At 39.2% G+C, this 101,869-nt stretch overlaps 2 protein-coding genes across 4 annotated transcripts; both read right to left on the bottom strand.

Annotated features, from left to right (window-relative positions):
• Positions 1 to 997: 997 nt before the first annotated feature.
• On the bottom strand, positions 998 to 4,978 carry LOC129411511 (SUN domain-containing protein 1-like). The gene is made up of 6 exons (XM_055162460.1): positions 4,960 to 4,978; positions 4,258 to 4,345; positions 3,676 to 3,893; positions 3,368 to 3,595; positions 2,798 to 3,075; positions 998 to 2,448 (listed from the first exon to the last, which is right to left on the bottom strand). Exons 1-6 carry the CDS (start codon positions 4,976 to 4,978, stop codon positions 2,203 to 2,205), a joined length of 1,077 nt encoding a protein of 358 aa, XP_055018435.1. The 3' UTR covers positions 998 to 2,202.
• Positions 4,979 to 7,619: 2,641 nt separating this feature from the next.
• On the bottom strand, positions 7,620 to 99,187 carry rin2a (Ras and Rab interactor 2a). 3 transcript variants are annotated; one of them, XM_055162991.1, is made up of 13 exons: positions 99,045 to 99,187; positions 74,565 to 74,648; positions 69,156 to 69,256; positions 67,126 to 67,372; positions 66,764 to 66,872; positions 63,068 to 63,140; positions 55,927 to 56,018; positions 31,323 to 32,663; positions 30,138 to 30,269; positions 17,670 to 17,978; positions 16,195 to 16,326; positions 14,725 to 14,888; positions 7,620 to 11,802 (listed from the first exon to the last, which is right to left on the bottom strand). In XM_055162991.1, exons 1-13 carry the CDS (start codon positions 99,057 to 99,059, stop codon positions 11,383 to 11,385), a joined length of 3,219 nt encoding a protein of 1,072 aa, XP_055018966.1. In that variant the 5' UTR covers positions 99,060 to 99,187; the 3' UTR covers positions 7,620 to 11,382. The 3 variants fall into 3 exon arrangements, with proteins under 3 accessions (XP_055018966.1, XP_055018967.1, XP_055018968.1); XM_055162992.1 differs by lacking the exon at positions 99,045 to 99,187 and adding an exon at positions 95,440 to 96,079; XM_055162993.1 differs by lacking the exon at positions 99,045 to 99,187 and adding an exon at positions 90,470 to 90,490.
• Positions 99,188 to 101,869: the final 2,682 nt, after the last annotated feature.

Genomic DNA, 101,869 nt, shown 5'->3' with positions numbered 1-101,869 from the left:
TTTGCATTTTGTTGCATAGTTTTAGCAAATTCTTAACGAGGTTGTCTAGTAGCTTTGTGGAGTGTCACATCTGCTGGAGCTGGACGCTGCCCACCTGTTCCCTGGACCTAGGCCGGACTGGGTGGTGCAGATGGAGGACTACCTAGAGGAGCGCAAGAAGGACTGGAAGGACAGGACAAGGTCAAGTGAGCCACAGAGGCCGTTTACTCCTCCCCATAGACAATCAAAGGTCTCACAGTAATATCGTGGACTGTCACTATATATCGAATCATAAGCTTCTCTGATTAAATGCATGGCTTTGTTGCAGGAACAGTTAAAATAAACAGAGGAAACAACATAGACCATGATCCTTTGTTCAGTTTCAGAGCAGACAGTATGAAGTATGACATGTTAGAAAGAAAGCGAGCAAAGGATCATGGTCTGTGTAGTTCCCTCTGTTTTTAGGTAAATTGCTGCACTATAACAATTCATTTAAGCAGAGAGATTTGTAATTCGATATATATTGTGATGGCCCAAGGTATTATTGTGAGACTTTTGACGATACGATATCACGATGTTTGAGTTATTGTTACATCACTATAAAATGGATGTCGTGAGAGCAGGCTACATACAGTTCCTTTAACATACGCATTTGTCTCATAGTTAGAAGTACAAGTTGTTTATTTAGTTGGTTTATTTGTGAAAGACGACTTTAAATACTACTTTGCAATTGCTGCACTTGCTTTGTGTGAAATAGTGGACACTGTTGGATCCTGTCTGTATGCAGAGGTGTGGATCTTGAACTCAGAGACTTGACTTATTACCTGGTCCCAGAAGGGCTGACCAGGTTTTTTATTCACCCTGTGTGTCTGTATGTGTCTGTCCACGCGCGATAATTCCGCCATTTATGGACCGATTGTCACCAAATTTGGTACATGGGTCAAGCCCCCGTGCCCGATGCCGCAAAAAAAAAAAAACGTTTGGTGACAATCTGAGGTCATTTGAGGTCACACCGGTCAGTTGAAAGGTCATGCCATTATGAAGGTTCAGCAATTTCAGCAATTTCTGAACCATCTGCGGCCTAAAATATTCACCCAGTCATCACACAAGTTGGCACACACATAACCGGAGTACACTGGATGTGTACCCGGTTCTATTATGTCTAAATGTTCTATTATCCTCAATCAAAATAATGGTTGACTTTTAAATACTTGTTATCAAGATTCTGTATGTGTAACAGACATAGAATCAGTGCAGTTTACTTTGGCCTTCATGTAAATCTGTGAGTGCACTAGAGTTCTTTGACAATATTTTTTACTTAACAGAGAAACTAAGACAAACAATATTTAATTTAATGGTTTTTATTTTCCAATTTTCAGATGCGGTAGTTCCAGTCTTCAGGTTTATCTTTCCCTTTTCCGTAGTCTATAGTATACAAGTCTATACCAGATCTAAACCTGGTCTAAAACTGACCCATTAACCTCCAGAGCGACAGTGGAGAGGAAAAACTCCCTTTGAGGAAGAAACCTCTGGCAGATCCAGGCCACAGGAGGGCGCCTCTGCCTCAGCGTGATTGGGTCAGGGCTACAAGAACTAAACCATGTCTAAACCAAGGACTAAACTAGGTCTAAACGAAGACTAAACCAGGTCTGAACCAGGTCTAACACCAGATCCAAACCTGGTCTATAGGCTGCTGGAACTAAACCACATCAAATCCAATCTCAGATTAACTGATCCAACGTTGGCCTCCTGTGCGTCTCCTGGGGGGTGAAAGGTCACCATCATGGTTGCTGTGGAAGACTCAGGGGAGAGGATAGACAGAACAGCCCTCATATACACGTGGGTTTAACCGGAGCCTACTGTTCTTTTGACAAATTTGGAAACATTTACACTCATATCTACTGAGATATAAACTTCAGTAGACAGTGTAAGTTACACTATTCCTGTTGGAGATTTAGCCGTACGACGCTACAGTAACAGTGGCACCAAAAACCCCTGTGTATTTCTTTGGTTCATCTGTCGTTACTGTCGTCCTTTAAACCTCAAATTGCCCAAGAAATGTCATTTAGACAAACTTCCAATTTCTTTCTACAGATTCCAACTGGTCGGGAGGAAGTTTCAATACTCATCATGCTGATTTTGAGACAAACAGTGGATCTCCTGACCTCTTTCCACAAAGCCAACCGGTCCACTCTGTTCAAGATCAGTTCTGATAAAGTATTATCAATGACACTGTCCTTGTTGAGGGGGCGTGACTTGGCCGACAGGGGGCGCAGGTGTTCCGTGCACCTTAAAATTGTACAGACAGGTGTATTCCGTGTTGCCCCAGTTGGACTCCACCTGCAGTCGTACATGTTTAAAAGATACACCTTTCCGTCCTGAAATCGCAAACGTTTGGAAACCCGGTTCCCCCGTGTCGTAGAAAAATCGTCCGAGTAGTTGCTCCGTTCCATCCAACGTCATCTTCCCCTAAAAAAAGAAGAAAATCAGATGTTTAGTTTAATGTGTGGATTAAATAAGGACATCAGGACTTAAACAGATTTAAGGTTCAAGATAAAATTGATCTTAAACAATTTGGAATGAAGGAACTGAAACAGGAGGACCAAATGAAGTTCAACTAATATTAACTAGGATACAAAAACAGTTAACCCTGGAGTTTCGATCAGTCAGTTTTCAGTTTCAGTCATATTTTGGTCTTTTTTTCAATTCTTCTGGACGTGTTTAGAAATACAGTATCCATCTATCTACTTCCACTTTTCCAAATTACAAATACCAGCTTCAATAAAACAAAATAAATAGAACAGAACCCATGACTTACGTAGACAGCGAAGTGCTTGGGTGCCGATGTGGTCTCCCCGGTTGGCGATTGGGTCTTGGTGATGTGCCCCAGTGTCACGTGGGTAATTTGGATGTTCTGGGCCAGTTGGATGTGAAGGTGTCCTTTGTCTCCAGCGAAGGGCCAGCAGTAGCCGGGGATCAGGGGGGAATCAGGGCGCAGCACAAAGAGATGTTTGGAGCACAACAGCCACTGGATCATCTCCAATACACCGTGTCGAAAGTAGGTGGGGCTAGAGCGAGATCGGAGAACTGTGGCCTCTGTGGGGAAAATGAGACAAAGATCCATTTTTGGATTTAGTCAGCGAGTCAAACCATTTCTTCTACTGTACACTGAGACTTTTAAAATACATTTGAAGTCACCACATTTTTCACTTCATGAAATATACTTGCATGTATTTATTTTTGTTGTGTAGTTTCTTAAAGGACAAGGTTTATGTTTGTGTTCATTTGTTTATAAAATGTACTATAGAAATCAAATGGATGAAACAGAGCCAGTAGCCGTCAGGTGTAGTGTAATTAAAGACATGTTTGTAAGAGGTTTGATACTTACGCTGTGACAGAAGAGCGTAGTTTACCATCAGTGGAGCATCTCCTGCTGCTAGTACTGCTCTGTGCCCTCTTAGTGCACCTCCTACACCTCCTACACCTCCTACACCTCCTACACGTCCTACATCTCCTGCTGCTAGTACTGCTCTGTCCCCTCCTAGTGCACCTCCTGCACCTCCTGCATCTCCTGCACCTCCTGCACCTCCTGCATCTCCTACATCTAGCTGGTACACTGAAAACAAGAAAAACATGGGTTACACGCTTTTCAAGTTGAATTATTTAAATGAAAAGTATTTTGGACATGTTACTTACCATCTTCCTGCAGTGTATAAATAAACAAGATGGCTCCAAGCAGGGCGAACAACACCATGACCAAAACCTCAAACTGCGTGGGCAGGTAGTTGGGCTTTGGCTGTTTGGTTGAATTAGTTCGAGAAGGCAGTGGCAGTGGCAGTGGCAGTGGCAGTGGCAGTGGCACAAAGTGATGCTTTTCATCATCACGCTGTCTCTGCCTTCGTCGCTTGAAGACTCTGCAAACAAGAAAACATTTGGAATGAGTCATTTTGTAGAAATGTAAAAGTAAAAGTAGAGTTCAGTGTCATTTGGGATTCTAGGGACTGAGTTACTTAAGTAAAAGTACAGTTACTTAGTTAAAGCTGTACTCAGTCACAAGTCCAAGTGTAGTACAGTCCAGTATGAGCTTAAAGATCCTATATTACACAAAACTGACTCTTGTGAGCTTTTAGTCACAATTATCCCCCAAAATCTACTTAACTACAGAAACATTAGTATTTTACTTTTCACCGCTGGTCCCAGTGTGGTCCCATTGTTACCACAGCCCTGTACTCTGCTATTGAAATGAAGCTCTTTTTATATCACAGAACTCAAACTTACTTGAAGAGTCTTTCCTTGTAGCTGATGACGGATTTGTCCTGTGGTCCATAATAACCCTTTTCCTGAAGACGGACACTGCGCCTTAATTCTGGACAAAAATCACAAAAGTACAAATAATCAGTTAATCAAATGTCCTAACATGCATCAAGGCTTGCACAAGATCTCACAGTCGGATCGAAATCACAATTTGAGTTGGTGCAATTATTTAGTCATTTCGACTTTTACAAACATATCCTGAAATGTTCCTGTGTGTCACATGTCCTCTTTGTGTCTCTACAGGGTCTTATTCTGTGTAAAAGCTGCTCACACTGTAGTTAAGAGCTCTACAAACATGTTCTGAAATCCATGGGCTCTTTGTATTAGTTTGTCAGTTCAGATCTCTCCCATGTGAATGTGCCTGGATTTGTTTCTATGTTCACACAGAACAGAATCCTACTTTTTAAACATATATTGCAAATCTGATCACAGTTGCAGTACTTTCTGTACAGCGTACATACAACACAATGCAAAGTGACTGCATTTTGGTTGAGACGCAAAACATATTGTAACTTTTCAAACTTGAAATTTCAATGTACTGACCAGAAAAATGTGTATTGTGTGAAATTAAATCTGTAGTTCACCAAAAAACATCAAATCTGGAACAAAACCAGTGTTGCATTTCAACGTTTTCCACACAGAGTTGAGATCCTGGCTTGAACTTACCTGGGGTTGAACGTTCCATTTCTGTCGTGTTTTTTTCTCTCGTAGAACTAAAACTGAAAGTGTTGTTGGAAGAATTTGTCGAAATCTCCTGCTTCTCACTCTCTGGAAACAAACACGTCTTACTTGTACGAAAACCTGTACAGAAGTGAGGGGCTTTGTAGTCTATTATCTGTGATGTCATAAAGTGAGATGACATCGTCATGGCAACCGGAACTATGGCAGCTGAGCCGCCAGAATTTGAAAAACAACACAAGAATAAGTTCTATATGGAATTGTACAGATTAAAACACAGACTGTGTGCATTGGTAATTGTAATATTGGTGTGTTAATGTAATGTTTGTAATAATGTTACTGTTTATTCATATTTCAGTTAACGCTCTTCATACAGTGTATTTCCTAAACAAAACAAAATTTACATAAAAATAGTCATAAAATATGAATAAATTGGAAATTATGAATCAAGTCAAAATGTGTGTTTAAAAGTTGAATAAATTGTAAAATGAACCCCAAAAGTGCAGAAATATTACTTCCTATTTGTATTTTCAAAGACTACATTACCATATGATGTTATTTTTATTTTGAGCTCCGTAGACATACACCTTGTATTCTAAGGCTGTGTTCAGTCTGCAGCCTGAAGTGACCCAAATCCCATTTTTTCGCCGCTATGCTCCTGTTTCTGATCTTTTAATGACAATCTGAATGACACAGATCCGATTTTTTCAAATGCGACCCAGGGCGTTTGAATATGTGCTCCTAAAACCGATACATATCTGATCTTCCGACATGCGACTTCAGACTGAACCAGGTTGGATGAATGTGACCTGGCCGGCTGTTGTGAACGGGGCTTTAGACTTGTTCTGGTACAGCTCAAGATCATTCTAAAGCTATTCAGGAAAGATTCAGTCCTGTCAATGTGACTTTCTTAGTATCTCATTTCGATTTAGTGGCGATTAATATCAGATTTTCTACACTTTTTAATCCTACTCTCTACACTATACACTTTAATGAACACAGATAAACAAAAACATATATTAAGATGGATTTTGTTTTTGTTTCTTTCAGGTTTCGGGGATGCTGAGTCTGTCTGCAAGAGAAAAACTCCCTCATTCTCAGCCCCAGATCGACCACCACCTCCGACTATTGCTACGTTCAGACTGCAGGGCTTAATGCTCAATTCCGATTTTTTTGTGAAATCCGATGTTTTTGTGAGGTCGTTCACATTTCTAATTAAATGTGACTTGTATGTGACTCCAGTGTGAACATTAAACAACCCGAAAGTGTCCCGCATGTGCACTGGAGACACGATGACGTCAACCTCAGTGAGCGTGCTCTGTGTTTACGGAAGTTGTCCAAACATGGACGCAGCATTGAGCACCTGGAGATTTTAAAGTTCCTCTCGTACCGGAGCCAGAACATGAACAACTTACTGTTTTAAGGAGATTGAAAAGGAGAAGGACGAGGTTTTTGGCCGTGGTGTTTTGTGGGACAGCAGCAGCGACGTCCGTTGAAAGAAATGTGTGGATGTGGAGACGGAGCCAAGAGTGGTGAGTGGTGATGTGCTTCACTTCAGTGACACGGAGTTCATTAACAATTTTTGCCTACTTCAGAGCAGAATAGTGATGTTTGTCGCTTGTTGATAAAGTGTAGGTCGGATGGATGAGCTTTGGTCGTTCAGACTGAAGTCGCATGTCAAAAGATCAGATATGCATCGGTTTCAGGAGCACATATCCAAGTGTCCTGGGTCACATTTGAAAAAATCAGATCTGTGTGGTTCAGACTGTCATTAAAAGATCAGATACAGGAACATAGGGGCCAAAAAAATCGGATTTGAGTCACTTCAGGCTGCAGTCTGAACGCAGCCTAACAGAATATCTTTCCAACTAAACCTGACGAATCGCATTTTGAATTGTGTCTTTTTGAAGCCAAACACATCTCCACAAAAGGTCTTCTATGTATAGTTTATGAAAGAGTGACTGAAAACCTCCCTGTTCATGACAAATTCCTAATGAAGGTAAGATGGGAACCGGAGAAAAATTGCAAACTAACTGGACCTATGAACTATTATACTACTGCACTTTTTTCACAAATAAACCACACCGGACTTTAAAGGAAACCCAACAGTGTGATGGGTGAGTGGTTTTGTTTGTTTGTGGCGTTCACTGTGACTCTGGGCTTTGTTCAGTTGTGGCGTGTAGGGAGGGTGCTGCCTGGGACCAACGGATTGTCGGCGTGTTCGCAGTGACTCAGTTGTTCAGTTGTGTCTGGAAGTGGCACATTGCACTCACTTTTTCAGTTCATTCCTCCGTTCCGTTCTTCGTTCGCGTGGAGTGATGAGTGTGTCTGTTTGTCTCTGTGCGTGTTTGTGTGCATTGTGGGTGGTGCGGCTTTGTAGTTTACTGAAGTTGTGCTGGGACACCCGAGTGGATTTGCGTATAGGGCGCTCTGGATTGCGGGTTAAGAGGCTTAAGAGCGTGCCCAATAGCTCGGAAAATACGGTACTTCACACTGAACTGGACTTCCAATGGACATACTGTAGACACCTTTTTTGAACATTTTGACAGGACTGGACTTGACTGACAGTTAATTTTTGCTAACCCTGTGCTTTTTTTTTATTATGGAAAATCATTGGAGTGAAAATAAAAAAAACATTTACTATGAAATTTCTGATCCAAAGTTTATTAAGTGCAAAACATCCACTGACAGTCCAAAGGAAAAGTCACATTGATATTATGAAAAGCATCTGTGAACTGCCCTGCACAGACTCACTCATAAATATCATTCAACAGGTTTCATGTTTTGTACAGGCTCCAGCAGAATCCCACTCTCTCATTTCATTTCTCTCATTTTTCCATCGGTCATCAAAGATAGAATTATTTACCCATCTGTGTTTTGTCTTTTAGCTGCTCAAAATCCCTCTTTTTTTAAAAATGTATGCAAGAACCTGAAGTAGCAGAGTGGTTAACATCCTACCCCACAACAAGAAGGTTCTGGTTCGAATCCCAAAATACATATATACATTGAGGGAGGGGAAAATGGAACTACTTTTGCAGCCAAGTATTTAAAATCTCCATGCAATTCAAAAGTTTGGCAGTAGTAGTAGTGGTAGCATTTGTAGTAGTAGTTGTTGTAGCCTAGTAGTTGTCTAGTAGTAGTAGCAGTAGTAGTAGTAGTAGTAGTAGTAGTAGTAGTAGTAGTAGTAGTAGTAGTAGTAGTTGTAGCCTAATAGTTGTCTAGTAGCAGTAGTAGTAGTAGTTGTTGTTGTTGTAACCTAATAGTTGTCTAGCAGTAGTAGTAGTAGTAGTAGTAGTAGTAGTAGTAGTAGTAGTAGTAGTAGTAGTAGTAGTAGTAGCCTAGTGGGAGTACATTTTAGTAACATTTTAAATCAGCCAAAACATCCCCATTTAAAATTTCCTTTCTCGTTCCCTCTTGTCTCACATCCTTTTTTCCTTTCAAAGTAAAAGCCCCCAAACCTGTACAGCACATTTTATTTTGTAGGCAGACCTCAGACCAGCTAAGAGGCCGTCACATTAATATTAAAACTGAACAGAAATATGCCCCCAACTTTTCAAAATAAAAGTCTCACCAGGATGATCAAAAACACACGTTTCTACTGTACAGCTAAAAATACATGCATTTCTACTCGTTTATCTGAATTAAATTACCATATAATATACAAGAGTCACGATTTTTTAGAATGTGTTTTAAGGAAGCAGTGTGTAAGATTTAGCCTTTGATTTGAATAGTATTTTAATGTTTTATTTTTGTAAAAGTGTTCAACAAAAATCTGTCCAATATTATTTTAAAAAAGGTTTTAATTGCAATACCATAATTATCCACCAGCGGCCAGTGTTTCATGCTTTTTGAGGGGGCACTGGTGAATGTAGTGTACAGAAAATAAAGTTACACTACCTTTCATACATTTCAAACGATATGGAATCAGTTGTTAAAATATTAATTATTGATTAGAAGATCTTTCAGTTTTATTTAAAAAAAAAAAAAAACTGCTGTAGTGTAACAATTAAAAAGTGAAATGCGATCTTTTGCATTGGCGCCTATAGCAGGATACACAAGAATAACAAGTTTTTATTAGAGATCGACTGATATGGGTTTTTCATGGCCATTAACAATGTTTAGAATCAAGAGAAACCAATGTCTGATAAATTCTGCTGATACTATTGCGCCGATACATAAGGCCGATTTTGGTTGTCATTATGTCATTTAAATTCACTACAAAATCACTCACAGATCTTTTTTTTAACCACAAACCTAAAAAGGTGCTGTGTAGTCATGATTTTAGTGTTCAAATAGTTTTAGTCAGTCAAAACTAAATATCGGCCTTTTGCTTTCTAATTTTTCAATTCATATTTTTGAAATATGGATTAAAATTTTTTTATTTGGCTGGAATATTGTCTGTGTGCAAGCAGATGAATCATTGCGCCAACTGCTGGCAACTATGGCATTTTAATTTTGTGTGCTTCGAAAATAAGATGCTTTTCAAACATGCATGACATTTTAGTTTGTGAAATGCCAATAAGTAAAAAAAAATATACAAGACTAATGAAATAAAATAAAGAAATATAACACCAAAAATTCTATTAAAAAGGGACTATTCTGAATTCATGTTTCTGCAGCAGTTTTCCAAATCTAACACACTGCACCATAACGTTACGACACTGGCCGTTCATAGAAAACACAAGATATAACACATAACACACACCAGTCATATATTTCTATAGAATAAACCAGAATATTATTACATTTTAAACATTATCAACAGTTTACCAGCAACTGTTTTGTTCACCATCTCCATAGAGAGTTCATGTTTTGAATCTGAGTCGCGTGAGTTCTTAAAAAGACAGAAAAACAGCTTGGCTTCCTTCTCCTTTGCTCCATCCGTTCATCTGTTCGTTTGTTTACATTCGACTCCAGTTTCCGATGTGCCAAGCCACAAAAAGCAGAAGTCTGTGTACCGTTTTGCACGATATTGGAGTCTTTAGGAGCTCGTCTGCACATTCTGAAATCGCTGATGCCACTTTTACCTCAAAAAACCTCATCCAGTTTGTTAAATAGTCTCATTTGGGAGATTTGAGTCGGTGCATGCTGAATGCTTTCAAATAAAAATCTGGATTCTTGTATGCAGTTAAGAACTTAATCCACTCATCATTTGTTTTGGATCATTTGTTTTTAAAGTTGAGCACTGATTAGCTAAGTAAGATAAAGTCCAGTTATAGACTTGTATTTGGGCTAGTTAACATTATTAGCCGTGTTACTAGCATCGAGCCAGCTACACTTTAGCATTAGCTTTAGCATTCTAGAAATTGGCAGTGCACTAGTCTTTAATGCTAAAGCTGTCACATAAACAACTGAATGTAGTCAAACAACATACAAGATACTTCCACTTTTCACAATATTTAGTGACTCATATTGAGAAAGAATTGAAATATTTGTGAAAGTGAGAAGCATCTTTAGCAATTTGAACTCCATTAGCATAAGGATTAACATATGCTAAACCTGTTCATTTTCAGTTTTCCAGTCACTGAAAGTCAAACCTATATTTATATTCATAGAGCAAAACTTTGTGGCTCATATTGAGGAAAAAACAGATGTGTATTGGGGGTTAAAACTCAACTTGAACTACAGATAAAGTAATACAGTGACATTAAAGGGTTCCAATTAGTCTGCTATACTAATTAACATTTAAACTGCCTACTTGCCCTGAGCTAAAGTAGTCCTAGCCTAGAACTGCTACAACAGTTAATCTACCTTAAATTATGGTGACCAGAATTTGAAAATAAAAATTGATTAAATAAAATTTCTGTTTTTTTGGAGGTTGGTAATAATAAAATGATAAAATTCATGACTAACATGTGAGTCAGTATAGTCACATTTTCTTTGTGTTTTGGTCGTTTTTAAGCATATTTTTTGTATTTTACCTAAACAAATAACAATGTATGCCTCACTTTACTGTTGGAAGGTGTCAAATATGTCAAAAATAGGGACACCCGGGACATTTCTTGTATAAAACTAAGACAAATCACTGGTTTTGGATAAATTTGCTGGGACAGGAGGCACAGGGCTCAAAACTGGGACTGTCTCTGCAAAATTGGGACGTCTGGTCACTCTATTTTAGTTTCCTAATGTATGAAGTAGGCAGAAATCTGGTTATCTACTTAGAGAGTACTCAAATTCAAAACTAAAAATAAAAGTGTCTCATATTGAAGTTCATTGAAATTCTTAAAACAGGCTTAATCTTAACCTTGAACTGAAGTGTAGCTTTTTGACATAGCAATTAGCCTTTTTAGCCTCATGAGCGCCAAGCTGGTTCAACAATGTTAAGAACATTCAGTTTTCAAATATATTCATTCAGCCCAATAACTGGGAATTATAACTACAAGAGTGACCTGGGTTTACATCATTCGTGGCTCAAATTGACACAGAATGGATGCTTCCTTGGGGTAAACTTAAGCTTAACCTTGGACTGAGGTTTTTTTGTTGGTCTGGTGTTGTCGTTGTTGGGTTAGCATTAGCGTCATTAGCCTCGTTAGCCTCGTTAGCTCGTCTGGATGTGGCATTGAAGTCCATTCTGCGGTACACGAAGTGAAAGGTGTCGGGCTGGTCGCGGCTGTGCAGTTCGGCTTTTATTTTCTGGGGGTGAGTGTCCGGAGCGAGCTGCTGGCTGCTCCCCTCCGTCACCAGGAAGAGTCCGTATTTTTGTGGATCTGAGACGGAAAACTTGACGGCGCACAGAGAGCACACTTCCTCCACGGTGGCCTGGGGACGGACGGACAGAGTTTTAGCCGTGCAGCCGCTGTCCAGCTCCTGCAGCGCCACCCTCAGGTAATTCTAAGGAAATACAGAGAAAAGAGGAGTTTAGTTGGTGTTACGGAGTGGTAAGTATAAGGCTTCACATGTGTTGGTCATGCAATGGAGGAAAAACTGTCTTATGTGTATGAAAGTTAAAATTATTTCAAAACAGTCAGCATCGATAACCTCAGATCAAATTAAGACAATGCAAGTGCAACTACAGTATTTTCCGCAGTATAGGGCACACTTAAAAGCCTTTAAGTTCATCAAAAAACGACTGCGCGCCTTATAATCCAGAGCACCTTATATATGCATTTATTGGGGTGTCTTAGTACGACTTTATAAACTACAAATCCGCACCACTTGCAGCATTACGACTATCATAGTCAGGAGCATCGCGGAGTAATACAGTCTGTGATTCCTTTTAATATCAAAATGCACCTGTCAAGAGACACGCTCACAACGCCCACTTTAAACTCAAGGCTGTTATAAAGTGAAAGTGCGAGCTGCGTGGGAGCAGTGGATGAGAGAAGGAGAACACACATTCACCAAGACAGAGAGACAGCGCCGAGCGACTTACACCACGATCTGCCAATGGACCGTGGACCCCCGGGCTAAGAATCAGTATCAAGCTGTGGTCCAAGCTTTCACCAAGACCAGAATCATCAGTGAACTGTCAGGTAACAGTAACCACACTGACTTGGATAATGACGAAAGGGATGCGGGCGTGCTGGACGCTGTAATCATCCAGCTGTTTGAACTATTATGAGTTATTGTGAATACACTAACAATTTAGCATCTCAGACTGTTTTTTTTTTTTTTTTTACGCATTACAACTGAACAAAGTTGAGAGTTACTGTGAATGCGTTAAATAAAGTTTGACTGACTTATCTAACTGTTGTGTTACGTTTAATGCACCTTATACTCCGGTGCGGTTTATATGTGAAAACCTCCCTATAGTGCGCAAAACACTGTAATTGAATTTTGATCACAATTTCAATTTGTGTGTCAAACGATTTCTAAACTCATATAATCATGTTGAAACAATTTAGCTTAACAAAGTTTATTTTGGGATATTTTCTAGATAAATCAGTATATTTATTTTATTTTTTTAATATAGAGATTGTAGAACATTTGGATATAGAGTTTATTTTGGATACATTTACAGTTTTTCTATGCCTTATTTCATGTTCAAAGTATATTTTATTAATTTTATGTAATTTACATCTAATCAGCTAAACTGCTCTAAGGTTCATATTTGTAGCCTTTTCAGTTTGAAAGTTTTGCATAAATTATCAATGACAAGTGTTTGTTTGTTTTTTGAGAGAGAGAAATGCTGAATAAATGCATCATGTAACAAAAAACAATCGTTTGAATTATTGTGATTTCAATATTGACAATGTGATAATGATTTTTTTCCATAATCAAGCAGCCCTAGATCAAATCAAATAAGAAAGAAAGTTGTATGCACATTTTGACTTTTGGTTCTCAAGTTGAATATCCAGTCAGAAAGCAGAATGAGCTCCTCGCTTTGTGTTGCCAGATCCAAAACTGTACTAAACCCCAAAACAGCTCTCTATGTTATGACCTGTCCTCTGACAGCTAATGGCATCCCAGGCTTACGTTTGATCGTTATAAAGAAAAATTAATCAGTATATGTGGGATTCAGATTCACAAATGTAAAAAAGACCGAGCTCTCCATCGAACGGGCCCACAGCTTTATTGTGATGACATTTACAGCCATGTCAGCTCCCACTGGACACCACAGTTTTCTAATGCTGAAGCCAGTTTGTTTCTTTTATTACATCGTTTTTGATCAATATTGTGAGTTAAAATATCCAGATCACAACAAAATGATCCACAAATTTCACAGATTATAACTATAACAGACAAAAGCACAATATGTCTGTTTTAAACCACAGTAATGCTTCTGTCTCACATAAAACCAGTGACAAAACGAAATGCTACAGTTGATTGTTGAGTAATATTTCCTAGAACTAATGTTGTTGTTGTAGTGTTTTTCATTTGTCACATTTGTTTCATTTCGTTTGTTTGGTGATAGAGTCCATCTGTGCCACAGCTGCTTCGAGGCAATCTGATACAAACATGGCTGCCTTTCTGTGCCATTGGTTAGGATTAAAGTACATTTGTTGTAAATGTGTCCTCTGCTTTTCATTATCTCATTGTTACACTCTGTCTGGTTTTGATGTGTTTCATGTAAAATGATATTTCCTGTTGTGGATGCCATTTGGAGGACTTTTACTTTTGATCATTTAAAGGTGTAATATGTCACTTTTTGGTTGGAGAATCTGCCACTGGCTACTTTTCATATTTTTAATGTATCTATTAGTGTTTAACAATATTAGCTGATTCCTCTCCATGGAGACAAGGAGGTAACTATGTGGCCAAGGTTGGATCTGGTAAGAGGCGACCCTGCTCAATAAGACGTGAAAGATGTTTTTCAAGCAATTTCTGAGCAATAAGAGGGAAAAGCAATAATGGTAGGGTGACCAGAAATCCCTATTTCCCCAGGGCATTCCCACTTTTGAGCCTTGTGTCCCCTGTCCCAAACCAGTGATTTGTCACTTTTATACAAGAAATGTCCCTATGTCTCTATTTTTGACCAGTTTGATCCCTTCCAACAGTAAAGAGAGGCATAAATTGTAATTTGTTTAAGGTAAAATACAAAAAATCTGTTTAAAAACGGCCAAAACACAGAAAATTTGACTATACTGGCTCACATGTCAATCCTGAATGGTCTCTGCGTAACAGTTTTTCTTAATTACGTGGTTGTTTCACAATTTTATTATGACCAACCACCAAAAAAACAGTTTTTTATTTTGAAATTCTAGTCACCCTACTCCATAGAGACGGGTAGGTTACATAAATTACTTAATGCACCTATGAAATTAATTACAATTTGGTAAAGACATTATCTGAAGAATGTGAAGTTGTGCACACCTGAAAGTCGTCTATAGAGGGCGCTGTTCTCTGCATGGTCCTCCTGCGGTGCCACTGGTGCAGAGTGTCTCTGGTCTGAGAGCTCAGGACTCTGGCTGCCTGCTCCTCCTGGAAGTTCTTTATGAGAGACATGGCTCCATACGCACTGGTCAGGTAGTACCCGCCTGATGAGGAGATAAACACGAGGTAAGAGGTGAGTTTGGACTGTGATCAGTAACATGAAAAACAGAACTAATTCATTTTAATTATACACCATGATGAGTTTTTAAGTGATTTTCAACTCTAAGAAAGCAGACTGGAGTTCTGACATAATGGTAAAGCTAAAAAAAACAATCATGTTTCCTGAGTATTACACAATACTCTATAATTACCATATTTTTCAGACTATAAGTCACACTTTTTTCATGGTTTGGGTGTTTTCTGTGACTTATACTCTGGTGTGACTTATATATTAAAATGTTCAGATTGACAGCCGTGAAAGGGCCCTCTAAGCTTGTGCATCGGTTTTCTGTGCATGTCTCCTGCAGAAAAAGCCACTGTCCTGCTGCAAGTACTGAAATATGCAGCACAAAACGGTTATTGAGCAAGAGAAAGAAAGTTTGGAGTGAGCGAGAAACTTGTGAGGGACTGAGGAAAGCGGGAATGGAGAACACAGCTTCATGGCAACTGGAAGGGTGCAGCATGACTGGACTCCAGTGACAACCGAAGTTGCACAGAGTTGCTCAGAAGTGACACCAAGGATGAAGAATTCAATGGATTGAATGGATTTAGTGATTTGGAGTGAGATGGAGAGTTTGGTAAACTTGGTCTGTTCTATTGTTTATCTGAAGAACTGTTCATATGTGACGTTAACAGTCTGTTGTTCTCTCTTCTATTGTTATTACTACAACTTGCCTTTCAAGATGAAATATCAGTTCCTGGTCTTTAATTTTATAAAATAAATTCCCCCAAAAAGTGCTTATAGTCCGGTGTGACTTATATATGTTTTTTTCTTCTTCATTACTCATTTTTTGGCTGTTGTGACTTATACTTCGGAGCGACTTATAGTCTGAAAAATATGGTAAATGCAGATGGTTCACAACAAATTTATTTTCAAGATCTGCTTATACAATATGTCTGTACAAGGTCTTTGGAGTTTGGATGGTCAGATAGTACAGTACCCTCATGAAAGAGAACAGAGAAGGTCAACTTTGGTCATAGATGGTACAAAACATTGACAATCAATACAGTCAGCAGCGCAATAACAAGACTATAAATGAATTGCAATGTTCTTTCCTCAAGTTCCACAATGTCTCTTATTCTTCACCCAAAATACTCTCTGATCTACAGCTCTACAGTTCCTCCTCATCCTACTCCACGAATGACTGGCCAATCAGAACGCTCTTTACGTGACGTCTCCTACTTTTTTTATTCATTCTCAGAGAAATCCTGAAATCCCCTTTAACACCAGCTGGATTTGAAGCCGTGTACCTTCTCCGTTGAGCAGAGTGGGGTCCAGCAGCTCCATCATGTACAGGATCTCATTGTCCAGCTGAGGCATGTCACACTGAGCCAGCACAAACGTCAACATGGGCAAGAAGTCATCAGCCCCGAACAGCCGCCCTGGAAACACAAGTACAAATGTTATTAGATATAAGGGAAGTTAAAGAGCATGAGACAGGCTTTCAGGATTTTCTTATTCTGACTTGGGTTTGTGGAACAGTATCTGCGGTAAATATTTGATCATATTTAAGTGGCAGTTTGAGGAAAAAAGTAGAGAAGTGCAAAAATACAGGAAGTAGTGCTGAGTTCTAAAACAAAGTACCTCATCAACACGGAAAACTTCATCACAAATGCAGGGACGATTTACTTCATTTATGCAAATTTTGAAACATCCAGGAATAAAATCTACCAAAGGAACAATTTCCGCATTTATTAGTCTAATTATGATTACAATAATTATAATTAGTATTATTATCATTATTATTAAATAGTTTAATTATGAGTCACGTTTTTAACCTTGTTATTATTGTCACTAGATAATAGTATGTAGCGCAGCACAGAAGGGTATCGGCAAAAACACCAGGGGAGCCAAACACCAACTCCTAGTTGACCGAACAGTCGCCCATAAGACCAACCCAGGTTGGTCTTATGGGTTGACCAACCTGTGCACTGCCTGGATTGATTACAAGAAAGCCTATGACTCAATGCCACACACATGGATCACTGAGTGCTTGAAGCTGTACAATATCAACAGGACTCTAAGGGCGTTCAGACTGACAGAATGGTGATGGCGAATCAACCAGACATAGTGGTGGTGGATAAGAAACAGAGCAGAGCCGTGGTGGTGGACATCACAATACCAAGCGATGGTAATATCAGGAAAAAGGAACACGAGAAGCTAGAGAAATACCAGGGGCTCAAGGAAGAGCTGGAGAGAGCCTGGAAAGTAAAGGCATCAGTGGTGCCTGTGGTGGTCGGACACTCGGGGCTGTAGCCCCCAAACTGGAAGAGTGGCTTCAACAGATACCGGGAAAAACAACGGACATCTCAGTCCAGAAAAGTGCAGTACTGAGAACAGCAAAGATACTGTGCAGAACTCTCAAGCTCCCAGGCCTCTGGTAGACGACCCGAGCTGAATGAGGGTGATATATATATATATATATATATATATTTAATTATTATGTACTGGTTAAAGTTGTTTAAATATACTAAAAAATAAAACATTGCACCTGATTTTTACTAATAAAACTTTTTGGAAAAAGGTGAAAGTTTACATAATTATAAAGTTTGTATGACTCAATGAATTTAAATTTTTTTAATTTTTAAGAATTATCAGTGATTGTATCGGCTATTAGCATTATATCGGCCCAGCATTATATCGGCAAAAATATCGGTTTCACAAAAATCCATATCGGTCGGGCTCTAATTTGGACCGTACAATGTGAATGTAAAATGTGTCTTACCTGAGTTGTCCTCCATGATGGTGTAGATGAGCTTGCACACCTGGAGCAGGCGTCCCACCTTCTTCTCGGGGGAGTACAGTTTGCACATGGCCTGGAACTTCTGTCTGATCTTCTCTATGGCGACGGCGTCTGGCGGGAGGGCATCCGACACGCCCATCTCCGCGGGGGGCTTGGTCTTGGCCAGGCTCATGTTTTCTTTGAGCTCGGTCCAAGCGCCGCTGCGGACCATGGACTCCTGCAGGGCGTCTGCTATCACGGACTTCAGAGGCTTCAGGACACACTTGTGCATGGCCTTCTCCAAAACACGGTCTACAAAAGAGAGAGACAAACAAATAGGACACAAGTTCAGTTTTAGACCTGGTTTAGTCCTAGTTTAGACCTGTTATAATCCAGTTAGAGACCCGGTTGAGATTTCAAAGTCCTTGAAAAGTCAAATATTTGCTATATCCAAATAAATCTAAAATTCTTAACTTTTCTTGTAAAGGTTCAGCCACCTTCTTGTCTCCATGGAGATGTTATTCCTTTGCTTAGAGTTCCACAGTATGGCATTAAACCTATCTATCTCCATGGAAACAGGTAAGTAACGTTAAGGGACTAGGCTGCTACAGGTTACAGGTCGCAACTGTGGAAAGGCGAGTCACTTACTGTAAGAATGAATGCTTTTCAAGTTTTTTTTGCAATCAAACATCAGTGAAGCATATATGCAATAGACGCATCAAGAATGTCGGACTTCCGGTCATTGCGCAATGCATACTGGGAAGGATTTTCCGAAAAAGTGAGCATCAAACCTCCATGTTTGTTTTCCCAGTGGGATGCGTCTATTGAAGAAGTCGATCTTTTCAAGTCTTTTGAACCAAATCGCTTTTGTTTTAGTTTTGGGATTCGGACATCGTTAATTGTGTGGTTGTTGGATCCTAACAGCGGAAAACGGCTTGAGAAATTTGTTTGTGAACTCCATAAATGCAAAAGGGAATCAGATCTGTGTAACTGCAAACCTCTGTTAAAATTGTTCAATTCCCTTCCCAACGGAATTGAAAAATAGTGAAAGAAGTCTGACACTCTTGATGCGTGTATTAATGCCAAACTATGGAACATTCAAGAAAACAGTACATGTTTCTCATAACCTCGTTCAGACCACTGACATGATTATGAAAGAAAATCCAATGGTGTTTTAATAATTAATCGATGTATTGACTGATTCAAAGTTATATTTGGTACATTTAACACTCCAAAACTGAACAAAAACAAAAGCTTCAAGTTGAGAGTTTGTTGAGGTTTGGCAGGTTTTCAATTATTTATCAGAACTTTGACTTCATTACTAAACCTGAACCTGCCCAGTCACATTCTGTCTGTCTCTGTGATGGGAAATAAGAAGATGTTTGATTATCAATGACGTCTGTTTTGATTGGCTCCGGGTTCGAGACTTTATCACAGGCTCAGATCAGGATTTCTAGGTTTTAGACATGATGTTAGATGTTTCTAACAATGACTAAATGTTATGTCCATGTGTTTGTTTAATAAAACATGATTTCACATTTGAGTAACATTTCACAAACCATAAAATCACCGCAGTTTATCTCACAACAGGGATCCAAACAGATTAGCAGCAGTAGAACAGACACCAAACTGTCAGATCTTAAAAAATAATAATAATGAAAATGAATTAAATACAAAAAAACAGAGTCTAGACTATATCAAAATTATTCAGCTATAACTTTCTAAACATAATAAAAGTGACATCGCATCTCAAGCTGGAACCGACCACAATCGTTCAATCAGATTTGTTTTTTTTTCTCCAAATGTTGTAGAATGAAGTTCAGTACTTTGCTCATTGACAGAAATCCTCCATGTTTTTTCAGTCCCCTGTGACATTCTTTCGTTTGTTTTGTTCTCGTAAACAGCCGTATTTCTTTTGATACTAACAGATCATGCATGTCCCTGATTGGTTAATCCACCTGTCAGTCACGCCCATATTCCTCTAAGCGTCTATTGTAGATACACTGGAGGTACAGATTTAGTTGCTATGAATGTTATCTGTGCATGGTCTAATTTTAGCTCCTTTAGTTCCTTGTTGTGTGTGTATTTTCTGAGCAGGGACTTTTGGAGGTTCCTGAATGCACCGCTCTGACCTTCAGCACGCCCAGGAAATGTCTCTGTGATTACCGCATCTTGATCAACACCAGGAATTGTCTCAGATGCCATCACGACACGCTACAATAATATTTACCACTACAGATTTGAAGCAGCTCAAATAAATGCAAATCCAAGTTCAAATGTGGATTTTTGTCGTAATAAAAGGGAGTTCTTGAGTCTAGTCACTAATAGAAATGATCAGGTACAACATTTGTGATTTAGATAAAAGATAGGATTAATGCTATACTGTGGAGCATTCCAGGTAAAGCAAGAGCATCCCCATGGAGACAAGCAGTAAATATAGTAAGTCCCCTACCAGAAACGTAACATCACTTTGGTTGAAAGTTGTAATTCAGCATCTTCCTACATAGAACAAGACTCCACAGAGGCACAGGGAGGGCATCAGACACACACGGACATTTCATAACGTGTTTGTAGAAGTATTTTTCAGACTATAAGTTGCACTTTTTTCATGGTTTGGGTGTTTCCTGCGAGTTCTACTCAAGTGCAATTTATATATTAAAATGTTCACACTGACGAGGTGAGAGGTTCTAGTCTTGTGTGTGAGTATCTGTTGCTCCTGTTCCTCCTGTACCACTGTTACTTCACTCTACTGCACATGTCTCCTGCAGAAAGAGTCTGTATCATGTCAGTCGATCGCACCATTACTTCTGTACCGCTGAACATTTAACAAACTTATAAAGACGACTGAGAAGACTGAACATAAATGCCCCCAAAAAGATAATCATATTTTGCAGATTACAAACTGCAAGTCGTGAAATCTGCAGCTGAAAACAGTAATCGAGCAACAGAAAGAAAGTCTGAAGAAATTTGTGACACCAGGAGGATGCACCATGAAACTTTCCTGAAGTCACTGGATGGATGAACAAAGCCTGGACTTCAGTGACACAGAAACCATCCTGTCGGGATTCAGAAAGACCAGAATAATTCTAACTGGAACTGATGTTGAGTCTGACGACAGCGGACACAGAAGAGTTTGCGTCGCTCTGTTTACCTCTGGAGGTCGAGGCCGAGTTGTTCAGAAGTGACACCGAGGATGAAGAATTGAATGGATTTAGTGATTTGGAGTGAGATGGAGAGTTTGTTAAACTTGTTCTGTTCTGTTGTTTATGTTATATTTATCTGAAGAACTGTTCATATGTGACGTTAACAGTCTGTTGTTCTCTCTTCTACTGTTTTTACTAGAACTAGACTTTCAACATGAAATGTCGGTTTCCGGTTTCTGATTTTATAAAATACTTTTCCCCCAAAAAGTGCCACTTATAGTCCAGTGCGACTCATGTTTTTTACTTCTTCATTCTGCATTTTTTGGCTGGTGCAACTCCAAAAAAAACAGTATATCAGGTTAGTCATTTTGTTTTCAGATTTATTACCTACTTACTAGTTCTGAGACGCTTCATTCTAGTCTAGAGGTCGTTTATTTTAACATAACTTGTCAAGTAAAATGATCTTTCCATTCAGCAAGACCATTTCACTACTTTTAAATAAGTCATTTTCTGATAGATTTAAGTGTTTATATCATAAGCTTTTTTTGCAGTGTGAATAGAACCTCTTTACAGAAATTTCCAGATGTGCTGTTACCACTTAATTGTTTCTCGAACATTTGAACCTCTAAAATCATGAAAGTCCATTCCCTTTTCACAGCAGCGGTCAGACCTGTTTTTCAGCTTTGATTGTTGTGAAAAGCAGAGGCAGAATTTACATCAATAATTAAAAGCTGTTTAGGTTGGAAGCTTTACAATGACAACAAGTCACTAACGGGAAAGCACCGGGACACTTCAACTGATTGATTTCATATTACTGGCATGTATATCCAGATAATTATGGTATAGTGCTATGATTATAGTGGCACGTAGCTTTTCTGGTAGTCATGTCTCTTGTCTCTAGTTGTAATCATGTGTTATTGTCTCCACAGAGAAAGACCAGTTGAAGGTGACTTCTGCGTTTCAAAACCGTTGAAATGGGAGCTGAGCGGGAGTTTACGTCACATACATCACCACCAAAAGTTACTACCTGTCATGCATACCCAATCGAATTCCACACACTTCTGCATCACTGTATGCACACAGATTGTTCAAACAGGCATGAATCACTCCAAATACAACTGCCAGACGGTAAAAGAGAAGGGAAACCACTCGAACATGGCTTAAAGCTCTGAACGCTCTATTTCACACTCTAGGCGTGATTTAATTAGTGCTTATTGCATTTTCTAGAAAAGAGTAAAAGTTCAACATCAAAGAGCTCAGTGCGAGTCTGAACATGGAACCTTCTGGACATGTGGTGGTTTGTATCGTAAAAAAAAAACCTTCAGTAAATCTCTCAGTCCTCTGTGCCTCGGGTTAAAGGGGATCTGTTAGATTTATGTGCTCAGCTGCTTTAAAGTGCAGTTTATGTCCGATGATGATTCAGCTTTTTCTGTCCACGACTCAGCGAAACACAAGTCAAATTTCACTCCAGTCCAGCATCTGGGTCAGAGGGAGGCGGGACTTTGTTTTGGGTCACGTTTTAGGCTGGTTTTAAAAAAAGGGGTATTACGCAAAATCTACTATGGAAGATAATTTGTTTCAGCAGATTTTGAATTTTAAATGCCGTTGAATTTCTCCCTAACTCTGAAAAAACATGTTTGAATTATTCTTATTCTGGATTTTAGATGCTGAAATTTGAAGTGTACATCGTTAAAGTGTTTGAATTTTGAGTGTTGAATACGAGGGTTTGAATATATTTGTGCTGAATATTTAAAAGGTTAATTTTTTATTTAGAATTTTAGAAAAAAAAATTTAAAATACTCCACTCTACTGATTGACTCATTGCTCACGTTGTTGTTCTTTTTTCCTGGTTGAGCCTGGTTGCGTATGCAAAAAAAAAAATAAACTACTGAAATTTAAGATGTTTGTAAAAAAAATAAGACTTGGACAACATAATTTTAAAAAAATTTAAGACCTTTTTAAGACTTTTAAGACCCCGCAGCTGCTCTGGTGCTGAATATTTAAAAGATGATTTTTTTTTTAAATATATATCTAAAAGGTATACTTAAAATTTCAGTAACTAAAATTCACAATAAAAATAATTCAGTTCTTTTTTCAGAGTTAAAAAATTTGAAGTGAGAAATTCAGAGGTATTTAAAATTCAAAATCTGATGGAACAAATGATCTTCCATAATCTACTTTTTGACTTTACTTATTTACTTTATTAACTCACAGGGACGTTGGACTGGAGGGTAAAAGGTAAGGGCCCAGTGCAGGAGGGGCCCTTATAAAGTCTCTAATCTGTCATTTTCACACGAAGAACATGTAATATGGGCCTGTCAATATGATTTGTATCTAAGGCCCAAATTTTGCACTTACACCCCTCATCAAAAACACCCCTGAAGAGGTTTGAGAAGTCACCCATGCATGTTTATGTTTGAATCATCTAGAGATCTCTCCTGGGCTGCAAGAAGATAATTCAAGGCCTTTTCCATCTTGAATAGAAAATATTTAAATTCCAAAATGATAAATAGTTACGGTCATATTTGAAGCTCTACAGTGTTCTTGAAATAGCACGTTTCATGGAGTGTGTTACAGGAAAAGCAGTCTGTCCGGTTGAACTACAGTCGTAAGACGTTGTAAGATGTAGTCGACCGTCTGCAGATAAAAGAATTTAAAATAGCTGCTTCAGACAAGAGCCGAAACGTGAGATTAGATTAGACGTGGAACTGCAGACTCACTGGCCCCAAGTAGTCGTAGTAGAAGTAGCAGTGGTCATTGTAGTAGTAGTAGTAGTAGTAGCATAGTAGTAGTAGTAGTAGTAGTAGTAGTAGCAGTGATAGTTGTAGTAGTAGTAGTAGCAGTAGTAGTTGTAGTAGTAGTAGTAGTAGTAGCAGTAGTGGTGGTAGTTGTAGTAGTAGTAGTAGTAGCAGTGATAGTTGTAGTAGTAGTAGTAGCAGTGATAGTTGTAGTAGTAGTAGTAGTAGCAGTAGTGGTGGTAGTTGTAGTAGTAGTAGTAGTAGTAGCAGTGGTAGTAGTAGTAGTAGTAGTAGCAGTGGTAGTTGTAGTAATAGTAGTAGTAGTAGTAGTAGTAGTAGTAGTAGTAGTAGTAGTAGCAGTGGTAGTTGTAGTAATAGTAGTAGTAGTAGTAGTAGTAGCAGTGGTAGTTGTAGTAGTTTAGTTGTAGTTGTAGTATTAGTAGTAGTTGTAATAGTAGTAGTAGTAGTAGTTGTAGTTGTAATAGTTGTAGTAGTAGTTGTAGTTGTAGTAGTAGTTGTAGTAGTAGTTGTAGTAGCTGTAGTTGTAATAGTTGTAGTAGTAGCAGTGGTAGTTGTAGAGTTGTAGTAGTAGCAGTAGTGGTGGTAGTTGTAGTTGTACTAGTAGTAATAGTAGTTGTAGTAGTTGTAGTGTAGTAGTAGTTGTAGTAGTTGTAGTAGTTGTAGTAGTTGTAGTAGTTGTAGTAGTTGTAGTAGTGTAGTAGCGTGTGTTGGTTGCTCCATGAATCACACACACACTTTGAATGAACAGCTTTGTGTTTGAAATGAAAGAGCGTCGCAAAGATGTGTTTATGTGAGAGAGAGAGAGAGAGAGAGAGAGAGAGAGAGAGAGAGAGAGAGAAAGAGAGGGAGAAGGACGGAGAGAGAGAGAGAACAAGCAGATCTTTCTTCTGTGACCACCGCTCGTCCACACGTAAACATCCTCTGAGGCCCAGCTGAGACGAGCGCCACCAAAACAACAACAACAACGACACTGCACATCTTGGAAAACCACATGTCCTGATTTGGTCCTGGTCCTGGTCCTGGTCCTGGTCTGGTCCTGGTTTGAACCCAGTGTGGTCCTGATGTGGATTAGTCCTGTTCCGGTCCAGGTTTAGTTCCAGTTCAGTCAGAGTATGCAGTATGTGTGTGAGCGCAAAGCCAGGACTAAACCAGGTCTAAACCAGGTCTAAACCAGGACTAAACCAGGTCTAAACCAGGGTCTAAACCAGGACTAAACCAAGTCTAAAACCAGGACTAAACCAGAACTAAAACCAGGACTAAACCAGGACTAAACCAGGTCTAAACCAGGTCTAAAACAGGATTTAACCAGGTCTAAACAGGTCTAAACCAGCACTAAACCCGGATAAACCAGGACTAAAACAGAATTTAATCAGGACCATACCAGGACTAAACCAGGACTAAACCATGCCGTGCCGCCACGAAATATTTGTTGCACATAAAACCGGTCTGTGACTCTTAAAAGGTCGGGGACCATTGTTCTAAAGCACTTTTCTTGCCTTTCAAAATCACTGTATAAATTGCTGCATTGATTCATCTTTCTTTTTATTTTGTTTTTCTAATTGTTGAAATAAATCACATTCTGAAGTTGGTCTGAGTTTTGTTTTGGTCCTAAATTCTCCAAACGGTCTGGATTTTCTATGAAAGTATCTGTTTTTATTGGCCACATGTTGCTCAATAGTAAATTCTTCTTCCTCTTTACTGTCATTCTGTTCACCCTCTTCTCTCTCTTTCAACCCCCCCTTCTTTCTCTCTCCCCTCTCTCCTTTCTCTGTTTTTCTCTTCCTCTCTCGTCTTCCTCCTCTCTCTGACCCACTCAGACACAGATGCGGCTGAACTTTTGCCAAACTCATCTCACTCACATCTTTATAACCCTCTCGTCCAATCAGATCGCGGGGTTCGGGGACGGGCCTCCTCTACTTCCTGTCTCCATTCACGCTTTGTTTACGTCCTGCTCCGAGCCAAAAACACGTCTCTCTGAAGTCCAGCGCTGGAGTAAACAGAGTGAACCACACCTATCACAGTGCCAAATGTGAGTCAAATAAAGAAGTAATTATATGTTACAATGTCGTTTCCTCATCACAAACATACCGGGACTTTTTGTTTTTTTTCAGTCACAGATATTTAACATATTTAGGCTGAGTTCTTAAATGGAAACACCTTGTGATGTCATGTGAAAATGGAAAAAATGCTGCATCAGTGTGTTTTTAAAGTCCATACACCTTCACCTGAATCATTTTGATCATTTCAGCCTGGAATTTCCGATCTCTACTGAACTAAGGCCCCGTCCACACTGGTACGTCCACTCTAGTATGTATTCGAGTTGTCTTCGTTATGGATGCAGTGTTCGTCCACACTAATCCAATTGAAAACGGCTCCAGACACGGAACAATCTGGTGCCTCCAGCTCCCACGAATTCATTTGAGTACGGATCTGTGTGGCACTGTATGGACACCTGACAATGCTGATACTCTGATGTAGGTCTGTGCACCGCGAAGTAATTCACCGCCAAAACACTAAGAGGCTAGAATATCTGTCCATTCATATAATACGTGTGTCTGTGTGTACGACCTGCAGATGTATAATCTCTGAAAAGTTTAACATGAACCATCTCCAACGCAATAGAAGCACAGAACAGACTCACCATCGACAGAACACCCCTCTGTCACAGAAAGAACACTCATATTCCACTAAGTCCTGTCCTTTAGTCCGACAGAAGCTGAACCGCATCAGCGCACAAAAGCGAGAAGTTTTTGGAGAGCTCAGTTTATGCAAATTTGCCATGCGGTTTTAAGTTTTGTTCCTGTAGATAGAGAAAAATCCCGCGTCTTACCTGCAAATTATGAGATTTATTAGGACAAATCGTGAGTTTAGTTTCTGTAAACAAATATGCTCAAAGCTGTGTGGATAGGGAAGGTTTGCAGACACAGAAACGACGTGTCTGGAAGCAAATCCTTTCTGATTCGGTGATACGGTGATTCTGTGATTCGTTTCAGTGTAAATGTAGTCTAAAGCTAAAAGGACCTTTTAACCTGAAAATGACAGCTTCGTGACATCACAAGGTGGAACAGAGCATTTTGAGGATGGAAAATTCCCTTCTAACTAACCATCTAGTCCCACTCTCTTTCCAGCTGTGAGGTCTGGACCAGTTCAAGCAGATCTCCTCCTTCTCTTTTCTAAATAAATCCCTCTTTGCATTCAGTGTTTACACTCCTGAAAACACAAATCTTTAAGTCCTACACACACTCTGCTCCAGCTGCTCCACCAGGTCTAAACTACACTGAGTCTCTGAGTCCACATAAAGACTCTTCTACACTTCTACAGATGTTTGACTTGTTCACAGACAGTTTCAATTATGAGTTAAGAGGTTATGTTTCCCCAAGGGCCAGAACTGAATCCTGACGTGAGGCTGGATCATAGATATGTGTATGTGTGGACTAAGTGAGTGTGACGTCACCCACAGCATTTGGCTGCAGTCAAATGAAGCTCACTGAGGTCTGCAGTTATGGGGTGAATCTGGGTGCATCTTTGGAAATCCAAGCATGAAACCAACGAGCCAATCAGGAACGATACATAGAACTACGGTACATGCATATCTTGACACAGTCCACGTTCAGTTTGGTACGATATATTTCAAATCATTTTGATACCTTCAATAAAAAATAATGGCTAATTCAAGGCTGTGATAAAAGTCTAAAAGTGTTAAATCACTTCTTGTGCAAAGCGAATATGAAACACAAACATTTTAATGAAAAAATTGTCAAAATGTCAAATGTGTCACAAACGAGTTTCCTTCCTCTAAACAAGCAACAAACCTGTAGTGCTGTAACAAAAAAATTGAGTAAAATATACCAAAAAAATACTCTTAGCGATATATCAATACAGCAGTCCACGATATCAATACTGAATCATCATATTAAACGATGCAATATATCAATATTTCAATCTTTTTGCACACCACTACTCTTCATATCTTCATTTAGAGACAATATAGTGAAATAAAAAACACTAGGACCATGCATATATGCACTCTCTGAGCCGGACCAACACAATTATTGATGAAACAAATGCTAATAAGCACATTTCTGTAAAATACAGGGTTCTCTAATCTATTAACTATGCTATAATTATAATAAAAAAACCTGCGGGGGCCAGATTAAAGCACAGGAGAAGTGTGTCCAGAGTCCACGCACAGACACAAGAGGGAAGAGAGAAGGAAGAGTTGGGTTAAGTTAATTTTTACATTTTCGATGTCCTAATCACTATTTCCCCAAAGAGCAAAGCCACACACACACTTCCTCTGAACACGTGAGTTTATATTTAAAGAACTGAATCTGCTGCCTCTGCTCTCAGCACTATGAGCTCATCCTTCCTCTTTATCAATCACATTTTCCACTAGAACTTCATTCAAAATTAGACAAAAGGATCGAAATTCTGCAGCGCTGCACAGATCTGGCCTCAGCTGACCTCTCTTCTTCTCCCTCTCCTATCCCTTCTTCTTCTCTCTCCCAATTAACCTGAACACCCCCCTGCGCTCCTCTCTCATTTTCCCTCCTTCTTTCTCTCCCTCTCTTATCATCTCTCTCTCTCATTTCTCCTTGTATAAATCTCTCTCTCCCTCACTTTGTCCCCTTTTCTCTTCATCTATCTCACTCTCTCTTTCTCCAGGGTTCCCGCTCTTTTTCACTGACCAAATTTCAAAACTTTTCCATGACTTTTTGGTCCATGTATTCCATTCGTTATTTTAAATTTCAATTATGAACGAAATATAGTAAAATGGAAATTATTATTCAATTTCAGTGTCAAAAAAACTAAACAAAACAAAAACATTGATTTCGACTATTTCTAATATTTAATTTAAAGTTTAATGTCTCAGTGACTATTTTAATTTTGATATTTTATTCTCTCTGGTTTATTTGCCCCGGAAGTTCTGCTGCTCAACCAGGGATCTACAAAAACTATTTTTATTATAATTCTATGGTGTCACTGCTACTTGTTTCTCGTCATGGAGTTCAACAATGACTTTTTGAGATGCGAATGTAAACGTGTCACTATAAAAGAAGAAACACGTTTGTCCGCAAAATTGCAGTGATTTTTCAAGTAAGTCCTGCTAGTAGAAGAACTCCTAGGGTAAATAAACCAGAGAGAATTAAATATCCAAATTAAAATAGGCACTGAGACTGTTTTTGATTGGTGTTATTTGAAATAACCTTAAATTAAATACTGGAAATAGAGGTTGAAATCTGTTTTTCTGTTTGACACTAAAATGGAATAATGAAATAACAAACTGTTTTCCCATTTTATTGTTTTTTTCATTCTTAATTGAAATATTCAAAAGAAGGAATGGTACACAGACCTTTTTTCATGACCTAAAGTGAATTTTCCATGACTTTACGGCACCTACATGTGTAGAATTGATCAGACTTTTAGGGCTAAATATGAAATTTTGAACATTCAAAATCCTGTCAGTGCATTTACTGTCGTCTCTTTTAAACAAAAAGCGCAGACGTTCACAAATAATCAGAACAGCCTCATGAGAACTTAACAAAACGCTGGAATTGCATGAAAGAGATACTAAAATTAAATGACTTTTCCAGGATTTCCATGATCGTGAGAACCCTGTTTTTCTTTCTTAGCGTCAATCAACCTCTCCCTAACCTCTTCTTCTCCTCTCTCTCTTTCTCATAGCGGTGAGGTGAGAGCAGGGTCAGTGGAGTAGCAGACCACAAGAGCTCTCCCTCTGTCTCTCCCCTCTTTCCTCTCTCTCTCTCTTCGTGTCTCTCTCCTTCTCTGTTAGTGGTGTGGTGACATCAGGCTGTGTGCAGTAGCAGACCACGAAAGCTTAAACAAACTCCTGACTCTGGTCTTTGTGTTTCACGCTGACGTCAGAAGAGATGCGCTGTCACAAATCACACACTCTGCTCACTGTACACACACATTTCACTGTATCATCTGTGTGTAAGCTTTACTCAAACATCGAATTACAGTAAGACTAGATTACATTTAAAGTCGGATTAAAAATACAGCTGTAATTCTAACACTACTAACTGATTTATTATACACAAAAAAATGTTTGTAATAATAAAGAGATGTATGTATCACACTGTAGAGACTCATCTAAGACTCTCTATCTTCAAAAAAGTCCTGAAAACTCACCTGTTGGAAATAGTTGTTTATTTGTTTCTTTCATTTGTGTTTCTTTTTTTTTAGCCTTCAATTTGCATTTTAATCTGTAAAACGTATTAGTCTGTTTAAAAAGACAAATCTGACGCACTGTGGACACAAAAAAATCTTAAAACTTGAAAAAAAGAAATCGGCAAAATTTTCAACCAATACCATATCTCTACGGCTACCGAAACCAAAAACAAAACAAAATCCAGTAACGTTTCTCAACTTCCTTATTCTCAAAGAATAAGGAATCAGAACAATTTCCAATAAAGTGTCTGTTATTGTCGTTTTCTCACCTACTAAATCATCTTCAAGTTTAAGCACTATAGAACACTTCTGTAATATTATTCTTATTATAAACCAACTGATTAATCTAGAGTAAAGATTCCCCCTCTGGTACTCACCGATCTGGTCCTCTGGGATGAGGCTCTCGATGGGAGGCTCCAGCTCAGAGCTTTGTCTCAGGTAACTCTTCATCTGAGTGAGGAACTGTCTGACCGTCTGCAGCAGCTCAGAGCCGGAATCTAACCCCAGACCTGAGCGCAAACAAAACAGGATGGAGATAAGAAACAGTGCGAGATTAGAGAAGCGGTAAAGGGGAGTAGGAATGTCCTGATTTCAAATTTTATTGAACTAAAAATGATTGCTGCCATGCTCAAACAACAATCATTTCATTCACATTGTGGAATAGATGAGCATTTCTCTCTGTGAGCTAATCAGGAGTGATCTCATAAATGTCAATAGTTAACTCACGATTAATTGCAAATTAATCACACATTTTTGTCCCTTGAATAATCATTTTAATACTCTTATCAACATATATGCTTTGAGGAAATGTTTTTTTTTTTATTGCAATTGTGTTTGTGACTGTTTGTCCCAATGCTGCTGTACTAAGGGTGATAACCAATCACACGCTGCTGTTTGTTTACATGTGGCTAACACTTTAACGGAGAAAATAAGTCCAATGGAAGAAATAAAATAGTGAGACCGATATGAGTCCTGCAGCGATACGATCCTCCGTAAGTTTATGGAGCTCGGAGCAGTGAGAACAACCGGAGGAGAGCCTGCAAAACTTCTGTCTCTGTCCCAGTCCTTACGAAGGTCAGCGCCGATTCACCGCATGTTTTGCAGCGGAGTTTATTTTGTGTTTTCCTTGAATGAATAATCTCAGCGCACCTGACAGGGCTTCTCAGTTTTGTTTTTGTATTGCATCCTGTTTACAGATGGATCCTGTAGTTTTTCTAACGTTACAGCAGTGGCCACAACTTATGAAAAAACTAGTTTGAAATAAAAAAATTGACACCATTAAAATTATTTTGCGGTAACTCAGTAATAACGCAATATTTTTGACAGCACTAATTATTAATTAAGGGACAATCATTTAATTGTATTATTTTTGCATAGTATGAACAATTCTAGGCATTTTGTATTTACTTCAAGTAGGATAACGTCACCGGTGGCTTAGACTCTTCAATACACTTTTTGTTCATTAATTGATAGAAAATGGGAACAAAAAAGAGACTTTTTTTGCCTGAGGTAAAGTATTTCCATGACTTCATTTGTAATACAGATGAATCCAACATCCTCACCTTGCTCTTGGCCTTGGTCTGTTATGTACCCGAGGAAGTCTTGCACCAGTCCTCCGAAGTACGTCGTCTTGTCTCGCGATAGCTCCAGAACTTTCCGTATGGCTCTTTTCTCCGGCGTCAGGAGCGAGTTGAACATTCCGCTCATTTTGCGTAGCTTCCCCTTTAAAGCCTTCTGAATGACCTCCGCGCTCGCACTGGTCTTGCGCTTGGTCCGATGTCCAGGCGGAACCATCGTCAAATCGTGATCTTGTTCCTGATCGCTTTCGAGACTAACCCCAAAGTCCTCCTCATAATCTTCATCGTCGTCGTCGTCGTCCTCCTCCATGCTCGAATACGGAGGCAAAGACAGCGGCAAATGCGTGTTTATCTCCTCCAGAGTTGGTGGATTCGGATCGTGTAAGAGGAATATGGATTGGGGAAAGTCAAGGGAATCGGAAGAATCGGTTGATAGACTCATATCGCTTAAACGCTGCCCTCCCTCTCTAGCGTTTTTCTCGTCTTCTGTACTCCCGCTTTCCTTTCCGCCATCTTGAACCCCACTGTCTTCCTCCTCCTCTTTGCACGTTACGCCTCTCTGCAGCCTCGCCCTCCTTAGAGCTTGTTGGATGACGTGATCTTCCATCGCTAAGTCGCACTGTGCTTCTTCTTGGCTGGACGAAGATGGTGACATTTTGAAACTACGTCTTGGAGAAGAAGATAAAGAACCTAGAGATAACGGGAGAGACGGTTTTGGAATTGTAATGGGCGAGCTGATGCTGAAGATCCTTTTTGGAGGAGAGGTGGATGGACTTATGGTAAGAGATGATCCCAATTTATACAGCAAACTCTTCCGGTCTTCTGATTTCTCCTTTGGCACGGCGATCCAAGGGACCTTTTCCGGCATGCTTCTTGTGCGCGTCACCTGGCCAGAGCGGGAATTCGCAAACCGCGGAGGAGGAGGTCTCGGAGGAGGTGGTGAACGTTGCGAATTAGCGTTGTCCTGAGTATTTTTATCCACTTCGCTTGGAATTACGCGGCTTTCTTCAACGGTAGCATCACTGTCCGATTCTAAGGGTTCTTGTCTTGAGTTGTCATTTTTGTTTTCGCTTTTGCCGCTCAAAACGCCGCCTTCCTGATGGACTTTTATGAACAGCGGGTTGATGAAGCAGAGCGCGCCGTTGGACTGGCAGCACTCCAGCTCAGACGGGGTTCGTGTTTTGATTTTCGGATAGATTAGGGGTGACGAAATTGTTGAAATTGTCGAGAAAGTCGAAGATGTTCTGTTAGTCGGAGGTGGCGGTCGGTCCGGAGCTGAGAATGAGGAACTTTTTCTCTTGCAGACAGACTGAGCATCCCAAAAACCTGAAAGAAACAAAAACAAAATCTATATTAAAATACGTTTTTGTTCATCTGTGTACAGTAAAGAGAGTAGGATTAAAAAAGTATGGAAAATCAGATATTAATCGCTCTTAAAACTAGTATCGAAACTGAACTTGAAATGAAGCTTTCCTGAATGTCTGTGGAATGATCTTGAGCTGTATCAGAACAAGTATAAGAGCCCACAGACAAGTATCCACACATGGACCTCTATGGAACATATCTGGACGACACAACTATGGACACTATGGAACATGTGGATTACACAACATGAAGCTTTTGTCACTTACAGACTTAGTCACCAAAAGAGGAACCAAAGCAAGGAAGAAAATAGTGAGTCCTATTTTTGCCAAATCCCCAAACATAATCAGCGAAATTACCAAATGACCAAATGACCAAACCAAATTTAGCTTTTGATTCTTGCTGTATTTTTTTTTACAATTTAGTCTTACAAGCTGTAAGGTAGGATACACCATTTGTTATGCATAGAATATTCCACAGTCTGGAAGTTTTGTGTTAGTGAAGAAAAGTGAGATACAGGTTTAAAATCATATTGAGGATCATTCCAGGTAGGGTGACCAGATTTTCACAATTAAAAACTGGGACACACCCGGGTTGGGATGGTAGGTATAAATAAAATTGTGAAAAATCGTGTAGCACTGTCCATTCTGTGTATAATCTGAGACAAAATACAAAAGCGCAGTCTTCTGGATTTTGTCTTAACAAATGCAATTTATGCTCTTCTGGTTTGGACCTGGTTTAGACCTGAAATAAACCTAGTTTAGACCTGGATTAGACCTGAAATAGACCTGGTTTAGACCTGAAATAGACCTGGTTTTGACTTGAAATAGACCTGATATAGTCCTGGTTTGGTCCGAGTTTAGCTCATGGTTTTGACATGGTTTAGACCTGATATATTTCTATTTTAACCCTAGATTAGTCCTGGTTTAGACCTGGTTTAGACCTGAAATAGATCTGATGTAGTCTTGGTTTAGTCCTAGTTTAGTCCCGGTTTAGATCAAATTGGTCCAAAATAGGGACACCTGGGACATTTCTTGTATAAACCTGGGACAAATCACTGGTTTTGAATAAATCTGCTGACACAGGCGACACAGGCTCAAAACTGTCCCGAGTAAATAAGGACGTCTGGTCACCCTGATTCCGAGCAAAGCAATAATATTTCAATGGAGATCCCTCTCCAGAAAACTTGTAAAATGCACCTTTCACTTGCCAGTCACAACCTCGTCACTTTAAAGCCATTCACAAACTTTGCACCTTTATAGAAAACAAACAGTTCTCAGTGACATGGCTCATTGGTGAATCAGGTCTTTACTGTTAGCGCCTTATAGGATTAACCCATTCATTCTGTTAGCAACGGCACTAACGCTCTGCTCACATGAAGGCAGGCATGAGTCAGAAATGGCTCAAAATAAACAGGACTTGACTCACACTGACAGACACATATGGCCAATGTATTGCTCAGTTTATGTAACTTTTTTGTTTCATAGTATGGTATAAAACATATCTATCTCAGACACATATTCAATGATCGCTGTGTCTTTAGTGACCAAAAATATACTGAAAAATCAAAGCAGTACAAGCAGCAGGAGATGCTCCACTGATGGTAAATTCTTCTGTCACAGCGTAAGTATCAAACCTCTTACAAACATGTCTTTAATTACACTACACCTGACGGCTACTGGCTCTGTTTCATCCATTTGATTTCTATAGTACATTTTATAAACAAATGAACACACCCATAAACCTTGTCATCCCAAACTACGACTTCAACTACTGCAGTAACATTTAAACACACCAAAGCAAGCAACCTTTAAGAAACTACACAACAAAAATAAATACATGCAAGTATATTTCATGAAGTGAAAAATGTGGTGACTTCAAATGTGTTTTAAAAGTCTCAGTGTACAGTAGAAGAAATGGTTTGACTCGCTGACTAAATCCAAAAATGTATCACTGACTAGTCAACTACTACAATAAGCGTTAGTCACCAAAAGACCAAAATATGACTGAAACTGAAAACTGACTGATCGAAACTCCAGGGTTAACTGTTTTTGTATCCTAGTTAATATTAGTTGAACTTCATTTGGTCCTCCTGTTTCAGTCTCCTTCATTCCAAGTTGGTTAAGATCAATTTTATCTTCAACCTAAAATCTGTTTAAGTCCTGATGTCCTTATTTAATCCACACATTAAACTAAACATCTGATTTTCTTCTTTTTTTAGGGGAAGACGACGTTGGATGGAACGGAGCAACTACTCGGACGATTTTTCTACGACACGGGGGAACCGGGTTTCCAAACGTTTGCGATTTCAGGAGGGAAAGGTGTATCTTTTAAACATGTACGACTGCAGGTGGAGTCCAACTGGGGCAACACGGAATACACCTGTCTGTACAATTTTAAGGTACATGGAACACCTGCGCCCCCTGTCGGCCAAGTCACGACCCCACAACGCTCCTAAGAACGCCCCCACTGCCCCAACCAGCTCCACCCCCAATGCAGTCCCAATCCTCACCCCCATATCCACCCCCATCGTGAATCTGAGCAGTTCCATTGGACTGGAACTACAACATCTGAAAATTGAAAAATAAAAATCATTAAACTGGACCATAATGTTTGTTTTAATTTGTCGGTTAAGTAAAAAATATTGTCAAAGAACTCTAGTGCACTCGCAGATTTACGTGAATGCCAAAGTAAACTGCACTGATTCTATGTCTGTTTATTGAGTCAAATTTCAGTTGAGTAAAGATGAAAAATAAAAAACATGGATAAAAGTTAATTAAACTGGTCATTCTAGCTCGTGTGCATTTCTTTCTCTGTTCATGTCATTACTAATTCACGGTTGTGCCAGTAAGCGATTTAAAAGACATTTTCAAACGTACCTTGCAGAATTTACAGATTTAAGCTTCGAAAATATGCCTAAAAACTGAAAGATAGACAATATTTACACATTCGAAGTAATAAAAAAATTCACAAAACCTACTCTTCCAGTCTCATTTTTAATCAAGACGCAAGATATTTGGCCAAACACATCAAAATCAGAATAGACTATTTGATTTTATGAATATTTTATAAGTCTTTGGTGGTCAAAAGTATCAAAAATCAGATACTTATCGATGCTAAAATGAGTATCGAAACTAGATTCTCATTTGAGCAGGTATCTATACTAAAAAAGTTCTTCAGAATGATCTTGAGCTGTATCAGAACAAGTATAAGCTTCCAAAGAAAGTACTACCATTTGATGTACTACCATTTTCTATTGCATGCAGTTTTTTTTATTATCATCGCAGTATCAGAATCGGTATTGAGTATTGCGTATTTTTTAGTATCGAAATAGAGTTTGAAATTTTATTATCGTGAAAACCTTACTTTGTGCTGAAATATAGTTTCTTAGCAGTTAGATGCCACTGTTTACACTTACAGAATCTCGATAAGTATTTAAAAGTCAACCATTATTTTGATTGAGGATAATAGAGCATTTACTGGTGAACTCCCAGGAACCAATGTCTTTCAAACAAACCAGGACCTGCAGCTGTCCGCCCACATTCACCTTTCATTTAATCTGTACTTAAATGTAATTACAACTTCTGGCAAGGTCACTCCCAGACTCATTCTGCTGGTTTCATGAGGGAATAATCATGACCTACAAAGAGCAAAACTGCAAACAATCGAATATATGCCCAAACCTGCATGCGGTGGGAAATATGTAATACGTTTTCAGCCAGATTAACAAAAGAAAGACCGAGTAAATAGATAAACAAGTCAAGTCTGAGTTCAAGAACCACGCCTCTGCATACAGGCAGGATCCAACAGTGTCCATTATTTCACACAAAGCAAGTGCAGCAATCGCAAAGTAGTATTTAAAGACGTATTTCACTTATAAACCAACTAAATAAACAACTTGTACTTCTAACTATGTGACAAAATAACCAAAATATCGTGATATCGTATCGTCAAAAGTCTCAGAATAATACCTTGGGCCACCACAATATATCGAAATACAAATGTCTCTGCTTAAAATCTCGCTAAAACAGAGGGAACTACACAGACCATGATCCTTTGCTCAGTTTCAGTGCCCATTACATGAAGAAATAACTGTTATAAACACTTAAATCTTCATTCTTTGGATTATGACAGAACCAAAGTCTTGTCAAGGCATTTTAAAAAGAAAAAGTTGTTTATCGCAATAAATATCGTACTGTGAGATGTGTATTGTTAAAATATCATAGTCAGAGATTTGGATATCGTTACATTCCTTACATTTTAGGGTTTGATATTTATAGCGATATTGTAGAGATGTTAACCTCACTGAAGACATGCTACTTTTTTATTTGGTGCCATATTACTGTCATAGTTAAAAGAATTAAGATGAAAAGTTCTTTCTAACACGTCATACTTCATACTGTCTGCTCTGAAACTGAACAAAGGATCAGGATTTAGCTGTTCCTGCAACAAAGCCATGCATTTAATCAGATTATGATTCGATATATAGTGACAGTCCACGATATTACTGTGAGACCTTTGACGATACGACATCACAATATTTTACAGTTTCAAAAAAAAAAAAAAAAAGTATTAAAATCAAAACTGAACTTGGGTTGTCAGTGCCTAAACTTGCAGATAAAGGACACATACAAGTTTGTGACACTTAAAATTTAAATCTTATAGAGTTCCTTTAGCTTTTGAGCAATAGTTAATATCATGTCTGCAACTACGCAATAAAATAAGATGGGGAAATGATTTTAAAGAATAAGCCTAAATGAATTTTTAAATTATGAATTGTACAACTACAGACAATATCGAACAATGAGTCATTTTAAAATTCAGACTATGCAACTTTTCTGGTGGAGGGTCTCATAAAATGTTATTGCTTTGCCAGGAACAGTAAGCCTATAGTAAACATTTTATTGCCAGAAATGTGTAGAGTCAGCATCTTGTCTCCATGGAGAGTGGTAAGTTTAATGAAAGTTTGGAATTTTCAAAACAAAAATAAAAATGAAGCAAGTTTCACTCCACTCCACAAAGCTACTACACAATCTTGTTAACAATTTGCTGAAACTGTGCAACAAAATGCAAAGCTCACACTCAAAACTTTAGCCAGCAACTAAAAATGCTACTTTAAAATACTTCAAAATACTACGCCATAAAGCTTGACAGTACACAGGAGTAGTACTCACATGTTTGAACCTCACTGGGCTCCGTCTCTCTTCCTCTCTTCCTCTCTCTGTCTATCTCTCCGTCCTCGCTCTACGACTGTTTGTTCTGACACTGACTCACGGCAAAAAACTTCCCCAGACTCCGCCTCTCTCATCTCTCTCTCTCTCTCTCTCTCCTCCCCACGCCTCTGCCTGTTGTCTCTCGTCTGAACTCCTTCCAGAGATCTATGATGTCAACGAAATAATAATAAAGGGACTGTACACAATTTTTCCCCCACGTATTTAACCAAAACATGTCCCGCCCCAGTACAGTACAGGTGTATTGTATAATCAGCTCTTGAGGTCAAAATAAGTCCGCTGTGTGCTGTCTGCATCCAATCACAAAGCGTTTTATTGTCTTGAGAATCAGGAAGTGCACAGTTAGCATGCTATTTGTTGGGAGCGTAACTGTGATGTTCAAACTCTGGAAAAGTGCTTATAAATTCATCGTGATGAGTAATTAGGATGGAAGTGAGGAAGAACTTTGGACCACTGCAAACTGTTTCAAATGAACTAGTTCTGTTTTTGAAGTTAGAAAAGAGACAGTAAAGACTATGGGCGTGCAAAAATAATCAAAATATCGATATATTGTATCATTAAATGTGATGATACGGTATCGATATCCCTGACCTGGTTTAGACCTAATTTGGACCTGGTTTAGAACTGGTTTAGACCTGGTTTACATCTTGTTGAGACCTGGGTTAGACCTGGTTTAGATTTGGTTTAGACCTGGTTCAGATCTAATTTAGACATGGTTTAGACATAGTTTAGACCTCATTTATACCTAGTTTTGACCTAGTTTAGATTTGGTATAGACCTGGTGCAGACCTACTTTAGACCTGGTGTAGATCTGGTTTAGACCTGGGTTAGACCTGATTTAGACCTGGTTTAGACCTGGTTTATTCCTAATTTAGACCTGGTTTAGATCTGGTTTAGACCTGGTTTAGACCTGGTTTGGATCAGATTTATACCTAGTCTTGACCTAGTTTTGATGTAGTTTAGACCTGGTTTAGACCTACTTTAGACCTGGTGTAGATCTGGTTTAGACCTGGTTTAGACCTGGTTTAGTCCTAGTTTAGACCTGGTTTAGACCTAGCTTAGACCTGGTTAAATATCGATATATTATATTATTTAATGTGATGATACAGTATTGATATCGTGGGCTGCTGTATCAATATATCCCCAAGAGTATTTTTTGGTATATTTAACTAAATTATTTTGTGACAGCTGCAGTTTTGTTGCTTGTTCAGAGGAACAAAACTCATTTATGCATCACATTTGACATTTCCACTGTTTTGATGACTAAAATGTTTGTGTTTCATGTGAACTTTGCACAAGAAGTGGCTGATTTGAAATATATCGCATCAAACCGAAAGCTCACTTTATCAATATATGTATTGTATCATGACCTATGTATCGAGGTATGTATCATATCGGCAACTTCTTAATGATGTCCAGCCCTAGTAAAGAGAGTAAAAATCAGGTACAGAGCCTTTAAGTTTAGGGTTCAGGAGGTGGACACGGATACATAATGATATAACTTTATTTGTCTCACAGCAGCAAAGGAGAAGGGATAGCATATGTTCAGAATCCATTGTATTTCAGAACATCTTTGTAGTGGTTTAAACTACAGGGTTATAGCAGTTTACACAGAATAAGACCCCATGGAGACACAGGAAGGGCATCTGACACACAGTGACATCTCAGAACATGCTTGTAGAGGTTCAAACTACAGGCCAGCAACTTTTACCACAAAAAATAATAGTAGATAATTTCCTAAATGTGACCAATGTCAATACAGTGTCATTTAACCCCCAAATAGTCACATTTCTTTGTCCAAATTCTGAACTCAACTTTAAACCAAAACCTGACAGAAGATTGGCTCCATTCAAAATAATAAACAACTGGATTAAAATGAAATTAATACAAATATATCATGTTATTCTTCAAATATTCTTTACAACAAGACATGAATAGTCCATCCCTAGAGTATAAAAAACAAAGAGGAGCATTTCTATACACCACCTAATGATGTCATGAGGTGGTGGAGAGTGTTTTGAGTAGGGCTGGGTATCATTAAGAAGTCGCCGATATGATACTTACCTCGATACATAGGTCTCGATGCCATACGTTTTTCGATATAGTGCAGTTTCAATTCAATACGATTCTGTACAATATATTTCAAATCAATTTGATACAGTTGAATGAAAAACAAAGGCTAAATCATGGCTCTGATACTAAAAGTCTTTGTTAAACTACAAAGTCTGTGAAAAACTGTGAAAATGGCAACACAAAATCATTTAGTAAAATAGACCTAAAAATAATCCTGGCGATATATTGATACAGCAACCTACAATATCAATACTGCATCATCAAATTAAAAGATACTATATATATATATCGATATTTCAGTATTTATGTACTGGTTTTGAGTGTTTGATCGAAGGACAGACTAAATAAATAGTATTATAATCCAAACATTCCTGAATAAAACAAAACATTCACAGGTGGACACTTCCTGACACAAGAGCTTTGAAGGAACCTGATAAGAAAAAAATGCAAAGTACAAAAGACTGTTACGGGAATCACACAGCGGCGGTAAATAGCTGCAAGGTGTGTTCACTGTCACTGGGATTTTAGAGACTGCCTGTTAGAAGTAGCAGAGATATGACAATTGCTTTAGATTTTCATTCTGAAATGGAGGTAAATATTAAGTCTATCTTGTTTTCGTTCAGGGAATTTAGTTAGAAACAGATTTGTAGTTGTTTATAATAAAATAAAACCACTTATTTCATCACTAGTCAAAAATGTGTGTGCTGTCTGCAGCTCGTTACAAAAGGTTTTATTGTGCGTTAATCAGTAAGAGTACATTAGCATGCAAGTTGTTAGTGTTACAGTGATGGCAAAATTCAGTTGTGGTCTCAGAAAGTTGTGAGAAGTGCTTATAAACTCATCATGGTGAATAATTCAGATGGTCTGAATGCATAAGGGAAGAACTTTGGAGTTTGGACCACTGCAAACTGTTTCGAATCAACTGGTTCTGTTTAAAATTTTAAGAGCTATAAATCAGTAAGTGTGCCTTTAATAAAGACGTTCATTGATCACAGTCTATTAAATAAAAATAACTCTGAACATGTCACTAACTCGTGGAAACTCCCTCATGCAGACAGTAGTTATGGTTAAGTTTAACTCTGCACCACTCCTATGTCTCTGTGAGAGGTGCAGACCTGCTGCAGACCTGAGTTTAGACCTGCTGCAGACCTGAGTTTAGACCTGCTGCAGACCTGAGTTTAGACCTGCTGCAGAACTGAGTTTAGACCTGCTGCAGACCTGAGTTTAGACCTGCTGCAGACATGAGTTTAGACCTGGGTTAGACCTGAGTTTAGACCTGGGTTAGACCTGAGTTTAGACCTAGTTTAGGCCTGATGCAGGCCTGGTTTAGACCTGGTGCAGACCTGAGTTTAGACATGGTTTAGACCTAGCTTAGACCTGAGTTTAGACCTAGGTTAGACCTGAGTTTAGACCTGAAACCTGGTTTAGACCTGGGTCAGACCTGGGTTAGATCTGGTTTAGACCTGGTTTAGATCTAATTTAGACCTGGTTTAGACCTGATTTATGCCTAGTTTAAACCTGGTTTAGGTCATGGTTTAGATCTGGGTCACTCTCAGAGGAATGTTGTTGAACTGGAGCTCACGGTTGGAGGTAGAGTCCTGTTTGACTGACACAGACTCATATCAGGTTTACACAGACTCAATCTGTGGTTGGGAATCTCTCAGCAGACGCACTGCAGCAGAAACTGTTACGACAACGGAGATTCCAGAACGTAAAGGTTGGGAATATTTGGGCATTAACATATGCAAATATGCAACTAGACTCTTTGTTTCATAACCAGTAGTTGGGGGTTCAACCTCTGATCCATAAGTCATTGAGCACGACACTTAAATCCAAATAGTCTGGCATTCTTCACTTTAAGGTAGTGTATGTCGTCTGTGCTCTTACAGTTTTAAAAAAGGTACTGTGATCCACGGGCTTCAGCGTGATGAAAGATTGGCACTGTTGCTCCAGTGGTCAAAAGTCCTTAAAATGTGGCCTACAAACAGGAAGTTGAATTTGTCTTATTCTCAGAACCTCCAGAATTCCCTCTCTGAGCTGCAGAGGCTGCACTAGCACTAGTCCATGACTGGAGCAGGTGCTGGGATTTAGATAGTGACTGTTCAGATCAGAGAGAGACAGTTTAGGTTTAAACACACTGGATTTCAGCTTTGAAACTGGCAACCAAATGAGAGACTCATGTGAGCTCATTCTGCTCTCTGATTGGATAATAGTGTTAAAAAAACAACAACAACTTGTACTTCATGTAAAAATGTAATTGGGCATAAATACGCAAAACAAGAAGTGACTTTTTAATTAATTCTCTCATTGTCAGACACTTCATATTGAAAGAACAGAAGCATAGTGACACAGGGGAGAGGCTGGGCTCCTGAGGGCCCGTTGACAGCACCGGTTTGATGTGTCTGATGCGTGTGAAACAGGAACAGGAACGTCTCACTGGCAGTAACAGGAGATTACTGTGCTGTTTCCATCAATGTAAGATAAGATCACACTTGATTAACCTCGAAAGCGAGTTATACAAGAGTTTATTGAACATTACTGTGTGTCTTGTATTGTTCTGATACGGATCAAGGCCAAACTGTACAGGAAAGCCAATCAGGATCTTGGATAATGATCTTTGCCCTGCAGTTGAACTCACAAACCTCTGAACAACTCACTTCTACAATACTTCACTACTTCTACATCTATTTTCTCTGAGAGCTTTGCGTGTCTTTATTTGATTTGAATCATACTTTCAACTGAATCATTTGTTTATGCCGCACCAGACTGAGCTCACTGACAGCAGCAACAAAACGTCTTCCAATTCTGATCTGTTGTATCTGTGTGATCCTTCAGTCATTAGGGAAGCACCGATCCAGCTTTTTCAGTTCCAATACAGATCTCGATATTACAGAAAACAGCATTTCCTTTAAACAGAAATATCATAAGACCAAACTGATCCAGATATTTTATAGGTCTGCTTTTTATCTCTCAGCTGACTTAGTAGTAGTAACAGGTTTGCATAAATAAAAGTTCAAACATTATGAGACTTTCTAGGCAGACTACGACCAGTAAATAGAAAGATGGGAGATTGCAGAAAGACTTTTAAAATATTTTAATTAAATACAGGTACATGCTTTTTCCGAACAGTGCCTGTAACACAGCAGTAAAACAACAGAATTATGACAAGATTATTGAACTACATCACTTGGCGCTCTACTGTGCATTAGAGATGTAATGATATTCAACTCTCTCGGTACAATATTATCACGATATGCATCTCACGATATGATATTTATTGTGATATTTTGAAGAGGTTGATATAATTGTAGATGGGACACTTTTTTGCCTTTTAAAATACCCTGACAAGAATTTGGTGTGAATTATTACTGTCATAATCCCAAGAATTCAAGTTAAAACATATTTCTTCATGTTGTCTGCGCTGAAATGAATCATGGGATATGTAGTTACATATGTTTATAAGATGTTGCTACTATAAAACCACACATTTAAGCAAAGGAACTTGTAATTCGAAGACTTTTGACGATACAATATCATGATATTTCAGTTACTGTTGCAACCCTATTGTGCATGTCTCCTGCAGAAAGAGTCTCTGTTCTGTCTGTATCATGTCAGTGTCTTGTAGGATTTCAGCAGATTTCAGGCTCTCCAGGGGGCGGGGATAGGTGTATGGATCAGGTATGAGTGGATGTCTGGCTACTGAAGTTTGAGACATTTCTTCTCGTCATTTGCGCACTCACCTGCATTTAACACATACAGGTCATTTATTTTATACACAATAAAAAAACACACTAGCTAAAAAGTAGGTGCCAAAAGAGGCAAAACCCCAAAAAGGCTTATATTAAAGCCTCCACCTTATGAATACTTAAAAAATTTAACACTATCGCTGTGCATTAAAAAATAAAATAAAAAAATTACATTTAAACACAGTGGACTAAATTTATTTGATTGATGAACACTGTGTCCACACCGGTTTGTCAAAGCCTGATCCCATCAGATCTCAGAAGCTCAGCGAGGCCGGGTCTGGTTAGTATTTGGATGGGAGACCACTGGGAAAATCAGGGGCCACACTTCAACCACATTGCCTAGTATGAAAGTGGTGTGTGGGTGAGTGATGGTGGTGGTGAGGGACCAATGGCGCTGATTGGTACGGCAGCTACGCTTCTGTCAGTCTGCCCCAGGGCAGCTGTGGCTACAATAGTAGTTTACCATCACCGGGTGTGGAGAGAAAGAATAATGAATCTGTAATGCTCTGTAACGTGTCTTTGTGACATCTGTGAAAAGCGTTATATAAATAAAGACTTACTTACTTAAAGACTTACACGGATTAAAACACAATGAAACATCCACAATGGAAGACATAATTGAAGACATTAAGACGTATCCCACTCACTAGTGTTCACTTAGCACCAGAACTTATTTCATCACACGGTTATAAACTGCTTTAGTGCTGACAACATTGTTAGCTATCGTTGCTACTTCATATTAACCTCAGAGACAGCGGTGCTTTCTGCACTCAGGCTGCGAGTGCTTCTGCTCTGTTCATAAACAAATAATCCACCCATATCTGAGCTTCATCGTGGTATAAGCCGCAGTAAAAAAGTAGCGGCTTATAGTCCGGAAATTACGGTACATTGAATGATGTGTCCAACCAGGATATGGGCTGAGCTGATATTTGGAAGCCGATATCTGATCCAGTAAATCTGTCAGTATTTGTGCTGATATCCAAAACATGATCCAGGTGGGATTCACAGCGAGAGAGAGTGAAATGATGTCAATTAGACAAGGTTTTAGAATGAAAACGTTTTCTACAAGGCTTCAAAAGTTCTGTGTTGTGATCAAACATATTTAAATAACAAGTACAGCTTTGTAATAATTAAATTAGATCTGAAACTATGAAATGTCTTTAGTCTTAAAAACCATCTGAGGTAAAAAGAATACAGGTGAACTCTTTGTATACTTTAATCCAAATGACAAGAGACAAAAGGTCCCATTGAAACACTTTAAAAAGTCCCTCACATTTCACATGACATCTGCCTCACACACACACACACACACACACGCACACACACACAGACAGGTGCACACACAGTCATTCTACTATCAAATCAATGAGCCTTTGAGTCAATTTTTCCTATAGTCTCCACAGAAATGAGACTTTACAAATACACACAAACTGACCACATCAGAGAGAGAGAAGAGAGACAATGAGAGAGGAGAGAGACAGAGAGTAAACATAACAGAAGGGAATGAGTGTCAGAAAGAGGGGGAGAGAGTAGAAGGGACAGGAGAGAAAGAGGAAAGAGACAGAGGAAAGCAAGGAGGCGAAAGAGAGGAGAGAGAGAGACAGGGAAGGGTGAGAGAGGGGTGAGAGAAAGACAGATAGAGGGAAGGTCGGAGAGTGCAAGAGAGAGGGAAGGGTGAGAGAAAAACAGATAGAGGGGAGGTCGGAGAGAGAGAGGGAAGGATGAGAGAGGGGGTGAGAGAAAGACAGATAGAGAGGAGGTTGGAGAGACAGAGAGAGAGAGAGGGGGGGGGGGCAGGAAAAATGGAAGGGAGTGGATAAGAAAAAGCAAGAAGGGAGAGAAAAGGAGGGAGAGAGTAAAAAAGACAGAGAGAGAGAGGGAGTGAGAGAGAGACATGTGGGAGAGAGAAGAGACAAACCGGTGCTCAGAGTCATGAGAAGAATAATAATAGACATGTCTCTTTGATTGAACTTTTCCTATTGTCTCCACAAAGAAGGGAATTTATGAATGAAACACACAACAGACCACATCAGAGAGAGACAGAGAGAGAGAGAGAGACAGAGAGAAATAGGAATAGATGAAAGAAGAGACAGGAGAGCGAGAGAGGGGGAGGAAAGGAGGGAATGGAATAGTGAAATCACCTGATAGTCAATAGTGTAATCCTCTGATAGGGTTTCAGGAAGAGAGAGAGAGAAAGAGTGGGGGAGTAGAGAGAAAGAAGAGTGAAGAGAGAAAGAGGAGAGAGAGACAGAGACAAAGAGAAAGACGATGAAGGGACACAGGGGGCAGAGAAACAGAGATGAATAGCGTGCGAAAGAGATGAGACTGTTAGACAGAGAAAGAGAGGGAGAGAAAGAGAGGTGGCAGGGAGAGATGACATGTTTGACTGGACAGACGGGGCTCTGTTTCATGTGACTCAGTCTCTGACACAGACAAGACACAAAGACTAAAGAGTCATTCATAACTTGAGCCGTTACAGGACAACACCGACAGTGTTGATCGAGACACACGATGATCAATACAGTGTAATCTGCTAATGGGGTTTAAAGTAGGGACGGGCATTCGATGACATTTTCTTAATCGATCGTCGGAAGAATTAACGATCAATTATCGATTAATCATTAACGTTTTTATATTAAAATGATCATCATTATTATTACTATCTGCACTACTAATCTGCATAAATAAGCATACATAAATTCAACTTTATGACATATAAACCGTAACGACTCTTGCTCGTTTTAGATTATAATGTGTTTAATTCAGTTTTGTTCAACTCTCACAGAAACTAAACTTAAAACTGCATCACTAATTTGCATAAACTCAGCGAAGATAAAACTACAGCTCTTATGTCGCTGATGTGGTTCAACTTCTGTCAGATTAAAAGACATGACTCAGGTGAATACAGGTTAGTGTGACCAGATTTGTGTTTGTCAAAACCAGGACAGCGTACGGGGGGAGGGAGGTGGGGCCTCGTCATCCACATTGAGCGACTCTCACCTGGTAAAACTTTTTCCCACTGGACACAGAAACATATGTGCTGCTTTATACACTGTGCACATGGACTCACACTTGTCCCGACCGGAACAAAAAGCGTGGAATTTCTTGTTCAAATCATCGTTAAATACACATTTGTGCTTCGGCACGTTGCAGACTGACCGAACTGTTTGTGTCTCGCTCCTTCTGAGTGCAGAGACACATGTACAGACCTGTTTGGTCACGCTACGCACAGCAACCTACATTCGGTTTGTCGATTAAAATTAACGTTATCGATGAAATTCTTAATGATCAATTATCAATTAATCGACTAATCATGCCCATCCCTAGTTTAAAGTGACAAAAAAGGTTTGATATTACACAAAACTGACTCTTGTGAGCTTTAAATCATATTAGAATGTTGTTACCTCCTCAAAAACAGATCTGGAGCTGTGTTTTGTTTCATTCGCACAAGTAATCCTGCATTATTAGTTTGTCTACATCTCCAAAGCTCAAAATTATCTGTTCTACCTTGTGATGTCATGCAGTGGAAGTTCTCAAGTGAACAGCTCCTTTTACCTTTTGTTCAATAGAGATGGGCAGTTCCAGGGCTTAAATTATCCAGCTGATTCTAGTGAAGGTGTGTGGAGTTTAAATACACAGCGGAGCACTTGTGTATTTCCATATGACATCACACAGTGGAACAGAGTGTTTTCTGTTTGAGAGAAGAACTCAGCTTAAATGTGCAGGGTTTGTGTCTTAAACATGTGAATGAAACAAAAACACAACTCCAGGTCTGTTTGTGATGAGGATCAGGAAAACAGTGTAATATGGGCCCTTTAACTAATAATAAGGCCACACATAAGGCCCTTTGTTTGACTCATACCTGCCCATTTAAACTCATTTAGAATTACAAAATAAACATATTGTATAATTTTACCTCATGCATGGACTAAAGTTGCATTGCTTTTATTTTAGAGGTGTTTTTAAATGACATTTTTTTATAAGATAGCCTCACTTTTTCATTGTTTAGTCAAACATAAACTCTTCTCAGTCTGACCAGCTCAACAGAACAATGATATTTACAGCTTTTTATAAAGAAATACAATTGATATTATGCAGAATTGATTTAAGCGTTTTGGCCTTCCACAATGTTTTCTGTTTCTCATGTGGACCGATGGAAAAAAGAATTGCCCACCCCTGTTTTAAATGGTCAAAAGTAAAAGTCCTCCAAACATCCACAACATCCACAACAGGAAAGATCAGTTTACAAACACATCAATACCAGACAGAGTGTAACAATGAGATAATGAAAAGCAGAGGACACATTTACAGGACCATTACACTTTCATCCTAACCACACATGGCTGCTTGGCACAGAAAGGCAGCCATGTTTGTGTCAGGTTGCCTCAGGGCAGCTGTGGCACAGATGGAGTAGCACCACATCAGACTGTGACAAATGAAAAACACAACACAACAATATCATTAGCTCCAGGAAATATTACACAACAACCAGAAGCTGCTCAGGATGGGAGTCAGCCCCTCTATTGTCTCCTGGACTGACTACCTGTCAGGCAGGACTCAGTGCGTGCGACAGGGAGCATCCTGTCTGATACAGACGTCAGTAATGTAGGAGTCCCCCAGGGTACAGTCCTGTCTCTGTTTCTGTTTCTGTTCACTCTCTACACCTCTGATTTCCAGTACAGCTCCAAGTCTGGCCATCTCTGTTCTCTGATGACTCTGCAGTGGTTGGTGTATCAGAGATGGTCAGGAGCTGGGGGACAGGACAATGAGTGCAAACTTTTTGGAGTGATCCCAGGCAACCCATCTGCTTCTGAATGTTGGCAAGACCAAGGAGCTGGTGATTGACTTCAGGAGGAAAACGACACCAGCGGAGCCCATCGCCATCCAGGGCCATGAGGTGGAAATGGTGACTGCTACAAGTACCTTAGCATCCATGTGAACAACAGGCTGGACTGGAGGAACAACTGTAATGCTGCGTACAAGAAGAGCATGAGGACACTCTACTTCCTGGGAAAGCTCAGGTCTTTCAGTGTGTGCAGCAAGTTACTGGAGGTCTTCTCCCAGTCTGTGGTGGCCAGCGCTCTGTACTTCTCTGTGTTCTGCTGGAGGAGCAGCACCAGGACATTGGGCAGATTGACAAACTGATCTGTAAAGCTGCTCACGTGATCGACTGTGAGCTGGAGACATCTGTCACAGTGAAGGACAAGAGGACAAACTACTCTCCATCATGGACACTCCTGCTCACCCACTGCACTAGACTATAGAGGGACAGATAATACTCCCTACAACTGTACAACAACTCACCCTTATGGAACAGATAATACTCCCTACAACTGTACAACAACTCACCCTTATGGAACAGATAATACTCCCCACAACTATATAACAACTCACCACCACACTTATGGAACAGATAACCCTATGTCCTGTCAATCACCAGATCATTGTTGCACTGTTTTCCTTATGACCTCTTGTATAAAGCTGTGATTTTATATTTTATTACTTATTTTTCTATTTTATTTTGACTTGTACATTTACATTTGACAATGTTTGAATATTTTTGCACACCCCTGGCATGTACAGGAGGGGCTGAAAACAGAAGTAGACGTTTTGAGTCCAGGAGAATAAAAACGACTCAAACATGCATGAATCACTCTGAATACAACTTCAGAAGGTCAAAGAGAAGAAACAACTAAAGTGGATCTAAAAGTGGACTTTGCAGAATACGTCTAATTTAAGGATGAAGCCAAAGATCAAAAAGATTTCTATTCTATTAGTAAGTTTGTTTTGTCGTGTCTCTGTGCGTTTGTTCTGGTCGGTTTATGAAATGTGCTCCACAAATAAAGTGGACAAGTAAGTCTGGAAAATGTGTTTGTAATTAAAAACATTCATAAGCAGAATTAGATCATGACTTTAGAGTGAGCCCATTAAACCTCTCTGCAGGAGACGAGGGAGGGAGAGAGGGAGAGAGAGAGAGACAGAGTAGAGAGAGAGCGAGATGAGAGGGGGCCACTAGAAAAAAAGGGATAGAGAAAGACAGAGGGAGAGAGGGAGAGAGAGATGGAGGGAGAGAGAGAGATGAGAGAGGAGGAGAGAGACAGAGAGAAAGGGAGAGACAGAGGGAGCGAGAGATAGAGAGATAGAGGAAGAGAGAGAGAGATGGGGGGAGATAGAGAAAAAGGGTGAGAGAAACAGAGAGGGAGAGAGATAGACATAGGGAGAGAGAGAGAGAGAAAGAGAAGAGAGAGACAGTGAGGGAGAGAGAGAGAGAGAGAGAAAGAGGGAGAGACACAGAGAAAGAGAGAGACAAAGAGAGGGGGGAGAAATGAGAGCCAGAAATAGAGAGGGAGAGACAGACAGCGAGAGAGAGGAGAGGCGGAGAGGCAGAGAGAGAGAGAGAGAGAGAGGAGAGACAGTGTGAGAGGGAGAGAAACAAAAGGAAAGAGAGAAAGGGAGATGGAGAGAGAAAGGAGAGACAGAGAAAGGTAGAGAGGGAGATAACCAGAAAAAGAGAGAGATAGAGAGAGAGCGAGAGAGAGAGAGCGAAGAGAGAGAGAGAGAGAGGGAGAAAGAAAGGAAAGACAAAGAAAAGAGATGGGAGATAGAGAGAGGGTGGGAGAGAGAGTTAGAGAGAGAAACAGAGAAGGACGGAGAGAGGACTTTACGAGTGTCCCGCCTCCAAACCAAAAAAGCATTAAAAGTGAACAGAAACACATGTGAGGGCATCAGCAACACTGCACCATGTAAACAGGTCAGGCTTTGGGTTAGACGGGAGGAAAAGTAGGTCTGCGGATAATTCATCAAAAATAAATATTATTTTGGCTGTAAATTCAACAAAATCTACATGACGATTTTCAGACGTTAGAGCCATCCATCTTGTGAATAGTGACTGTACTACAAGACTGTACTACAAGTTTCTCTTCTTTCTATTTTGTTTGTATAAGTCATTGTTGTAGACTTTTAAGTACAATATTATTTTATTGGTGGAGGGTCCATCACCTGCTCATTTCTATGCAGATGTTATTGCTTTATCTGCACGCAATTCATTACTGCATAAAAACTGTTCACCTTGTACTTTAGATTTGTACATGTTCTGAAATGTAATTCTTGTATTTGTTTGTCAGTTCAGATTCAGTCTTTTTGTCTATTCTTCTTAAATGTTCAAACTTGATATTTTCAATACGAAGGAATACACTAAATACGAAAAAAATTACGATACCACAATAAAATAAGAAAATACAACGGCAGCTTTTTTAGTAATGGAAGGTCATTTTCATATGATTTCTTTATGTTACCATGACATCTTATAACTTGTTCTGAGTAAGCTCAAAATGACTGTTCAATTGTTCACAAAAGCTCAAATTTTGTCCTGTAAAAGTGATTTTTTGCAGTATTGATACTTGCTTAAAACTATAGTTCAGTCAGGGGTGGGTGATATCTCGATATTTTAAATAAATTAAATATACTGAGATATTTAAACACAAAATGGATTCTGATATATTGTATATATCGATGCTATGCTTCCTTGATTTTATTCCCCCTCCCCTCGTGCGTCGCCTCATTCACTACTCACTCCCGCTGTGAATGTCAAAAGTTGGCGCCAACCAAAATCTTCTAGCACCAGGAACCTTTTCCACCATTTACAGACTCAGCATTAGCAGCACTTCCTCTGCCAAAGAGAGAACACTCATATTCCACTGAGTCATGTCATTTAGTCCAGACAGCGCATATAGTTTATGCAAATGAGTCATGTGGTTTTAAGTTTAGTTTCTGTAAAATGTAAACAAATGTGCCAAAGTTGAATTAAACACATTATAATCTCAAACAGACTGTTGTGACTCTAGAGTGGTTATGTTTCTTTTTGTTGTAAAGTTTAGAAATGAAAATTTTATTTATGCACAAGATTTTAATCAATAATTTGCTGCAGTGTAACTTGTACAATAGTGTTTGGAACCCTTGGGGTTGATCTGCAGTGGATTGTGGGAAACCTCAGAGCTCCTTACTGCTGGTGAGGAATACGGATCTGTTAAAATAAAGAACCTTCAGAGCTTCCTCTGCTAAAGGAGCTCATGGTTATCGTACTGTTACAGAGTTAATGCAAAAATGAGCTTAAGATGAGTTGTTTTATTTTTGAATGGAAAGAAGGAAATATGTATTATTTGTTTGTTTATTTTACAGTTAAATTATTGTTTTTGCATATAGGGATTTTTTTTTTTTAAATGTCACACTTTGTTCCTACATGAACTGCCTCTTTGCACTTCAATAAAAAACAGACCTTGTTTGTTTTTGCAGTAGTTTGTGGGGGTTTATTTGTCCTGTACACATATCGAGACATATATTGTTTATAGAGATAGAGCAAAATATATCAAGATATATTATTTGCTCCATATCGCCCAGCCCTAAGTTCAGGTATTATTTTTAGTATCAACTCATGTGTGATTTTCAATACTTTTGGCCGCTCTGGTTGATGGTGTAAATATGTTGGAATAAGCGTGGGGGAGTTGTGTGACTCAGAGCCTAAACCAGATGACACTTGACTTGGCTTCTATTTGAGCTGCTTCTCTGAGCGCTGACTCTGACCACCACTAAATGTGTTAAACAGGCAGAAAAAAGAATGCTTATTTAGACAGATTTAGTCCTGAAACCACAGAGGAACGCCACATGTGCAACTACAGCAAAGATTCTCCGATGTCTTCTACCAGACAATAATACACACTCATAAATACTACTACATACAGTTAGACTTGAAACTAAAGTATTCTCTCATAATATTTCAAATTACTACAAAAATGTGTAAAGATTCACTATGCAACTTTTCTGATGAAGTGTCTGCTAAATGCTTTTCTCCTTGGAGATGTTAATGCTTTGCCTAGAATGTTCCAGAGTGTGGCATTAAACAGTCAAGACCAGGCCAAGTTCAAAGTCAGATCTGTGGAGAGGAGAGTAAAAATGCATGTTTACCAAAGTGTTTTCAGCTCTGAAACAGCTGTAATTGAGCAAATGCAAAACAGATCAGTTTAATGCCACTGTGGAGCATTCCAGGCAAAGCAATAGCATCTCCATGGAGACAAGAAGGTGGTACAGGTAGACAGGCCACCAGAAAGGTTACATAGTGCAACTTTAATGGTTCTATTAACTTTCAAATAAAATACAGGTTTACATAGAAAACAACTAGTTATATGAAAGTAACTGAGGTTGTGTTAACATGGTTTGGTCCTGGTCCGGTTCTGGTCTAGTCCTGGTCCGGTTCTTGTCTAGTCCTGGTCTAGTCCTGGAGTACTCCTGGACTAGCCTTTGTATAATTCTGGTCTAATCCTGGTCTAGTCCTTGTTTAGGCTTTAACTAGTACTGATCTAGTCCTTGTTTATTTCGGGTCCAGTCTCAGTCTAGTCCCGGTTTAGTCCAGATCTAGTCCCAGTCTAGTCCCTCCTTAGTCCTGGTTTAGCCTTTGTCTAATCCTGGTTTAGTCCTGGTCTACTCATGGTTTAGTGTTTGTCTAGTCCTGGTCTAGTCCCGTTTATTCCAGGTCTAGTCCTGATCTAGTCCTAGTTTAATACAGGTCTAGTCTCAGTCTAGTCCCCGTTCAGTCCAGGTCTAGTCCCAGTCTAGTCCCTCCTTAGTCCTGGTCTAGCATTTGTCTAATCCTGACCTAGTCCTGGCCTAGTCCTGGTTTAGCCTTTGCCTAGTCCTGTCTAGTCCTGGGTTTATCCAGATCTAGTCCCAGTCTAGTCCCTCTATAGTCCCTCTTTAGTCCTGGTCTAGTCCTGGTCCAGCCTTGGTAGTCTTGGTCTAGTCTTGGTCTAGTCTTGGTCTAGTCCCAGTTTTTACATCAGATTTTCTGCCAGAGTGAACTCCACCTGAAATGAGCTACAGTATTAACCAAACAGCTTTAAGAAACACTCACTGTCGCCAACTTCTTCACCATTTTAAAACAAAATTACACAAATATTATTTCTGACAACAGAGAAGAAAAGTCGCAGCTCAAATGTGATCTATATGCTTTAACTGCTAAATGCTTTAAATGCTTTAGTGTAGCTTTAACTGTACGAGTAAAGCTTCTACTGACGCACAAACGTATGCAAAAGACTGATGTAATTACTTTTAATTACACTATACACACATTTATCCAATGATAAGGTACAATTAGCATAGACACAACTTACTCCCATAACAACACTGCACACAAACCCCAGCCTTACGTAAGTCCAGTCCATCGTGGAGATGTCGTTGCTCTGCCTGGACACAGTATGACATTAAACAGCTCTACTTTACATTTATTCAATTACAGGTGGTTTTATGGCTCAAAAATACCTAAAAAGAAGACATTCTGACTGTGAGCAGAGTCGCCTCTCCACAGATCTGACCTGTCACTTGGTCTGGTTTGGTTTCCATGAAAATAGAAAGGTTTAACGCCATACTGTGGAACATCTGAGATAAAGCAATAACATCTCAATCAACGGAGAAAAGCCTCTGATGGACCCTCCAACAGAAAAAGTTACTATCGACAGTATTACTACAGTGTTTATCTTGCATTTCTTCAGTTCTGTTCAGTTCCAGTGTTTTTGTGGCTAAAATTATTTGGTTTGGTAAAGTGTCTCTATGGTTACAGGTAAGCAGAGGTAGTAGAGTAGCCAAAAGCTGTACTCAAGTAAGAGCAACATTTTAATATCCCTCAAGTAACAGTGTAAAGTAGTGGTCCAAGAAAATACAAAGTAAATTAAAGGTGCATTGTGTCATTTTCTTGTGTAGAGTACGTCAAATGTTTTTGCTCATGAAGATGTTATTGCCTTTTCTAGAATGTGCCACAGTTCCATGATGGTTTGTTTATTCCGTCCGTTTCCCACTTGGTTCGAGGATATGACGTCACATCCGCGCTTCAACTGATTTATTATGTTTCATTTGTCCGACTCGGAGAAAAACTTGGACCCTAAACGGGAAAGTTGTTGTTGCTTTAGCATTGGTCATGTACCAGGTGCTCCAAAATAAGTCTGTGCTTCAACTACACAACCACGAGGAAGAACTCAGTATAAATAGTATAATTCAATATAAACAGTATAATTCAGTATAAATAGCATAATTCAGTATATTAGTGAAGTGAAAGTGTTGGTGTTGTGTCATAGTTGATCATTTTGGCACATAAGCTCACAGGAAATGGGCTAAAAACATGGACAACACCGACAACCAAATCCACAGGCAGTGATACAGACGCAGTAAGGTATTGCAGTAGTACTACCATCCACATAGGCAGTGATACCGAGGTATTGCAGTAATATGAGTGACTGAAATTGTCATTTAAACCACCAAATCATCCAAACAAAATGAAAACAGTTCACATTTAAAAGTGACACTGGGCGCAGCCGTCTTGGATTCTACCTCGGAACCCTTGCTTGGACTCCTCTGAGTTCTTCCGAGTTCTTCCGAGTTCCACTGTCCGAGATAAACACACGCACCATAAACCTTTCTATCATCATGGAGTCCAAACCAAACCAAGTGACAGGTCAGATCTGTGGAGAGGCGACCCCGCTCACAGTCAGAATATCTGTTTTTCTAGGTATTTTTGAGCTATGAAATCATCTGTGATTGAATAAAAGTAAAGTAGAGCTGTTTAATTTCACACTGTGGAACATTCCAGGCAGAGCAATGACCTTTAAGAAGAGTAAAAAAGAAAAGTACTACAACAATAATTTAAAGAGTGATTGACGGACTCGGGACGTAACATCTGATTTTGAATTTGAAGTGAATATAATTTGACAGACAACATGAAATAAGTTAAAAAAAATCTGATGTTTTCAAAGACACAAAAATGAGACAAACTAAATCAGATGTGAAGGAGCGGCGCAAAGAAACACAAATGTTCAGATCATTTCAGATTGTCACATAAAACATTTGTCACTTTAGACTTGCTCACAGTGGGAAGGAGAACTTTTACTCAAATAATAGTACTGTTACTTCAATAAAAATACTCAAATAGGAGTAAAAGTATGTTGCTAGGAAAGTACAATATCTTTAAAAAGTCACTCAAGTAAAGGCAACACAGAGTACTACCCTCCTCTGTAGAAAAGTTTTATGTCATTTTGTGGAAAGCAAAACAGTAAGATCTCCAGGGTGAATAGAAGGTTTCGTACTCCAGAAAAGTTCCGCAGTGCAGCTTTAAATGTTCCGTTAAAAGTTACGTACCTGGTCCTTGTTTGGAGATTTGGTGGAGGTCTGCAACCGTCTGAGCGGAGACGATGGGCTCCGGGAGTTTGAGCGTGAACGGCAAAACGTCTCTGGAAGAAAGAGAGAGAAAAAAGATGGTTAAAGAAGGAGGGAGAGAGGGAGGGGACAGGGAGGGACGGGGGTGCAGAGAGAGGAAAGAGAGAGAATAGAGAAGGTAGAGAGCAGGAGAGAGGGAGGGAGTAGAGAGGGGGGTAGAGGAAAAGAGATGGGGAAGAGAGAGAAAGAAAGAGAGGTTAAGGGGAAAGAGGGATATAGGAAAGAGAGAAAAGAGGGAGGATGGGTTACAAAAGAGAAAAGGAGGGGAGGTGGGAAAGAGAGAGAAAAGAGGCAGAGGTGAAGGAAAAACAGAAAAAGAGATTAAGAAGGGAGTGGTGGCAGAGAGGAGGGTGGGAGAGAGAAAGAGTGGGGGCAGATAGAGGGAGAGAGAGAAGAGGGGATAAAGTGCAAGGGATACGAAAGAGAGGGAGGAAGAGAGAGAGAGAGAGAGAGATGAAAGGAAAAAGGGGGAGAGAGATTGTTCGGGAGAAGAAAAGAGCCTAAAAGAGGGCAGAAGAGAGAGAGAGAGAAACAGAGGTGGGCTGGAGAGAGAAAAAGTGGGGGTAGAATGAGAGAGGAGAGAAAATGCGAGGGATATGATAAAATGAAAGGCAGAGGAAAAGAGAGAGAGAAAAGAGAGAAAGCGGGGTAGAGACAAGGGAGAGAGAGAGATGGTTCAGCAAAAGAGAAGGGAGGGTGGGGTCAGAAAGGAGGGAGTAAGACGAAGGAGGGAGGGAGAGAGAGTGAGGGGGAGCAGTGTAAAGGGGAGAATGAAGAGAAAAAAGAGGGCAGAGGGAAAGAGAGAGAAGAGAAGAGAGAGTGTGAGTGAGAGAGGGCGAAACAGAGGAGGGCGGGAGAGAGAAAGAGTGGGAGTAGATAGAAGGAGAGAGAGAAGAGAGAGAAGAGAGAGGGATAAAGTGCAAGAGATATGATAGAGAGGAAGGTAGAGGGAGAGAGAGAGAGAGATGAGAGAAAGGTGTTAGAAGAGAAAAGGGAGAGAGATAGACAGGAAGAGGAGAAAGAGGGGAGAGAGAAGAGAGAGAGTATGTGAGAGAGAGAAAAAGAGGAAAGAGAGAGAGAGAGAGAGAGAGAAAGACTTTAATTGCGTCTGTAAAAACATTTTTTCCGTTACATTTGAGTGTCGTGTCATTTACAGTGTGTTTATGGGGGGAAAGGGGGAGGAAAGAAAGAGGGAGACAGAGAGAAAGAAGAGGGAAAAAAGTAGATGAAGGAAGAGAGGAGAGCGGGAGAGAGAGGGGGGGTGAGAACAAAGAAAGAGAGGAAGAGTGGAAAGAGAGAGACTTGGGAGAAGTGGAGGAGAGAGCAGAGAGAGAGAGAGAGAGGTAGAAGGAAAGAGGAGAAAGAAAGGGAGGGAAGGAGGAAGAGAGGAAAGAAAGAAGGTATAGAGAAGAGAGGGAAGGAGGGAGAGGGAAGAAGGTATAGAGAAGAGGGGAGCGAGAGAGAGCGAGGAGGGGAAGAAAGGTGAGAAAGAGAGAGAGGGAAGGAGGAAGAGAGGGAAGAAGGTATAGAGAAGAGAGGGCAGAGGGAGAGAGAAAGAGAGAAGGAAAGGGGAGAGAGGGGAGAGGGAGAGAGGAAGAGAGAGAGAGAGAGAGAGAGGAGAGAGAGAGAGAGAGAGAGAGAGAGAGGGGAGAAGAGAGAGAAGGAAGAAGGAAGAGAGGGCAGAAGGTGGAGAAGAGAGGAGAGAGGGAGAGAGAGAGGGAAGGAAGAAGAGAGGGAAGAAGTTATAGAGAAGAGAGAGAGGGGGGGAGGAAGGAAATGGGAGAAAGAGAGAGAGGGAAGGAGGAAGAGTGAGCAGAAGGTATGAGAAGAGGAGAGAGACAGAGGGAGAAAGAAAGAGGAGAAAGAGAGAGAAGGAAGGAGGAAGAAAGGGCAGAAGGTATAGAGAAGAGAGGGAGAGAGAGGGAGAGAGGGGGAGAAGGAAAGGGGAGAAAGAGAGGGAAGGAGGGAGAGGGAAGAAGTTATAGAGAAGAGAGGAGAGAGGGGGGGGAAGGAAAGGGGAGAAGAGAGAAAGGGAAGGAGGAATAGAGGGCAGAAGGTATAGAGAGGAGAAGAGAAGAGAAGAGAGAGAGAGAGCGAGGGGGAGAAGGAAAGGCGAGAGAGAAAGAGAGAGTGAAGGAGGAAGAGAGAAGAAGTTATAGAGAAGAGAGAGAGGGAGAGGAGAAGGAAAGGGGAGAAAGAGAGAGAAAAGGAAGGAGGGCAGAAGGTATACAGAGAGAGGAGAGAGGGAGAGAGAGAGAGAGAAAGAAGGCAGAAGAGAGGGAAGAAGGTATAGAGAAGAGAGGAGAGAGAGGGAAGGAAGGAAAAGGAAGGAGGCAGAAGGTATACAGATGAGAGGAGAGAGGGGGAGAGAGGGAAAGGGAAGGAGGAAAAGAAGGCAGAATGTGAAGAGAAGAGAGAGAGGGGGGAAGGAAAGGGGAGAAAGAGAGAAAGGGAAGGAGGAAGAGAGGGCAGAAGGTATAGAGAAGAGAGAGAGCGAGGGGGAGAAGGAAATGCGAGAAAGAGTGTGAAGGAGGAAGAGAAAGAAGAAGTTATAGAGAAGAGAGGAGAGAGAGAGAGAGGAGAAGGAACGAGGAAGGAGGGCAGAAGGTATAGAGAAGAGCGGAGAGAGGGAGGTAAAGGAGAGAGTGAAGAGAGAGAGTGTTTTGTGTGTTGATGACTCAGAGAAAAGGGTGAAGTTGGCAGAGCAGACGTGACCGCAGGAGGTGTGTCTGCATCAGGGTTTTACCAATGCAACTGCTCTATGTTAAAGCCACACTACGTAACCTTTAAGTAAAAAAAAAAAAAAAAAAGGAAAATAAAAGCAGGGCTGCAAGATGCATCAAACGCAATCAAACTGAAATTGCAATTTGAATGGAAAAGTGCCAAAACAATAACCCTGTATAATCTTATAAATGTGTCCAAACATGCTCTGAAATGTGCTTCATTTGTCACTTCAGATTAAGACTGTGCCAAAAATCTAAAGATCAATAGAAGACAATCTCAACTTTGGTCGACCTCAAGGATACGACTGACGAGGATTTATTGTTTGGTTTAGGAAAAAGCAGTTTGAGCCACAGCGCTTCTCTTTGTTTAGTCACATGTCATCGCATTTCACTTCTGCACAATTTGACTAAAAGCGCAGTGTCCCTCTCCTTCTGCATCTGTGTGTCTGTGTGTGTCTGTGTGTGCGCATTGTGTGTGTGTGTGTGTGCGCGTGTACGTGTGTGTGTGTGTGTGTGCATTAGGGATGGGCATTCGATGAAATTTTCTTAATCGATCGTCGGAAGAATTAATGATCGATTATCGATTAATCATTAACGTTTTTATATTAAAATGATCATCATTATTATTACTATTTGCACTACTAATCTGCATAAATAAATTCAACTTTACGACATATAAACTGTAACGACTCTAGAGCCACATCAGCCCGTTTCACATTATAATGTGTTTAATTCAGTTTTGTTCAACTCTCACAGAAACTAAACTTAAAACCGCATCGGTAATTTGCATAAACTACGCAAAGATAAAACTACAGCTCTTGTGTCGCTGATGTGGTTCAACTTCTGTCAGATTAAAGACATGACTCAGGTCAATACAGGTTAGTGTGACCAGATTTGTGTTTGTCAAAACCAGGACACCGTACGGGGGGAGGGGGGTGGGGACTCGTCATCGACATTGCGCGACTCTCACCTGGAAAAACTTTTTCCCACTGGACACCGAAACATATGTGCTGCTTTGTACACTGTGCACATGGACTCACACTTGTCCTGAACAGAACGGAAAGCGTGGAATTTCTTGTACAAATCTTCGTTAAATACACATATGCACTTAGGTACGCTGCAGGCGCACTGACTGTTTGTGTTTGCTCGCTCCTTCTGATGCAGAGACACATGTACACACCTGTTTGGTCACGCTACACACAGTAACCTACATTTGGTTTGTCGATTAAAATTAACGTAATCGAAATTCTTAATGATCAATTATCGATTAATCGACTAATCATGTCCATCCCTAGTCTGCATGTGTTTGTGTGTGTCTGTGTGCGATACCGTTTTCCCACAATTCAATACATATCTCAATACACGGGTCACGGTATCGATTTGATTTCGATACGTTTTATGACACACACAAAAAAAAGCTCATGAGTATAATATAATAATACTATGATTAGGGCTGGGTATCATTAAGAAGTTTCCGATACGATATATACCTCGATACATAGACCACGATACAATAAACATCTCTATAAAGTGAGCTTTTGATTCAATATAATATATTTCAAAGTGATATGATACAGTTCAATAAAAATAAAGGTTAAGTCATGGCTGTGATACTAAAAGTCTTTGTTAATCCACTTCTTATGCAAAGTTCAGATGAAACACAAACATTTTAATCATCAAAACACTGAAAATGTCAAATGTGTCGCATAAACGAGTTTCCTTCCTCTGAACAAACAAAAAAACTGTAGCTGTAACAAAATAATTTTGTAAAATATACAAAAAATACTCTTGGTGATATTTCGATAAAGCAGCCCACGATACTGTTTATGTATCATCACATTAAGCGATTCGATATATCAATATTTTGATATTTTTGCACACCCCTAACTATGATGATGTTAATGAAGCAATATGACAACAATGTGAAGTGTTTAGTTCATTTGGTTCAGTGATTTACAGCTCAGAATTTTTATTCAGCAAAAATAAGACTAGAGTTTTCTCAGGCTATTTTTATATTTGATAATAGAGCCAGTCTACTCTTAATATAGACTGTAGGGGAGTTACACTTTCAGACTTTTACTTTTTTGATGATGATTTGATGATCTCCTGAGTCTCACTGTACATGTCTTTGTTGGCGCTGCTGCCTCCTCCAGCAGCAGCAGAGACAGTACGTAGCTCCTCCCACACGGCCCTGCAACAGTCTCTGCTCTTACAGACACACTGCACACTCCCATCCTATTTCTGGACACTCAGACTATCTTCTATTACAGAAAAATGATCATTTTCTGACTAAAACTCATGCGACAGTCTGAAAAAAAGATAGCGTGTATTCGAGCGCATTTGATTAAAACCGATGTAAATCCAAAAGTGATTCTAAAGTATTTTAAAGTTCATATCTTTGTCATTTCTGGGTCTATGAACATATAACTGCCTGAAAGATCAAACCCTCCTCTGTGAGAATATTTCAGCTGTGAGTCTCTATGGAGCTGTTTTCTGCTGCATCTGAGGAGGAAGCTGTGAGAGCTGTTTCCCTGTCAGACCAAAATAAATGACAACACAGAGCGCATGGACGGACACGTGTGTATCGAGCAACACGTATATCGAATCGTGACACCAGTGTGCATCCCTAGTGTGTATATGTGTGCGTCTGTGTGTGCGTCTGTGTGCACGGTGCTGTCTGCCGGGCTCTCCCTCCCTCTCTGATCCAGCTGCAGCTCTTCACCTTTTCTCTTCTTTCTCTCATCTGGCGTTTCTCATCTTAATAAAATGAAGTCCTGATTTAGCACACGGACATTGCAAGTGTTTCTGCCGCTAACGGTAACACATGTATGCTTTTGGGTTTAATATATTGTACATGTATTGTCTTTTTGTCGATTCTTCTGGATGTGTTTAAAATGTGAAATTTGAACAGAATCTTATTATTAAAACATGAAACGCATAACTAATCTAATCACTTTCTAATCACAATGTTTGTCAGAATAATTGCAGTTAGATATTTCTCCAATTTCTCCAACATTTCTGAATAAAAGCAGGTTTTTATTCCACTAATTATACCACAGAAAAACATGCGTCCTTACTGTGAGCGCGCTTGCATCTCCACAAACCTTACTCCATTTGGTGCAGGGAAATGTTGTTCCTTTGTCTATTATCTTCCACAGTATGGAATAAAACGTTTCTATCTCCATGAAGAATGTTCTGAAGTATGGTTTCAATTTTCTGTTTCCAAGGAATCGTGTAGGCAGATAGTTACGCAATGTTACTTTAATTTCATTTCTTCACTGGTGTGGTGGTGACTGACACGTGATTTCTTCATCATTTAAATTTTTTTAAAACGGTTTATTTATTCATTTAATTATTTAATATTAATTATTTAACATGAGGTTAAAGGTCTTATATTACAAAAAAATGAACTCTTGTGAGATTTAAGTCATGTTAGAATGTTGTTACTAGAGCCCTGCACCTGTGGGACTTGATGCAAAACAGTGCGGTTGGTACAGGACACATTTTGAAAGCTCATTGCGGGCGCAGGCGGGAGGGGGACTGCAGAATGAAGGAGCGGGCGGGTGAGATGATAAACTGCAGTCCTGCAAACTAAATATGAGTCTAAAATAAAATATACAAATAATTAATGTAAGCCTATCATCCATCATTTGTGCTGGATATTGTATTTGGCATTAATAAAAACATTTTAAACAGCCTAAACTTGCAGATGTGGTCTAATCTCATGCACATTTTAGACAATTCCTTTCCTTTTAGAGCTTAAGAAAGCAAACGTCCCCATCTTGTAGGATTTGCTTGCGGGAGCGGGACAAAATATCGCAAATTTGGGCAGGAGCGGGACAGAAAATTACAATTCTTTGCAGGCGTGGGCGGGAGTGGGACTGCACAATGTGGGTGAACGCAGGAGCGGGATTGAAAATTCTGTCCCGCGCAGACCTCTAGTTGTTACCTCCTCAATAAACAGACCTGGATTTGTGTTTTACTTCATTCACACATGTTTGAGTAACTCTTTATTATTAGTCTGTCTATATCTCCAAAGCTCAAAATGTTCTGTAGTTGTAGCTTTCAAGTTGACAGCTCCTTTTACCTTTTCTTCAGTAGAGATTGGTAATTTCAATGCTGAAATCATCCAAATGATTCTAGTAAAGGTGTGTGGAGTTTAAAAAGACAATGGAGCGCTTCCTGTATTACCATGACATCACAAGGTAGAACAGAGTGTTTTCAGTTGGAACGCAAGAACTCAGCCTAAATCTGCAGGATTTGTGTGTTAAACATGTGTGAATGAAACAAAACACAACTCAGAAAATAGTACAGTACGGCCCCCCCCAGTCTCCACTCACCTGCTGATGCAACAGAACGCCACCAGACGAAACAGATCTGCAAAACTGAGTCCGGATCCCTCCAGAGAAAAGGCTGTGAAACAAATAAGAAGAACTTTAATCATTAGAATTTTAACCAACAATAAAATGGCACAGTGGTCCCCGCATTTATTGAAACATGAAAAAAAATAAAAATTAAAGTGTTTGATACGTCATTATACACACAGCTGTACAACTGGAACTACAACAGACGAGCTGATTTGTGCCGTTAAACAAGTCTCGCACAGAACATTAGTCACAACCTATTTAGTATAAGCCAGCTGTTTTCCATTTAGTCACTTTCAACTTTTTGTTGAAAATCTAATTCCTAAACAGAACCATGAACACAGGCTCCTGAAACTGGGATGTTTAAATCCATGTTCATTTTTTTTTTCTTTTTGTCTTAGATTTTTAGCTGTGTGAAATATTTTTTATTTTGACTTGTACATGTGCATTTATATAATTATGCCTTACTGACACACGTCTCTCTGCTCTGTTTTATTGGCTGTTACCGTAGTGTTGCTGATGTTTGGTGGTTATGATCTGATAGAGCAGCTCAGAGTCACACTGAAAAAAAAAAAAACACATGAGGAGCAGAGTGGTTTCAAAATCATATGCGAAGACACTAAAATTGGGTCACGCATCACCAAACTCGAAGAGAAGCAAATCTCAGCCTGAATCAAACAAATTCTCCTGTAGTGTGTGGCAGCCTTCAGACTCAGGCCACGTCCACACTAGTACGTATTTGAATCGTTTTTGTTCTGGGTGCAGTGTTCGTCCACACTAATCCGATTGAAAATGGCACCAGATACGAAACAACCTGGTGTCGCCAGCTCCCACAAATTCATCTAAGTATGGATCTGATCCGGCACTGTGTGGATGCCTGACAACACTGATTCGCTGATGTAGGTCTATATGCCACGAAGTAATTCACCACTAAAATGCTAAGAGGCTAGAATATATGTCCATTCATATATACGGTCTATGCGTATGACCTGCAGACGTATAATCTCTGAAAAGTTTCGCATGAACCACCTCCAACACGACAGAAACACAGAACAGACTCACCATCAGCAGAACACCCTCTGTCACAGAAAGAACACTGAGTAGTGTCGTTTACTCCGACAGAAGCTGAACTGCATCAGCACACAACAGCGAGCTGTTTTTTGAGCACTTAGTTTATGCAAATGTGGTTTTAAGTTTTGTTTCTGTAAAACCTAAACACATATGCTCAAAGCTGTGTGGATAAGGAAGACTTCTGGACACAGAAACGACGTGTGAGGACGCACATCGTTTCAAATACAGTGATACGCGGATTCGTTTCAGTGTAAACGGGGTCTCAGTCTTTTTGTTGAGGATGAGTTTGTGTCACCATGGTAACTTATGAACATTTCCCCATAGAAATACATGTAGTACAACCTCAGCGTGATGTCTCTGCAAAGTATCAATAAACAGCCAAGACTTTGCAGCAAAACATGCCACCGCTGTTTAGAAAGATCCTCATTACTTGTCAGATTTATTGGAAAAATTGCATCAGCTTTTGGCTGTGAGTCCAACCACTTTTCCCAATGCAACCTGTAATTTCACTTCCCAAATGAACACAATATGAGCACAATCAAAATAAACGCTTGGGGCAAATTTAACTCTGAACATGCAGAAAGACAGGTGACCCAGTGAAGAGTTTACACAGAGAATGAAAGTGAGCGTGTGACAAGTGTGTATTAAATGTAAACAGAAAGACGTCAGGATGTATGGGGGCTGCTTTGGGACAAATAAGAAGGGCTGGGTGATAAAGTTTTGAATATCAGTCGATGGAAAGAATACTTTGAAAATGTATTTAGTGACAGAAAACTTAATACCTGCAATCAAATGTATTTTGTAATGTAGTTTTTTACATGGTCCAAACAGAGTACTGTATTCTGGATACTTAGAAAAAATTTACATCAAGTTGCATTTAAGTTATAAAGCAAAAATGCAACTTTGTATTAAAAACAGCTTTATATTTGTTTCAGCATTTGTTCTGCATTTCCCGTCATTAATTAAATCACACCTGCACCCACCACAAAAGCAGTGTTCATATGTTTCTCGCTAGTTTTGTGCAATCTAAAGTCTACATTGTGTGATCAAATACTGCCATGTGTTCCTTTGATTTTATAAAAGTCAGTGCATTCTGAAAACTTCCAAATGAAAGTGTAACCCGGTGTCCACTGACTGTTTTACTGTGACTTGTCTGCCCCACTGACTGCACTCTCCGCTGCTGTGTCGTCGCTTTGGGCTGTGGCCGAGTGTGGAAACTGCGCTCCAGAGAAAAAATGTTCACACTCTGGTCGGGAGTTCACGCAATAGATTAACATCACAGAAGTATGATTAATGTGTACAAGAAGCCTGGCTGAAAAACGACAGCGGCATTTCACTCTACGACCACTTTTTCACATCTTTGGATTCCACTTCCTTGTACTTTTGGATACCGTGGCTATCAATGGGTAAGTACGTTTGAGAAGTACCAGGGATATTTTATTCTGAAAATACACCAGATCTGTCAGTTGTGCACGTCCTGTTTTGCTGATGTGATTGTGTCATCTTGACATTCAGAAACCGCTGAGGTATCCAACAAAAATAGACTTCTTGAGTAATCTTTCCACAGGCCCACGCCCCACCTGCACCCTCACCCTCACCTGCACCTGCACCGCAACAAGGTCAGTGTGGCAGGGTGCTACTGATTTTAAGGATTCTCTAAGTCTTGCCGGTCCCGTGCGTATCCCGAACTGCACCACACCAGCAGTCAGTGTACACCAGGCATAACTGTACCAAAATATTTACTCAAAATGGGTATTCTGAATAGGCTATGTATCCTAAATACTTGTATTCAGTTAGTTCCCATCACTGTCTGTTGGATACATACATTTCTAAAACCACTTGAGCTCAAGATGTCAATCTTCTGCTCTTCTGAATTCAGTTAAGATACAAAACAAATGGCAAATGTTCAGATTCACTTCACTGGTGGCGTGCAGTTTATGTCTCGACAGGTCTGGGTGAGGTTGGTGAGGTTTGCCAGGTAAATTACTCACATCCTCATACATCTTTCCACTGAATTTACTATGAAAATTAGTCATGATGTTTAGGTTAGCAGTTATTTCAACCGTTACCAAATTGTGCAACTAATTCCACTGTAAGTCTTCAGTCAATCAAAGGTTAGATATTTACTCTAGCTACTCTTAATGCTAATAAACAAAATGAAGATGGCATTGCTCTCCAAATCAGAGAGTAAAAAGCACTGGTGTAGTCCTGGTGTTATCGGGATTCATTCCTAATCTGGCCCAATGTAGTTCTGATTTAGTCCAGGTTTTGTGCTGGTTTAGACATGGATGAGATCTAGTTAAGATGTAGTTCAAACGTTGTACAGCCCGTCTTTAGTTGTTGTTTAGATATTGGTCCAGATTAAGGAGCAATTAATGCTCCGGTCATGGCTTCATACTGGTATTGCCTTGGTTTAACCCTGGCTTAGTCCTGGTTTAGTCCTAGTTTAAGTCTGGTTTAGCACTGGTTTAGCCCTGGAGTAGACCTGGTTTAGATCCTAGTTTAGAGCTGGTTAGTGTAGGTCTGGACCCTGGTTTAGTCCCTGGTTTAGTCCTGATTTAGCCCCTGGTTTAGTCCCTGGTTCAGTCCTTGTTTACTCACAGTACTGGCTTTCTTTCACAGCGAAATCTTGGACAGGATCTGAGTCTGAGTCCATCCTCACACACAGCACCTTCCTCTGCTGAGAGCTCGACCGACGAACCAGGAACGTCTGAACAAAAATCATAATAACAACAAATAAAATAATTAAATATATTGATTTGAAAGTTGAAGTTTATGAAACGTATAATCAAAATTTGACATACAGCTACTTGAAAAAGGAATAACACATTTAAATAGCTCCTTTTACACTGAGGCAAGATACATTTTGCCCAAATACACAAGAAAAATCTGGTAAAGGATCTTTAAAGTGTCCATTATTTGGGTTACACAGTTTAAACTTAACCCTGAGTACAGTCTCTCACCCCTGGAGGCTGGTTCTTGAGTATCCTGAGCGCCCCCTGCTGGTTGAGTCCGAGCTGCAGCCAGACCGAGTGAGTCCGGATGAGTCGGTCTAAAACTGTGATCTTTCTGTGCAGCGACCCGGAGTACCCAGAGTCCCTCGGGCCGGAGAACCCGGAGAGGCCAGCCCTGAGAGGAGAGTTACCCCCAGAACAGAGGCCCGAGCAGGGAGAGCCGCGCAGGAACAGACCCCCCACGTCCTCATCCAGGCTGGAGACACGGACAACAGGAGATTAGATACACGAGTATTTTAGGTGCACTCAAGTCCTGTTTAAGACCTGCTTTTAGACCCGCTTCAGTCCTGAGTAACTAAGACCTAATATAGTCCTGGTTTGGATCTGTGCCCTTGTAGTATGGTCCTGGCTTTGTCCTAATTTTGACCTAATATATTCATGTTTTTTGTCATTGATTTGTCCTGCTTTAGATCTGGTTTTGTGCCCTTCACATTAGGACTTACGAAAAGCCAATTTAAATGTGTTTAAATGCCAATTTAAATTAAATGTGAACACACCTTTATGTCTACTAAAATCCTTTTTTTAGATCTGGTTTAGTTCCTTTTCAGTATAGTCCTGGATTAGTTCTAATTTTGACCTAATATATTGTTGTTTTTGTCATTGTTTAGTCCGGGTTTAGACCTGGTTTAGTCCTGGTTTTGTGTTAGTCTAGTCCAGTTTTTGGAGGAACCCAGAACAGGATCTAACCAAGTTTACATTAGGACTTAACAAGGTTAGAATAAAGGTCAAATTAAGTGTGAACGCACCTTTAGACCTACTAAAATCCTGGTTTAGATCTGGTTTTGTGCTCTTTCAGTATAGTCCTGGATTAGTTTTAATTTTGACCTAATATATTCATGTTTTTGTCACTGTTTAGTCCTGGTTTAGTGTTATTCTAGTCCAGTTTTTGGAGGAACCCAGAACAGGATCTAACCAAGTTTACATTAGGACTTAACAAGGCTAAAATAAAGGCCAAATTAAGTGTGAACACACCTTTAGACCTAATAAAATCCTGGTTTAAATCTGGATTTGTGCCCTCTCGGTATGGTCCTGGCTTAGTCTTGATTTTGACCTAATATATTCTTGTTTTTGCCATTGTTTAGTCCTGGTTTAGATCTGGTTTAGTTCTGGTTTAGTTGTCAGTCTAGTCCAGTTTTGGAGGAACCCGGAACAGGATCTAACCAAGTTTACATTAGGACTTAACAAGGCTAGAATAAAGGCCAAATTAAGTGTGGACACACCTTTAGACCTACTAAAATCCTGGTTTAGATCTGGTTTAGTGCCCTTTCAGTACGGTCCTAATTTGTTATTGTTCTGAATCCATGGATAAGTGTTCTGTTTCTCCACTACTTTAGGACTTACAGCTGCTTTCATTTAGTTGGTCTCTGTTTTGTAAACAATGCTTATGTAATTAATGCAAAGAAATATTTTGACAGTTGAAATATGTTTTTGTCTTTTTATCTTGTTACAAATTAGGTCTAAAACCAAAGTAAACAGCGCCCTCTTCTGGTGCTCCCTCTCTCTGCACTCACCTGTAAAGTCTGCAGCTTTAGGTTCATCTTTCATCACTGTAAATTTGTGTTGTTAAAAGTATCGAAAATAATAATACTAATTGATACACAAACTAGTATCGAAACTATATACTAATTTAAACAAGTTTGAATACAAAAAAAATCACATTCACAGGACAAAAATGAAGCTTTTCTGAACTGTGTTTAGAACGTTGTTGAGCTCTATCAGAACAAGTATAAGAGCACATCATAGACTAGTATACACCCATGAACCACTATGGAATCTACCTGGACCACTGTGGGATTACACATATATAAGGACACATGCGAATAGAAGAGAAAGTACAACCATTTAATGTTGAAAATCACAGTCTATTGTCTAAAAAAAGAGTGTTTTTTATCATTATCATAGTATTTTATCTTAGTATTGTGACAAGACTACTGTATGTGTACATCTAAGTAACAGCGCCCCCCTTGTGGTGCACTCACCTCAGTGGCTCAGAGAGTAGAGGGTCAGCGGGTTTAGGCTCAGACCTGTGTCCCATCTCCTTCTTTAACGTTCCAAGTTCAACGGCAAACGATTCGATGAGCTGGAAGGGGAAAAGAAAAAGACGGGTTAATGTAAAGTATTTGCAACGACATTTCCAATATAACACAATGGTTTCATGGTTAGCTTTTGAAATCCAATACAATTCATACTTTGAAGATTGAAACTTTGCAGTGACATCAAGCTGGAGGTGTTCTACGTAGTCTCTGTGGTGGAATATTTAGCATTTACCATGGAGACACAGTGCACCTTAACAAACACTGTTAAAAAAGTTTTAAGTTTGTCTGAAAGTGCAAGTAAAAATAGATTTAAATAGCACATTTTCAGGAGCCTGTGAGCAATAAAAGCTCATGGTCCTGTTTAGGAGTTTGAGTTTCGAACAAAAAGGTGAGAGACTAACTGAAAAACTGTTGGCTAATGGTAGCAAGCTTATGACTGATGTTATTTGAGCTAAACAGCACAAAGTCAGATTTTTATGATCAGATTGAGTTAACATAAAGATCATATTTAAGTCTAATAAAGTTTCTGACAGAGTAGTGCCTTATAAGTTTCAAAGTATCAGTATTAAAATACAAAATTATAATCTGCAAATAGTTAAGAGATCGACTGATATGGATAATTCCACAGCAAATGCCAATACCGATTGTTTAGGATCCAGAGCAACCGACGGCCAATAAGCTCTGCCGATATTTTTGAGCTGATATGTGGGGCTGATTATTTTCCTCAAATTATACAATTTAAATTTACTATAAACTATAGATTTATAGTATAATTTTTTTTTTTTACCATAAACCTATAAGAGAACTGTGCGGTCACATAAAGCTTTGTGTGGACTTTAGGCAGCAGACTGACCAAAACAAAATATTGGCCTGTGCTGGAGATTTAAGGCCGATACTTTAAAAAGTAAAAATATCGGCCCAGTAAATCAGCCAACCAATATATCAGTCTATTTTTCCCGTTAGTACTAGCCTAGGTGAATTCAAGTTTAAAAAAATTAACTTCATTGTTTCTATTCGGGTTGCAATATGAATCACAATCAAACTGTAATAAATTATCAAATCACTTATCAAATCTCAAAGTCTGAAGAAACACAATTTCCTTTGTCAGTTCAGTTCTTTTTGTCAGTTCTTTGTTTAAAACATGAACTTTGAACAGAATCCTATTATTAAAACTAGAAAAGCAGTCAGAGAGCGCAGACCTCCGCCAAGGACTACCCCCATTTTTTATATAAATTGCGATAAAATCAGTCTTCTGGATCAGATCCGGATCAGCCTTTGGAATATGAAAGAGGATCCCATTGTCCATCCCTGAGTCAAATTTCATGGGGTTTGGTCAATAATTAACCGAGATATTGAGAAACAAAATTTTTGGCCCCATTTACCACAATGTTAACAAAAATTTCAAAGTGATCCAGAATCCAGGATTTCTTCCGGATCAGCCCCAAAATGAAATCAGTTCTTCCTTTTCACATTTCCAACAAATCCTGAAAATTTCATCAAAATCGGTCCATAACTTTTGAGTTATGTTGCTAACAGACAAACAAACAAACAAACAAACAAACAAACAGACAAACAAACAGACAAACAAACAGACAAACGCCGGCAAAAACATAACCTCCTTGGCGGAGGTAACAAATATAATCATAAAGCTTCAAACAGAAAAAAAAAACTATTTGATCATTTTTCTAAATAGCTCAGCCCTCGTTTCCATTGAAAGATAACTTAAAATTAAAAGTAAAATTTGCAGTGTTGCAAATCTGTTACAAAATGAAGTCATTTTGGGGAAGTTTATCAGAAAGAAACTAAGAACAGAGCTAAAATTACTGTAAAATCAAAGAGTAAATGAAAGCAACACAAAGTGCTGTCACAGATCAAATGGTGTGATCTGATTGCGACACAAACACTTAAACAGAACCAGTGTCATTAAACTGAACTTAAACCACGTCCACATGGGGTATTATTTGTTCTGTTTCTGTTCTCCGATGAGTTTTGAGTTGTAAAGGACTGCACTAACATCTAGGATCATTACAGATACAAACTAAACACTTCAGTGTTATTTAGTTAAATTCAAATAATCAAAACATCAATGCTTCTTTTAAAGGTACAGTATGTAAATTGTCACCTGCATCATTCCAAGGAAACAGAAAGTTACCGTACACATACTTTGGAACATTCTCCATGGGGTCAGTCCACCTCAGTTCACCCAATGAGTTAAACCCTACTTTGTCAAATTTTGATGAAACTTGGTCAGTCATAGCCAGAAAAGTAAAAATTTCAATTTTTAGTTTGATTGGACCAACTGTTTCCAAGATATCGCTTCAAGTTCTAGGTAAATTTGTGTGAAAATAAAACAGAAAAACCCTCCAGATTTTGTACATGTTGTAGTAGACATATAGGGCTACATTTTTTCTGTTGGTGTCATTGAGGTTGGGCATGTCTCTTATTGTCAGTTTCAAGGTCAAAATATAGGTCAAAAGGTCATTCATCTCAAAAGTCATTCAATTCATCTCAAATGCAAAAATTAAAAAAAAAACCTAATGATGTCCCCTTTCCAGAGATACCTTGTTTTTGTTTTGTTTTATCAGAACAGTAGTTGCTGAGTAAATGCAATTTGAAATTTGGCGAACAAGCAAAAAAGTGAAAAAATGAAACTGCAACATCGGAAACCGTTGGTCCAATCATGCTAAAATTTGAGATTTTGGCTTTCTTGGCTATGACTCACCCATACACCAATTTACTTTGCAACTGGACAATGTGAGTTCAAATTGCAATTTTTTGGGGGTGAATTGAGGTGGAATGACCCCATGGAGGCTGATACGTGTAATGCCGTACTGTGGAATATTATAGCCAGAGGAACAACTCCATATTTTTCAGGGCCATAAACATGACAAATGCATCTGTACTGTGAGCGTGCTTCCACTCCACAAACCTGACGCTTATTTAGCCTCCTGCTGATGTTCATCAAACGGATCTATCTCCACGAAGAATGTTTGGATGTATGTGTTGTATTTTCATGGCATGATGCAGGTGACGGTGATACACTACTTTTTAATAAACTAACTAACCTGCCAGTCTTCATTAAAACCAAAAAAACAATTCAAATCTAATAAAAAACAAATGTATCATTAATTAAAAAGATAAAAACACTCAAATAATTCAAATCCTGCCCTAATAAACTCCTTAAATAAGCAGGAGTAGAGGTTCTAAGTGTTCCTGTGTCAGTTTAAAGCTCCGGCCGGTCACGTGTCTTTGTGTGTCATTAAACTAAAGCCCCGAGTCAACAGTTCACACAAAGGACCTGTTCAGACCTGGGACGGCCGCTCCAGATCTGGGACAAAACCACACGTCTGACTCACAGAAAAGACATTCAGCATTATGACTGGGTCAGTGTAACTTTAAAGGTGCACGACGTCACTTTTCTGGTGGAGGGAGGGTCACCTGCTTGTATCCATGGAGATGTTATTGCTTTGCCTGAAATGTTCTGCAGTATGACGGCATCATTAAACTTATCTACTGTATTTTCTGGACTATAAGACGCTCCAGAGTATAAATTGCACCAGCCAAAAAATGCGCAATAAAGAAGAAAAAACATATATAAGTCGTACCGGACTCAAAGTCGCACTTTTTGGGGAAATGTATTTTATAAAATCAGAGATCAGGAACCGACATTTCATCTTGAAAGGAAAGTATAGTAATAACAACAGAATAGAGAACAACAGGCTGAATAGGCGTTAATATGTTAACGTAACAGTTTACCAAACTCACAATCTCACTCCAAATCACTAAATCCATTCAATTCTTCATCCTCTGTGTCATTTCTGCGCGACCTCCAGAGATAAACCATAGATCTATGATGTAATCAGAGCGCCACTTCCTCTTCTGTGTCGCTGTCGTCAGACTCAGCATCAGTTCCAGTTAGAATTATTCTGGCCTTTGTGAATCCCGACAGGATGGTTTTGATTGTTCAGGTTTTGTTCATCCAGTGACTTTCAGGAAAGTTTCATGGTGCATCCTCTCAGTTGCCGTGAAGCTGTGTTCTCCATCCCTGCTTTCCACCAGTCCCTCACAAGTTTCTCGCTCATTCCAAACTTTCTTTCTGCTGCTCGATTACCGTTTTCGGCTGAATATTTCACTATTTGCGGCAAGACAGCGGCTTTTTTCTACAGGAGACATAAGTGAAGTAACAGTGGTACGAGAGTAATTGTAGTACTAGATACTCACACACAAGCCTAGAGCCTCTCGCAGGTGTCAGTGTGAAAACGTTAATATATAAGTCACACCGGAGTATAAGTCGCAGGAAACACCCAAACCATGAAAAAGGCGTGATTTATAGTCCAAAAAAAACGGTATCTCACTCAGTAGAAAGCAGGTGACGACGCTATGTGGGGTCACAAATCAGATCTGCTCACAGTGCGAATGCACCTGTGACTGAATTCATGCTAAAGATAGAATGCTGTTTAGCACTCTCGCCTCACAGCAAGAAGGTTCTAAGTTTGACTCTTGTGCCTTTCTGTGTGGAGTTTGCATGTTCTCCCTGTGTGTGACCCAAATCAATCCATCAACCCCAAACATGCACAACAGGTGAAATCCTCCAGCACAGCAACAATGAAGCATGAGTCGTGTTTCTGGGTGAACAGAGTCTGATTTTGTTAACATACAGTGTTCTGTTACATTTGCAGAGTCTCAAGTTAAAAATAGCCAAATAAATGCGTCCAAAACCACAAAGTGACTCCACCTCTCCTCAGTCTGTAATCTACTGCTGCCCCCACCCAAACCCAGACCCTTTGTTCACGCAGAAGGTGGTGCCTGGGCAGTTTAAAGGGACTGTATGTAGCCTGAGCTCTTAGTGGTTTAATAAAGTTACTACAATCACAACATTAGGTGACCCGGCCCCAGATAAGTGGAAAAAGATGGATGGATGGACTACAATCACAGCAGAACCAATGTTGAGACAGCAGCAGAGACTTAACCTGCAGATAGAGGAAATTTGTCTCATTCTCAGTTTATGGACAGGCCTCATGTGAAAGCTCAGAACCTCCAGAATCCACACACTGTAGGGCTGCACCATATGTCACCATTATCAAATCACAAAGGCAGCAATTATTTAGCCAATAGAATGTCCTCTGCAAAGAATTTTCAGATTTTCTATTGATAAATCTTGTTCTACCTGTAGTTTTACTTTTAGTGCAGAAATGAGATGAGTTTATAAGTTCAGATTTCAGTCTTTTCTAATGTTCATGCTCCTGGAGGCACATTCATTGATCAGTAAGAATTCACACACGTCAAAATCACTGCATTTAGATGATTAGATGATTCGAATACAACTGTGTTTGTAAATGTGTGGGTAAATACCTTGAAGAAGCTTCCTTTCCTCTCCTGTTTGATGGAGCGGTTCACTGCAGCAGAGGACATGATGAGAGCGCCCCCTGTCAGCGTCTGAAAGAACACCATAAATATATTTAATGTACAATTTAGGCTTTGTCTTTTGATTTGTCTATTTTGAAATACTGTTCAGCAAATGTGTGGATAAAATGTGGTTAAAAAAGAGAGAATAAGATTCAAAAGGGCTCAGCAGCCAACATCAGACAAAAAGTACATGTACTAGGGCTGGGAGATATGGAGTAAAAAATATATCTCAATATATTTTGCTCTATCTCTATATATGTTATATATCTCGATATCTGTACAGGAAAAATAACCCCCCAAAAACTCCAGCAAAAACAAATCTGCCAAATTCCACAATGTCTTTTTTTATTGAAGTGCAAGAGGCAGACAGTTCATATAGGAACAAAGTGCTTCTGTCGCATTTAAGATTACAAAAAATCCCTGATTACATAAATAATAATTTAACTGTAAAATAAAACAAATAATACAGATTTTTCTTCTTTTAATTCATAAATAAAACAACTCAACTCAAGCTCATCTTTGCATCAACTCTGGTAACCACACGACAACCATGAGCTCCTTTAGCAGAGGAAGCTCGGGACTCGGAAGGATCATTATTTTAAAAGACTCATGTTCCTATCCAGCAGTAAGGAGCTCTGAGGTTTCCCACAATCCACTGCAGATCAAACCCAACATTTCTAAACACTATTGTACAAGTGACACTGCAGCAGATTATTCATTAAAATCGTCTGCATAAATAAACTTTACATTGCTAAACTTTACAACATTTAAACCATAATGACTCTAGAACCACATCAGACCATCTGAGATTATAATGTGTTTAATGCAGTTTTGTACACGTGTTTACATTTTACAGAAACAAAACTTAAAAGCGCATGGCTAATTAGCATATATAGCTCGCTTCTTGTGCCGCTCGTGCGGGTCAGCTTCTTTCAGACTAAAGGACACGACTCAGTGTTCATATGAGTGTTCTCTCTGTGACAGAGGATGTGCTGCTGATGGTTTTGTCTGTAAATGGTGGAAAAGGTTTCGTGGTGCTAGAAGCTTTTCACTGGCACCAACTTTCTTCATTCTCGGCAGTATTGAGGAGTGAATGAGACACAAGCAGCAAAATCAGGGAGGCGGGGGCGCAGGGGCGCATCAACAGAGAAAGGAAACAAGCGAAGAGGTGAAATCAGAATTGAATATAAGCATTATATCGATATATACGATATGTCAAAAACCATATCAAGTTAAAAAAATATCACAATATATTTAAAATATCGAGATATCGCCCTCCCCTAACATGTACTAACAATGACCTAGAACTTCTGTGGCAGTTACAGTTCAGATCACTGAGTAAGAATGAAACAAAATGCAACTTCAGGAAGGTTTATGAAGGAGAATCATTATAATTATAAACTGTAAAAAGCCCTTTTTATATAACGGCCTAAATGTCGTAATACAACTTTCTCAGTTTGACACCGAGACTTTTTGGGCCGACTATGACCAGTAAATAGTCTTATTACAGTAATTTATATGACCAATCAGGATAATGGCTGAACCAATATTTGATCTAGATTTTTCTTTATCTGCACCAATCTCTGATACTGATATCAGACACTGGGTACTGGTATTTGATATCCGTGAATCCCTAATATCACCACAAACCACCAAAATTTAAATTAGAAAAGCTTTAAAATGAACCTAACCTAAATATAATACACTAGCAATGGAAAATGTGACAGAATTATAGCACAGACTTTAAGACATGAGGTTTTAATCTAAAGATAAAAGTCCAGTGTTCAGTCCTGAGTGACAAAATACAGCTCGTCTTTGACTCTTTCTGACACAAAGCTTCAGATCTGAGCTGGAATATCTAACCCACATGTGGAGGAGGACACATGTGCGTCCAGATGTTTGAGAAGATGAAGTCCAGCTGTGAGGAAGCTCCAAACACTTTCCAAGAACACAAATATAAAGTTTAAAGCAGAGAGAAAGCAGGCCAAGCACATGTAAATGTGAGTGCACAGAGGAGCAGGACGTGACAGTGGGATTTATAGAAGAATGATGTGACTCGACCTTTCTCCCACTGACACACTTTTATATCATCTTAACATGTGTGTTTACAAGCAAACAGAAAAGAAAGAATATGATGAGTTGGTGGTTCAGTTCCAGCTCCAATGGACAGGGCAGGAGAGGGGTCAGGTGAAGGGAGGGAGAACATCTACTGGTGAAAAAAATCAAATAAACTTGTAGCTTTAGGCATTAGGCCACGCAACGTTTCAATAAAACACATTTTTAACGTCACACAAGTGTCAACAGTAGAGAAATGTGCAGGGGTGCAGATTAAGATGAACTGTCTCATTCCAGTCAGTCTACTCCAGGGCATCTGAGGCAACAGAAGAAACCTACCCCCACCAGGAGCAGAGTAAATGAGGAATGACAAGAGTACTATTAACTATAAAGAGTACTATCAAGTTTGAGATCAGCACACATTTAAGATATTAATAGACCAAATACAATTTTTAAAAAATGCACATATTACAGAATTGCACAAAAAAAACAAAAAATCACAAACTAACAATTTCAATTTGTGTTTTATTTCATCAAGCACCACAAATCCTGCATCCATCAGTGACCATAAAGGTGCACTGTGTAACTTTTTGTTTGGAGGTCACCTGCTTGTTTCTATGGAGCTGTCATTGCTCTGACTGGAATGTCCCACAGATCTTCCCGAAATGAGTATTTCAGGTTTGCCGTTCTTATAACGTTCAGCAGCACGTGTCCTGACGAGGCCCAGAGGGCAGGGCCACATTACACCCGTTTTACAATCACTGCATTGGCTCCCTGTGAGTTTCAGGATCGATTTTAAAAGTTCTTTTACTGTTTTTTAAATGTCTAAAGGTCTTGGGCCTTTTTATCTTTCACAACTGCTTTTACCCTATGAGCCCTCACGGACCCTGCGTTCCTCCAGCAGCAGGATCCTGGTCATTCCCAAAGTCAGGACACACTCATGGAGAGGCGTCTTTCCAGTTCAACGGCTGTCGTCTGTGGAACAGCCTGAAGGAGGAGCTCAGGGCCAAAGACAATGTTCATGTTTTTAAGAGGAGGCTCAAGATCCACCTTTTTAGCTTAGTTTTAGATTGAAATTTCATACTTTTACTTGTTTTTATTATACATATTTTATTATATTTATTTATTTTAGGTATATTATTAGCTTGAACTCATATTTCTTTATCATTTTTAGGATTTCCGGTGTTTCAGTCTCACATTTTACTATGTATATTTTTTATATTTTAGCATGTTAGTGTGTGTGTGTGTGTGTGTGTGTGTGTGTGTGTGCATGTGTGTGTGTCTGGGTTGTTTGGTTGTGTGGTGTCAGGCAGCTGTGGAGGTTGGATAGGTGGCTGGAAGGAAATGTAGGATTGTTTTTTTTCACTGTAAAACTTTTTTTGTATGAAAAGCGCTTTATAAATAGTTTGATTGATTGATTAAACACCTTACCTTACAGCTCAGCAATACCTAGAAAAGCAGACATTCTGACTGTCAGCGGGGTCGCCTCTCCACAGATCTGACCTGTAATTCGGTCTGGTTTGGTTTCCATAATGACAGAAAGGCTTAATACCATCCCATGGAACATTCCAGACAAAGCAAGAACATCTCCATAGAGAAAAGCATGAAGAAAAAGTGACTAAAAGTTACACTATTGTCTGTTTTTACTGCTTCTGTTTTGCTGCCTCGTTAAAATAAATGAGCCATGACGTTAGAGTTTTCGGTTTTGTCTCTGCTCTGCCCTCTTGTGGCCAAACTAAACTTAGGTCACTCACAGTCCAGAGTCCACATACAGTAAAACAACCCCAGCACACCAGAATAACTACACGACAGGAAATTGCCTAATCATTACAATCAGTTTCTCAGCATGATCTTCTATAGAATCCTCTCAGACACTTTTGGTCACATGATTGTTCCTCACCGTCGTCAAGTCTTTAAAAATGAGGAAATGGGACAATTCCAAAGTGAACACACCACACTAGACATTATGTATTGGCAGTAAAGATGCTGTCACTGCACACGTCTCACTCTACAAGTGTGCAATTTACGTTAGTTCTGTAGGTGACTAAAGACACGTCCTGTTGATCAATTAGTTGAATAAAAAGGGGAAGTGGTCAAAGCGCTCGAAACGATTACGTATCTCTGTGTGTGTGACTCAAACTGCACTCGCAACACTACACCTGCAGGGGGAGGTCATGCCAAAACTACTATTTATGCAGAAAAAAGTACAAGGAAACAATGTATTTATAAAAAGACAAATACAACCTGTGACTTTTACATTTTAACACCAAAAAATACAAAATTTTCAGCTCACTTACTCACTCACTTCTCCTTTCTGCTGAAAAAATTCTTCTCGTCTAAATAAAATGATTAGTCGACGAATACAAAAATAAACGAAATGACTAAAAGACTTACAGCCCCACTTACAGTAAACTCTACAGGGAAAAGGAGTTTCATGTTTTGTGTCCTAATCCCACCATCTCGTGTAAACAGCCCGGATCTTTTTTACATTTACTAATTTATTACACTTATACACTGAATTTCCCTCAGGATCAATAAACTATCTCTCTCTGTGTGTGTATGTAAATCTATTTGTGTCTTATTCGACAAGTCTTTGCGATTTTTGCTGCTTTTGTGTGACATTTATTTATTGATATTATTTATTTATTTGACAGGGTCATGCAGTGACTCTTTGTCCGCACTTGTAAATAGTTCATATAGTTTAATGTAAAATGTCTGAAAAATTCAAAAGAAAGCTCATTGTGGGATTATATAAGTTTTCTTCTTCCCACTCCTTTTTGAGGAAATTATTTATTTATTTAAATTTTTTGTTGTTGTTATTTCTGCTCTGATTTCATTAATGTTATGTGTTCCATTGTAAAAGAATGTACATTTCTTACTTGCCCAAAAATAAATACATAAATCAAATCGGCATAGTCACAGGCAGAACATGCAGCATGTGACTAAGGCTGTGCAATTAATCAAATTTTAATCGCAATTTAAATTTGTGTGTCAAACAATCTCCAAACGCATATAATCGAGTTGAAATGATAAAGCTTAACAAAGTTTATTTTGGGATATTTCTTATATTGTGGAGATTGTATAGAGATTGTAGAACAGCTGGACATATATTTTATTTTGCATACATTTATTGTCTTCTATGTCTTATTTCATGTTCAAAGTATATTTTATCTATTTTTTGTTTTATACATTGCAAAACTGCTCTAAGGTTCATATTTGTAGCTTTTATTTGTTTTCAATTTGAAAGTTTTCTGTAAATTATCAGTAACAAATTGTTGTGTGAAATGCTGAATAAATGCATCATGTAACTAAAAAATAATCCTTTAAATAACTGTGATTTCAGTATTGACTAAAATAATTGTGATAATGACTTTCTATAATCGAGCAGCTCTAGATGAGACACATGAGCAGGAGTCTCCAACCTTTTTCCTAGCCAGGCTGATGCCACCTAGTGCCTCTGCTCAGTTTCATTTCTCTCTAGCGACTAGGTCAGGAATCAGAATTGCAAGAACCCTGGAAGTGCGAGTCCGGGCACCAGCCAATCAGCGAAGAGTCATATATTCTGTGTTGTCACCAATTCCTGATATCGAGGATTTAAAGCTGGAACAAAGAGAATGTTTGGTGAATTTTATCAAGGGGAAAGACGTTATTGCCCTTCTTCTTACTCTGATTTGGGAAAAGTTTAATATACCAGTTAGTCCCATTAGCAGTGCATTCCATACATCACAAACAAATAGCAGCAACTGGTTAAATAAAAAAAGCACCCGCCCATCGTCGAGCGAACGAATTCCAACACTGTGAGGTCAGACAGTTTCCATGAAGTGACTGATGACTACCTTTTTCCTCCTGTGAGCTACTTTTTGTAAAATGAAAATGGCAGAGAGATACTCAATTTAACGGTCACTAGAAATTGAGTAAATATAAGCACCATGGCAAACTGTAGATGTGGTGCAGTGCAAACATAAGCCATTATCCATTTATCAGTGCACAAATATAAGGATCAAAATGCTACATTTACAACGGAAATAGGCATTTAATCAATCAAATTTGAGTTATTCAGCGCAATACATCGAATTCAGAAATCGCTGCTTGGAAGGGGGTGGAGAGCTACAGGTTGGAGACCCCTGACATAGAGTGTGTAGCTGGTGTTAATCTTCAGCTTCGTGTCCCTGGTTGTAGTTTTTCTGCACCGTTCAGAACTGTTTAAAAGTACTACCTTTAAACATAGATTTACAACAGTGCAATTTCATGTGGCAGACATTCCCACATTCACATACAAACACACTCAAAAACACATTCACACACAGCAGCGGTGCCCAAACTATGGCCCGTGGACAAATGCAGCCCTCAGGTGTCAGAAATGGCAGTGAAATCAAGTTTGAAATGTTTTTGTGACAACACTAAGTGGGAACAAAACCAACAACCCCTGGGTTAGTGGGCTAACGCTCTGAGTCAGTGTGTTTGCTCAAAGGCAGGAGGATCTAGGTCCACTCTCCACTAAAGAGAAAACCTAATGTCAAACGAAATCATTCTTGACAAGGGGAGAATCCTAAACAAAGAGCAGAGCTGAGTCAGAGCAGAACAGAAGAGAGGAGAATAGAGGAGAGCAGAAAAGAGCAGAGGAGAGTAAAGGACAGGAGAGGAGAGGAAAGGAGAGCAGAGGCCTGAATGAAAACACATCTGCTCCTGAACTCTGGGGACTGGAGCAGATCTACAAACCAGACACATGTTTCCTCATATTTATGGTATTAGAGGATCATTCGTCTTCAAACTTGATATTTGTCATGTCCAAACCAGATCAAACGTTGCCTGTGCCTCGAAAACAACAACAGAGACATGTTATTGTTTGATTAAAAGATATAATGCGGAACTTTTCTGGTGAGTTTTTTGTAAATGATAAGGACAGAGAAGTTGAATGCCCCACTGTGGAATATTCCAGGTAAAATATCTTCACCATAAAAGTGACCTAGTGCACCTTTAAACCAATCACAATGTTCCACAGTGTGTGTTTTTATAACAATATTTATAGAATTTATAACAAGGAAACATCATGCACAGGCTCAGTCCTGGTTCAGTCCAGTTTCAGTCCAGGTTTAGTCCAGGTTCAGTCCAGGTTCAGTCCAGGTTCAGTCCAGGTTTAGTCCAGGTTTAGTCCAGGTTTAGTCCAGGTTCAGTCCAGGTTCAGTCCAGGTTTAGTCCAGGTTCAGTCCAGGTTCAACCCTGGTTCAGTCAGGTTCAGTCCAAGTTTAGTCCAGATTTAGTCCAGGTTCAGTCCAGATTTACTCCAGGGTCAGTCAGGTTTAGTCCAGGTTCTGTCCTGGTTCTGTTCAGGTTTAGTCCAGGTTTAGTTCAGGTTCAGTCTGGGTTAGTCCAGGTTCAGTCCAGGTTCAGTCCAGGTTCAGTCCAGTTTCAGTCCAGGTTTAGTCCAGGTTTAGTCCAGGTTTAGTCCAGGTTTAGTCCAGGTTCAGTCCAGGTTCAACCCTGGTTCAGTCCAGGTTCAGTCCAAGTTTAGTCCAGATTTACTCCAGGGTCAGTCCAGGTTTAGTCCAGGTTCTGTCCTGGTTCTGTTCAGGTTTAGTCCAGGTTTAGTTCAGGTTCAGTCTGAGTTTAGTCCAGGTTCAGTCCAGGTTCAGTCCAGGTTCATGTCCTGGTTCTGTCCTGGTTCTGTTCAGTTTTGGTCCAGGTTTAGTTCAGGTTCAGTCCAGATTTACTAAAAGCAGAAATTTAAATCATTATTTTGTTGTGTAAAAACTGAGTCACAGTCACATGACCCTTGTCCAGGAAGTAGTCTGGACGTAATCCGGTTTATACAGAAACTGTGTTAACAGAGTAGATTCTTTAAGGATTTGAAATGGCATTATAGTCTATCTTTGTGTGTCAGATGCCCTCCCTTCCTCCTGTGTGAAACACCACAGGGTGGTGTTTCACTGAAATGGGGGCAGGGTTGTTTTAAAACAGCTGAGCTTGTGCCTGGAGTTTCCTCCAGTCTTCTGTTTACATCCTGTGGGAAACTGTTCCTCTCTCTCCATTTACCCTCTCCATCACTCCATCTCTCTCCTTCTCTTCCCTGTGTCTCCCCCCCTTCCTCCCTCTCACCCTCTGCCCCTCACCCCCCTCCTCGCTCTCCATCCTTCCCCATCTCTCTTTCACCCTCTCCCTACTACCACTCTCTCCTCTCCCACTTTCTCCACCTCTCTCTCTCTTTCCCTGCTCCCTCTCTTTCTCACTTTCCCTCCTCTCTCTTTTTCCCTTCTCCCTCCTCTCTCTCTCTTTCTCTCTCTTTCACCTCTCCTCCATCTCTCCGTGCTGACTTTTCACTTTGGCAGCAGATGTGTGTCGTACATTCCTGGTGTCTGGGGGTGTGTCCTCACGGAGCCTGCTCCATGGAAAGAAAATCCAGCAAACATTTTAAAAACACATCCTCTGTGTGCGGATGAACTGGAGCAGAGCTGAAGGCCCGGAGGAGCTGGGAAAACATCAAACTGGGATTTTCCTGACAAGCACGGCGACTGTGATTAGATTTGAGATTTCTGTTTTAATAATAGAATTCAGTTCAAAGTTCACATTTTAAAACACATCCAGAAGAATTTACCCAAAGCCTGAAATCTGAACTGACAAACTAATAAACTAAGAATCCCATCTCAGAACATGTTTGGACAGATAAAACTACGGGGTTAGCAGTTTTTACGCAGGATAAGATATGAGATTTTGTGGTTTGCGGAGGAAATTATGGCCCTTCAAAAACTGCAGCGTGTGTGATTTGCTAATTACGTCTATTTAAATTGCAATTGTGGGAAACTACAGGTACAACTGAAGTAATGCCACACTGGAATTATAATTTGAAGTGAGTGTAACTGGAAGGACAAACCGTTAAATAATGCAACAAAATCTGGTGCTTTTAAAAGATACAAAAAAAAAAATGAGACAAACTAAATCATTTCTGAAGAAACGCTGCAGGAAACACAAATGTTCAAATCATTTTATGTTGTCAACATAAATCTTTTCTGCTGGAACATACGCAGCTGCTTGTCTCCACGGCGATGTAAATGCTCGGTCCAGAATGTTCCAGAGTATGGCATTAAACATTTATAACATAATAGGTGATTTTATTGCTCAAAACTAGATCATACTCTCCACAGATCTGACCTGTGAACTGGGTTAGTGGTGCTGCCTGCTGGTCTCCATGGAGATGTGTAAGTTTAATAGCGTATTGTGGACTTTTCTTGACAAAACAAGCAGCTACTGGTTAATGATTATTTTATTTTTATGGTTTATTGTGTTATTGGACCTAATTTCACAAAAAAATATTGGTTAAGGACTGTTAACTGTTGTCACGATACAAAAAATTTCAAACTAAATTTCAATACTAAGGCCTCAATACGCAATACCTATTCTGATACCATGATGATAATAAAGAACTACTTTATTTAAACAATAGAATGTGATTTTCAACATTAAATAACAGTACTTTCATTTCTATTCCCATGTGGACTCTTTTTCACTTTTTTTCATTTTGGTGTGAATTATTTCTGTCATAATCCCAAGAATTCAAGTCAAAAACATATTTCTTCATGTTGTCTGCACTGAAATGAATCATGGGATATGTAGTTCTCTATGTTCATGAGCTGTTGCTACAATAAAACCATGAATTTAAGCAAAGAAACTTGTGATTTGATATATTATGACAGTCTACGATATTATTGTGAGACTTTTGACAATACGATATCACAATATTTTGGTTTTTGTCTATGTGCCCTTATACTTGTTCAGAAAGCTTCATATCTGTCCTGTAAGAGCAGTATGTATCTTTAGGTCACAGGGCTGAGCAGTGATATGAGACATGAGTCAAACGTAAACGCCCGAGTCAAAGGTCCGTTTGTGAAAATAATAAAGGGTTTGTGAAGGCGTAAATTTGAACAAAGTGAATACAGAGTGAATACAGAGCACAGACTGTATATATACATGGACAAATCGGAAGTTCTCATGCAGCTCTTCCGGCTCCTTCTGATCCTGGCTCCAATTGACTTACATTAGAATATTGGTTGCCCCTTTCTCTGTACCTGCTGTGAGTCTTGTCATTTTGGTCTTAAGATGTCTGTATTAACCCGCTCTACATGATCCTGGTGCTTTTTCCCATATGTTGTCCGTTAAAAAATAATAATAATAATAATCATAATAGAGAGTCTAGATCCAAATTCACTCCTGTAACTGTTCACATCGTGAGCTTCATTTGACTGGAACCAAACGTGAATACAGAGTGAATAATACAGAATGAATACAGAGTAAAAAATACAGAGTGAATTTAGAGTGAATACAGTGTGAATACAGTGTGAATATAGAGTGAACAGTGAATACAGAGTGCAGGATGGATGCAAAGTGAATACAGAGTGAATAATGAATACAGAGTGAATAATACAGAGTGAATACAGAGTAAATACAGTGTGAATACAGAGTGAATAGTGACTGCAGGATGCTGTGAAGACCTGTAGTAAGTCGGACGTATAAGTAAGTAAGTATTTATATAGTGCTTTTCACAGATATATGTCACAAAGACTCTTTACAGATCATCATTCAGCATTGTTCAGTCACTCCAAACCTGGTGGTGGTAAACTGCTATTGTAGCCACAGCTGCCCTTGGGCAGACTGATGGAAGCTGGCTGCTATGCCAATCTGCGCCATCGGTCCCTCAGATCACCACCATCACTCAGACACACATCACTTTCATACTGGGCAACGTGGGTGAAGTGTCTTGCCTAAGGACACAACAACAGATTTTTACGACTGGCGCCTCCAGGGGCACCTGATTTTCCCAGTGGTCTCCTATACAAGTACTAACCAGGCCCGGCCCTGCTTAGCTTCTGAGATCTGACGGGATCAGGCTTTGACATGCTGGTATAGCCACAATCAGATGACCTCATTTACAAAGTGCATATGGTTCTCAGGCTTTTCTCATTTCTGACTTAGTAGTCAGTCAACTAATAGTATCAGTTAAGTGACAGTGAGAAGAAAAGATGAAAAAAAGAAAACTTGGAAAACACCAGAGGTAATGAGTTCTAGACCTCACTACAGAAATTACTAATAACCATAATATAATTTTAAGCACCAAAAAAAAAGTGATTGTTTTAGAAGCAAAAATAACATGTTATCAAGCCATTCTCTCAAATCTAAACTTAGATATAAAGTGCTTTTATTGGCTGTGTTTGATTTGATAAAGCTGCCGTCAGACTAGAGGAACGTTGATCTCTCCAAAGTGAAATATAACTTTCACTGTTTGGTCACAGAGTCGATAATCCTGACAGAAAATCCCTATAAGCTCTATAATAATCCCTACAACTGAATCAACAAAAGCAAAAATAAAATACTGAAGTCATGTATTGTATTTGTTTTTTCTCTGCGTCTGCACACACCCATACACACACAAACACACACACAAACGCACACACACACACACACACACACACACACAAACGCACACACAACGCACACACACACACACACACACAAATGCACACAACACACACAAACGCACACACACACACACACACACACACACACAGGTTTACACAGGGTCAGTGTGTAAATAAAGGGTCAGACTAAACCACAGGTGCTGGATTCTTGTGGCTCAGACTGGAGCAGGATAAAGACATTAACACATTACACCACAACAACTCTGAAACAGTGAAACAATCAGGAATGAATGAAGCAAGAATATGAACTATAAACACAGAGGGAAGGACAGACAAATAATGCACTCTAATTATACACTACAAGTCATAAGATAATCAAACAAGTTCTTCAAAATGTTATCCAAATAAACAACTGCTAATTATATGAAGACAATTTTACATGACCTAAAATGTCCACACTATGCAACAGGCAAGGCCAACAGGCAGGCAAATGAGTTGAGATGGACCAATATATCGGGGGAGGTATCGGCATTGGTTTGGTGGTTTGTTAGTTATCCTAACAGGGTATCCCCAGGTTTGACTATCCCAAATTTAAGACTTTTTTTAACATTCTCAGGCTCAAATTAAATTTTAGTAACAGGAAAAAATCTGATATTTGGGGAAAATGATCATATGAGGTACTAATATACAATCCTTTTTGAGAGAGACCGTCACATCCAGTGTGTTCTGGGATGTTTCAAATTTGCAGCATTGGTCCGGTGTGGTAAATTAACACTGAAGACTGAAAATGATATGAACACTAACTTTATGTGTATATCACTTTTCATAACAATGAAAACATAAAGCTCAGTGTAAGAGCTTTACAGTGGCAGAACAAAATCACTTTTGCGTGTGGTTTTCCAAGAAACAATTTTTATCCTTTGTAAACAACAAAAGTTCTTTACACTTCTGGCAGGTCGTTTGTGTGTAGCTGTTTTTACACAGTCTGTATCGTCCACATTTATCAGCATGGATGGGATAAAAGGCTCCTTAGTAAAAAAAGCTCATAAAATATGGATTTGGAGTAAGTAGGTAATTGGCATTTAGCTGTTGCAAATCTGCAACGCCTGCCTGGAGAGAGTTAAGACCTTTTTTAGACCACTCAAATGAAAATTAAGACCAACATCGCACCCATTATGCGGGCAAAAAACACCAGATCTAATTCTAATAATGACCAACCAACTACGTACTATATCTAGAATCTAAGAGCCGCTGTGGAATAAACCGACACTTCCCCATGATCCATCCAACGTCTTCCTCCACTCTACTGATTGTTCACTCATTGCCGCCGGTGCCAGAAACCAAGTATTTTTTGCACATACTCCAAATTAGACGTTTATTCACGTTACATGAGTTCATGTTGTTTTTTTTCCTCCCTCCATTTAACATTGTACTGGAGCCTGGTTGAGTATGAGACAACATAATTTAAGACTTCTTAAAGCCTTAATTTAGGAACATGAAATTTAAGACCTTTTTAAGACATTTAAGACCCTGCAGCCACCCTGATAAATAACTAGGCTTAGCTATTTTGTATAATCACTTCTATAGTTCATTATTCTATTGAGGTCATAAGAAGATAAGGGCTCTGATCACAGCTGTGAAACTAGATATATGTCAAGAGAAATATTCCAATCTATCTAACAGCAAACTAACTACAGTATTTTCCGCACTGTAGGGAGCTCTGGATTATAAGACGCACTGACATTGAATGGTCTATTTTTGAACTTTTTTCACAAATAAACCGCACCGGACATTAAAGGAAACACAACAGTGTGATGGGTCGGTGGGACTTTGGCGGCGCGTTCACGGTGACTCTGGGCTTTGTTCAGTTGGGGCGCGTAGGGAGGGTGTTGGCGTGTTCTGCAGGTGGTGCGGCTTTGTAGTTTACTGAAGTCGTGCTGGAACACCTAAGTGGATTCGTGTATAGGGCGCTCTGGATTGCAGGGTGCGCAGTCGTTTTACTGATGGGGTTGGAGGCTTAAGAGCGTGCCCTATAGCCCGGAAAATATGGTAAATAGGACAAGAACTACTGACAGGGATGATGTCATGACTTGTTACCCAGATAACACCCCAGACAGAGTCTGACTGAACTATGCAACATGCCAAGAGGCCTGGCTGCTCCGTGCACCAAAGAAGAGGCGCTAAGTCTAAACCACGGTAGCCTCCCACTATAGTTTGTGTATAAAAGTCATTGTATAGGTGTAAACATTGAGTCTCTGCACGGGAATGTCGGCACAGACTCCTTGTACAAGTATGACTTTCTAATAGTGGTTAAAGTAAATTATCTGGACTTTATTTCTGTTTCAAGTGTCATTTTGATCTAAGCAGAAACTAACAAACACAAGAGGAAAAGGCTGATCAGACACAATTTTCATGACATACAATACGAGATTCCACAAGAATGAGACAAAGCAAGATTTTTGCATACTTAATAATAAATAAATAGTGCAATTCAATTTACAAATGTGTCTATCATTATAGTATACTGTTTATGGATCTTCAGTGTCTCAAAAAATTTATCTAAGCAGAGTCAACAGTTTTTTGTCTAATCCAAACTCATGAAAAGAAAAAAATCACTGTCTTGGCCAATATTAAGCTTTGGAAAGAAAAGAGTTAAACAAATAGTTACTTAAACTAATACAAAGTCAACACAAAACTATGGAAGAAAATGACCAAACAATATTCAGAGAGTATCAGGCCTGACAGAAACTGTTATTTCCACTTTGCTGGACAATAAATTAATGGATTAAGTTAAACTAAACGATCTGTCACACAGGGTTTCATATTGATCTCAGGTTTAAATTTTAATAACAATGATCCTTATTAATGGAGGTTTTATTTTAAAGTATGCTGGATGTTGTTCCCAAAAAACTCCCCCTCCCCTGTGGCCTGAGGGGAGAACCTGACCCTGGACAGGTCAAAGGTCGAAGATGAAGTCACGGAAGTGCGGCACAGACATTCAAGCTCAGGTCAAAGTGTCGCTCGGACAAAAATAACACTAAACAGCAACATTAGGCTGAGAAAAAGAGGAGGAGAGAGGAGGAGTGGAAAAGACAGGAGATATGTGCATTTATGTAATAAGACTATTTACTGGTCGTAGTCAGCCCAGAAAATCTTATCATAACTAAACTTTTATTTGCACAAAGTTGTTCTATAGTTACTTGTGACATTAAAAACAGCTCCATAACACATCTAGATCAGTTTTGTCTCATTTTATGTTTGTTTAAAGGAAATAAAAGCTGTTTTCACTCTCTGGTATCAGTTCATCACAGCAGATATTTACACTATCTATAGTAGGGATGTAACAATAACCCAAATATCATAATATCGTATCGTCACGTCAAGTCTCACAATAATATCGTGGGCTGTCACAATATGTCGAATCACAAGTTCCTTTACTTAAATTCATGGTTTTATAGAAGAAACAGCTTATAAACATCGGGAACTACATATCCCATGATTCATTTCAGTGCAGACAACATGAAGGAATATGTTTTTGACTTGAATTCTTGATATTATTGATATTAATTCACACTAAAATCTTATCAAGGTCTTTTAAAGGCAGAAAAGTGTCCTATCTACAATTATATCAATAAATATCATACCGTGAGATGCATATTGTGATAATATCGTACCGAGAGATTTGGATATCGTTACATCCCTAATATCGGAATCAGTATCAGACCTGGAAAAGCTGGATTGGTGCATCCCAAACTATAACCTTAATGAATAGGTGTTTTATAAATACTACAAACTAAATGATAGCTGAAAAACCACTAACTACTAACTACTGTCCCAATTACCAGGATTTATACTCTCTGTTCTCTAAATTACAGCTTTACCAAACTTGCTTAATTACAGATTGAACTCGAAGGTGCACTGTGTAACTTTTTGTTTGAGAGCCCGTCACCTGCTTGTTTCTATGGATATGTCGCTGCTCTGCCTGGAATGTTCCACAGTGTGACATTAATCAGCTTTACTTTACATTTATTCAATTACAGGTGGATTTAAAGCTCAAAAATACTAAGAAAAACAGACATTGTGACTGTGAGCAGGGTCGCCTCTCCACAGATGTGACCTGTAACTTTGTCTGGTTTGGTCTCCATGAAGATAGAAAGGTTTAATAATAATAATGGTCACGTTTACATGATGTTTTTAATTCCGAAAAAAGTGTTCTGAATTAAATACTTCTGAATTATTAAAATATTCTACTTAGAGTTTACATCGAAATAATAATTCCGAATTGAGGTTTACATAGAAAACACATTAATACACCTTTATTTAATTCCGCTCAATGTCTGGAGGTGGGGAAGGGTTCTGATTGGACAGGGGGAGCACAAATATATTTACGTCTGTCAGAAGAAAACACACACTTCAGCTGCTGCCGGCTTTTTTGTCATCTCAGTTTGTCGTTACGCCACGGACACAAACATGATCCAAGCTTTTCTCACAGTGGTTCTGATGATATTTGCGCAGCAGCTGGAGAATTCTCTCGTCACGCTTTACGTCTGTCTGCTGAGGAGGAGAAGGGAAGAAGAAGACAAACTGAGTCAACGGCTGCTCTACCTCCCCGACTCTTGCATCCTGCTCGCAAATCCAGAGAGACATGGATGAAAGTCCGAAGCCAGGACTGGTGGAGACAGATCGTCCGGATCTCGTCAGAAGGGCGACACAATGAGCATGAACTGAACGACCGACATTATTTTTAAGAAGAATAAACATTTGCGTGATCCAGAAATTAATTAATTTGGCTTTAAAATAGGAATAAACCACTCACTTACTCATTTTCATTAGGAATTAAGTGTTGACATGGTCTTTTTAAAGCTAAATTAATTTTTATTCAGAATTAAAGCTCTCGTCCAAACATGGCAACTGTGAAATATTCCAGACAAAGCAATAATATCTCCATGGAGAAAAGCAACTGACTCTCCACCAGAAAATTTACATAATGCACCTTTAATTTTGCTTCTAAAATAGCCAGGGGTATTCATTTTAAATTCTATGATTATCTGTGACACTTATTAACCAACAGAATAAATCTTGACCTCCTTAATCCCTTTAGCAGTTGTGAGTTTAGGCTTAAGTAACTCTGACTTGCTCCAGTGCCTTTCCATTCATTTGCAATGTAAAGTTCTAAGCCTGGTGTAGTCTTTTGTGTCTCCGTCTTCCTGGATCTCCACAGGCCTGGATCTCCACGGGCCATTGTAACTCTTCGGGGTCGTTAAAGTGTGAGTTTAGCTGGAGTTTAAGTCAACAAAGAGAGAAGGAGAGAGGAGCGTTACCTCAACACACACCCACACTGGTACAGCACGAGAAATGGGCAATAAAATGACTCACATTATTGTTTTATTGTCATGTGTTATCAAAATTGACTCATGTTCAATACAAATACAAAGTTATATCCTCTGTTTAAACAAAATGATTCAGAATAATTGCTCAAACCTAATCGGTATTTCTGATAGATCGCCAAAAGCCCTCTGAATTCACGGTGGGACGAGACGCAATCTTCACGAGACGACACACATCACGAGATTGGGTCCACGAGAACGACAAAAGATGAGATTTTGGCTTCACTATTTGTGTTTATTAGCGCTCACTGTAGTCCTGATTTTTGGAACTACAGCTTCTCAAACTGTGAAACTCACCAGCTTTTTTTTTTTGTCCAAACCAAAGGGAAATTCAGGGAAAAAAATTTCACAAGATCAGTTTTCTCATGTGTGTACAATCTTGTGGCAATTTTGTCTCCTGAGATCTTGCGGCACAAGATCTTGTCCCACCCCTACGCTGAAAGTAATACTTTAACGCAATTCGACCAAAATGAAGTAAAAGTGCGATGAGGCTACATGTAAATCTCAGGCAGTTTACCAACAAAACTCTTTTTTTCCATTAAAACAGCATGTAAACATTTCCTGTGTCACTTCCAGGTCATCACTGCTCTGCCGGTGTGGTATAGTATTTTGACCCCGGGGTCAGAATCCCCCTATGAAAATCTGTATTTAACTAAAAACAGAACTTGAATTCTATAGAAGAACTTTGAATATTAATACTATATCTGAAAATTAAAACATATTGACATATTTAAAAGTGGTTTTGAAGAACTCACTAAAAACTACTTAGTTGTTTAAATATATTTGACTGAAAATGAGATAAGTAGTTATTAATTAGTTAGGTAATCAAAGTGATGTATAATGATTTGGAATCTTGTTAAATAGACAGGGCTGATCAGTTGAGTAGTTACCATATTTTCCAGGCTATTACACGCGCTCTTAAGCCTTCAACCGCATCAAAAAACAATTGCGCGCCCCGCAATCCAGAGCGCCCTATACATGAATCCACTCGGGTGTCCCAGCACGACTCCAGTAAACTACAAAACCGCACCACCCGCAGCGCACGCAAACACACACGGAGCAGACAGTGACCGCACAACGAAACACACCCGCAGCCACACTCATCACTCCACGCCGACGAGGAACAGAACGGAGGAACGAACCGAAAAAGCGAGTGCAATGTGCCACTTCTAGACACGACTGAACAACTGAGTCACTGTGAACACGCCGACAATCCGTTGGTCCCAGACAGCACCCTCCCTACACACCACAACTGAACAAAGCCCAGAGTCACCGTGAACACCACAAACAAACAAAAACCACTCACCCATCACACTGTTGGGTTTCGTTTAAAGTCCAGCGCGTTTTTTTTTGTGAAAAAGTTCGAAAATAGACCAATAAATGACAGTGCGTGTTATAATCCAGAGCACCTAACAGCCCGGAAAATACGGTAAATAGGGGATACCTATGACTATAGTAATCTGACCCCCCAATATGTTTATTATAGTTATGATGTGTAAACTCTTACATAAAGACAACTGCATTAGATGAAAATGTAACATGAAGATGTGTGTTCATATTTTCGCGCCTACAACATGATGAGTAATGTACTTAAGGCATAGAGGTGTTACAGTGATTTGATACACAAAACAGGGAGTCAGTGTATGTTCAAAATCAAACATAATCAAAGTAAATGACATGAGAAATAATGATCAGATAAGTAACTACTAAAGAAAAAAGTAAGGGGAGTCAGAATCCTACAGGGGGTCACTACTACTATAGTGGTATGTTCACCCCGGGGTTGATATACTATGGGGGTCAAAATACTATCTCACACTGGGATCCTAAAGCCTCTTCTCTAAGCACAAGACATGGTTTGGAGTCTGTGTATGCTCCACATAACAAGTGTTCAATAAATACAAATGACAAATTGACAATTCGCATCGTAAAATAATTGAAAGTCATCAGTTTGTTGTTTTTTTTCCAGCCTTACTTAACAGTATCAGAGAACACATAAATTATTCTACTGTATTTACAAACGAAATCTTGAGAAATGCTTCAGTCTGGGTCCATCACTGCTGGTTTCAGTCCAGGTTGCTTTCTAGTGTTATGGTTTTAGATGCCAACATCTGCCTGGTACTCTGCTCCTCGTTTATCTACTTGCGTTATTAAGCAATCCCAGTTTTAACCCATGTTTGGTCTGGTTTAGTTCTAGTTTAGACCTGTTTCAGTTCAGGTTTAACCAAGTAACAGTTTAATAGCATTTTTCCCTCATGGCTATAACCGGTTTTGACACAGTTTAGTCCTAGTTTAGTCCAGATTTAAAGCTAATTTAGTTCACTCTGGTTTAATCCTGGTTTAGTCTTGGATAAAACCAATTTTAGACCTGATTTAGTCCAGGTTTAGACCATTCCCAGATTTTTCACAGTTTAGTTTAGTTCTGATGCATTCTTAGTTTGGACCAGATTTAGTTGGGACCTGGTTGAGACCTGGTTCATTCTTAGTTTATTCTTTAGTCTGAGTTCAGTCCTGGTATTGTCCTGTTCAGTCCCAGATTATTCCTGGTTTATTCCTTCTTAAATCTTGGTTAAATCCTGGTTCAGTCCTGGTCAATTTCTTGGATTAGTCCCGGTATTGTCCTGTTCTATCCCAGATTATTCCTTGTTTAGACCTGGTTTATATCTGGTTTATTACAGGGTTTGTTCACAGTTTAGACCTGGTTTAGTCTTAGTTTAGTCGTGGTTCATTTCTTGTTTAGTCCTGGTTAAATCTTGGTTTAGTCCTGGTTCAGTCCTGGTCAGTTTCTTGGTTTAGTCCTGGTATTGTCCTGTTCTGTCTCATTTCAGGTTTATTCCTAGTTTATTCCTGGTTTATATCTGTTTTAGTCCGGGATTTGTTTCTAGTTTAGATTTGGTTTTGTCGTGGTTCATTCCTAGTTTAGTCCTGGTTAAATCTTGGTTAAATCCTGGTTCAGTCCAGGTCAATTTCTTGGTTTAGTCCTGGTTTAGTCTTGGTTTAGTCCTGGTATTGTCCTGTTCTATCCCAGATTATTCCTGGTTTATTCCCAGTTTAAATCTGGTTTAGTCTTGGTTTAGTCATGGTTCATACCTAGTTTAGTCCTGGTTAAATCTTGGTTTAGTCCTGGTTCAGTCCTGGTCAATTTCCTGGTTTATTCCTGGTTTATTCATAGTTTATACCTGACTCATTTCTTGAGTTTGTCCTGGTTTATTTTTCTAGTTCATTCTTTCTTGGTTTAGTCCTGGTTGAGTCCCGGTTTGAGTCCCGCTTTAGTCCCGGTTTAGTCTTGGTTCAGTCCTAGTTCAGTCCTTGTTTAGTCCTGGTTTAATCCCAGTTTAGTCCTGGTTTACTCTTGATATAGTCCTGGTTCATTCCTTGTTTGGTCCTGGTTAAATCTTGGTAAAATCCGGGTTTAGTCCTGGTTCAGTTCAGGTAAATTTCTTGGTTTAGTCCTGGTATTGTCCTGCTCTGTCCCAGATTATTCCTGGTTTGTTCCTAGTTTATTCCTAGTTTGCACCTGGCTCATTTCTTGCGTTAGTCCTGGTTTATTTTTGTAGTTCATTCCTTCTTGGTTTAATCATGGTTCAGTCCCGGATGATCCCCGGTTTAGTCCAGGTTTAGTCTTGGTTCAGTCCCGGTTTAGTCCTTGTTGAGTCCTCGTTTAGTCCCGGTTTAGTCCTGGTTTAATCCTGGTTTAGTCCTTGTTTAGTCTTCACTGTACCTTACTCATTGAACCCCATTTGTCTTTCTTATGGTTTGGCGTAAAGGCAACAGGTGGCGTTACGCGTCAAGTCCCGCGGGATCTCTCCAACAAAGCGCTCTTTTCTTCTCCCAAAATCACCACAAACTCACTAACACCTCGCTAATTACTCTGCCCTACTCTAAACACACGCAATTCTCCCCTTTTCACGTGCAAAACTGCAGCAAAATAAACTATTCACTGCGAAAAAGATGCAAAAACACAATAAGTCGTACCTCTTTCTTTCAGCGTCCGACTTGGATGAAATCTCCACTGCTCCTCCGACGTGATTTAAAACGTGAACGAACATTATATTCCCATTTTTACGTGTGATTGTAGTTGTTGTCACGTATTTGCATAGTTATTAAGTGGATTCCTTGTGTTTTTCGTTGAAGAAAGTGCTCCGGAAAGTTACCCGGCTCCGTCCATACCAGCGGCTCCTTGGATCTGAGCAGACCGAGGAGGAGCAGCTCGGAGCGGGCAGAGGATGGACGACTGCGCGCTGACTTCCGGGAGGGACTTTCAGAGTAAGGTTTTGTTAGTTTGTTTGTATTTTACGTTATTATATGTATATAGCTGAATTATACACAGCATATTTCACAAATGTTGCCTATTTTTTATTTTTTTATTTTTTATTTTCTTTAATTTTGTGGTTGACTGCAGTTTTGAAACTATTTTGATTTATGGCTCAGTTTTTAACATCATTTCATTGGATTTTAACAAACTTAGAAGTGCAGCTCATGCAGTTCAAAGGATAAAAGTTAAGAGACTGTTGGATTTTGTGAAATGAGCTTTGTTTTTGTTTTGTTTTTCCCGTATCCATGTAACAAGAGTTGGGTGACCAGATTTTTAGAAATCTAAACTGGGACACACCCAGTTTGGAATGGCTGGTATCAATAAAATCGAAATAATCTGAGGCTTCTGTCTCTGCATTTTTTTATTATTATTTTTATTTTTTTTTTTTTTTTTGCTTTATGGTCATTTGCAAATGTGGTTTTCTGTGTTTTGGCAAAACAAATTTTAATTTATGTTCCTCTTTACTGTTGGCAGGAATCAGATGAGTCAAAAATTGTGATAGTCCTGGTTTAGTCCTGGTTTAGTCTTAGTTTAGTCCCTGGTTTAGACCTGATGTAGACCTGGTTTAGACCTGATGTAGTCCTGCTTTAGTTTTAGTTTAGTCCTGGTTTAGACCTGATGTAGTCCTGGTTTTAGTTTTAGTTTAGTCCTGGTTTAGACCTGATGTAGTCCTGGTTTAGTCTTAGTTTAGTCCTGGTTTAGACCTGATTTAGTCCTGGTTTTTAGTAGTCCTGGTTTAGACCTGATGTAGTCCTGGTTTAGACCTGATGTAGTCCTGTTTAGTTTATTTAGTCCTGGTTTAGACCTGATGTAGTCCTGGTTTAGTCTTGTAGTCCTGGTTTAGACCTGATGTAGTCCTGGTTTTTAGTTTAGTTTAGTCCTGGTTTAGACCTGATGTAGTCCTGTTTAGTTTAGTCCTGACCTGATGTAGTCCTGGTTTAGACCTGATGTAGTCCTGGTTTAGTCTTAGTTTAGTCCTGGTTTAGACCTGATGTAGTCCTGGTTTAGACCTGATGTAGTCCTGGTTTAGTCTTAGTTTAGTCCTGGTTTAGACCTGATGTAGTCCTGGTTTAGACCTGATGTAGTCCTGGTTTAGACCTGATGTAGTCCTGGTTTTAGTTTTAGTTTAGTCCTGGTTTAGACCTGATGTAGTCCTGGTTTAGTCTTAGTTTAGTCCTGGTTTAGACCTGATGTAGTCCTGGTTTAGACCTGATGTAGTCCTGGTTTTAGTCTTAGTTTAGTCCTGGTTTAGACCTGATGTTTAGTCCTGTTTAGACCTTGATGTAGTCCTGGTTTAGACCTGATGTAGTCCTGATTTAGTCTTAGTTTAGTCCTGGTTTAGACCTGATGTAGTCCTGGTTTAGTCTTAGTTTAGTCCTGGTTTAGACCTGATGTAGTCCTGGTTTAGACCTGGTTTAGTCCTGTTTAGTCCTTTGTAGTCCTGGTTTAGACCTGATGTAGTCCTGGTTTTAGACCTGATAGTGTTAGTCCTGGTTTAGACCTGATGTAGTCCTGGTTTTTAGACCTGATGTAGTCCTGGTTTAGTTTAGTTTAGTCCTGGTTTAGACCTGATGTAGTCCTGTAGTTTAGACCTGATGTAGTCCTGGTTTAGACCTGATGTAGTCCTGGTTTAGTCCTTAGTTTAGTCCTGGTTTAGACCTGATGTAGTCCTGGTTTAGACCTGATGTAGACCTGGTTTAGTCTTAGTTTAGTCCTGGTTTAGACCTGATGTAGTCCTGGTTTAGACCTGATGTAGTCCTGGTTTAGACCTGATGTAGTCCTGGTTTAGACCTGATGTAGTCCTGGTTTAGACCTGATGTAGTCCTGGTTTAGACCTGATGTAGTCCTGGTTTAGACCTGATGTAGTCCTGGTTTAGACCTGATGTAGTCCTGGTTTAGTCTTAGTTTAGTCCAAGCTCCTTATGGACATTTGCGATGCTACAGGCTTTTTGTACTTTCTGTTGCACTAAATGTGGCAGAAGATTTTCAGAAGTAAATACTCTAAGCAAAGTAAGAATGAACAACATCAGCCCTGGAATAACTATTCTCTACAAACTAAAGGTAAAAGGAGCTGTTGAAAACTACCACTTCATGACATCACAAGGTGGAACAGAGCATTTTGTGCCTTGGAGATGCAGACAGACACATCTCCCAGGCACCTTCTGTTTGTGAGGAGGTCACTTTGACTTAGACAAACTTTTACTGGACACAGTAGCTCACACATCCCAATATATTATAATAACTACGAGCTACTACTACTTCTACTACAACTACACCTTTACTACTACAGTACTACTACTGTTACTACTGTAATTATTTCTGTGATTACCACTTCTACTTATCAGTCTTAATTCTACTACTATCACTACTACTAATACTGCTATAAACTAATCCTACTACTACTGCTACTACTACTACCACTTCTGCTGCTACTTCGATTGGAGTGGTGCTGTTACTACTACTACTACTACTCCTAATACTATAATTACTACTACTACTACTACAGTAACTACTACTACTATCTACTATACTATCTATCTAAAACTAAAATTACTACTATTTATAATATCTATCTATATACTGCTGGTACAACTACTACTACTAGTAGTACTGTAAGTATTTCTGTAACCACTACTATTTCTACTTATCACTCCTAATTCTACTACTACCACTACTAATACTACTATAAACTAGTGTATAAATATTTGTTTACCAATAAACCATTACTACATACTACTAGATCTACCACCACCACACTACTACTACTACTACTACTACTACTACTTACTACTTATACTTATACTATCTATCTGTAACAAAGAATAAACATGTAAATGGTGATAATAAGTTCTAAATAAGTAGAAAAAAAGAGTCAATAAGGCATAATTGTATAAATGTAAATGTACAAGTCAAAATAAAATAAAAAAAGAAATTGCAAGGAAAAGTAGTGCAAATTGTGAGTATTTAATTAGACAAATCAAGTAAATAAAAGTAAAATAAAACCTTAAAGTGCAAACAACAACATTCTAACAGGGTTTAAAGCTCAGAAGAGTCCATTTAGCTTAATCTAAGATCTTTAAATCAATCTATGGAGCTTTTATTGTGTTGAAAAGTTTTTATTGCTCAAAACCTCCTGTGTAACGTCTCTCCTGTTGTTTGTCTCTGTGGAGTTACTTTAATACCTTTAAGATGAATGAATGAATGCCTAATCTGTTGGTAAAGTATACTTCCATAAATTTGAACCACAAAATAAAAACGCTCTTACCTTTTGCAGTGTCATATGACGAGTTCACAGTCTTTGAATCAGTGTTGTAGCTTCTTTTGTAGCTTTCATAAACACTGGAGATAAATCCACTTATGCTGATAAACTTGTTCCAGGTCTTTCAACTTCACTCTTCACTCTGATTTTATCAAAAGGAAACGTCACCCAAACATTTCAAGAACAGGGAAGTTCTGCAGTGATCCGTCGCTGCAGGAAAACACGCTTTAGAGTAACTGCTGACTAACTTTGAGAGATGTCGGATAACTTTGCTTAAGACTACGTGCAAAACACAAAAGTGAGACACCAGTGCAGTCAAAAAAATGTCCAAAAGTTACAACATCAAAATGCAGATCTCACTAAAATAATCTGTAAATGATTAAAAAGTGAAGAACTAATGAACCTGATCGGACAAAGCTGCATGCTGAAAACACTTTTATATGAGCACTTCAATAAAACAGTAACACACAGCATTTTTGGCATCAGATGGAGAGATTTGATTGGCAGAGGTGAGACCAAGTTGTTGTTTTGCCAGTCTCAAGTAAGTCTCAAGTCTTTGAGCTCAAGTCCGAGTCAAGTCCCAAGTCAAATACAGGCAAATCCAAGTCTAGTCTCGAGTCACTGGCCCATAATCCAAATCAAGTCCAAGTCGTCTGCTTTGAGTTTCAAGTCATTTCATGTCTTTAACCAAAGTACCAAATATAGTTTAGATTTCTGCAGTTTATATGAATTTTAAACAAAATTGTACTTAAAAAGTCATGGTATATTTATATATGAGTATTTATATAAGAGTTATAGAAATGCATTTTCCTTTTTAAATGTCTTGACAAGATCTTGGTGTGAATTATTATGAACAGAACAGAAATAATTAAGATTGAAAACTGCTTAATAACAGTTATTTAGTCAAGTAGTTCTCTGTAGTTTGTGGTTTTCTCTGATTTACTGTATTGTACTGTATTGTCAGTGTTGGGAAGGTGACTTTTAAAATGTATTCCCCTACAGATTACAGATTACATACCCCAAAATGTAGTTTGTAACGTAATCCATTAAATTACTTGAGTGAGTAATGTAATCTGAATACTTTGGATTACTTGATACTGTCATGCTTTTTAAAACTACATGAAAGTAGCAACCACATGCTGAAAATTCTTGTTTGTTCTCTTCAAATTGGCTGTTGAGCCCAAGTCTCCATGAACAGGCAACTGTTTACTATAAAGAAGCAAAGACTAGAAAATCTGAACATAAGATGTTTTATCTCCTTAAAGACAATAAAAAGTCCAGTCTTTCCTTAAACATATTAAAAATATTATTGATAGAGAAATGATTTCTATATGAGATCGCTGCTGCCTTCAATTATGTCCACCTACTGTTAGTGTCATGTTGTTCATTAAAAAAAAATCACTTTCAGTCCAAACATAAAGGTGCCAGTCCAGTAAAAATCTGTAATGTTGGATGTTTTTTACTCAAAATGATGTGAAATCAGATTATTAACAACAACAATTATTAACGACCTCGTCCACTGTGTGACTAACACCACCAACGTTAACAAGATGTTTACTCAGCTCTTACTGTGTGTGTTCTGTTTGATTTTCTGGCAGTGAGTGGAATTACCGAAAAAAAAGAAAAGAAAAAAAAAAAGAATATAGCCCAAAATGTAAAACAGGAAAATACTGCCATGTAATCCATTTATTTCAACAAAGTAACTGTAATCCAATAACCACTCATTCAAACAGTAACTGTAACTGAATACAGTTACTCATAACTTGTATTCTGATTACGTAGTGCCGGTACACATAATCTGTTACTCCCCAGCACTGTGTATTGTATTGTATTGTACTGTATATTACTGTAGTACATTTGACGATACCATCTCACAGTACTTTAGTTACATCCAAAATAACAAACAGAAGTGGGAGGGACATGTTCCAGTTTGTTCCTGTAGAATTAATCACTCCATTTATCAACTGTAAAGTGAAAAGTATTTTCTAAAAACATATATATTTTTAGCAGAAGCATCAAGTCTTCTCAAGTCATTGTAGTAGTCACTTCAAGTCCAAGTCAAGTCCCAAGTCTTAGTCCATTTTATCAAGTCAAGTCTCAAGTCCTAAAAATAGTGACTCAAATCTGACTCAAGTCCAAGTCACGACGTCCAAGCCCCACCTCTACTGATTGGTCTTACATAAAAGTGTGTATAATCTTTCATTCAACTTCTTTTCATCAAACTATTGTGCAGCACGTAATGAACTAAAGGTAAACAAACTTGAAAACTACCACTTCATGACATCACAGGGTGTCTACATCTTTAAAGGTGTAGACAGACTTATAATAAAGCATTACTCAAACATGTGTGAATGAAATAAAGCACAACTCCAGGTGTGTTTTTGAGGAGGAAACAACATTCTAACACAGTTTTAAACTCAACACAGACATGGGCAATTCTTTTTTTTCTATGGGGTCTTCTACTACTACTACTAATATTACTACTACTTATAATATCTCACTCTATCTCTATATACTGCTGGTACAACTACTACTACTACTGTAATTATTTCTGTGACTACTACTTATCACTAATTCTACTACTATCACTACTAATACTACTATAAACTAGTGTATAAATATTTGTATTTACATACTACTAGATCTACCACCACCACTACTACTACTACTACTACTACTACTACTACTACTACTACTACTACTACTACTACTACTACTACTATTAACTATACTATCTATCTAAAACTAAAATTACTACTACTTATAATATCTATATACTGCTGGTACAACAACTACTACTACTCCTGTAATTATTTCTGTGACGACTACTA

Source organism: Boleophthalmus pectinirostris, unplaced genomic scaffold (assembly GCF_026225935.1).
Source record: "Boleophthalmus pectinirostris isolate CB_2022bp ecotype Guang Dong unplaced genomic scaffold, ASM2622593v1 HiC_scaffold_5, whole genome shotgun sequence".
In the NCBI taxonomy this organism is placed as follows: Eukaryota; Metazoa; Chordata; class Actinopteri; order Gobiiformes; family Gobiidae; genus Boleophthalmus; species Boleophthalmus pectinirostris.
The sequence above is the reverse complement of the archived record's forward strand: the minus strand, read 5'-3'. Positions and strand labels throughout refer to the sequence as shown.

Coding starts and splice junctions, on each gene's coding strand:
- rin2a (XM_055162991.1), bottom strand. Junction 66,873..67,125: donor TCAAGAACCAGCCTCCAGGG/GTGAGAGACTGT, acceptor ATTTTTGTTCAG/ACGTTCCTGGTTCGTCGGTC. Junction 17,979..30,137: donor CATCCCAGAGGACCAGATCG/GTGAGTACCAGA, acceptor TCTCTTTTGTAG/ACCGTGTTTTGGAGAAGGCC.
- LOC129411511 (XM_055162460.1), bottom strand. Junction 3,894..4,257: donor TACAAGGAAAGACTCTTCAA/GTAAGTTTGAGT, acceptor TCTTGTTTGCAG/AGTCTTCAAGCGACGAAGGC. Junction 2,449..2,797: donor CCAAGCACTTCGCTGTCTAC/GTAAGTCATGGG, acceptor TTCTTTTTTTAG/GGGAAGATGACGTTGGATGG.